Source organism: Phyllostomus discolor, chromosome 6 (genome assembly GCF_004126475.2).
Source record: "Phyllostomus discolor isolate MPI-MPIP mPhyDis1 chromosome 6, mPhyDis1.pri.v3, whole genome shotgun sequence".
Lineage (NCBI taxonomy): Eukaryota > Metazoa > Chordata > Mammalia > Chiroptera > Phyllostomidae > Phyllostomus > Phyllostomus discolor.
The window spans coordinates 15,723,149-15,866,953 of NC_040908.2; the positions used below are offsets into that span (position 1 = coordinate 15,723,149).

Genomic DNA, 143,805 nt, shown 5'->3' on the forward strand with positions numbered 1-143,805 from the left:
AATAGTTTGCCCTTCGGTTTGTCGGATTAACAATTCTAGTCTAACGGGGAGCAGGGACCTTACTTGGCCTGACTGACCCCTTTTCTAAGGGATCATGTACATATGTCCAAAAAGAATGGGAGGCAGTTTCCTTCATGTAATCAGAACTACTATCTGAGTTCCCCGCTCCAAACTGCTAGTCTCCAGGCTTGGGTGCTACAGAGCTGCTGCCCTCCACGGTGCCTGGTCCAACCAATGTCTCCTACACCATTGGCAGCCTTCTCCTGTCTATGCTTCCAAGCTGCGGCCTGCCTTAGCTGCTGACCTGCACTCTGCCCACAGGCCACTGCTCACACTCAGGCCAAGAGCCTCCTCGGTGTCAGCATCGGCCAAGCGAGGCTTCTTTCTGCTGCCCACCTACTCAAACCTTACATTGGAACTGCCTCTATCGCTGCTGCTTCAAACATGTGTAATGCAGCCCGCGTTTCCCGATTAACGGAAACATGGACTGCTTGCAAAGCCCGGGAAAGAAGCCAAGAAAAGAAAAGCGAGGCGGGAAGGGCACAACGACTACATCTGCGGAGCACCAGGGCCTAGCAGCTGGGAAGCGGGAAGGCCGGCGCTACCTACACGCAGCCAACCCCGGGAGCCTCCACTGCGATATGGCGCGGTGGAAGCGGCCAGGGTGGCGACGCAACCGCGCGAAGGCAGTGGCGCCGGTGGCCGCGGTGCTGGCGGGAGAACCGGATCCAGTGCGATTGCGCGGAGGCAGGGGCGGTGAAAGGTGTCCACGAAGGAGAGCGCCGTGCGCCTGCGCGGGGCTGCGTGGCGCGGTGGCGGGGCTGCGCGCCGTGGAGTGAGTGGCGCTGCGGGTGGGGCCGTCGGCGGCGCTGGTGAGCTTTGCGGAGTTGGGCGGTGCCGAGGAGGAGGACGAGGTGGCGGCCGGGTCTGACGCGGGCCTGTTCGTGGGGGCTCCGCTTGCTTGCTTATTTATTTATTTACTGTGTGTGCCTCCGAGTGCGGGCGCTCCACTACTTGGTGGGGAGGGGGTGGGGGGAGGGCCCGGGAAAAGGGGGAGCTGGAACCGGGGCGAAACGCCGCGTGACTTGCAGGTGAGGGAACGCCGAGCCGTCGCCGCAGCCTCCGCCGCCGAGAAGCCCTTGTTCCGGCTGCCGGGAAGGAGCGTCTGGTGCCGACAAGATGGCGGACGGGGAGCTGAACGTGGACAGTCTCATCACCCGACTGCTGGAGGGTGAGTGCGGGGCTCGGCCGGCCGCAGGGAGGGGGCGCCTCGCTGAGTCCCCAGCCCCCTCTGCTGCGGAAACCCGAGGGACCGGCTTTCCCGCCCCGAGGCGGCCGCCGAGGAGGGGCGAAGAGGCTGGTGGACCGGGGTGGGGGGGAGCGGCCTCCGGGAACACGGCCGGGGATGAGGCAAGGCTAGAGGGGCTGTCGACGCAGGCTGCGGGGCCAGGCCCGTTGGGTAGTGTCCCCGCGGACCTTCGGGGACCGACACGGTGACGCGCGAGCCGAGGAGTACGAGGAGTTCAGGGGTGCTTGGTGACCGTTCCCAAGGAGGGTGCCAGGATGCGTGCTCCTCCGCATTGTGTGTCCGTGGAAGGTGTATTTCTTCCCCCCTTCTCTTTGTGCATTGCCCTTGGCTGCCTCCGGTTCTAGTTCCGCGAGTGATTTTTGTAGAAAAACCTGTAGACGACGGTCTGATCTGCACTGTTCTGCTGTTTTATGTGATGCTATACGACCAACTCTATTCCAGGAGAGGGTTACCACGGGATTCGAGTACCTTCCATTTATTATTTTGGTTAAAAAAAAAACAGTAAAAAGTGTCTGATCGGGTTGAAAATGCACTCGAGAAAAATGGAATATGTAGACACGTTTGCTGGAAGGGATTAGCTTTCGGGTTTGGGGATTTAACAGGTTTGAACAGGATTCAGTATTTGTTCAAACTTAGGGAAGGTCTATTGTACGGCCACTTGTGTTTTAAAAGGTGTTTACAAGTCTTCACAATTTTGGAAGTTTGCGGACCGTTCCGTTTTTATTGAACAGTTTTATTTTGGGGTGAGGTATTGAGGGAAAGGGAAGACATGGGGAGGCCAGGATATTGTTCCGAGTTAATCGCGGGCTTCTCCCAGTGAATCGCTGTACTCTAAAATTTGCGTCATCACTGCTTGGTGGACGTATAGGAAAAAAATTAAGCCTTAAAAAAAAATTGAGTCCTTTCTCCCAGAAATCGTAGGAAATTTCCTATGTGGCAACGCTTAGTTGTTTTCAAATCCCCCGAAGGTAATAGATACAGTAAAGCAGTATGTACTTATTTGGAAAAGCATCAGAGGTTGCATGGGCGGCGGGGGAGGGGGGGCGCTAGTTTCTCTTTCTTAAGCCGTTGTCGGTATCTCCTCAGCTCTGTGTACGCGTTGTGTAACAAAGTACAGTATATTTGCTCCAGATGTGAAAGCCTGCCAGCCATCTAAGGCCGAGTAAGAAGCAAAGTTTTACCAGGAACTCTTATTTACCTTTTTCTTTACTACGAAGTTACTCCTGGGAGGCCCCCTGGTGCCTGCAGTTAGTGCTCGCCGCTTAAGACTTGGTGGACTTAGGCAGATGTGAAAATCTTGCTGAGTGTTGGAGACATTTGCTTTGAAAGAAATTGTATTTGGTAAGTGTATTGTTGTAAGAGAGAAATATAGCTATTCTAAAAATTTAGTATCTTGTTAACTTTGGGGGAAGATTAGGGCCACAACGGCTTTTATACTTTTTAAATTTGGCTTATGAATTTAAATATTTTTAAAATCTGACGTTTGCATCTCAATTTCTTCCCTTTGGTTTTCCATGTATGTATTTCTTTTATAGGCACAAAATACAGTAGGCTTATGTGTTTTAAAGTGTTTGATCTGGGGCCTTTTAAGTCAAATGAACCTTTTTATGATTGTAGATACTTAAGAATCTTTACTAGTGGGGAAAAAGATATGGTGTGAAAAATAGAAGAAGTGAGTATTTCCATTTGTTTTTGTGAATTCAAATGAAATGTTTGGTTCTGGTTTTAGCCGATTATTTTTCCTTTTATTTGTGAGAGTTCTAGTTGAGACATTTTTCCCCTTTTAAATTAGCGAGCATTTAGCGAACGTTTATGGACCTGCATTGTGCCAATCACCGGGAATCCAAAAACAAGACACAGGCTGTTCACTCAAGGAGCTCCCAATATAAATAGGTGATTTGGGGGCTTTTTTAGCCTCCTCTCTTTTCTTACACCTTCAACACACCTATCAGTAAAGAGTTTCATTACTTCTTATGAGAATGTATGTTTAGTTTGACAGTGCCTCCCGAGGTTCTTAAATTCTCCAGGCCCCTCCTCTCCTATCCCCTTCCAAAACCTAGACCCATTTAATGACATCCAAAACAGACTTGTATTTTCTAATCAGTAATTATTTTTAAGTGTTTGAATAAAAAATTTTGTACTCTTTGTTTTCCAGTGAAGTCACTTTCTAGTTAAATTAACTCAAATTTTAAGTGATGGTATTTTGTAAATGCTGCCCAGCAGAATAGCTACTGTTTGTTTGTTTTAATTACATTAACATACAAGTTAAATTGGGCACAATTTTTCTACATGGGTAGGGGGTGGAGAATCAGCAGGGCTTGATCTCATTTTAAAATGTTGATTAGAGTTCCATAATATTCTTGATTCCTTTTTCTTTTTATTATATTGCAAGTCAACTATAAAACTTTTAGGAACTATATTTTGAGTTTTGCTTTGTATTTTTCTTTCTGGGTGGATGTATCATTGATGCTGTATTTACAAAGTGCCTAGAACAATTTTTAAATTTTATTCAGTGCAAAATAATGTACTGAGTTATTGTTTGGATGGTGCATATTTCTTTAGTTATATTTTCTTGGGTTAAATTTTGCTTAGAAGTATAAGCCACTGTACCCCCAATAGTGACCCTGCTACCATATTCTTGCGGCTTATTGCAGTGCTTTTGACTGATCATTTAAATTGCAGCTAGTTCCTATGCAGATACTGAGAAGTCTTTGATATCCGTAGTTCCAAAAAGATTTAGGGTGGCAGTGGAAGTATAGCACACTCACCTGGGGGACTTTATTCAGACTATAGATGTTGAGTTTATTTTGGAGGAGGTGAAATGGGATGAGCAGAATCTGGTGTTTTGGGAAGAGGTTAAGTATTGGAAGGCTACTGTCTACCAGCTAGGATAGTACTAGGTCTGTTCCCAGCACAGACTTGATCCAAATGTTTAAAAACTGGGCTGTACTAGTTAATAATAATTAACATGTGTCTGTTATGTATATTAGATACCTGATTATATATGTCATATATTGTGTATATATCATATATGTGTAAAACTGTTCTGGGGTTTGCTTTTTTTCCTGATTATAAAAGTATTCCTGTAGAAAATTTGTGAAACAGAAAAGTATAAATGGGAATGCAAGTCCTCCTCTAGTTCCACAATGCAGAGACAAGTCTTTTTAAAATTTTGATATATTTTTGTTCACATACTTTATACTATTAGAATATTTTTATAGCTTTATGGGTTAATTTTCCAAGTATTACATCATGAACATTTCTCCTTGTCATTAAAAATGTCTTAAGAAATAGTTCAAAAGCTACTTGCTGTATGATAGAAAAGTTTTCTTAAAGTTTTTTTCTTTGACTTGGCCACAAAGTTAAGCTTGAATATTACAACATGAGTTGTAGAATATTAGCACTGTATACACTTCTGTGGCAGAATATGATTGTATTTATATTTTTAGCCCACTAATAGCTTTGTGAAAATCTTGGGCTATGAGTGTTCTTGTTTTGTTTTCAAATCCATTTTTCACTTTGTCTCAACCTAATGTCTGAATTTGTGAGATTGCTGTGATCACTTCGTATTCAGCTCCCTTTCCTTTCTTATGGATCACGTACTATTAAAATGTACTTAGACCAACAGACTAAGCAAATAGGAAATTTTCCTCTTATATGTCCTTTAGAAGGTTAATAAAAGAATGCATTTGAAAAATTAAATATTAATGAAACCACATTAAAGTCCCCCTTTTTAAGTAAGCTTTATTTAGATATAATTCATATAACATACAGTTCACCTATTTGAATTGTATAATTCAGTGATTTTTAGTGTATTCAGAGTTGTACAACTATCAGCACAGTCATCTTGAGAATGTTTTCTCAACTACCACCCAGAAATTCAACTCTGTTCCCATTGGCCAGCTCTCTCTTCTTCACTGCTGCTTCCCTCCTCCCCTACACTAGGCATCCACTAAGTCAGTTTTCTGTCTGGATTTTGCCTATTCTCGACATTTGATGTACATGAAATCATATAATATGTGGTCTTTTATGATTGACTTCTTTTAATGTTTTTAAAGTTTACTCATATTGGAGCATATGTGAGTATTTCATTGCCTTTATGGCTGAATAATATAAAAATATTTCATCATTTAAGTTGCTTCTCTTTTTGGCTATTGTCGAAAATACTGCTATGAATATTTGTGTACAAGTTTTCCTATGGGCATATTTTCAGTTCCCTAGCATGTGTGTGTGTGTGTGTGTGTATAAATACAAATGTAAACTAGGAGTGGGATTGCTGCATCATATGGTAACTCCATGTTTAACCTTTTGGGGAACTGCCAGACTATTTAAAGGCTTTTTTTCTGATTAAATTCTTTAGTTATGACCCTGCAGTGTGAAGGTTGGGCAGTTTGAAGGAAGTGCTAGGCTGGTCCTCGCAACCTTAGTTTCTGCAGGGAAAGCGTACGGGTCCAGAGCCAGGTCTGTTAGGAAAGAGCAGGTTGGGGAGCAGGGAAGATCAGCTGGGAGATACTTTCTTCTTTTCCTTATTCTTGGATGAGAGGCTAGAGGTAAGATGCCCCATTTTTTAAAACTGATTCAAAAATTAGGTTTGTTTGTTTTCTCACTTGTTCCTGCAGGTGAGGGAAAGTTTGACAGTTTAAAGAACTAGCCTAGAAGTGTTTCTGTTTTGTTAAACAGGAGAGCTAGAGCTTTCTGGTAAATATCTAAATCCAAGATTAGGATTCATTGGGATTTAGAAATCTATTTCCATTTGAGTCTAGAGACAGGATTATATTAAAATTTCTGATTAGTGAAGAAGATAGTAAATTGTATCTGGTAGTTTTTTTTTCTCTCATATCTGTTAAAGAGTATCCATTCCAAAGACAGGCATTCTTAAACAACTTTAACACATGTAAAATAATGCAAGTTCATAAGAATATCAAGATATTCGGAAATAATAACTAAAATAAGTGTTTCTGAAACAGGTTATCCTGGAAGCCTTGGGATATAGGGATGCGAGGAGACATGGTTTGTAAATGTCAGTAGGCTTAGCAGTAGTGGGGTGGGGAGAACGGATTCCCAGTCCAATCTTCTAGGATTAATTTTTCGAGGATACAAATTTATACCCTCAGGCAGTGATCACTGCTCCTCTCGCTGCTGTAAATAGCCATTTTAAGGCTTATTCTTCCTGGAAAGTAGAGGATCAGAGAAGAGAGGAGAAAGAGATGCCTGGCACAGTTCTTTTTGTGCACCCTCCATCTCCTCCCGCCAAGACTGAACTGGATTATTTTTGAAGTCTTGGTTATTAGTGGGTGAAAGGTAATTGCTTTCATACCTTGTTCTGTAAAATATACCATGCAACCAAGACTTTCCATCTATTGGATAAATGAAAATGCTTTAATGGAAATAACATCTTTATTCCACAATTAGGGGTAGAAGACTAAAAGTACAGAAACTAATTCTGAAGGTAAATAAGTATAAATGATCAGTAGCCAGTCTTTTCCTAGTTTGATAGAGGAATTCAGTTTCTGATCTGGGTGGGTACTTGTCATACAATAGAAAGAGTAGTAAAAGGATAGTGACGGATGTCCTTTATCCTGCCTCTGCACTATTCACATTGTGATTTTATGAGAGTATACATAACCTTCCTGAAAATTACTGGCCTCGTGGCTCTCCCTTCCCAAATTTACCTGCATTTGTACAAGGACAAGGAGAGAGGTATTTATATTATGTGCATAATCTAGTGGAACATTGCCTTAGGGTCTTCATTCGTGCTGACACTATATAATTTGGAGGTTTTGAAACACTTTATTCCATTATAAAGGAATTTCATCCCCAGAGTGTTCATCAGAATATCCCCAAGTTCCCAACTAGTCAATTACAGGGTGACCAAAACATTTTCTTGGCTTTGCGTACTTACTTAACACTATTTTTACTTTCCCCCAACCCTGTCCCCATGTTCAAGATTTAGAGAATTCAGTTACTTTTTATTGTAAAAGAAGTTGAAGGACATCTATTATATAATTGTGGGTATTATATCAACAAGTGGTAATTTCTTAACAGCTAACTGTAATGTGGAATCTAAAATATCAATGATTTTTTTTGTTTTCTTACATTAAAATTAATTGCTCTACCTTGCACATTAAAGGGATCTTACAGATGACTTTGTAGCATGCATTGCTCTTTAGAGAATACTAGTTAACACTAAGTTATGCAGATGTTCAAATGTTGACATACCTTCTACAACATCAAAAAATCCCATTTGTTAATATTGCAGTAAAGTATTATAAGAGTCCTTAAGTGTGGAGAAACTGTCACATTCATGGTGCTGGATATAAGGTTTCCAAAATTTTAAATTTCACTTGAAAGCTTGAATCAGATCATTAGCAACAAATGCTGTCCATTTTTGTTGAAATGACAGACACTTTTCATTTCGAGAGTATCTGTTAAATATCCAAGTGTGAATAACCATAGTTTGTCAGTTGTGCTTTCTAGTAAAAAAGATGTTTTGTAAAAAAAAAAAAAAAAGGTGGCTAGATCAGCTTGGAACTAAAACAGTTGCATGAGTGCGTTTCTAGGAGACAACCACTGTACTTTGGTATGCAGCAGAAATGCTTTATGGGTACTTTCTATTTCACCATACAGAAGAATATTAAAAGATGTATGTTCCATAGTGGAGATTAATAAATTGTTTTTACTGCTTTATCAAGGGCATTCTTAATGACACTGGGCTTCTTTGTGTTTCACTGTAAATGCATGGCTACAAATGCACCATGTTGGGCACCACTGACTCGGTGCTAAGTGTGTGCTGAGATGCCGGCAGTTTTACCAGCCATTGCTTTTACACCGTGCAGAGGTCCACACAGTGAAAAAGGCATCATACTCTGGGAACCGCAGCGCTCCGGCACTCCTTCCTCCACCCCTGAATCGTCTAGCCCTCACCTATATGTTACTTTACTTCTTTACATTTTCTCAGTATCTGTTTACCCGTGCCCCTGGAATGATTTTTTAAAGATGATTCATAGACCCCTTTGAGAACTCATGAAAGCCATGGGTCTCCTTAGAAAAATATGTATGTTCGTGTACATGTACAATATCATAGATATTTGTTGTACAGGGCTCTGAAACCACATCAGTTATTCTTATCAGACAAACTTAAAGTAACTTGAAATTATGGCATCTGCCTAATTCTTTCACTTAAAACTAAAATCCACATTATGGCCAATTATAAAAATTAAACACTCCTTTTTGTGGCTCAAAGGCTGACTTATGTGCAAAATATAGGCTGGGGCAAAAGCAGGTTTAAACTTGTGTGAGTACGTGAAACAGTTTATTCTTGTATTATTTTTTGTTTTTCTTGTTCATTTTGTTTTTTAGATTCAGTTGCTTATAAATATGTATTTATTACCATTTTATTCATATTTTTGTTTTTTCCTTTATTTTTTATTGACACTATTACAAATGTCCCTGTTCCCCCCCCTTTGACCACCTTCCCCCAGCCCCCCTCCCCCTCCTGTGCCCCCTATCCTCTGGCAGTCAACACACAGTTTGTGTTCATGGGTTTTGCATATATGTTTTGGCTAGTCCCTTCTTCTTTCATTCAGTCCCTCCCACCTCTCTCCCCTAATATTTTTTAAATCATCTTCCTTTTTCTTAAAGAAGACTTTCTGACATTTCATGTAATACTAATTTGGTGGTGATGAAATCCTTACAGCTTTTTCTTGTCTGGGACGCTCTTTATATGTTCTTCAATTGTACATGATAGTTTTGCTGCATAGAGTAATCTTGGTTATAGATTATTCTCATATTATTATTAATTATTGTATTATTTTCCATACAGACAACTGTAAACCTACTTTTGCCACAGCATGTATGTTGCAATTGATATTTTATTGTACAGAAAAATTTAGGAAATGTAGGAAACCTGGATTTAAGTGAACTTTGCTGTTGATTAATCTTTATTAGGGTAGAGGTGGGGTAGACCATACTGAAATTAAAGTATTAAAGGTTAAGGAGGATTAATTACTACGATTTCATGGGACAGACATGATAGTGGAATTAGTTCTTTTTTTTTGACATCCTTTCTGTTTTAGAGAAGGTAGATTGATGAAGGAAAGAGCAGGTGCTTATTGAAAGATAAAACTTAGCATGCACACAACACACATATATACAGCACACACCATTTGTAATTTAAAAGACAAACCTGCATTGGAAAAGTTTTCATATGAATTCAAAATTTGAAATACAATGATTGAGTACAATTTTATTTTGTAATCCTGAGAAGAGGGGAATTCTTTGGGAGGAAGATAACATTTTGCTTAATTGAGGTTCATTTGCTATTCTACGTCAGAATCAATTGTGTTCATCTGTTGACGCATTTTATCTTGGAAGATGTCTTTTAACACAGGTACTGCCAAATACTGATACCTATCCACAAGCTGATGATTTTAGTTAAGTGGTTTAGTCATCACTTGGGAGGCATTCATAGAATTCTATTAGCCTTCTCTTGATATTTGCCTTCTAGCATGTCATTACATTGCAGATCAGTCCATTCCAGGAGAGGGTTAGGCCAAAGCTTCTCATCTGCACAATTAAATAGCTTTTGATGTATTTTGTACTAGCAGTGATGTCTGAAGAATGCTGTTAGAACTGTGGCTTGAGTTTAGAAAGCATCTCATGCAAATGAGTGAGGGAGTGAAGATCTCACTTGTTTTAACTTTGACAGCACTAGAAGTGTATAAAGTAACTTGACATTTGCTTGTGATTCAAGCAAAATTAGTTGTCAAAATGACTTAATCACAGCATGTTTCAGTCAGGGTTTTTGGGGGGGGGGCTTTAATTTTGGGAATCATTAAGAAACATTACTGAGTTTGCAGCAAAATCTAATTTATAAAACTACTCAGTATTTGATAGTAGTAATTGAAGGTGATTCTTCTCTATAAGAAAAATTTCAGTATTGGCCCTAAACTAAAAAAAAATCACAATAAAACTTTATCACTACTAAGCCATCGAACTGCTGTGTGGTAGGGCAAGTCAAGATAGTCAGCTTTTATGTTGTGGCAAAGACTCATGGAACGGAAAGTGCTTAAGTTCACTAGAGCTGATGAACTTCACCCTTGATACCACTTCAATAATACATAACTGATTACAGTGTTTTTCTAATGAGTAATTGCTGCATAGACTTCAAACGCCTAAATTTCCACAAGCTCTGTAAAACTGTCCAACTAGGTCTTTTTCTGCTTTGTGTATTTTTATCACCATTGGTATTTTTTTCCCCACAGCTTCTTTGAAAATAGTCTTACCTGTATTTGTTCTACACCAGCTATTTATAGAAGCTAACTTTCTTCCATTCACTTCAATTTCACTATTTTCTCCTCAGAAAGCAACAAGTACTGGTAATACCTGTGAACTCGAAAGAGCCTAGGAAAACCACTCAAAATCATTTGTTTTGACAGATTGTTGATGTTGCTTCCAATGCCCTCAACTATTTTTTACAGAAAGTCTAATAGTCTTAAGCAAGATTATTGTCTCAAGGTACATTTATTTGGCTTTTCCAATCAAACATTATTTGATTAATTTGCCACTAGTAAATGGTTTTCCTCACTTGCTAAGCTATGAACCATTTGAAAATATGCTTTGATTGCAGCCTTTTTTATTTTTGTGAAGAAATTCTGTGGTGAGATTTCATTTACATTTAAAAAATTTTTCTAGACTCACTTTCCTTTGAATTGGGAATGTTGTGGTGAACATATATTCTTTTAACGTAGCTATAATGTCACAACTATAATGCCTAGCCACCTAATTCAGTAACAGAATAATCCATACTCTGCTGTGCCTTAAAAGCACAACGTTCACATTCCACTTATATTGCTTTGACATGGTGAATATACACTGGTAATAAAAGTAAAATAAAATGTGGTACAGCAATAAGCACAGCACTCGAGACACTGTTGAGTTATAACTGCATCTCTGCAATTTATAGTATTCTGGGAAGAAGTGCCAAGCTATGAGAACACCCCATGTGGTCTGTCATACAATTTTTATGTCACAAAGAACTGATCTTTTCCCCCCCAACCATTTAAAAAAATGTGAAAACACTTAAAGTTGTGCAAAAACAGGTATTGGGCCCTTAAGCAGGGCCAAAAGGTTGCAGGTTCGATCCCCAGTCAGGGTGTTCAAACAGGAGGCAACTGATCGAGGTTTCGCTCTCACATTGGTACCTCTCTCTCTCTAAAATAGGTAAAAACATATCCTTGGGTGAGGATTTAAACACACACACACACATACACTGGGGCCAAATTTGACCCTCAGGCATTAGTGTTTTCCCCTTTTTCTGATGTAAATATGATTGTGCAGGAAAAGTAACTTATTAGGAATCAGGAGACCTTGGTGCTTCTACGAAAGTTTTGTGACTGATTCACTCAGGTAAAATACAGGGTTGGGATCCATAGTGTCTAGTCCTTGGCAAAGTATTCCTCTAAATTCTTTAGGTAATCTGAGTTTATGGTGTGTACCCAACAGTTGTTGAAGAGTGTCCAACACAGGAAATGCTTGAAGTTTTGATCTTTGAGGGATGGGAAGCACCAGTGAGCTCACCAGTCACTCTGGCTTTTTTCCTGGGAGCATAGGGGAATGGACCCCAAGCATAAAGTCGTAATCTTAACTCACACAGGAGAGAGGTGAAAGTCTGGGGCCATTAAAATAAAACAGTTGAAATTTAAATCCAAAAGAGGCAAAATCCACATAGAGTCTCACTTTAAAATCCGCAGTCAGGTCCCCCTAAAGTCATTAATTGACTTCTAAGGTATATGTGTGCAATAGAAGATTCTAAGAAAACAGTAGCTGGGGGAAGCTAAAGATCTGAACAGAGATTCCACCATCTCCCCAGTACCAGAGAAGCAAAAGTTGGCGTTCAGATTCTGTCTGCCAAGTCAGAGGGGCTGTATTACACCCTGAGTTTCGCATTGAGATCTCATGGCCACTCCCTAAGACTGAAGGCAAATTGAAATAGATCAATCCAGAAAAAAATGTGGATGTCATTGGCAGTCTGCTGCTAAAAGGAAGCGACTATGGAGGAAGATATTGTTTAGAGCTTCTACAGTTTTTTATCCATAATCAAATATTTTACCCAGGACATACAGGATTAATTGACCAAAAACCAAGTGGGGGCCAGGGGGACAAATATGCAGATAATTTGGATATTAAGAGTTTTCACAAAGAGACTTTAAAATAACTGATTTGATGTACTCAGAATAAAGAGGAAAAGATGAAAATTTGTATCAGACCTGGGAACACTACAACTAAAAAATTATATTAACATTTAAACTTAGGTAATTATGCAGTGCTGAGAGAGGAAAACAAGAAGGTGGAATACAAGAAGAAATTTTAAGACAGTGGAAAGGTTTAACATGTACGGAGGGAGTCCCAGAAGGAGAGCTGTGGGATAGAAAAAATAACAAGAATTTTCCAAAACTGAGGAAGATACCAAAACACAGATTAAAGAAGCTCTGTGAATTCCAAACAGGAAAAATACAAATAAAGCCATAGTGAGACCCATCATAGACTTAACTGCTAAAAATCAAAGAAAAAGCAAATCTTAAAAGCTACCAGAGGAAAGAAATCATTATCCCTCAGGAGTGGTTGACATATTGCTTGAAACTACAGAAGCCAAATATCACTAGGATGAGCTCTTAAAAGTTCTTGGGGGCGGGGGGAGAAGAATGCTAATCTCAGATTCTAAATCCAGGGAGCATACATATCCTTCACAAATGAAGGCAAAGTAAAGACAAACTAAATTTAAATGAAACATATTCATAGTAAACATCACTAGAAAATGCTAAGGAAAGTTCATGTTGAAAGAAAATGATCCCAAACAAAAGCACAGAACTGCAGAAGGAGAGGAACAACAATGAGGGTTAATGCATGTAAATATAAATTCTCTTCAAAACAATTACTGCTTGTGGGGTTTTAAATATGTGGAAGCAATACTATATGATGATTGTAGAACAAAAGGCTGGAGATGGTAAATCAGTCAAAAAGTTATTTGTTATCTCTACAGTAACAACCAAAAGAAAAAGAATATATAACTAAAAAATTCATGGGGAGAAAATGGAATAATAAAAAGTAATTTCAATTCTCGAAAGAAATGCAAGAAAAGAGAAATAAAGAACAAATGAGACAAAACAAAGGACAGGGTGGTAGACTTCAACTCAACTGTCAGTAATTATAATAAATGTAAAAGGAACAAACACTCCAGACAGCTCAGAAGACCTAACCTTATACTGTTTACAAGGGGCATTTAATTCTAAGGGCACAGATGAGTAAGTAAAAGAATGGGAAAAATATATCACATGCACATTAACTAAAAGAAATCTGAGTTGGCTATGTATTAATGTCAAGACAAAGAGTGTAAGACAGAAAGTATCATTAGAGATAAAGAAGGGAATTGCATAGTATTAAGAGAATAAAGTTTAACAGGAAGATACAGTTATCTTGAATTTTTTAGGTATTTAATAATATAGGTCTAAAACACAAAAAAGTTGATAGAACCAAAAAGTTGAAATAGCGCCACAACCATAGTAGATTAATGCTCTTTTCTTAGTAACTAATAGAACAAACAAAAGACTTAAACAACATGATCAACTTGACCTAATTGACACATACACAGAACACTGTACCCAACAACTACAGGATATACAGTTGACTCTTGAACTATGTGGGGGCTGGGGTGCAGTCAAAAATCCATGTATAACTTTTGACTCCTCTCAAATTTAACTGCCCTCTGTACCCACGGGGGATTGGGTCTAGGACCCCCTGCAGATACCAAAATTCACAAATGCTCAAGTCCGCTATATAAAATGGTGTAAATTGATGTGTATAGTCAGCCTTCCACATCTGTGGACTTGAAACTGTAGACTGAAAATAGTACAGGTATTAATTCGGGGGTGGGGGAGAACAGTGTATGAGTAGGTCTGAGTGGTTCAAACCTGTGTTCAAGGGTCAACTGTACGTGCTTTTAAAATATGTATGGAACACTTACTAAAGTATGTCATACACTATACGTAAGAAAGCAAATCTCAGTAAATATGAAAGAAATGAGATCTCAGATAATGTTCTCTGACTTAAGTGATAAGCTAGAAATCAGCAGCAGATAACTAGAAAAGTTCTCAAATATTTAGAAATTAAGCAGTGTACTTTCACATATTTTATTAACTAAAGAAGAAATAGCAATGAAAATTATAACATGTTGACCCAAATAATGAAAACAGGTGTCAGAACTTGTGCAACTGCAACTAAAAGCAATGCTTACAGTGATATGTAGAGCTTCAGTGTTATGTATTAGAAAAAAAAAGGCTGAACATTAAGCTTCTATTTCAAGAAAATAGAAGAATGAGCAAATTATAATCAAAATAGAAGGAAAATATAAAAATAAGAGCTGAGCCCAGGCTGCTGTGGCTCATTGGGTTGAATACTGGCCTGTGAACCAAAGGGTTGCTGGTTGAATTCCCACTCAGGGCACATGCCTGGGTTGCAGGCCAGGTTGTGCCTGAGAGGCAACCACGCAGTGATATTTCTCTCCCTTTCTACCTATCTCCCTTCCCCGCTCTAAAAATAAATAAATAATTTTTTTTTTAAAAAGCTGGAATCAAAAAGCAGATGTATGCTTCATAAAAGTGATACTGAAAAATTAAAAAAAACCTGACAAATCCCTAGAAAGACTGATAATATAAAAAATATAAAACACCCAAGAAAGATACAGGAGACATCACTAGTAAAGGGGAGACTAAAGAGATGGAACAAATAAATGCAGTGGTGTAATCCTGGATTGAATTCTGTACTAGAAGGGAAGAAAATGCTGTAAAGGGCATGAATAAACTAAGAATGTAGTTTATTCTTAGATTTGTATCAACATTAAGTTCCCTGAATTTGATAACTTGTATCAATACTAGGATTATATAAGAGGATGTTCTTACAAAATATATACTGATGTATTTTTAAAGATTTTGTTTATTTAATTTTAGAGAGAGGGGAAGGAAGGGAGAGGGGAGGGAGAGAAACCTCAATATGTGAGAGAATCATCAATAGGTTGCTTTTTGCATGCCCCCAGCAGGGGACCTGGCCCACAACCCAGGGGGGTGCCCCTGACTGGGAATCAATCCCGCAACCTTTAGGTTTGTGGCATGATACCCAGCCCACTGAGCCACACCAGCCAGGGCCATACTGATGTATTGAGTAAAGGACCATGGAGTATGCAGTCCATTCTCAAATGGTTGATAAGTACCATTAGGCATAAGTAATACAGATATATATTTTAGGATAGTAAGATTATAAATAATGCTAATAAATTTGATAATTTAGAAACTCATCTTGTCAAAACTGATCCAAGGTGTAGAAAATATGAATAGTCTTATATGTGTTAAAGAAAATGAGTTTGTACTTGAACAACTTCTCAAAAAGAACATTCTAGGCCCAGGTGGTTTCACTGGTGACCTAAATATTTAAAGAAGACCTTTTATCAATTTTACACAGTTTCTTACAGAAAATTGAAAGAGAGGTAACACTTCCCAGCAGACAAGGAATTCCTGTATATAAGGGAGCACTGCTTTTGAATGGAAAGATAGCTGGGATTGCTCTGAGCCATGTATCTACACTAATCTCCCTAACATTCAGCTAATTTGTTCTTAAAATGTGGTCATTTATCAAAGGCTTAATCTTCTGAAGAAAGTTTAGCCTCTCTAACTGCATTTAATCAGCTCCTAGATGTGATTGGTTATGAAATACACTATTACGAACCACTGCAGTTGGGGAGCTACTGCCGTGATACTTGTAAGAAATTTTTGATTTCAAAGTATATACCACCTCCAGAGATATAAATTGGGGGAAAACATGCATTTAAGAATCAGAAAGTTCAGATGTTTTATGTGGTACATTTTTGTTTTGGCACATTTGTAGTTTCCGTGGATTGGCATGACTTACATAGTTGCAGCACTTTTAGCTCTATAAAAATATTAAGTCAAAATGCACCTTAGTATAACCTAAATTGCTCACTTGTGAGGTCAAAATTAAATAGACACATAACTTACAGAGAAAATAAAACAAATACGACATAAACTCTTCATCCCTGTCATTTAGACACCTTAAGTTGACATGTCCAAGTGACCCCACACTAGTCTCAACCTAATAATGGTAATCTATGAAGTGAATTTGTCATTTGAAAGCAACCAGAGATCTTTACTCTTTCAAGAAAAATGCATTTTTTTCCTTAGCCTAAAACAGATATGTTTTGTCTTGATTGTAGAACTGTATTTTTCACCATCATTTCCCACAGTTAAAATTGTAATGCCAAGATTAAGAATTGTTCCTATCACAGGGCACTGAATCTAAGCTGGTATTCTACATGCTTAATGGAATGTACAAAGGTAAATGTCTTTTGTTGGTCTTAGAAAAATTCAGATGTCCCTGGGAAGTATTTAATTGATGTTTGAGAGCTCAAAGTTCCCATTATAAAAGTAGTTCTGCTGATCATTGCTTTGAATTTCAGGGGTGGTCTTGCTAACTCATATTTGCCAAAGCACATTTAAAGATTTATCTCTTTCTCCTCTTTGTTACTCATATATTACTATATTAATGGAAAATATACATGGATTGGCTTTTGGCAATGGCTTTTTTTGTTTTTCTTTTAAGCCTCTCTTGCCCTGACAGAATCATAGAAACATAAAGCAAGAAATGTGTGGATTTCATTGTAAGTGGGAAATAGTTGAGGTATATAGAGATATAGTCTCTACTCCACTATATGGAAATACAGTTTTCTTTATTTAAATATATTTTCAGTTACAATTGAATGGGAGCTAGCAGTACATTTAGAGGTAAAGTAAGTGTGTATGTGGGGGGAGGGAGAAAGAGCTAATGAAAAAGGTTAGGAGAGGAAATGATTACAACTCAGTTCAATAGGGCAAATAAGGAACTCCCCATGTACCATGTTTCCCCCATTCCACCCCAGAAGTTATTGGGAACTATATTAGTACGTGGATTTTATTTGCTTATTCATATAAAAAATGCTTTTCTCCATCTGTAGAATTTTTAATATAATGCCCTATTGTAATCATCATAGTGCATTAAAATCTATTAAATATCTAGTATCTTTTAAAATTTGTTTCATTTTGATCAGGAAATAGAAGTGGTAGTTGCTAAAATTCTTGGGACTGCTGTTGATATTCCAAGGAAGGGTATGAAGCTAAATCACTTATTGTCAGCTACTTTTCATAATCTTCCTTTCTTTGTAGCCACACCTTCTTACTAATGCTATTTTGGCCTTTTACTACTAAATGCAAGACTTTGCAGAGAGTAGGCTGGACACTCAGAGGTGCTGTCCCTCAAACCTCTTAGGTACCTTAGGCTGTGAGGCCTCTCCCTGGAGTGCAGAGGACGACTGCGTTTCCATGGTAGAGGCCTTACCGAACATTGTCAAGAACTAGCACCGATGGAGATGGAAGCCAAAGATCTATCTAAATAGGCACTCAAATGTAGGAGCCACACACTGGTGTATCTGGTAGTTTGCTGCCTGTGTGTTCTGATCCTCAAAATATGGGCATGAGTCTTTTTTAATGATTATTATTTTATGGATACATTTTAGAAAACTGATCGTTTTATTCATTGTTTATCAGTACGAGGATGTCGTCCAGGAAAGATTGTGCAGATGACTGAAGCAGAAGTTCGGGGCTTATGTATCAAGTCTCGGGAGATCTTTCTCAGTCAGCCTATTCTTTTGGAATTGGAAGCACCGCTGAAGATTTGTGGTATGTAAATTGGTAAAAGTCAGAAACAGTCTCTTTTGAATCCCAGTTTTCCTCTCATTTACATTGAAGATACTGTAGAGAACACATTTTACAATTTTTGTATAAAAGAAAAGATTGATAAGTTTTATCTTCTAAAATTCTGTGAAAATTGAAACTTTCATGAAATGACAAAATATAGGCAAAATTTTTGCTATGTATACAATAGATGAAAAGATCGCTGTTCACACTGTATAGTTTTTATAAATAAGGAAATATAGTCAAAAAATAAGCAGATCTTAGAAGAGATTCAGATGGTGAATAAATATAAGATCCTCAGTCTTACTAGTAATCAGGGAAATGCGGTTTACAAACAAATCCTGAATGCTAATTAGATTGAAAAAAATGTCAAAACTTGATACCTGGTATGTAAAGAAGTGGAGAAAAAGGCATGTTATTACACTAGTTAGAAAAAACAGGTACAGAATTTTGGGGGTCAGTATAGTAATATTCATGCTATTCTAGCTTTGTTATGATTGTTTTGGTTTATTTTGAAAATTATGTAACTTTACAGTTTGTTTTTTTAAGTCTTATAATGGCTTTTGGCCAAAAGCAGAAACTTAAGCAGAGTGATTACATTCTTCCGTAGTTCATATAACAGCGGATGTGGTCTAAATAATGTCCTGACTTTTGGTTTAATAACGCAGTTTTTCTTGGTAGTGGCTGTTAGTGTTTATGATTAGGCCTTTATGGACTTAACCATCAGTATTTGCCCAATCAAGGATTATTTGCTATATGCAAATTTTATTCTGCATATTTCTCAGTGATCTACAATAACACCATGTAACCTGTAGTGCTTACTGTGCTCCTTTTTCCTTTTTCTTCATGTGGTTTATTAAGTCATGTGTTTGGTTGCTTCTTTGTTCAGAGCCTATCAAATAGGTTAAATAAATGTTTGTTGAAAAATTAATTAGCTTATAGTATCACCATTAAGTAAAAGTTAGAGTTTGCAATTTTGTGGAAATGATTTATCCTTTTTATGATTTCCAATGAAGCAAATGTAGTTGCTTAAAAGTTATCTTAAAATTAAAATGATTCAGCCCTGGCCCGGTGACTCAGTTGGTTGTAGCATCATCCGGTGCACCAAAACATTGTAGGTTCTATCCGCCGTGCAGGGCACATAAGAGAGGCAAATGACAGATGCTTCTCTCTCACATTGATGTCCCCCCCTGCATCAATAAAAATTCCTTGGGTGAGGATTAAGATAAGTTTAAAAATAAAAATAAATTGGGTGGTTTATTTAAAAAAATAGACATGATTCAAATTCTCTGCAAGGTTCTTTTAAAAATGCTTTAATTTAGAAAGAATTTGAAGGTAATAGAAATTATTTATACTAAATATTTCTAAGTTCTTGCTGTTTATTTTGCTATTTGGTATAACAAAATGACCTAAACTATCAGATGATAAGATTAACTGTATTAGTTCTGTATTATTGTATAATAAATTACCCCAAAACTTTGTGGCTTAAAAGAACAACATTAATTTATCATTTCACAGTTTTTGTGCATCAGGAATTTGGGCCCAGCTTAGCTGGGTCCTCTGGTTCTAGGGCTCTCATAAGACTGCAGTCAGGGTGTCATCTGGGGTTGTGGTCATCTCAAGGCTCAACTGTGAAAGGATTCAGTTCCTTAGGGGCTGATGGACTTATTAGGGCCTCCATTCCTAATGAGCTGTTGGCCAGAGGCCTCCTTCAGTTCTTTGCCATGTGTGCCTCTGCATCATGAAGAGTGAGAGAAGGCAAGAGCGTGCAAGCAGATGGAAGTCACAGTCTTTTGTATGTCATCTCAGATGGGACAGCCCCTCTCACTTTTGCTGTATTCTGTTAGAAGCAAGTCACTACCTACGGCCCACATTCAAGGGGAGAGAATTAATATAAGAGAGTAAACATGAGGAATCATTTCATAGAAGGTGGTTTTACCACAGTAATAAGATATTCTAAAGTTGACTTTTTCTATTTTTAGGAGATATTCATGGACAGTATACAGATTTACTGCGATTATTTGAATATGGAGGTTTTCCACCAGAAGCCAACTATCTTTTCTTAGGAGATTATGTGGACAGAGGAAAGCAGTCTTTGGAAACCATTTGTTTACTACTGGCTTATAAAATCAAATATCCAGAGAACTTCTTTCTCTTACGAGGAAACCATGAGTGTGCTAGCATCAATCGCATTTATGGATTCTATGATGAATGTAAGTAAAAATAAAAACCTTTTTTTCATTAATGGAGAAATTCCCTAATGATTTTCTATTTCAAAAGGGTTCCTTCACTTCACAGTTTTTTGAAAATAGGAACCAATAAGCATAAGCCCAAGAAGAGAGCTTTTCGTGGAAGGGGAACCTAAAACTGAGGAACATTACTAATTAAGTTGGTTCTTGGGGATCCCTTTAACGGTGTTCTTTCAGGTTGACTACGGCTTATTCAGCCAAAAGGCCCTTTTGCAATTAATTTACATAGTGAACTGTCCTTTAGCTTCTGGTTTTATCCAATAGCTTCTGGTGTTCTAGTGTCCATTAAAGTTTTAGCTCTTAGCATTCGTGTTTTATGACAGAGACTCTTACTGGCTCTTTGTCAAAGAAATATTGAGACATTCTGAGATTATTTTAAAGGTTCAAGTTTATTATTAGGATTTTAGTTTTTGCCTATATACCCAGAGAGATAAAAATACTGAGAATTCTGGGGCATCCTTATTTTGTTGTACTTGTTTTCATCAGTAACAAATCGCTGATTTGTTGTTGTGTGGTGCTGCTTCCTTGTGTTGTTACTGAATTATCCTGTTACATTTAGGTTGGTCTTTTGTTTTTGCTAGATTTGGTTAATTAGAATGTAGAACCAACTGCAATGATTTTCAAATTGAATTTATTGCTTTTTAGCTCTGAATTTTCTTTTAGAAACAGTTTTTTGCTTTCTCTATCCTTAAATGTGGTCCTATTCAAATTCCTGTCTCTTTGATTCACATAATCATGCATTTGACAATGTTTGAGGAACTATTCTGTACACTGGGAATGCAGTAGTGCACAAGACACGTGGTCTCTCTTTTTTTGGATTTGAAGGTGTTTGTCATTGTACTTACCAGCATGATTACAAAGTTGTAAGTTCAAATAGTACATAACATAAAACTTTTTAATAAGTCACTGAAGATTCCATAAGTACAAAATAAACTATGCAAAGAAGCCCCTGGGTAATGTGTTGTAGACGAAGTGTTAGTATCCTTAATAAATACAAAAAGCTCTCACAAATTAATAAAAATCAGCAAAACATATGAATAGGTATGTCACAGAAGAAACAGAAGTGGGCAAAAATGTAGAAAAAGTCTGTAGCCTAACTAGTAAATAAGCAAATTAAATTTATATTATATTTTTTACCTATCAATATGACGAAGATTATCAATACCTGGTGTTGACTAAAATACAGAAAAAGGTATGCTGAAGTCACTACTGGTAGGGGTATAAACTGGTTCAGCATCTACTTAATTATATGTTATGACCTTCTGCAAGGAATATGTATTTTTTTCCTTTTTCCAAAATATAAATTATTTTTTAAAGTCTCAGATGTTATCTCTAATATAATTTTACTACCTTTTAAGCATCATCAAAGTAAATACTGATGTGAATATGTTGATTTCTCAAGTTTTCCAGGTAATTACTCCTTTAAGAATCTATCAATTTGGAATTGCTACAACAGTAGAATTCCAGTTAGCCACTTAGTGTGCTGTATTTCTAAGGACAACTTGGATTTGAGCACACCCCCACATCTAGTGTGGGTATGTCCTGGAGGTCTAAGTCAGTGTACTCAATACTTTGGGCCTAGGAGGAATTACACAAAATTGTCAGGACTATTTCTAGCTAGTTCACCTAAATCCTAGGTCCTGAGTATCTAACCAGTTCAAAACTGGCCTCATATATATAGATTTTAGCAGCCATTCATTCGGTCATCTATGCCCTTATTTGTCATACCAAAATTGGTAAGTATACCAAGCACAGACCGAGTATGGAATATTAAATGTATGGTGTCATTAGCTCTCTCTTCCCCCCACAAGCCACTGACTGGTCAACAGGACCATTCAGCTCACAAATATATGAAGACATAAAAAAGAAAAAACTTCAAAATTACCCTTATTCTAGTTCCCTTTTGATTACTAACCATCTTGTGATAAATATTTCAATCTTTCATTGTCAAAATTGGATGATTTGGACTCCAGTAGAAAAATGGCAGATGGATAATAGAGAGAAAGGGTAGTCACTGAGAACAACGTGTAGGAGTTTGGTACATAATGAAAAAAGTATGGAACTTCCAAATAAAAATGGTGGATTAAACACATGTACCTATTTTAACTCTTCTGTAACTCCCTTAAAACAACAGGAAAGGAGATTTTTTTTAAATGCATAAGCTTATAAGTAAAAAGCAGGAGAGAAAGTAAAACTTAACAAAGACTAACTGTTGAGCAAATTAGAAAGGGCTGAATCCTCAGTGGAGAAAGCCAAGAAGCAGCTGATTTCACTGCAGAATCACCACCACCCTCAAAAAAGTTTCAAGATCTGGCAGCAGCGTCAAGTATCATTTCTTAGGATATCTGGTAGTAGAATCCCTAGGCATATCTTTAACTTCACTAGATAATATGTAAATGATTGCCGGAGTGGTTTTACTGGGAACTCTGTTATATTGGGCAATATTTTTTTTTAAAGACCAGTTCTTTTCTTTTATACTGCTAATTCTAAAATAGTCTAATCACTATTTTATGGAGCTTACATTCTAATGGGAATGATTCTTTGTTTGATTTTTTTATTGGTTTCAATTATTTAATCAGACCAGCGGACAGGAAGTGGGTTGTGGTATGTCAAACTCTAACCACTTTTCTAAAGCTACATCGGAACTAGAGGTATATTCTTAAATGGTAGAATACAGGCTTGAGTATCCTTGGGATAGAAATTACATCAAATGAAATAATGTACTCTCATGTGAGAACATCTTGTAACACTGCTTTGAGTTATACTTGCTCATTGAGAGGCAGGTTATGGCATAAAAGTATAGGAAATTAGTGCTTATGCCTTCATCCCTCCCCTGGGTTGTTATAACTTATTACCAAATTCAGAATAATTGAGTAACACTAAAAAGGTGAGTGTACACTTGAGATTGTGTTTATTGTAGCTCTTTATGCTAAAGAAAAATCATAGCCTTTGTGTCTATTTATACTTGCCATAGTGCAAAGTTGTAATTCACTCAAAAGTGAATACTAGTTAAGCGCTTGGAAATTCTCTCTTGGCAGTAAGTTTATGCTGTTACTCAGTGCATTAGGGTGAAGATGTACAGTGTCCAGAGGCACCCCTTTGTTTCTGCTTGCTTGTTGGGCTAGGTATTTAACTAATACATGTGTTGAATGGAAAAAATAAACTGATCGTCGGTTAGACTGTTTGAGTTGCTCTATTATAGTGATCCTAAAACACAAGTGTTTGATGTATTTATTTCATAAAACACCTATCATTCTTTGAAGTCTTTACAATTTTACTGAAGGTGTGAATGTTTTTTGTATTTATTACTATTTTAAAAATATACAAGTAACATGTATTCATTATAGAAAAACGTGCTAGATAAACATGATGATGAAAATTGAAATCATCATAATCCCATGGCTGTGAGATATCTTTTGAGAACATTTTTTAGATTTATTTATTCTATTTGCTTGCTCTTTTTATAGGCAAACGAAGATTTAATATTAAATTGTGGAAGACCTTCACTGATTGTTTCAACTGTCTGCCTATAGCTGCCATTGTGGATGAGAAGATCTTCTGTTGTCATGGAGGTACAGTAATAAATTAGCCTCATGGGTTTTTCTTATTCTTCTTCTGTTATTTAGAAAAAATCTATAATATTTTAGATGTTACTGGGAAAACAAAGCAGTGCTTTTGTCAGTATTGCAGTGATTAAAACTGTTTTAAACACAGCTAACATCTCTTCTACCTAGAAATTTGTGATTATTTATACATGATTAAAATGAAAATTTAGTATTTGTCTTTAAAGAGTTTCACATATGAGGAGTATAACCATAGTTCTGTTTGAAAAAATGCCTGCCTTTTGCCTTGCATTTAACAGGAAAATGCCTCTACTATCTAGAAAAAGACACTTACTATTGTTTTTACTGCCTCTGTTAAATGTTTCATCAGAATCCAAACATACTGTAATATTCCCACATGGCAAGAGTTCTAGGCTTTATGTAATCAATATGTCTGCTTTAGTTCTAAAAATAATTTTTGGTAGAATAAGTTATTCTGTAAAACTTGTTAAGTAAGCCTAAATATGTGAAAATTTATCTGAAAAACTAACATGTTTCTAGCACTTGGCTAGATGACATGAAAATATGTAGCCACTGGATGATCTGGCCATCTTTAAGGAATTTAAAAACCTATTGATAAAATGTATACTTTCAAAATAGATACTGAGTAATGAGATGAATTTAATTATGTCAGAGTACTTGTAGAGAGTCAAGAAAGGGAGAGAATTGTTGGGTGAATGTTATGGAGGCGTGGATTTGGAGGATGAAGAGACTTCGGAGCGGTGGAAGGGACATACAGTCCAACCTTGGTCATTGAGCCTCTCCCACCTGGAGTGGTTCAGTTCTTGACCTGACAACCCTTTCATGCTGGTTCTAAATTTCTAATGGGAAAAAAGTCAGGTTTTGAACAAATTTCTTCTCCAACAGCCTTCTGGAACGAATTAAAAATCCAAGAACCAAAGTTCCACTGTAAGACAAACTTTTTTATGTTTAGTTCAAGAAATGGGTGAGGACTGACCTCACAAGAATGTCAAGTACATGTTGGGGAATGATAGAATTAGATTATAGAGATTTGAATATTGAACAAAGGAGTTTATTGAATGGTTTGATAGCCATATTAGATTTTTATACAGGGAGGTAATTTAATGAAAAGACTGTAAGAAAATTTGTTTTCCATCAATATGTGGGAAGAATTAAGAGGAAAAACACTAAAAAGATAGATGTACATTTCTAAGCCTGAGAATAATAAATGGTTTATTCTCTAATAGTACATAATTCACCATACTAATTGAAACATTTTACAGTACATGCTAATCATTTAAGAAATTGTAGCTCTTGCACATTAGTATAGCTAAGAATATAAATGTAGCAAGCAGTAAGGAATATGAACATTTTAGTTTCATTCTGAGATGATGCTTAGATTGTCCACCAAAGAGAAATACTGGCTGTTGCCTATGTACTACTTGAAAGATTATTTTCGAAAAGTAGTTTTGTGTGCTTTTTCTTGTTTATCATTCTGTGCAACAGTTGTACTTTGATGAAGAGAATAAGCATGTTGGAGTGCATTATAGGAAGGTATAATGGGACCTAGTGAGACACTTAAACTGGAAGTAAGCACGTTTAAGAAGTAGCAAAGTGGTAGGAAATAAGGGAGTTGAGTATGTCCCTATGAAAGACAGGGAATGGTTGGAAAGTAGCAGGATTTTTTTCTATAGGACATCTTTTGAAATGAAAGGGAATTTTATTCCCTGGTAGGAAAAAGTGGAGAGAGCCTAATTATAACGTTCTGTTATATCAAAGTGGGATTATATCTAGTAACTTAACATACTAAAAGGAACATTTTAAATATCTTTAGTTTCACATAGTGAGTCGACTTTGATTAAATGTTTTTTTATTTGATTGGAAATTTTAGGTGTTGGTACTATGGCTTGTTTTTTTATTTCTAGGACTGTCACCAGACCTGCAGTCTATGGAGCAGATTCGGAGAATTATGAGACCCACTGATGTCCCTGACACAGGTTACGTATATAGAGAAGTTGGCTTAATTGTTTTATGTAAAGTGTTGGCATATTTGAATTTAATTATAGTGGAAGTAGGATAGGTTTTACATAATAAATAACAGAGTTTTTTTTATAGTCAGTAAGCTATAGATTACTTGCAGTAACATAGAATATTTCACTTTCTATTATTTCCCAAAGTATAGGATTTTAATTTGTCTCTATAACCACAATGTGGTTCTGTCAAGATAATTAATCACAAAAGATCTTGCTGTTGATTTCTCTTACCCTCCTATCTTTCTAAATTCCCTCATTCATATCAACATTGGTTATGTTCTTCAGAGACTTCTTAAAAATTAGTCAACAGTTTTTAAACTAAAATTTTTTTTTCTTAGCTGAGGATACAATTAACCTTCTTTTAAATTATCTGGTAGTTTTCTGATGTTTTTTTCTGAGTCATTTATGTTGAAATTTTTGGACTTCTTAACACTCTTGAGGCAGGAAGCTCTAGAGATGTGTGCTGAATTTTATGAATATTATGAAAATTTTATGTGAAAAATTACGAAAATTGACTATTCAGACATTTAGGATAACTCTTAAGTTAGTCAAAACAAAAGCAAATATGTTCCAATCGAGGATAAATTGCTGTGTTGATTAACAGATGAACGAAATGTAATTTTATAAATAAATGCCTAGGCACAGTTGCCACTTGCCCTAACTTTAATATTGGCTTTTAAATGCTAATTACTTATTTTTGAGCATCAGTGTAGGTGTGTGTCCATTGTGATATTCATATAATAACACGCCACAGGGACCCGTGAATTGGGTGCAGTTATGTTATTCTGTTTCACAGTTCACCTTTTGCTTAAAACATCAGTACATTTCTGTGTGGCATTTTTCTGACACTAAAGGTGCGTGGTGTTTCCACACTAAACCAATCCCCAACACCAAGTGAGTGTCACACAATTCGATTCTGACACTAACCTGACAGCTTCAGGGCCTCCATTCCACAAGACTGCCCCGACTTCAGATGCCACCCTCAGGTGGGGTCCCTAGGAGTCCCATACTTTTGCCTGGCTGACTGCAAGTTTGGGGGTTCCCACAACAACCTCCTCAGGTAATTTACTTCCATTTACCAGTTACCTATACAGGATACAGCTCAAATAGCCAGTGGAGGGGGGATGCATGGCACAAGGTATAGGGCGGGGCTTGGTTGATGAACAGTTTCCACACCATTTGGCATCAATGTGTTCACCAACCTACAAACTCCCCAAATCTAGTTATTCAACAGTTTTTATCTCAATTTCCAGCCATCCCTTCCCAGAGGTGACGGGGATAGGGTAGGAGGGCTGTAAGTCTCAACCTTCTAATCAGATATTTGATCTTTTTGTTGACTAGCCCCCATTCTGAAGCTATCTACAGGCCCCTGGGTTACTTCTTTAGTATAAACTCAGATGTGATGAAGGAGACTCCTTATGAATAACAGAAGATGCTTCTAATTACTTGAAGAAATTCCAGGGGTTTTAGGAACTCTGTGCTGGGAATGGGAACAAAGACCAAATATAATTTTATTATATCACAATCTCATGTTATTAAAAGCCATTAACATAAACAAAACTGCCCTTTTCCCTCAGTTTCTACCAGACTTTTAAAACAAATTTACATGGGGTTAATTGTCCCATTATTTGCATAATCAGCTCCACCCATTATGTATTGTATTAATCAGTACTCGACCAACTTCAGTATCTTTAAAATGAGAATTGCCTAGAGTGTCACAGGGTCCAGAAATCCTATTATATAATAGGAACATCATCATATATATTTAAAAAACAAAGGTCTTTCAGCTTATTGATAGGAGGGTTGTTTATGGTGATTTTGATTATTCATCAAATATGGTTGGGCTGGTTGGTTACTAAGTTTATGTCCTGTGCTCTTAAGATACAAAAATTCTAGTGGTGGGTGAGCTGGGCAGAGGGGGGGGGAGGGGGGAAAACTGTCCCCAGAGGGACAGCTGTAACAGCATAAACAATAATTTAAAAAATCCAAAAATTCTATAGAAAGATGAGCATTAAAAAATATTCATGGACCAGTGCCTGAGCAAAACATGCCTAAACTTCTAAAGTAGACTGTTAAAAACATGGATTTGGTTGCTTGTTTTCAAGGGTGATTGGACTGTTTTCTTCAGTGTTCTGAAAATCTAATAATACCACTCAAAATGCTACTTATGACTAAACATCAGCCATTATAAATGGTTGTATAGATCTCTGGTCAGTAAGCCACTGACATTACATATTGTAATAAGTTGCCTCATGACTTTCTTGTGTAAGCAACCCAACTTATCTATGTTGGGTATAAAAAGAAAACATACATTTTACCAGATTTTGATTATAATTATAGACTATATTAGACTAAACCTAACAGAAACTAGTATTTATCTATTTGTTTGTATTTTTTCAAAGGACTTTATTTATTTTTAGAGAAAGGGGAAGGGAAGGAGAAAGGGAGAGAAATACCTGTTGGTTGCCTCTTGTAAACCCCCAACTGGGAACCTGGCTTGTAACCCAGGTGTGTGCCCTGACTGGGAATTGAACTGGTAACATTTTGGTTCACAGGGACAAGCTCAGTCCACTGAGCTACATCAGTCGGGGCTAGAAACTAGTATTTAAATAATAGGGCATTTCTTTTAAAATGCGGTTTTTTAACCCTGGCCAGTGTGGGTCAGTTGGTTTGGAGCATCGTCCCATGGACTGAAAGCTGTGGGTTCAGTCCTCAGTCAGCGCACGTACCTGGGTTGCTGGTTTGATTCTCCCCGCTACCCCTCTCATCAGGAGGCATGCAAGAGGCAAGCAATTGATGTTTCTTTCTCACATTGATACCTCTCTCTCTATATACACACACACACACACACCACACACACACACACCACACACACACACACACACACACATATATATATCCCTCTCCCCCTCCTCCCTTCTCTCCCCTCATCCCCTCCTATTCCTCCCCCCATTCTTTTTCTAAAAGCAATAAAAAAAAGTACTTGGATGAGGATTTTTTTAAAAAAATTTTAATGCTTTTTAAGTAAAATACAGTAAAAATATATTTCAAGTTGTTAACATTTTCAGAGTTGCTGTTAATGGTATGTTTTAGCTATAAATCAGTTTCGAGGGTGACATGTTAAGTTTAGGTTTCTCTTTGTATTTTAATGGCAAGTTTCTGAGATGTTCAAATGGTCATGTTAAGCTGTGTAAGCTACAGAAATTTACAGATTAACAAAATTTTTATTTTTTTAAAGATTTTATTTATTTATTTTTAGGGGAAGGGAGGGAGAAAGAGAGGGAGAGAAATATAGGTTTGTGAAACATCCATTGGCTGCCTCTCACATGCCCCCTACTTGCCAGCAACCCAGGCATGTGCCCTGACTGAATCAAACTGGGACCTTTCGCTTCGCGGGCAACACCCAACCCACTGAGCCGCACAAGTCAGGGTTGACTAATGTTTTTAAAACAATAGCCCAATATTGTGATACTTGTTTACTAGGAATTGAATTATAACACATTGAACTTGGAGATTGTTGTCTTGATTCCAGTAAGGTTGAAGAATGCCACATCGTTGCTACCATTAGGTGATTTTGTATGCATACGGGACGAATAATTCCAAAAGCAACTACATTCTACTTTTATTGTCACACTAAAATGTAGACCGATATCTTGGCCTCCTGCCTACTGCAGACTGGATAGAGAGCCTGTGCAGTTAGAGCGCTGGGGCTGTGTGTGTTTATTTTTCTTAAAGAATCAACTTGTGATTTTTTTAGAAATCACAAAGAGCTTGTAAATTGAGACTGTCCCTAGGGATATCACCTTGCTGGTGTATTTCTTAAAACGACATAGCAGAAGTTTAGGAAATTATAGAAATTAAGAGTGCATTGCCACCAGTTCTTCGAGGTAATTCTCCTATCACGGTAAACTATATTATGACTCAAAGTGAAAAGCTCCTTTCTTGATAAGCTACATTATGAAGTTTATGAATTATCCCCCCCCCCAAAAAAATCTTAGCACTGATTTCTCCTGCCGTTAGCACCATAGTTCTTAGAAAAGTGCTTCATACCACATCTCAGCGTCCATCCCCTCACTGCAGTCTGACTCTGAGCCACTCTCCTTCAGCCATGACAGAACTGCTTTAATTAAACGTCTGATGATCTGATTATAAGTGGCCCATTTTTTGGTTTTCAACTTATTCCACTTATTCATTGTATTTGCAACTTAACCGTTTCCTACTTGTAGATAATTCTTACCCCTTATAGGAGATCTCTACTATTCTTATTCTTGTTTTGACCATGTTTTCTCAGTATTTTTTAGTCATTCCCCCTCCTCTGCTTACTTATTAAGTGTTTAATTCCTCAGAATTCATTTACTGTTCTCACTTTTCATTCCCAAGGTGGTCTGGGTCCCTCCTAAGATTTGCACTATTGTGGTGTATGATAAAGATACCCAGATAAGCATTTTTAGCTTAGACCTCTTTTTTTTAAGCTTGAAACATTACTAATGCCAAGGATCAGATCTGATATTGTTCATACTTTAAATCCTCCATGCCTTAGTCGAAAATGTTTTCTTCCCTCAATTGATCTACAGATAAATGCTATTCCAGTGAAATCTCAATTGAATTCATGGACTTAAGACATACTGGTTCAGAAGTTTATATGTAGAAGAACAATGGACTGAAAGTAACCGTGACAATCCTGAAGAATAAATATTAAGCAGAGATACTAGCCCCACAGATTTATTTAAAGCTCTGTTGTTGGCTCAAGGATAAATAAAAAGGATTAATGGAGTAGACTATGGCATCCAGAGTTAGACAGCTTTAGGTAGCTCTGGGAGGAAAGGATGGACTGACTGTTCAGGAAATGCTGCTGGGTCATTTGATTATCCATATGGAGAAACTATGTACAAAAGATGAACAGTCTTTTTCATATATTACGTGCTTAGAGTGTGTCATACACATATTTCCTATATGTGGAAAGGGCTGGAAAATACTTCCTTAGGAAGCCAGGGAAGTTTATATTTGTATGATGCTTTAACAAAGAATGGCTTAGTTTGCCATAGCTAGTGTGGCTTAGTTGGTTGGAGTGTTGCCTTATAGCCCAAAGGGTTGCAGGTTCAGTTCTCAGTCGGGGCACATACCTAGGTTGTGGGTTTGATCTTTGGTTGGGGTGTGTACAAACAGCAATCAGTCAGTGTTTCTCTCTCCCCCTTCCTCTCTGTCTCTCTCTAAAAACAATGAAAAAATGTCCTTAAGTGAGGATTAAAAAGAATAATAAATAGCCCTGGCTGGTGTGTCTCAGTGGATTGAGCACCATCCTGCAAACCAAAAGGTTGCTGGTTCAATTCCCAGTCAGAGCACATGCCTGGGTATGTCCCCAGTTGGGGGCCAGGTCCCCAGTTGGGGGCGTGTGAGAGGCAACAACACATTGATGTTTCTCTTCCTCTCTTCTTCCTGTCCTCCCCCTCTCTCTAAAAATTAAAACCTTTAAAAATAATAATAAATAAAAGAATGGCTAAGTTTGATAAACTAGACGAGCAGGGGAGAAGAGATTGTTATTGTTTATTAAAGGGTAAGAGGACAGGAGAAGAAATGTGATAAAGATATACTTTATTTTATAAACTTTATTTTGTTTTATTCATTGCTGTTTTTATCCTTTAAAGGTTTGCTCTGTGACTTGCTGTGGTCTGACCCAGATAAGGATGTGCAAGGCTGGGGAGAGAATGATCGTGGTGTTTCCTTCACCTTTGGAGCTGATGTAGTCAGTAAATTTCTGAATCGTCACGATTTAGATTTGATTTGTCGAGCACATCAGGTATGAAATATAAAAGTGTTGGATATTTTAATATTTATTAACTTCACCCAAGTCCACTCCTTTTATTTTTGAGGAACCTGGGAGGTGAAGCCTCTACCTTGTTCTCACAATTAACAAGATAATGATTGTTAACCCTTTCTCACCCTCTATGAGAAAATGTTTCAAAGGGATATACTTTTGCAGTATAGTGCAATTCTAGCAAAGTTTTTGGTGCTTGTTTGAAGCTTTCTATAAATACTCAGTCCCATTTTAATATGATGTTTAAATATAGATAGTAATCAAGTGAATTGTGGGGATGTTGATAAGGACAAACCACACTTACTGTAAAAAGACTTTTTTGAGAAAGTTGGGGAAAATCAATTATAGGCAGGGTACCTAGATATCCAGTAGTAGTTGTTCATTGTTTTAGCTGCGATGATATGTCATTGCCATTACGTAAGAAGGATGTCCATATCTGAAATGCATACTCAGGTATGCAACAGTAAGATGATGAGACCAGGGTTTGCTTTAAAATACATCAGAGAGAAAACGGGATAAATTAAGGAAATGTAACAAAATGCTGGTGATTATTAAATCAGGGAAGTTTAATAAATGAGAGTTTGATTAACTGTCTGCTTTTGTGTATGTTTGAATTTTTGTTATAAAAATGCATATACAATTTAGGTTGGTTTGTTTGTCCTCCACCACTAAGTTGTACACTGTAAAAAAAAAAAAGATTTTATTTATTTTTAGAGAGAGGTAAAGGGAGGGCAAAAGAGAGGGGGAGAAATATCAATTGGCTGCCTCTCACGTGCTCCCAGCTAGGGACCAGGTCCACAACCCAGGCATGTGCCCTAACCGGGAATCGAACCAGCAGCCTTTCTCTTTGTGCCACAATGATGAGCCAACTGGAACCGCAGTGGTCAGGGCTAAAGTGTACACTTTTTGAGAAGGGGATTGTTGGTGACTTGTTGACCTTTCAATATCCACTGCCTTATAAACTTACTGACATATTATAGGATGCGTTTAGTGTTTGTTGAATAAAATAATTAACAAAAGCTTATTTTAACAGTTTAATATGCCGAGTCCTCATGTTCTCTAAAACATAACTTGTATGAAGTATATTCAGAAGCATTTTTAAAACCCTTTTGTGGCTGTTTTTGAAAGTGTACTAAAAGTATTTGAAATTTGTAAATATATTTTTAAAGCTTCTTTGTTTTCTTGTTACAGCAAAATTTATTGATTATATATTGTTCCACAGTACTTTCCTTTTCTCTGGGGCTTTATACCCCACAACACTTCATTACTTCTACCTCTTTGTGGTCCTGTGTGATAAACACACGTGACTGGCTTCTCATTTTCTGCACATGTTGTATATCACATGCCTTTTTCCTAGTAGAATATCCTAGTTCAATTGAAATGAAATCATGTCCCCAAATTCTTTGCTTTTGGCAGAGTTGTCTTTTAATCAATAAACGTTGTGTTTATGATTGAAGTTATTAAGATAAGAGGGCAGAGTGGCTACGTTTCCTAATAATACAGCCACTGATAACTCATTTTGTTACAGCTATAGATCTCCATTCACTGGTCTTTTCAAAAAAGGTGATTTTTAATGAGTCAGGTTACTGAACTACCTTAGTTTGTGTGGTCTTTTTCCAGATGCCTTCAAAAATCCTATTCTGCTTAGTTTCAAATACATTGTTTTGTTTCAGGTGGCAAATTATGTTCTGACCAAGGCTATCTTTGTCAGTTGTTTAACACAGATTCACTGCAGGAATTAAAATATTTTCACAAGCTAGTAGTATAGAAGATTATGTCTCTAAATAAGCCATTAAAGAAATAACATATTCCAAAAACAGCAATAGATTACTCACAGTTTTATACCAGGCAAGGGGAAAAAAAGGAATAAAGTCCTAATTAAATTGAAGTGTACCTTTATCTAGGAGTTGGTTGATACATTCCAGCTCAGGTTTAGGAGAGATGGTTTAGCCAAGGAGAGCTAAGATGTAAAAGTCCCCTGTTGCTAGGCAACAGTGGAGCCAGTGCTGACACGTAAGATGATCTGATGATCTTTGTGGGGGCTCTGTACAGCTTTCTGCCCTGCTGGTAAGCCTTTACCAGGGGAGGAGCAACTGCCCTAAAGGTCTTAAGGGAGCCATTTAAGTCAGCAGAGTCTCGAGAAACTCTCAATGGTCTTCACAAACTCTGGGTATTTATAGTTTAAATGTCCCCTTGCCATAGTGGCTTCTTCACATGTGTTTTTGATAAGCCCGCAGCAGCATCCCTCAGCAGCTGTGCTCCCGAGTGCTTATCAGTGACAACAAATGAGGTAGTGGCATGGCATCCTGATACAACTTACTTCACTCTTACATCAAAGCAACTCTACTCTTAAAAACTTTATTTTTGTTGTAAACAAGTGGATTTGAAATCATATCAAATCAATACACAGTCCATATCTCTAGAATTAAGAGACCTGTGATGAGGAGTAACACAAACTCCAAATATTTCCAGAAGGAAAAAAAACATGTTCTTTCAGTAGATGAGTGATTGAGTGAACAAGTGAGACAGGGAAACTGAGAACTGAAGGGATGTACTGAGTGCAAGCACCGTGCTGAGCCTGGAGTCGATAAGGTGGCCAAGGTCTTAGCAGAAAAGGTTAATATCTAAATGCTACCTGAGGTAATTACAACAGGAGCATGTATCAAGGTAGGGATTACTTAAAAATAAAAATGATTCTGGAGATACTCTCTTAGCAAGTATTGTAGAATAACTTTTGCTAAATGGAAGGATACCTAAAAAACTTCAAAAAGTATTCTTGCCTACCATATGTAAATATAAACTTTACATATTGTTGGCTATCCCTCAAACTGTAGAGCTAAGAAACAATTGTTTAACTCACTCAGGAATTGACAATAGATTCCAGAAATTACATTTAATCATTAAAGAAGAATTATATATAAAAATTTTATAAAGCTATTTTTAGGAGCATGATTTGTGTAAATTAAGCTCAATTTAGTAGAGTTTTCAATGTGTAGCTACATAATACATAAAATTTAAGAGTGAAGCAAGAAAAAATGTCCTTGCTGTAATCTGTTTTTCATCGTCTGGTTATTGTTCACTGAATTAAGGATTCTGTAGTTGGATTATAATGTCATCTAAGAAGTACCTAGTTTAAGAATAAAAATCAAGCTTCCAAAACAAATAGGGTTTGTTTTTTTATCTTTGTTACATTAATCTCAGTGAGTACAAATAGTTGAGAATGACCTATAAATATGTTTTTTTCTTTTACATTTTGTTTGACAGGTGGTGGAAGATGGATATGAATTTTTTGCTAAACGACAATTGGTAACCCTATTCTCAGCCCCAAATTACTGTGGTGAATTTGATAATGCTGGTGGAATGATGAGTGTGGATGAAACTTTGATGTGTTCATTCCAGGTATAATATAAATTTATAACAACTAGATATCAAAACTATTGTCAGAAGGAATTTTCTTTCAGGTTTGTGTTCTTAAGTAAAGAAAATCAGTTTTATTAAGAAATGATTCTCAGCATAGACTCATTAGAGATTTCTGTTTTTGTATCAGATATTAGAGGTTTAGAGAACCTAAGTTATACCAGTCATTCTTTGTCTCCCCATCCCCCAAATTATAAGAGAAAGTTTATTTAGGAAGTTGCAGGGGTAGTAGAAGTGAGCCAGCTGGGCTGAGCAGGCTCAGGAAGCAAGTTACAGAGGCTGAAGAAGGGCCCTCGGAGCTTAGGGGGGAGAAAGGCAGAGGTAAGGTGCCTTGGGGGAAGGAGAGGAGGCAAAGGTAAGGTGCCTTGGGGGAAGGAGAGGAGATGAGAAAGGCTGGGCACAAGTGCGGGCCATGTGGTGTGAGGGCATTACAGACTCACCACAGGTGTGCGGAATTTAGGGGAGGTCTTAAGGGAGGCTCTCAAAAGAATAGTCATCAGCTTGTATCAGTCATTCTTAATGCAGGTTTTAAAATTGTTAAATTCCTTTGTGACTCCTTGAATAATGGTTTGCCTGACAAAAGACTGTGAATTAAATAAATTATTTAGATTTTGTTTTCTTTTACAAGATGAATAGGTGGGACAGACATTGAGGAAGAATTATAAACTCAGATTAAAATAACATAGAATATTTATTTAAGAAAAAACTTTCCAGATAACCTTAAAGTACCCATTTATAAGTATAGAAACATTTACTTTTTTAAAAGATGAACTCTTAGCTTTAATGTGCTACTTAATATTCTTGTTCATAGATCAAAACAACTTCGATACTTTGTTTTTACAAAGGTTATTTCATATCCATAACATGTAGCACACTATCTCTTTTTAAATATAGACCATCCTTCTTTCTTTTTATATTATACTATTTGTAACAACTAATATAATTGAGTGGTAAATGACTTCTCATTAAGGATAGTAACCAGGCATTATCTTTTCAATCGGTGGCATAGTAGAGTTGATTTTTTTTTTCAGGGAGGTGCTACAATGTTCTGAATAGTTCTAAGAAATACTTCATAAATCTTTTATACTCATTTTTTGTGTAAATACAGAAATTTTCTATCTTTAATTAGGTTAAAACTTTATTTACACCTACCAGAATAAAGATGATTTTTAAAAAATAGTAACAGGTATTGGTGAGGATGTGAAGAAATTGGAATCTTATATATCTATAATAGGAATGTACATAAGTGGCAGGAATGTAAAATGCTACAGCTGCTTTGGAAAACAGAGTTTCTGTATGACCCAACAGTTCCAGTCCAGTTACTGGTATATACCCAAAAGAATTAAAAATACGTACTCAATTACATGTAAATGCATATTCATATGAACATTATTTATAATAGCCAAAACGTGGAAACAACCCAAATGCCCATAGGCTAAAGAATGAATAGACAAAATGTGGAATGTCCATAAAATGGCATATTGTTTGGCAATTAAAAGTACTGATAGGTGCTACAACATGCACGAACCTTAAAAACAAAAAAGCCCATCACAAAATACCACACATTGTATGGTTCCATTTATATGAATGAGCCAGAAAAGACAAGTCAATAGATAAAGTTGATTAGCGGTTGCTTAGAAGTAAAGGGGGGCAGTTAGGGGAGTGGAAAGTGGAAATGGGGATGGGAGCAAGGTTTCTTTTTGGAATGACAGAAATTTTCTAAAATTAGATTATGGTGGTAGTTGTACAACTCTATAAATATATATACTAAAAATCATTGACGTTTTAAATATGTAAACTTCATTATATGTAAAAATAAAGTTGGGGTTGTTTTGTGGGGTGGATTTGGATAATTTTTGAGTTTATTTGAATCAAACTGATGACATGCTGGGGAGCAAGATCTCATGCTCCTCAAATAAACCTGTTTTGTTTTTTTTAAGCAAAAAGATGTTTACACATACAAAATTAAGGTCTAAAGAGTTTGTGACTAGTTACCCTCTGAATAGTGGCAGAATTATGGTGAGAGCTTAGGTATTTTTAACTCTTAAAGCTAGAATTTTTCCTCACCACAGAGATACATGGCTTTATTCATTTATTTATTTTGCTTAAATCTAAGGGTTGGTTAGTCGATAGGATTCGTGCATTTGAGCATTTTGTTACTAACTTATCAATGGAATGACAAATAGCACCACTCAGATACTAGAATGTTTGCACTTTTTAAAATGTGAGAAATGTTTATGGAACTTTACTGTTTTTTCTCTATTTTTATTACACTTTTTAATAATTTGTACCATTTATTTAAAAAAGTCATAACAATAGTTTTCTTAAACTTACTGTGCTTTAAGGAATAACATTGTCAATAAATTGTTTACTTTAAGATATTGAAACCATCTGAAAAGAAAGCTAAGTATCAGTATGGTGGACTGAATTCAGGACGTCCCGTCACTCCACCTCGAACAGCCAATCCACCGAAGAAAAGGTGAAGAAAGGAGCTGTGTAAAGAAACCATCAGATTTGTTAAGGACATACTTCATAATATATAAGTGTGCACTGTAAAACCATCCAGCCATTTGACACCCTTTATGATGTCACACCTTTAATTTAAGGAGACGGGTAAAGGATCTTAAATTTTTTCTAATAGAAAGATGTGCTACACTGTATTGTAATAAGTATACTCTGTTAAAATATTCAACAAAGTTAAGTCCAAATTCAAAATTACCCATTAAAGATACATCTTCACTTACCACAGTTTTTAAAGTTGAAAAGCATCCCAATTAAACTAGATGTGATAGTCAAACCAGATGAAAGCATGATGATCCTTCTGTGTAATGTGGTTTTAATGTTGCTTGGTTGTTTAATTAATTTGGGCTTGTTTTGTTTTGTTTGTTTGTTTTTGCTAGAATAACCGCAAATATTTTAAACTTTTTTCCCTAAACATTTTTAAAAGTGAAATGTGGGACGAGCTTTAAAGACGTTCACCAACTATTACTTTTTCTTGCTTCTTTACTTATGTATCTGTTTGATCTTAGCTGAGAAAATTTATGCCTCATTATTGTAAAAAGGAATTTTAGAGATTGATATTTTAAAAGTATGCAAACTGTCCAATCCAGTGATTTAATCAAACAGTTTGGGTAAACTTTGAGGCTGATAGTGACTATTTTGCTTCATTCAGAAATTGCCACAGATTTGGGTTTGTGCACTCTAATTTCTAACTTATTCTCTATTGTGCAGTAGCATTTCATTTAACTTTAAGATAAGGCTCATATAGTATTACCCAGCTAGTTGGTAATGTGATTATGTGGTACCTTGGTTTTAGGTTTTAATTTGCACGAAACACCTTTTGGCATGCTTAACTTTCTGGTAACACTCTCACCTGCATCATCTTTGTTTTTTTGGTTTTTGTTGTTGTCGTTACTGTTATTTTTTGTTTTTAGATCCACAAAACAGAATCCTTTTTTGACAAGCCTTAGGAAGCGGACACTATTTCTTTTTCCCTCACTCTGTACGAAGGATGTATTTAAATGAATGCTGGTTAGTGGGACATTCTGTCAACTATGAGTATTGGGTGCTTAACTGTCTAATATTGCCATGTGAATGTTGTATACGATTGTAAGGCTTATGTCACTAAAGACTTTTATTCTGATTTTTCATGATCAAAGTTCATATTGTATAGACATGCTTTGTAGTGAACTATAGTAGCAATAATTTCTGTACATGATCAAGGGTTTTTTGCAGTATTTCTTTTCCTGTTTTCTTTTTTTTAAGGGTTAGTATTAACAAATGGCAAGAGTACAAAAGTGAACATAAAGGTTTTATAAGAACTTAGAGAACACAGATTTGTGATTTTTCGATGCAATACTTTTGGATGTGATTCTAAAAGCTTTTATTGAGCGTTGTCAAATTTGTAAGCTTCATAGGGATGGACATCATATTTATAATGCCCTTCTATGTGTGCTACCATAGTTGTGAAATTCTTGACCTTAATATTGTCTTTAAAAATGTTAAATTGAGAACTCTGTTAACTTACATTTTATGAATTGGTGTATTGTGTTTCTGCAAGAGATTTGATTTTCAGCACAGTGCAACGTTCTTTCAAATGCTTTTTTTTCTAATTCCATTTTGTTTTAAAGCACATTTTAAATGTAGTTTTCTCATTTAGTAAAAGTTGTCTAATTGATACGAAGCCTGACTGGTTATTTTACCCTCCCCCCTTTTTTCCTTTACAGTGAGACATTTAGATACATTTTAATCCCATAGATTTCAGTGTCTGATGTATATGGAATTGATCCTTTTCTGAAGGTGTTTGTGTACTGTGATTGGTAGGCTTTTATCTAACTTGATTTTAAATAACGAGTGTAAGTTGAGCAATGTCTAATACAATTTTAGATGTACTTTTAATAGTCATAGTGAAGCAGACCTAGAAAATAAGCCTTTGGCAGAAAACGTGGTAGTCTTTTATTAATCTCAGTATTAATAAAACCACATTGATTTTGATCCCACTTACTGGAGGTCTGTAATAATACATCCAGCTCAGTACTGATTATGAAAGCATAGTTACTAATTAAATAAATATTTGGCCACTAAATTTTAAAGGATGGGAATTCACTGTTTAAATATTATTCAAGCAGTCTTTAAACCACTTTAATAGCTTCTATTTATATATTGATTATTAAAAGTATTTACTTGGTAATACTGCTACTTGAAGTAAAACTTCATTTCTTAGGAGAAACATACCCTGTAATTTCTTAGTGCCACTAACTTACAGTGTTCTTCTCTGATTTTTAATAATTTTCTATATTTAAATGTATCTATAATCTGAATGTCATGACATTCAGATTCATTAAACCTCACCAGGTAGTGTGATAGCATCAATTTCTGTTTTGAAATGAAGAGAATTGACTACAGTAGACCCCTTGCATTTGAAGCTTTAATATTCATTGTTTTAATTTTGCCCAGGGACAAATTTTAATCATGACCAGCAAGACTGTTTTTGCAAATGTGGAATCAAATACCAGGAAGAAAAATTTTAAAGCTTAAACAGTGGCTAATTGGAAGTGTTCAAAGGATTTATATGCCCTTCAAAAAAAAAAAAAGTGAGGAGGAAAGACAGGAACATCTTGGCATGTGTCCCTTAAGAATGTAAAAGTGTGTCATACTGAGCCAAGGAAATGAATGCATCTTCATTCTTAAGTTCAGGTACATTTTGTCTCCTTGGCAACCATAACTTTTGAATTCAGCTTTTTTGTCTTTAACTTATTTATGCCAAAAACGTGTTGAGAGAAGGAACATGGTCAAGCTTACTCCTCTCTTGCTACCCTGCGCAGTCCACTCCTCCCGCCCTTGGGGATCCAGCCCTGAAACAAAGCCACACCTGAGAAGACGTGGGCCAGCAGGACTAAGACCAGTGACATCCGCTTAGAAATATTGTACTACGTCCCATTTTGCTAGGTTTCAGTGCTTTATAATTTCCTTAAACAGCTAAAAAGTGGTTAAAAGTATCTTGAAGTGACAGCATACCTTAAAAAATGAACAGTAGTGAAATAAGACAAACTGATTGCATGTAAGGATACACCTGAAGTTTTACCATTACACTCTATAATGTCTATTCAACAAGTGACATTTAGATAGTGTAACAATTTTGACCTGTTCAGTTTGATCACCCACTCGAATATTACGCAGTCAGAAGAAATATCTAGCAAGACTGTAGCAACATGAAAAGAGCCCAGGGAGCAGGGGCAGGGAGGTTATCCATTAGGCAGAATGGAAGAATGAAACGGGACAAATTACAAAACCGTGAAGGATTTTTATGTATCGCTTCAACAAACATTAAGCACGTACTACATCCTAGTCACCTGGCCAAGGGTTAAGATAAGGCCAGAACGACTCCTGCAGAAGAAGGGACAACTTAGAACACATTGAACAGAATGGGAAGTATTACCCCTTATCACAGAGCCTTGGTCTTCACACCTTTTATTAATTTAGGTGGTCTGTTCATATAGTAATTTTAACATAGCAGGGCCGCTCCATCAAGCTGAGAGGAAGACCGATGGCTCCGATACACGCCTGACTTTGTGTCCAAGGGAAAGCGGTTAAATTAGGACTCCTGCCTGGGGAGATCACCGACCGTCGTGGTGTTTTCTTTTGCCCAGAGGGTAAGCCGGATAACGGCAGGTCCGCGGGCGGCGGCGCGCGCAGCCTCCGGCCGGCCCCGCCCCCAGCGGCGGTCTCTGAGCTGATTGGCCCGCGCTGGCCCCGCTCTCCATTGGCGGGAGGTCTTCGAGCCGGTCGTGCAGCTGTGGAGCGACCTGCGAGCTACCGTTTGAGGCCCGGGGGCGTCTGGGGGAGGCTGACCGCCCGCCCGGCCCCTGTCGCCAGCCCCAGGTTTTCGCAGGTACCTTAGTCCCGGGCGTTCCCGGCGACTCCCGGGTCGGTGGTGCCCGGTCCCTTCATTCCCTCTCACACCCAACCAACCCCTCGGGCCACCGGGTGTGAAGATGTGGCGGCGACTCTGCCCCTTCCTTACACTACACACTACCGCCCACGAGTCCCTCTGTGGCTTCGCGGGGACGAGGGCACACCCTTCCAAGCAGCGGAGGCCGGGGCCTGGGGGCCGGGCGGGGCGTGGGGGCGCGGGGGTAGGACGCGGGCGGCTCGCGGCGGTGGGCCCGGGCGAGCTGCCGGGACCGGGCGGGGCCGGTCTGTGGGGTCGCGGGGCGCCGCGCTCCCGCGGCCGAACAGGTGGTGCGGGCCGCTGGGCCGGCGGGGGCGGGGAGGGGACTGCTCTGCCGCGGCCTCCCTCACGCAGCCCGGGGTTTGGCTCTGCGGGGCCCCTCGTTCGCGGCCCCGCTGACGGAGCCCGTGCGCCGGTGCGTGGGGGGGGGGGGCGGTGGGGGCGGTGCGTGGAGTAAGACCCGCCTCTCGCTCGCGTCCCCCTGGAACACACCTGTTCCCCGGCGGCGCCTGCGCGGAAGGGCCGAGCTCCGGCCGGCCGGCTGTGCGTGTCCGCGCCTCTCGCTCGTTTCCCAGCCTTTGCGGGACGCGCTCCTTCCGCTCGCGGCGCCGCTGGAGGCCGCCTGGCCTCCGCTGGGAAACAAACTAACCGGCGCGCGGGGCGGCCGGGCGGGCGGCGCCGTGTGGACGCTGCTGGGTCCCGTCTGCTCACACCCTCTCCAGAGCACACTTTGAAGTGCCGTGTTTCTTCACGTCTAAACCACGCGCATTAGTCCAGGGGAGGCTGGGTTACCCGTCACATTGTGCTGAACGGCGCCCTTCCCGTAAAACACACGCGGTGCCAGTGCCGCGCCGCGTTGGGCAGTCTGCGCACCCTCGCTCCCGCTCTCTCCGCCACCGAACGCGGGGGCAGCCTTGCCCGGTCACAGGCCGCTTTTACGGAGCGCTTACTGGGCGCCAGGTTTTTAAAGACGGAAACAAAGGCCTTTAGTATCTGGGCGTCCTACGGGAGGAACCTGCCCCCGCAGTGAAGCAGCGCGGGGGCGCAGAGCGAGGGGGATGGAGACCGGCTTGCGGTCGGGTCTGTTCGCCGGGGTCCCCGCGTCCTCCCGCCCGCGACCCCGCCGGCGGCTGCTCTGCGTCGTCCTCCCGGTCGCTGCTGCCCGTTTCCAGCCTGTCCCTCCTTCCGTCCTGCCTCGTCTCCGTCCCGCGTGCCCCGCTTCGTGGCCGGGGCGGGCGGGGTTTCTGACCGGCCTCACCGAGATTCATTCCAGCAGCGGGGAGCTTCGGGCGCTGGCCGAGGCCGCTGGCGTTCCGTGGCCTTTGCATAAGTTAGGGAGAAGGTTTAAAGGCGAAAATTGTGGAGACTTGGTAATGGCCGCGGCAACGCCAGCGACGCAACCAGAATGTTTTGCCTAAATTTGCTGTATTGTTTTTCAACAATTAGACTCTGTGGTTGTAACGGAGAAAAGTGCTATCTATAGTCGTTTCACTGAGGATTCTGTGTTAAGAGATGTTTTAATTTAGCACGAAGGTGAGAAGTCCATTGTTGTATCCACTAAGTCATAATTTATTGCGCGCACTTTTACACTGCAAATGCCTGAGTTAAATTTTTATAAAGTGTAATGTGGTAGCTGTGTTTACATATGTTTTCCTGGCGAAGTGACAGTAATACCGGACTGCTTACCACGTGTCATGTGTTTTATACGAGATTTCACTTAATCTTCAGAACAGTTCTTCAGTGATTACAGAATGTGGGGCTGTGGTGTCCCAGTCCTGGATTCAAGTCCTGGCTTTATCCCTCACTGTGTGGTAATGAGCAAACGTGTTAACAACTTCTCTAAGTCTCAAGCCTCTAATCTAGAAAATAAGAATAAAACAACACCCACCTTATAGGGATGTTTTGAGAATTAAGTTAGATAACGTATGTAAAACTTTCAGCGTAGTGACTGGCACATATTAAGTGTTCAGCGTAAGGCTCTGCAGCAGAGGCTTACCTGCCTGTCCTGAGTTGCGCATGGATGTTGCGATTAGATTTTTGTCATAGAGGCAGACAGTCTTCAAACTGCTGCTTCCATTGTACGGTTCGGTGACACACCACCACGATACTCCCTACAAGACATGCAGAGAGAAGACATTGTTTGGATGCCTACAGATTAGCTGTGTCTACTTACTCTTCCACCACCGCCAAAAAACAACCCCCACGCCCGCCAGACATACTTCTGTTCAAGTATGAATTCTGGGATGGCTTTTTTTCATGTTGATGGAGTCCATGTAAAAAACTCATTGAAGGATTTTGCCTTATGAGCACACATGGTAGTGATTATGTATATTGTTAAAGATCAATGGATTAACTTTGTTTCAAATTTTATTAGATTATAGCAATGTACATTCGTGTACACTTATAATCTGCCACTCAATAGCATGCTTCCATACTCAAGTTTAAATATTAAAGTGATCAGTTTATGAGAATCCCTCAAAATACATATACTGTATATCTCTTCGTTAGAATTGTTTTTAACTTTTCAGAAAATACCAATAAATGCTATTGAATAAGTGAATTCTGTAACATATCAAGGAATTACCAGTAAGAAAATAGTTTTTGTGGGGGGGTTGCTTTTTAATATAATACTTGAAATTGATTATAATTAAGTTATGCAAATAGTTTGCCTTGATCTAGTAAAAAAATGGAGGTGGTGGCATATAAAAGCCATATGATAAAAAATATGTAAGGAAACAAAAATTTGAGGTGGTATATAAAAACACTATGATAAAAAGTATGTCAATACAAGCAGAATAAAAAATCAGGAAGAAAGACTACCTCAAATAGATTATAAACTCAGCATAGCTTCTATAATTAACTTTCAGATTTGGTTTTGAGTTCCTTAGTAGTCAAAATGGGGTATAGGATCTTATTTCTTGGGAAGAGGAGGTATATCAGCTACCCAAAGAAAGTTTAGCAATTCTTAGCACTGAATTCTAAAAGCACTTTCTCATGTGAGTCACTGTCACAACATTTTAGTAGCAAGTTCAGTAACATTTCCCAGGACTGCCTCTGGTGGTGTCATTAAGTTAGTTGCTTTTATATAGAAATAAGAGTGTGATAAGTAATTGTATGTTTTACTTTTACAGGAATCTTGGGAAACCAAAATGAGGCATAATCAGCTGTATTGTGAGACACCACCTACTGTTACTGTTCATGTAAAATCTGGGTCAAGTAGATCACATCAGCCTAAAAAACCTATTAATTTGAAGCGTCCTATTTTTAAAGATTGTAGGCCAGCATCTGAAAAAAATGTGCAGATTAGCAACAAGTCTAAACGCCCCAAAGGACCCTGTCTGGTTATACAGCGCCAGGAAATGACTGCTTTCTTTAAATTATTTGGTAGGTTTAAAATATTGAAATAATGGTAATTAGAGAATACTTTAAAATGAGAGACTGTAAAGATTTATTTTATTGTTTTCATTATAAAAGAGGATGCTGTTATTTTCTGTCAGATTTCTCATTTCCAACCAAATCTATGCTTGTTTCACTTAGTCTTTTTAAATGTTGGGTTTTGTTTGTTTTGATTCTTTTGGATTAGAAATTCAGACTCATCTCACTTCTTGACTACTTAAATCCAAGTGTCAAATGTAAATCCTGGACAGTTCAAATTCAGAGCATGAGTTCTCTTTGACCTAAAGTAAAATACTATATAAACTCTTGGCCAAGCCAACTGTCACAATTTGAGGGCCTCCCAAGACTTTCAGTGCTGTAACTGAGCAAACTGGGAAGGTTAGTCAACCAAAGAAGTTTCAGTATTATATCTGAGGAATATTGTTAACAATTAGCTATGCTTTATTATCATGCTCATACAGTAAAAATCAGTTTGAATTTGTTCAGACTATGACATAGTGCTACTCTGATAACATTTTTTTTAATCACCAAAAAGAAACTTCTTTATAGTATTTTTACTGGTCAAGAAAGTTTTTTTTGTTTATTTTGAGGTAAGGTAGTAAGGTAGACAGGATAAAGGGTAAGATAGACAGATTCTGGTAAATCCCTGTAGGAATGAATATCCCAGATGAAGGTAACAAGCTTCCTTGTTTATAGAGAAAGGCAGATGGGTGTACAAGGAGACACTTGAGAACAAGTGTATTTTCCCTACTTAGGAGACAGAAACTTTTTAAAACAATAAGAGCAAGCTGGCTGCAATTTAAAGAAAAGAAAATGAGGTAAGAAGAAAAAATATAAATAATATAAGTAGAAAAATGTTGAACTTACAAGGATATTTCCAGTCAGGATCTATAATGCTGTTACAAGTTTGCCTCTCCATTTAAAGTAGCATAAAATTATTACCCACAAACTCCTTTTATGATTCATAACTAATCATGAAAAATAAGAGAATATTCCTGCCTATACCATTTTAGGTAATTTAAGAAATAGAAGAAGAATTAACAAGGCAGAAATTAATTATTCTCTGAAAATCAGTACTTATTCTTGGAACTCTTCATGTATTTGACTATATCAATATCTCTAGGATGTAAAAATATAAAAAAGTTATGTTTTACTTAAAATGAAAGGGGAAAATGAAAAAAGCAAATTTTCTCAGATTATATTCTACAACTACCCATATATTTTGGGATTATAAAATTGAAATAAGTGTGTTTGACCTTTTTAGATGTTATTCTCTTTTAATAGCATTTTTCTTTGTTGATCTTTTTGTCATAATACTCAGTTGCTTCAAAATTAAATTTTAATTATAAATAATAAATTATGAATCTTTATATAGACATTTTCATGTGTATTGGATAATATATAGCTGGACAGAGATAAATAGGAAGAGAGAAGAATGCAAATCTAAAAATACCTTGGGACCTAAAACAAGAAAGGATAAAATATTTAGGAAAAATAAAACATTTAACAACAGAGTATTTATTAAGTCATTATTTTGTAAAGGCTAAATTCTCTCAGATTCTATTTATACATGTTAAAGATTGATTTTGGAAAGCAATAAATAGCTAATCTAGTACCCAAGACATCTTTCTTAAAGAGCTATTGGGATATTCAATACATCAAACACTTCTACCATTCCTGATCCAATTGTACTATACTATACTATGCTATACTATATTAAGGAAACTCAGATGGTAAACTGACTAATAAGGCAATAATTTTTTGAATAGTGCTTCCAGTGGTAGATAAACTAAAGGACTGACAACTATACCTCAAACAACACTGTTCCAGACATTTTTGTTTGTTTCTAAACATTATTTATAATCTCCTTATTTAGAAATTCTTCAAAAGGAAACATTCTATTTTTAAAGGACAAGTCATATCTATCTTTTGTTGTAGATGATGATTTGATTCAAGATTTCTTGTGGATGGACTGCTGCTGTAAAATTGCAGACAAGGTAAATTTAGTAACAATGTAGTCATTAACAGCATTTTATATTATTAGACCATCAGAACTTTAATGAAACCTTATAAGAATTTCATATTAAGTTTAGGAAAGGAACTACCTCGTACTGCTTCTTCAAAGTGGAATCTTACACATTAATTTTTTGAAATTAGCATATACTATAGGTTAATTCTCTATTTCAAGGAATTATAGAATATTACTGATTAGATTTAAAAGACCTTACAACTATATCTCTTTGATTGAAAACAAGAAACAGTATAGACTTAGTATGTTTTGACCAGAATTATTACCATTTTTCAGGCTGTAGAGAAAGAATATTCTGAGATTCATTCCACTAACGCAGTCTATTATACATTTTAATAGTTTGTAAGTAACTTAGATAAAACAAATCCCAAAAATCTTGCAGAACAAAATTAGTTTATCATGTTGTATATTTAGAAATCAATGTTTCATAAGAAAATTATGCTAACTTGCATTCTAGGGATTGTGATGTTTCTATACCCTAAAGATTTAGCAGAACAGTTACAATTTCAACTTTGTAAATGCCATCTTAGACCAGGTAATCATATCAGAAAATTTGGTATGACTTCACATCACACTTCCTGTGCCAACTGATAAAAAAGGGAATGAATGGAAGACTAGCTTATGATTAAATACCCACTAAGTTAGTACTGGTATGAACTTTTTTAAATTTCAGGTTTAAGATAACAGATAAAATTGGAGAATCTTTTTTTAAGTTTGGAAAATTTCAACCATACACAACTTAGGGTAGAGATGAGAACAAAGACTTTCTGTGTGCCTATCCCACTATAACAATCAAGTATTGACCATCCTTTTTTTTTTAAATCCTTACTGGAGGATATGTTTATTGATTTTAGAGAGAGAGGTAAGGAGAGGGAAAGAGAGAGGCAGACAGAAATATTGATCAGTTGCTGGCTGTGGTGCAGGCCCCAACCAGGAATTGGACCCCCAACCTAGGTATGTGCTCTGACAGGGAATTGAACCCACATCCTCTTGGTCTTCAGGATGGCATTCCAGCCAACCGAGCCACCTGGCCAGGGTCTTGGACTATTCTTTTTTTTTTTTTTTTAAGATTTTATTTATTTATTTTTAGAGAGGGAAGGAAGGGAGAAAGAGAGAGAGAAACATCAATGTGCAGTTGCTAGGGGTCATGGCCTGCAACCCAGGCATATACCCTGACTGGGAATCGAACCTGCGACACTTTGGTTCACAGCCCACGCTCAATCCACTGAGCTACGCCAGCCAGGGCTAGGGTCTTGGACTATTCTTGTTTCTCCCAATCACTTTCCCCAAAAGCAAATCCCAGGTATCCTAATATCTTATCCGTTAAGTGTTTCAAGATGTATCTCTAGAACATGGTATCTTATTAAACATCATCATAATGTCACCAACACTTTTAAAAATTAATGGTACTGCCTTAATATCAAATATCTAATTCATGTAGCATTGTTTTAAACTTTATGATTTTAAGGCATTACAGTAATGAAATTTGTTGGACAGCAGGGGGCAGTGCTTTTAAACTAACTAACCAGGAGCACTGTATTTTAACACTATTTCAAGAGTCCTCTACTGAAAATTACATTAAAAACTTGGAATTTTTTTTTTATGGCCAATCCTGTGAAGGTAGGATGAATAGGCATTTTATGAGAGAGAATCTGATGCATCAGTATTATAACTTGTTTTTAAGTTAACAGCCAGAACCTGGCATAGTGTGTAAATACCAGGCTAGATAAGTGTCTTTTTAATAATAAATTTAAAACACTTTTCTTCAATGAAAATAAAGCCATGTTATCCTAATTTTTTTGGAGTTATTTTTAAAAGATTATGTTAAAAAGTAAATATGAATGTCTGCAATGTAAAAGAATTCAGGGGGAAAATTGTATGTACACATACATCAAGCCAATGTGGCAACATGTTAACAATTAGTGAGTCTAGATGTAGGATGTACATTTATTTATTTTATGATATCTCTATATATTTGAAATTTAAGATAGGAAAAAAATGGGTTTTGGTTACAAAAATCTTGGCAATAAAATTTAGGATTTCATTCTAGTTATAATCTTAGTCATGATAAATGATTATGAATTATTTCTTACTGTTCACATGGATTACAGGAAGCCAAAAAATAAGGACTCGAATAGGTAATTCTATAAGAATAAATAATGCTTAATTGTTTTAGCCCATTGTTCTTAGAGGTAACTATTTTAAAGTAGTTTTACTTATGAAAGCAAAACATTAATATTAACTTTTAATTTTTTCCCTATAGTATCTTTTGGCTATGACCTTTGTTTATTTCAAGAGGGCTAAATTTACTATAAATGAGCATACGAGGATAAATTTCTTTATTGCTCTGTAAGTATGCTTTCTATTAAGTGATTTTTGTGGTAATTTTTAATAATATATATGATAATTTATTTAACACAGCATGTTTTAAACCTCATATATATCTTTGAATAGACCTTCCTATATAAAAGCTGTACATTTTTTACTTTGACAGAATATTTTATGTTCTTTTTTGCTTTCTGCCTAAGATTTATTATTAAATATTCCACTTGAATTTGATTGTACTTTTAATATTTTTCAGAATGTTTCATATAAATTGTCCCAAATTTTCCTCTTTTGGCCTTTTTTAAGCCAGGATGTTTTCTTTGAAATTTCAAGTTAATATATAATAAAAATCATTATCGTCATTGCTCTTTCACATTGAACAACTTGCAGAAAATGCTCTGGACATACTCATGTGGATTTCTGTCTATAACATAGGAGTTACTCATATCTGATACCTATAGTGTCCTCTCATTGTTTCATTTAACACATTGTACTTTGACCAAAGCATATTGTTTTCCAGTTCTTCCACTGACTTTGTATTAGACAGCTTATACTAGTTTTGTCTATTAAGTGGTCTTAATGACATGGCTTTTCAATCTGTAGGTCAAAATTCTGCTAGAATCAATGTAAATTAAAAATATGTCTCAAAACCTGTTCTACCTAGAACCTGATATAGTACTGCAGTTGGAAATGTATGAATATAATTTAAAGTACTTAAATAAAGAACTACATATAAAAATATTTAAGGTGAATACCACAACTGTTAGAACTAAAGGATAATTATTTACTCAAAGTCTCTTTAGTTCAGACTCAAAGGATTTGATCTCTGTGTGTATTCAGGAAACACATTTCCTCATGCATGGAAAAAAATAAATTCAATGTAAAATTTGGTGATAATTGCTAAATTGAGGGAATACAATAGTATTAGTTAATACTGAGTATTGTTACAAGGCACCACAAAAGTTTTTATAAGCTCATTTAATCTTCACTATGAGATATATTTTGTAATTATCACCATTTTACAGATAGGGAAATTATGACTTAGATTAAGCACTTTCCAAGATCACAGGTTAGTATGCATCAGAGCTGGGGCACAAATTCATGCGTGACTTGCCAGTGGCCAAATTCAGCTGTTGACCACTAGCTATAGTGCTGTTTACATGTCTCTTAGTATTGCATTGTATTTGTATGTTGGTGCGGTATCTATTTTGTAGTTTTTTTTCTCATCTGAAAATTAACAACAAACCAAAAGAAGCTTTAGTTTAAGTCTTACTAGATCCCTGAAATTGGATTTGTTTGACTTTTTTAAAAAAGTTATTATCAGTAAAGCACTGTATCACCTTACACTATGAGGTAGTCTGTGAGGTTGTATTACATGTTGTATTGTAAGCTTCATATTAAAAATAACATGAATTATAATTTTATTTTATATATGATATTTTTGTATAAGTCTGACTTAATAGTTCTCCATATTTTCTCAATTAGTCACAGTTCTAACTCAAGTTCTATTCCTTTCTATATATTCTTTTAACACTGAACTCAATTATCATTCTTCCTTATCTCTTTTACAGTTATTTGTTTCACACTCAATTGCCTCTTTGACTTGACTATAGGCTCTTTAAAGGAAAGGAGCATATATCTTACCTGTTTTGCATCCTTATCTTTTTTGTATTGCTAACATACAAGAGGTTCTTAATTCTTTATTTGAATAAACATAATTAACTATTGTGCAAAAAATCCGGACTCTGCTCTAAGGAAATCTTAACTATTTCAAATTGGAAGGGAACTTATATGTATATGATGCAGATATTTCAACACATTGAACCTGAAAAATTGTTAATCTAGAGTAGAATCATCATAGTACATTATAGATTTTCCACATTTCACTTAGTAAGTATGAAAGGGACCAATCTCCCATTCTATCTTCCCTTTACTAAGAACTATTAGGGAGCCCTGGCTGGTGGGGCTCAATGGATTGAGTGCTGGTGTGCAAACTGAAAGGTCACTGGTTTGTTTGATTCCCAGCGAGGGCACTTGCCTGGATTTTGGGCCAGGTCCCCAGTTGGGGGTGTGCTAGAGGCAACTGATCAACATTTCTGTTACATGTTGGTGCTTCTCTTCCTCTCTTTCTCCTTCCCCTTTCTCTAAAAGCAAGTAAATAAAATCTTTAAAAAAACTATCAGGGATACTAAAAGTAACAAGTTACTTTAGGTAACTTTACAGAGGACAGGATTTGAGTCATGTAACTAAATGGGCTTAACAATAAGGTGCTTTATATTAAAGTAACATTAATATATGTACAGTTATTTTAAGGAAGGATAAATAATATATGTAGATACTCATTTTATAATTAATGTAACTAAATATGATTATGTACAAGATTTTGTACAAAGTACATAAGAGGGTATGCAATTAAGAGTAAGTCTTTTATCTCAAGACCTTGGCCTCCCTCCTCAAGGACAATTAACTGTTTCATGTGTATCTGTCTAGAAATAATTTTCAATACATGAACCAGTATGTATATTACATGAATAGAAGGGTACTCTGTCCTTCTGTACCTTTTAAAAATTTTAATGTGAAATATGTACAAAAGAGCACATGGTATGTGTAGCTATAGTTCATTTTTATTGCAGAATAATATTCTATTGTTGCTTATATATTTGACTTTTTTCCTACCATCTTGTTCTATACTTTCTGTATGTCCCATTTTTACCTCTTTCTTCTTTCCACTCCATTATTATCTATTTTTTTCTTGAGATTTTTAAATTTTTATTTTCTGATACCTTTTTTGCCTCTACTTGTTTAAATGCTATGCAGTCTATATCTATTCTTTTAGCAATTACCCTAGTTATTTTTTAATTAATTAATTAATTAATTAATTTATTTTAGAAAGGACGGAAGGGAGAAAGAGAGGGAGAAAAACATCAATGTGCAAAAGATAACATCAATCGATTGCCTCTCACATGTTCCCAACTGGGGACCTGTCCAGCAACGCAGGCATGTGCCCTGACTAGGAATTGAACTGGTGACCTCTTGGTTCAGTTCACAGGCCAGTTTGAAGGCCTGTGCTCAATCTACTGAGCCTCACCAGCCAGAGCACCCTACTTATTTTTAATCACACAACCTTAAGCATTTTAATGCCAATCATCTCCTTTGCCAACTTATATTTTCTTGTTTTGCAATTCTATAGTTCTCTCTGATGCTCAGAAAGTATTATTGTTTTATACATTCAACATTTGTCTATATCTACCCACATATTTATGTCTTTGCTTCCTATTCCTTCTTGTATCTCAGACCTTCCACTTAGGATCATTTGTCTTCCTTTCTGACTGCTTTTAAGACCTCTTTTTCTTTGTGTTTATCTATTAACTCCAATATCTTCAAACTTCAGGGTCTGTTTCTCATCATGATGCCTTAAGTGATTTGTAATTTTTTTTATTGTAAGTTCATTTTTCCTGGAAAGTCATCAAAAGGGGCTTGTAAATGTTTCCAATGGGAAATCTGCTCCATTCTCATTTCTTTTCTATGTTATTCAATTTACTTTTTTTTTTCCTGACTGCTTTTAAGATTTTCTCTTGATCACTCATTTTGAGCAATTTTATTATTATGTGTCTTGGTGCTTTGGGCTTCAAGGAGCTTCTTTGTGGGCTTATGATCTTCATCAAATTTATAAAATTTTTAGCCATTTATTTCTTCAAATTTTTTTTTCTGTTCACTGCCCTGTATGGGCTCCAATTTCACTTTTATTAGGCTACTTGAAGTTGTCTCATGGCTCATTGATACTGTTTATTATTTTTGTTTATTTTTCTCTGAATGTTTAATTTTGGATAGTTTATACTGTTATGTCTTCAATGTGCAAATCTTTTCTTCTGCAATATTTAATTGGCTATTAATTCCACAGAGTATATTTATCATTGTACACATAGTTTTCATCTCTAGAAGTGTGTCATCTGATCTTTTTGAACATCTGGAATAGTTACAACCATTTTAATGTTCTTGTATTTTACTTCTACTATGAGTGTCAGTTTGATTAATTAATTGTTCTCCTTATTATGGGTTGTGTTTTCCTGCTTCTGTGTATGCCTGATTCCGCTCAAGCAGTTGTCAGGACACTGGTTTCCATTTGTGTATAATGACAATCTAATACCTGATCATGGCGAAAGACCATAACAAAGGATTAGAGGGAACAGTGCCTAACATTTACCCAGGGCTGGAAGTAGTGTCTGTTCCAGCCAGACTGAAAAATCTCATAATTCACCAGATGTTGAGTAGAGTATTCAGGAAGGTCTTGCCTCACTAGCCCCAGACTGAATATTGCTCCAGATCTACCTACCAAATCATAAAAGTAAGACTCGAAAGGATTAGACTGTTTCCAAGTAACTGCATCCCAGAACAAAGCTCAATATTTATAGGAATACACAAATATTCAGAACTTATTAAGGAAAATTCACTGTATCTCTATTTTCAACCTATTATTTCTTTAATTATGAGTAAGGTTGAACATCTTTTAATGTGTTTATACTGATCTGCATTTTTTTTGTGAACTGCCAATTCCTGTCCTTTACCTATTTCTTTTTTTTTGAGTTGTTGGTCTTCTTTGTTAGGTACCTGGCTAATACAGTAGAAGAAGATGAAGAAGAATCCAAATATGAAATATTTCCATGGGCTTTAGGGAAAAACTGGAGAAAATTGTTCCCCAATTTCTTAAAGCTAAGGGATCAACTCTGGGATAGAATTGACTATAGGGCTATTGTAAGCAGGCGATGCTGTGAGGAGGTAAGATTTTAACATATTGTATGTATATATATAATCTCTGTCTTCCATTCATATAATTTTCCTTGTCTTATTTTTTAATATGCTTCGAACATTTTAGTTTTTGTATATATAAGGGTAGACCATTAACTTGATGGTTGCCATGAATACAACTTGTGTATTATGATGTTGATGTTTTAATTTTTATACCACAAAAATTTAAAATTAGCATTTGTGTTTTTCAGAGCAGCCTACTTCTGTAGTATTTTTATTTAGTGTTTAGTTTCTCTTGTCTAAAAGAAAACCAGTATATTGAACAAAGATAGTGTGCACATTTCAAAATATCACTGGAGTTGAATAATAATTTTCATTAAATAAATTATATAAAATTTCAAGTCCCTAAGACTGAAATATGAATTGCATGATATAAAATTTATATAAATTTAAATATGTTTAGAAAACATTCCTTTTTTTCATACAGAACACAGTTTCCTTGATGCCAGATTTTATTAAGATAAAGTAGAAAGACACTAAAAATTAAAAGATTATTTTATCTAATGATCTAGTGTTCAATAAAGAATAAAATTAATGTTTCAAACTAAAAAATATAATAGAGTAGAAAATTAAATGATGGTAGTGAGCACTGTAAGCCAGTACTAATTCAGAAAAGTTTGGTAAATGTGAGCCAGATAATACTAGACTTAAATTAAGTCATATCCATTAAATAGACTATATACCAAAACAGACAATAGGTTAATGTCAAACCTGAGGGAGAACTTTGGGGTGTGTCACAACTCTTCTCAGAACTAATCAGGTTAATTATATTTATTAATGAGATAAATATATAGCAAGTATGCATATTTGTAGATTAAAATAGGAGGATTCTTGAATGCTGGGGAAAATGCAAGGATTCAGAGATAACTTAGAGAATTGTACAGCAGGCCAAATCTTTACAAGATTAAATTCAATAGAAAAATATAAAAAATTGGGTATATAAGGTGCCAATAATTTAAGGATCCTCATTAATGAAAGGGTTTACATGACTCATTCCAATTACAGGGCATTGAAAGAGTCCTGTATTGTTATTTTTGTCACTATCTCTCCATGTCAAGAGGGGTAATTTGTGCACCTGTTGCCATCCTTGCACGTGACAGTCCAGGCAAGGCCTCATTTGAACACTCACATTTTTTTCAATGCAAACACTTCAAGCCCCATGGAACATTCAGCTAAGAGCAAGGAGGGGGCAGGAGACAACACCCACCTCATGGCAGGTTGCTCACCTATTCCTAAGATATGATGACCAGTATTTTTTAAATTGTAACAACTTTAATTTATACTATTGGAGCTGCAATTACCACAGTTGCTGCCACCGGACTATTAGAGAGTCAGAGAATAGAGTGACTTTTACACATGGTGCATGTGTAAAAGACTAAAAAGTTTCAGGCAGCTATAAACTCAGTTGTGTAATGGGTTTACAGAAAAGTTTAGTTTCTTAAGGATTCAACATGGAGGCCTAACAGATCTCTCCACTAATTTTAGATCTATGTATCAAATTTCCTATTCATATTTCATTATCTAGTAGATACCTCAAACTTAACGTACTAAAAATTGAATTTTGATTCCCCCAAATAGACTTTCAAACCTGCTCCTCCTGCAATCTTCCACATATGAATGGTAACTTCATCCTTCTAGTTCAGGCCAGAAAGCTGTCACCCAAGACTTTTCTTTTCCTTGCATCCATATCTTAAAAAAATAACTGGCCCTGGCTGGTGTGGCTCAGTGGATTGAGTGCCAGCCTGCAAACCGAAGGGTCACTGGTTTGATTCCCAGACAGGGTACATGGCTAGGTTGCGGGCCAGCTCCTTAGTAGGGGGTACTCCAGAGGCAGCTACACATTGATGTTTCTTTCCCTCTCTTTTCCCCTACTTTCCCCTCTCTAAAAATAAATTTTAAAAATCTTAAAAAAAAATCCAGCCTCTGCCCTTACCTGTGTGGCTCAGTTAGTTGAGCTTCATCCTGCTCGCTCCACTCCAGCCATAGTGTCCTCCTTGCTGTTTCTCAAACACACCAAGGACACTCCCACTTCAGGGTCTTTGTATTTGCCATTCCCATTACCTGGAATGGTTTTCCCCCAGATATTAGTATGTTTTACTTTCTCACTTCATTCAGGACTCTGCTTAAATGTTAACCTCAGAGAAACTTTTCCTTACTACCCTATATTGAATAGTGTCTCACTCAATGGAATACATAGAAGAGTTCAAAAATAAACCCTCACATTTATGTTCAGTTGAATTTCGACAAGGGTACCCAGAAAATGTAATAGGGAAAGAGTAGTCTTTTAAAGAAATGGTCCTGGGACAACTAGGTATCCACATGCAGAAGAATGCAGTTGGACCCCTACTTTATAGCATATGTAAAAGCTAATTAAAAATGGGTCAAAGACCTAAAGGTAAGAACTAAAAACTACTAAAACATAGGGGCAATTCTTCATGACCTTGGATTAGGTTTCTTAGATATGGTGCTTAGGTGCTTAGATACCAAAAGCACAAGCAACAAAAGAAAACACTAAGTGGACATCATCAAAATTTAAAATGTCTTTCAAAGGACAACATCAAGAAAGTGAAGATAACCCACAAAATGGGAGAAAATTTTTGCAAACCATCTGATAAGGGACTTGTATCTAGAATATAAAGAGGTCTTACAACTCAATAATAAAAAAACCCTAATTTTAAAATATGCAAAGGATCTGAATAGGCATTTCTCCAAAGAAGTTATACAAATGGGCAAAAAAAAGTGCATGAATAGATGATCAATATCATTAGCAATCAGAAAAATGCAAAATCAAAACCACAAGAAGGTATTACTTCACACCTACTAGGATGGCTATCATAAAGAGACAGGTAATTACAGGTGTTGGTAAGAATGTGGAGAAATTCAAACCCTCATACACTTCTGTTGGGAATGTAACATTTTAGTGTAGTTGCTTTGTAAAACAGCCTGGCAATTCCTCAAAAAGCTAAACATAGAGTTCCACATGACCCAACAATTCTTCTACTAGTTACGCGGTTAAGAAATGAAAACTGTGTCCATAAAAAACTTGAACACAAATGTTCACAGAAGCATTATTTATAATAGTCAAAAGCGGAAACAATCCAGATGTCCAACAGCTAATGAATAGATAAACAATGATATATTCACACAGTGATATATTAGATATAAATTGGCAATTAGAAGGAATGAAGTAACGTGCTACAACATGGATGAAACGTGAAAATGTTATGCTAAGTAAAAGAATCCAGTCACAAAGGACCACACATTGTATGATTCTTATTTATATAAACTGTCCAGAATACACAAATTGAAAGAGATAGAAAGTAGATCAGTGATTGCCAGTGGCCGAGGGAGGGAGGAATGGGATGTGACTGCTTTCTTTATGGAATGATGAAAATGTTCTAAAACTGACTGTGGTAATGGTTGTGCAACTATGAGTATACTACAGGCCATTAAACTGTACTCTTGAAATGGGTGAATTGTATGGTATTTGAGTAATATCTCAATAAAGCCAGTAAAGTAGCAAATAGTACCTCCCACTTTTATTATGTATTCCTTTTCCTATTTTTCTTCATAGCACTTAATCATCATATAACATATTCTGTTTTACTTATTTATCTTGCTAATGTCTATTTCCCCTACTTGTGTATAAAATCCAAGAGGGCAGGGTCTTTACTTCGTTCTTATTATATCTCCAGTGCCTAGAACAGTGCCTGGCATATAGTAGATACTCAGTAAATACTGCTGACTGACAGAATGATTGAGACTCAAGGCTTCCAATTCTTTTTCATACCTGTTTACGCATGAAAGAGAAAAAAACTTTAGAATACTTTTTCATGGAGCTCACTCAGCACTTACCCGAATGGTAGATAGGCTTTTTTTCTCTTCCAACCAGATATACTTGAATTGAATCATGTTGATGTATAGGAAAGGCAACTACCTAGTAAGATTTTATCCAGTTCTCTTAAGCATTCATTTAACAGCTAATTTATGACTAAGACATCAAGTTCAGTGTTTATTATAAAGAAGTATTACATCATCCTTGCCCTGAAGTTTGCTGCATTAAAGTAGCAAGACACACTTAGAAATTTAGTTAAGTATTCTATGCTTTTGTTATTGAGAGCCTGGTACTGACATACTGCCAAGCCAATTCTTTTTTTCGTATTGTACAATAAAAGTGTTATGATAGTAGCTACTAACTGGTTTGCAATAATTATACCGTACATTTGCATTATACTTATAAATTCATAAATGTTTTCATATATCCTCACAAAAATGCCTGTGAGGGTTGTAGTATTCTCATTTTAAAGCTGGTGAAACTGAGGACCAACGAGGTTGAGATTTACTGAAGATCTTACACTAATTGTCAGAGTCAGAACTTGACCTCACAACTAAGGACTTCACAGTGTTCTGTTACCTCTTACATCTGGCCTCCACTTCTCATTAACTAGTTTAGGAAATGCATTTGCTTCTGTTATGTTATTTTATCTCAGGAATTAAACAGCATAAGTATTCTCCACTTTACAGATGAAGAAACTGACATAGAAAGGTTGTGACTTGTCCATGGTCATTCAGTTAGTAAGTAGCAGGGCCAGCCAGTAATTAAATTTGGTACCCTTTCCATTATACACCATCAAAAGAACTTATTCTCTCCTTTGAGATAATGTGAATTTTTTAATTTGTCTCCTATTATTTAAACCCTGGCTGCTGCAGAGAAAGTAAGAGCCAACTTGTATCCCTAATCACATTAACTCTTACCCTTTATTACTGGCATGTCTGCTTTCCCACTTTAGGCATATTTGCCCTTCTGGGTCCCATTAAATGGAAAAAAAATTCATTTGCTGTTTTTTTAAACTGTCTCAAAGCCTTTTTTGGAAAGAGATAAGGAATGATTAAATTGAAAAATGTATGTAGGGCCCTGGCTGGTATGGCTCAGTTGATTGAGTGCCCTCCTGTGAACCAAAAGGAAACCAGTTTGATTGCCAGACAGACCACATGCATGGGTTGTGGGCCACGATGGGCCATGAACCCAGTAGGGGGCGTGCAAGAGACAACCACAAAATGATGTTTCTTTCCCTGTCTTTCTCCCTTCCCTTCCCCTCTCTCTAAAAATAAATGAATAAAATCTCTTCTAAAAAAAGAAAAATGTATGTAGGGAGTCTCAAAAAAAAAAGAATAAAGAGTATTTCAACCTACTTATTCTGATCTTATTTTCTTAGAACCAATTTATCTTTTTGGACATCAGCTCTTCTGAGGTGGAATTTATTTAGGTTGGTGATAGCTTAATTTCTAGATTGGTTCACAGATGTGGAGAATGCCGATCTGATGAGAAAGAGTTAGACTCTGGTAGCAGATTTATCAAGAGGAAGTTTATTCTTGTTATGTACTCTGGCCTACTTGGCACGATATCATCATAGCTGATTTCTCTGTCAACTATTACTTGATTCCAGATTAGGAACTTAGAAAGAAAGCAGTGATGTGATTTAAGCACTGCTATGAAGAAAATAATCCAATGACAGTGTGCAGAGAGGCCCAATATAGGGGAGGTGCTGGAGAGTGCTACACTCGCTATAGGTCAGGAAGCAAGGTGTAAACCCAGTGCCAAAGAAAAATCAATGTCACAGAGTTATTATTTGGTGACCAGTTGGATATATGGCACATGGGGGGATGAGTTGTCAGTTTCAAACCTACATAACAAAAAGAGTGATGGGTTCCATAATGCAAACTGGTTTATGAGGATGATAAAGAATTTGGTATTAGATATAAATTTAAGGTGATAATTGGATAATTAAGAGAATTGTCAATAGGTATGTGTAAAATGAGTCATAGCATTTAAGTGATGTTTAGAGCTTGGTAGAGAAGACATCCAAGGTGACAGTAATATTAATGCTTTTGATCACTTGCCAGGCACTGTTCCAAGTGCTACACATGTAATAACCCACAATTCTTATAGCTAGCTAGGTAATCCCAGGTGAGGAAATTGAAGCATAGAGAGGCTCTATGACTTCTCCAAGGTCACACAATCAGTAAAGCAGCAGAGCTTTATTCAAACCCAGCAGTCTGATGGGTTTGAATAAACCCACTTATACTATACCCAGCAGTCTGATGGGTTTGAATAAACCCACTTATACTATACTACCTACCTCTTAAGGTTACAGAGAAGTAGATATACATAGAAAAAAGCCCATAAGGCCACGTATTGTATTTTAGAAACACCCACCTAAGGCACAAAAAATCACTAAAAACTACAGAAGATAAAGTAAAAACTAGGATAACATTTCTTGACTGTGACTGTAAATGACTGTAAGTGACTAAGACAAAAATCCTGCCCTCTTGACCCTGGTACAATATTGTTTTTAATTCACTGTTGTTATCGCAATAACATTCTAGTTGTGTACAAAATGTTTATAACACAATATATATTTAAAAGTAAACAAGCCACATGTGCATGCATTGTTCTAGCCGAATTAGCATGTGGAGAGACTATGATGCTTAGTCTATTGCAGAATGAACAGTTTACCAAACCTTCTTTGTACCCTTCATATTTCCCTCTGCTTTTCTCACTAGACTTTGCTATAAGATTCGTACAAAAATAATATTATTGAAGGTTCATAATATTCAGTGGTCTCTAGTTCTTAATTTTTCTCTGTCTTTCAAAATATTTAATGACTGTATAATATTGTGTGGAGGGCATTTGATAGAGAGGTATATGAGAGACTATTTCTGTACAAAGGGGACTTTTGGGAGGAAAGAATACATGCATGAAAAGATATCTGAGTACTAGATACTTATATGCTACAAGTCCTAATACAGCATTAACAATAAAACTAAACAATCTGAAAGCTGGAGTTTTAGAAAGGTGGGAGTTATGCTGAGCATTGAGGGAAAGGTAACACTAAGACAAAGGGAGAGAACACTTCAGACGTGGTAAGTAAAGCTATTGAAGTGTTGAGGAGAAATAATAGATAAATACAGAAGGAGTGAGAAATTCTAGTATTCTACGTTCTCACTTAGGTAGCTCTGAATCTAGTTTTATATTGTTAAAGTTATGTGTATAGAATTAGCACTTTTATTTACTTCTACCCTTTTAAATATGTGTAACTTCATTACATGTCTTTGGTTGAAAACTTTTTTGAAGGGTTTAAAAGAAGTAGATTATAAAATAAATTCATCCTAAAGTATACTTTTAAAAATTGGCATAGCTAACATTCTTTATGTCATTTATCTCAGGAAGGCTACAGTAATCCCACTTTCTTGGGGGACTGATCTTAATCTAGGGGTTTCAAGGTATTCATTTTTTAACAGCAAAAGCTGTTTTTCTTTCCAAATAAAAATCTACACATGGCCCCCCAAATTGAGCTTCTCTGCCTGCTCTGTTTCCTTTAGCCCCTCTTAAAACCCCCCAAATAGTCTGTGAAACCTCAGGGCTCCTCAAAAACAGTTTGAAAATCACTGGTCTAGACAATTAATAGGACACTGTCTAATGCTTAGATTCTATAGTTTTCATTTGCTGTGGGTCACTGATAACTGCAACTAAACATTTTTGCTTAGAAGTAACACTCTAACATTCTGCTTAGGAGTTTCAGACATCATGAGGTCAGTATATAAATACTTAGCTTGGCTTAACTAGCTAACATTTGTCAGTTGTTTATGATGTGATAGATTTTATACCTAGCTAATCCTCAGAACAGTCCTATGAGGTAAATAGGATCTCCATTTCAGATATAAAGAAATGGAGCCTCTGAAAGGGTAAGTAACTTGCCCAGTATCATGAAGCTAGCATGTGGGAGTCAGGATAAGAAATTCTGTCCATCCTGACTGTAAAGGCAGTGTTTAATCTGACAAAGCTTACACAACAATGCCTGACATGTAGTGAGGAATCTTAAGTGCTTTATAAATAATTTATGTAATCCTCACAATAACTCTCTAAAATAGACACATTCTGTTCATGTTACAGATGAGAAAACTGAGGAATGGAAAGGTTAAGTAACTTACCTGTATTCTTTCTGTATCCCTTGCCATAATTGCAAACATTTTAAGATTAGTCTATAATATATAGTTAGAAACCTCAATTAAATGTATTTTCAGTTCAGTGCACTCCAAAGCTAATACTTGTTTTGGGATAACCATATTGTCTTTTATGAACTTAAAGCATTCAGAATTTAAAAACGCAAGAAGGTTGCTTCAGTTCTATTTCCTATTTTCAATAATTTAAATACTTTCAATTATTGTCTTAAGGATCCAAGCAATGAATCACTTTATAGGTAAATACTGCCATATCTGGAGATGCTTTTTTTTTTAACATCAGTAACTTAGATTTTTAAATTTAGTTTTAGAGATAGCTGTTCTTAAGTTATAGTTTTTGTACTTAATTTTACTAAAATCTAAAAATTCATTAAAATTCTAAAAGAAAGCTTTCCACTATAGGTTATGGCCATTGCTCCAACCCATTACATATGGCAACGAGAACGCTCTGTGCATCACAGTGGAGCTGTTAGAAACTACAACAGAGATGAAGTTCAACTGCCCCGGGGACCTAGTGCCACACCGCTAGATTGCTCCCTCTGTGGTAAAAAAGGAAGATATGTTAGACTGGGATTGTCTTCGTCATCATCTTCATCCAGTGATACAGTACAGGTGATGGAAAAACATTCTCAGGAATCACACAACCCATTCTCAATGGGCATGATAGTTGATCCTTCTCAAGCTTATAGCTATTCTCAAGGTATGATTTAGTGATATGTCGGAATTAGGTGTATGCAAGTTTTTAATAAATCCAAGTTAGTTATTGACCTATAGTCAGTCCTTAACAGGGAAACATAATAACATATACTGCAACACTGTGAATTAATTCAGTATTGAGAGTTTTCTCCTTTTCAGTTACTTTTTGACTTGTATTACTGTTTTTGTTGCTACCTTACCTAAACTAAAAGATTTTTAACATGATTTATGTTAAAGTGAAATTTAATTAGCATGGGTCCCAAGTATTTTAGGCAGTAAGTATTTTAAGAGCATTTGAAATGTTTTTTATTTTATTTTTTGTTTATTGATTTGAGAGGTGGGGGGAGACAAAGGGAGAGAAAGAGAAAAGAGAGAGAAACATTGATTTGTTCCATTTGTGCATTCATTGATTGATATTTGTATGTGCCTTGCCTGGGGATCAAACCTACAACCTTGGTGTATTGGGATGAAGCTCTAACTAACGAAACTACTCAGCCAGAGCTGATATGTTTATTTTATTCAAAAGAAGTTTTAAGAAGCAAATAAATTTACTTATAATTTAATCATCTAGTTTTATCAGTGATTAATTATTGGTTTCCTTCTATATTTTGTTAAATATATTTTATTAATTATGCTGTTACAGTTGTCCCAATTTTTTTATTCTGTATATCCCCCTCCACCCTGCAACCTCCACACTCCAGCATTCTCTATCCCCCCACCCTTAGTTCACGTCCATGGGTTGTACATATAAGTTCTTTGGCTTCTCCATTCCCTACTATTCTTAACCTCCCCCTGTGAATTTTGTACCCACTATTTATGCTTCTTACTCCCTATACCTTTTCCCCCCATTCTTCCCCTTCCCCTCCCCACTGGTAACCCTCCAGGTGATCTCCATCTCTGTGATTCTGTTCCTGTTCTAGTAGTTTGCTTAGTTTTTTTTTTTTTTTTAGGTTCAGTTGTTGATAGTTGTGATTTGTTGTCATTTTGCTCTTCATATTTTTAACCATCTTCTTTTTCTTAGATAAGTCCCTTTAACATTTCATGTAGTAAGGACTTGGTGATGATGAGGTCCTTTAACTTGACCTTATCTGGGAAGCACTTTATCAGTCCTCCCATTCTAAATGATAGCTTTGCTGGATAGAGTAATCTTGGATGTAGGTCCTTGCCTTTCAAGACTTTGAATACTTCTTTCCAGCCCTTTCTTGCCTGTAAGGTTTCTTTTGAGAAATCAGCTGACAGTCTTATGGGAACTCCTTTGTAGGTAACTGTCTCCTTTTCTCATGCTGCTTTTAAGATTCTCTCCTTATCTTTAATCTTGGGTAATTTAATTATGATGCATCTTGGTGTGTTCCTCTTTGGGTCCAACGTCTTTGGGACTCCTGAGCTTCCTGGACTTGCCTGTCTAGTTCCTTTACCAGGCTGGAGAAGTTTTCCTTCATTATTTGTTCAAGTAAGTTTTCAATTTCTTGTTCTTCCTCTTCTCCTTCTGGCACCCTATGGTTCAAATGTTGGAATGTTTAAAGGTGTCTCAGAGGTTCCTAAGCCTCTCTTCATTTTTCTGAATTCTTGTTTCTTCATTGTTCCGGTTGGATGTTTATTTCTTCTTTCTGGTTCCAGTCCTTAATTTGAGTCCTGGTTTCCTTCCCTTCACTGTTGGTTCCCTGTATATTTTTCTTTATTTCACCTTTCATAGCCTTCATTTCTTCCTTCATTTTGCAACTGAACTCTCATTTCTGTGAACATCCTGACTACTAGTGTTTTGAACCCCACATCGGATAGGTTGTCTGTCTCTCGTCACTTAGTTCTTTTTCTGGAGTTTTGATCTGTTCTTTCTTTTGAGCCATATTTCTTTGTCTCAGCATACCTACTGTGTTGTAAGGGGCAGAGCCTTAGATATTAGGGCTGCTAATCCACAGTGCTGCGGTGTGGCGCTGTGTGTGGGGGAGGGGTCAGGGAGGGAACAATGCTGCTTCCTATCTTCCTTGGCTCTCGCCCCACTTTCAGTCACTTCCTCTGCTTCCCACAAGTGGATTGTGCCCTTTCAGGTGCTGATTCCAGGTGGGTGGGCTGGTGTACATTTTAGGACCCCATGGGCCTCTCCAACAGACTCTCGTGTGAGGCTGGGAATTTCTCTCACCGCTGCAACCACCACAGGTTTTTACAGCCAGAGTTTTTGAGGCTTTATTTCCCCATGCTGGGACCCTCAGTTGTGTGGTTTGTCTTGTGCCCCAGTTTTCCCCCCAGGTTATCCACAAGCAAATGTGGGAACTCCCTTCCACTGCCTTGCTGCAAGTCCTTTCCACCCCTCCTGCCAGAGTGGAAGCATGTTTCTTCTTTAACTCCTTGGTTGTCGGACTTCCATGCAGTTTGGTTTTCTGGCAGTTCTGATTGTTTTTTGTTCTAAATTGGTTGTTTCCTTCTTTTGGTTGTGCAAGGAAGTGAAGTGTTTCTATCTATGCCTCCATTTTGGTCTGAACTCTCTCTTATCTATACTTTTTTTATAAAAAAAACTAATAGTACTATGTTACAAGGTTGAAAAGAAACACAGAGGTCCATTGTCTTACCCCTTCTTTTTCTGTATACTTTTAAAACATTGAGATATAACTGACATATAACATTGTTTTAGTTTTAGGCATACAACATGATTTGATATATGTGTATATTGCAAAATGATTACCACAATAAGTAAAAATTCATCACCACATAGTTACAATTCTTGTGATGAGAACTTTGAAGATCTATTCTCTTAGCAACTTCCAAGTATCCAATCCAGTACTGTCGACTGTAGTCACCATGCTGAGCATTACGTCCCCAGGGCTTATTTATCTTGTAACCGGAAGTTTGTACCTTTTGGCCACCTTCATGCATTTTGCCTGCTCCTCTAACCCCCACCTCTGGAAACCAGCAATAGGTACTTTGAATCTATAAGTTCGGGTTTTCTTGTTTTTGGTTTTTTTTTTTTTGATTCCACATATAAGTGAAATCACACAGTATTTATCTTTCTTCAACTTATTTTACTTAGTATCATGTCCTCAAGGTCCATCTGTTGTTGAAAATGGCAGGATTTCCTCTTTTTTTTTTTTTTTTGCTGAGTAATTCCATTGCATATATATACCACACTTGAATATTGTAAATAATGTGGCAGTAATCATGATGGTGCAAATGTCTTCTCAAGATAGTGATTTTGTTTCCTTCACACAAGTACCCAGAAGTGATATTTCTGGATCATATGGTAGTTCTATTTTCACTTTTTTAAGGAGCCTCCATACTGCTTTCCATATTGTCTGTGCCAATTTACATTGCTACCAACAGCATATAAGGGTTCCCTTTTCTCCACATCCTCGCCAATACTACTTCTTATCTTTTTGATAATAGCCATTCTAACAAGTGTGAGATATCTCACTGTGGTTTTGATTTGCATTTCCCTGATAATTAGTGATGTTGGACACCTATTCATGTACCTGTTAGCCATTATTTCTTCTTTTGAAAAATGTTCATCTCCTCTGCCCATTTTTAAATTGGTTAGGGTATTTTTTTCTATTGAGTTGTATGAGTTATTTATATATTTTGAATATTAATCCCTTATGAAATGTATAATTTGCAAGTATTTTCTTCCCATTCCATAGGTTGTCTTTTCACTTTGTTGAACATCTCCTTTGCTGTAAGCTTTTTAGTTTGATGTCTCACTGTTTATTTTTGCTTCTTTGCTTTTGGTGTCAAGTCCAAAAAACCACTGCCAAGACCTATACCAAGGGGCTTACCTCCTGTTTTCTTCTGAGTTTTATGGTTTCAGATCTTACATTTAAGCCTCCTGCTAGCAGATTTTTGTGCATGGTGTAAGGTACTGGTCCAATTTCATTCTTTGCAGTGTTTCCAACACCATTATCCTTTCCCAATTGTGCACATATTTTTGGCTCCTTTGTTATAAGTTAATTGACTAAAGACCATAGATATGATGATTTATTTCTGGGTTCTCTATTCTGTTCCATTGATCTCTGTGTCTGTTTTATGCCAATACAATACCATTTTGATTACTATAGTTTTGGAATACTATACACTTTTTCTACTTTTCTATTTAAAAATAAATTAGAACCATACCATATCTAGGCCTACTTTTTTTTCACTTATCATAAAGCACTTCCCCATGTCATTAGTTTTTGAAAACCTGGTTTTAAATCATGACATGGTACAAATACTGAAATTATTCGCATACTTCATTTTTGTTGGGGTTTAAGTGGCATTGAAGACTACTTTACATTAGAAAATAATCATATAAAGTAGAAATACTTTTAGTCAATCACACCACAATTTTTAAAAAGATTTTATTTATTTATTTTTAGACAGAGTGGGAGGAAAGGAGAAAGAGGGAAATATCAGTGTGTGGTTGCCTCTCGCATGCCCCCTGCTGGGGACCTGGCCCGCAACCCAGGCATGTGTCTTGATTGGGAATTGAACCAGCAACCCTTGGGTTCATAGGCTGGCACTCATCCACTGAGCCACACCAGGTGGGGCTCAATCACACCACAATTTTTATTTAAATTATATTTATGAAGCTATAGTATTTCTCTGACATTTTTCATTTTGAAACAGAACCAGAATAATATTTTACTAGCAGTGATCTTTTTCATGTCTTCCAAAGCCTTTCTTCCAAATTTTCTGCCATCTGAAGATAAGACTGACAGATTTTTTATGGTTCTTTCCAACTCTATGAGACCCACCTTATTTCAGAATTTCATCTATTTATTTTTACTGCATCCTTATGAGATTAAAAGTGGCCACTGAAGCTTTAGTTAAAGATAAAATAGACTCTTAAGACTCTTGAAGAAGGTAGGGGTCATGCCTCAGTCATTGTTCCATTTCCTGGCCATAGTAATCACTACACAGATTTGACTAATGGAACACATATTCTATTCCCTTGCAACACCTCCAAGTATAATTTTTATTGGCACACTCATATTTGAAGATAAATAGGTCTACCATAGGATAAATACGGATTTTCCTTTTAGCTTCCCTCCCACCTCTCCCAACTCCTTTTACCTACATTCTTTGATCCTTATAATAGGTAAGCACTTGACTTAGGGGAGTTGTAAATGGAACTGTGCTTTTGCTCCATTCCTTGATGAAAACCCTGAAGCCCTGGGTTAGGATATACAGGACCTATACAACAGCAGTCCCTAACCTTTTTGGCACCAGGGACCAGTTTCTTGGAAGACAGCTTTTTCTTTAAAAAAATTTTTTTAAAAAATTTCATTTATTATAGAGAGAGGGGAAGGGAGGAAGAAGAAGAGGGAGAGAAACAGATGTGCAAAAAAACCATCCATTGGTTGCCTCTCACATACCACCAAAGGGGCCTGACCTATAACCCACAAGTGCCCTGACCAGGAATTGAACGGTGATGTTTTGGTTCGCAGGCTGGCACTCAATCCATATAGCCACAACAGCTAGGGCAAAGACAACTTTTCCACAGGTGTGAGGGTGGAGGTGGAATCTGGAGGCAGAACATAGGCTCTCACCTGCTAACCTTCTGCTGTGGACAGTGGGGTGGGGCAAGGCAGAGACAGGAAGCTAGCTTTGCTCCTAGCAGGTTCCTAACAGGCAGGGGACCTGTACTGGTCTAGGTCCCATGGTTGGGGACCCCTGCTATACAGGAAGGAACGAGTATTTATTCGTCAGCTGTTTAATAAAAGAATGTAAGATCTTTTGTTTCAGGATGACAGAAGGTAGGAAATACAAATAAATTAATTCTGCATTACCTAAACATTTATACTCATTTTCCCTCATTAGGCTTAATAAGAGACTAAACTATTTGGGAGGAGGGAGTGCAGAGAGGTGAGGGCAGTTAAGGGTTAACACAATGTTATCTGGAGCAGTGGCCAGTCTCACTGCCTCAGCAGCTGCTGATTCTTCATACTGACCTCTGCTAGCAAAATTTTCTTCCTCCCATGCACATGAGGGTGGCTGGAATCACCTAACAGGTTTTGGTTGCAGAAAATTCAATTCAGCATGCTCCAGGAGAGACAAAGAGCTGATGCTCTCTCCAGGCTTTTACACTAAAACTTAGCAATAGATGGTTACCAATGCTTCATCTTTCAAACACAAGCAAGTAACTTCTCACTTTTCAGGTAAAACATGTTTTTCTACTTTTAAAATTCTCTCCACAAAACAAAATGTTCAAACAACAGACTTTACATAAACATGTTTATGACATTTATTTAAAAAAAATTTTTATTATTTTTAGGGAGAGAGGAAGGGGGAGGGGGAGGGGGGGGAGAGAGATCAATCAATTGTTTTGTTGTTCCACTTATTTATGCATTCATTGGCTGCTTCTTGTATGTGCCCTGAATGGAAATTAAACCTGCAACCTTGGCATATCAGGACAATACTCTAACCAACTGAGCTACCTGGTCAAGGGTATGACATTTATTACGAGCAAAATATCCTTGATTTTGACAAGGTGGGTAGGGGGAGGGATAGATAAAACATTCTTTACAAATTTAGATACATCACAATCACCAGTCATGTGCTAGGCATATAAAGGTAGTCTCATTTAACACCTGACCTGCCCCACCAAAATCTTTAAGTAGCATTATGACACTCATTTTACTAATGAAGAGACCAACTCAGAAAAGTCACAGGTGCCAGGTAAAAAACATCAAAATGAAAACAGCAAGATGGGAACCCAGTTCTAGTTGAATACACTGCACATTTTTTAAAAATTCTCACCCGAGGACATTTTTTCATTCCTTTAGCAGGGGTGTCATGAGACCTGGTAAACATCATGAGATTTTTTTTGTGATCATGTGTAGCAATGTATTTAATGTTTGGCCCAAGACAACTCTTCTTCTTCCAATGTGGCCCAGAGACACCAAAAGGTTAGAGAGCAAGGGAGAGAGGAAGGGAGAGAAACACTGATGGCAGAGAGAAGCCTCGATTGGTGGCCTCCCAAGTGCACCTGGACCAGGGTTAATACTGCAACCTAGGTATGTGCCCGGATTGGACATACCTAGGATTGAACAATGCTCCAACCAACTGAGCCACACTGGCCAGGGCTGCACATTTCTATACTAACTAAACTAGCTGACCCTTAAACAACACAGGCTTGAACTGCACAGGTCCACTTACATGTGGCTTTTTCTTTCAATAAATACAGTAAATGTATTAACACTTTCTTTTCTCTAGTTTAATAATACAGTATATAATGCATATAATATATAAAATGTGTTAATTGACTGTTTGCTATTGGTAAGGCTTCCAGTCAACAGTATGTAATTAGTACAATCCACTGATTCTTAACCCTGGATTGAAAACAGTTGAATTGTGGATGCGAAACCTGCAGATAAAAAGGGCCAACTGTACTTAAGTTTTTGGGAAATCAAAAGTTACAGATTTTTGACCACACGGGGGCTCGACCCCCTAGCCCCCATACTGCTCGAGAATCAACTGTACAGTGATTCTCCTCACCTTATACTGTCTGAAGCCTTATGACACCTAGGCTAGTCCAGCTGAAACATGGATATACATTATTATGTATTACCTAAGGACTCCTCAGATTTTAGAGTGAAGCCAAGGGAAAAAGGCAATATGCCAAACCTTAGTCCTGGGTCTTATAGGCAGGCATGGGACATTCTGTTATATAATCTAAACCCAAATAATTTTTCCTCAAAAATAAATCCTTCTCTGAACTTTCCTATTTTTGTCACCACTATTCTAGTCATCCAAGGTAAAAATCCTTATGCTTAATGAAGACATAATCAGGGCTTATAAATTATGTGATAAGGGCAATGCTAATTACATGATCAACATTTAGGAGCACAAACAATTCTGTGAGGTGAGAGCTATGGTGAAAACTTTTCAGAGGAAGTATATGAGCTGGTTATTGACTGAGTCCAGTTTTGCCCAGAGAATTAAGGGAAAGGGCTTCTGAATAGAGGATAAAAATTTGAAAATATATAGCTTCTCTCCCATTACATTCAATAAATTACCAACTTATCTGGTTCTGACTTCACAATCTTTTTCTTACATTTGCCCCTTTTCCATCTGCCTTAATATTATTACTACCAATCACCTCATAGTTGTACACTATGTATTACTATGACATTTCTGATTTAACAGTTTTTTTGCCACCAGTTTAAATACTCATAGCTATCACTAACAGACTTTTAAAAATTATCTCCTTTTACATGATCATGGAACCTGTAAAAGTTCCCTATTGATTCTGAAGTAAAAAGTGTACTTTGTAATTTTTAAAGATACATACAAACCATTAAAATATGTATTTAAAATACAGGTACATTACATTTATCTTAAAATGCATATTTTATTTCAGTAGCCAATGACCATCAATCAAACAAAGAAAAGAAAACTAATTTCACGAAGAAAGACAAATCTATGGAGTGGTTTACAGGAAGTGAAGAATGAGATGGCTCAACTAAACCAAGCTGGAATCATTAGTGACAATATGTCTAACTACAAGACAAGTGTCAAAATGGGACATTTAAGCAATTTTGAAATGTTACACATCTTTCTTTAGCTTTTGTTATTTTTCAAAATTGTATGTGAAAGTTACACAAATCAGTAATGGCTAAAAATACCAATCTATGAAAGTAATGATTTGCAATATACAGTTGTATTTTGATACTTTTCTGTCTTCAAATCAGTTGCTGTCATCTGAGGTACTCAGTTAAGTTGTGGTTTGAACTTCCTCAACTTGACAAGAAAAGCTAATTTAAGGGGGGAAAATGTCAGGTCATTATAATGATTAGAAGAAAACACCGTTTAATATGGCCTGAAAACATCACTCACCTGTGTGACCAGTTTGCCAGTGTATAGGTCTAGCAATGTAGGGAGATGGTCCATATGGAAAATCAGAACGTGATTCTGCTGTTGTAGAACAAAATGTGTACTGTAAGCTACATAAAATATTTCATAATTTGTTCAAATATTTCAAAACTGTTAAAGTACAAATTAATGTCACTTTACTGTAAATTTTTCTTTCACATAACTTTTTAGAATTTGTTTTGGAGCTACTATACCAGTTGTCTTACAGAAACAACTTGTCAGGGATTACATGATAAACTTATATATGGTTTTATAACCAAATAGATAAATCCATATCATAAATCAAGGGATATTTGAAAAAGCTTGTTTGTAGCCTAAGTAATATGTACAGCCCTGGTTGGCGTGGCTCTGTGGATTGAGCACCGACCTGTGAACTAAAAGGTTGCAGGTTTGATTTGCAGTCAGGGCACAGCCTGGGTTGTGGGCCAGGTTCCCCAGTTGGGGGCGTGTGAGAGGCAACCAATCGATGTAATCTCTTGCACACTGATGTTTTCCTCCCTCTCTTTCTCCCTCCCTTTCCCTCTCTCTAAAGAGTAAATAAATAAAAACTAAAAAAAAAAAAAGAATAATGTGTACATATAATGAGGACCTGAACTTAGAGAATTCTATTAGCATAAATAGCAGATATTAGTTATTTGCATAGCAGGTCCTATGAAATTCTTTTCCTTCAGTAATAATCACTGATTTAAATTGTAAAAATTCTTTAGCATATACACACACATGCACACACACACAGTATTTCATAAGCTAACCTCCTTGTCACAGTAAAATATAGATATTATGAAAAGCTAACTTCTTCAAAGGTATCAGAGCTTTACATAAAAGGCAAGCAAAGTCATTATTCTATCCCTTATGGTTTTAATTTAACACTGTAAATACCACATGTCAGTTTAGATACAAAAAGATCCTTAAGAAATATTTTTATAATTTATTGGTCAATACACTCAGATAACTAGTCTCAATTTATTACTGCAAACATCTGTATAAAATAAAATTAAAGCTCACCATAGTCATCCTCTTGAAACATCTCTCCTTCAGTTCTACTTTTGTTTTGAGAATGTATTTGTAAATCCACACTGATTTGAGGTTCTACTTTTTGAACTAAAATCCCACTTTTCTGTTTTGCAAGGCAAACCAACCAATCTCTGACAATGACTTCGCTTATCTTTTCACATGAGAGAGCAAGTTCACAGATGCGAATTCCATCTAAAAGTTCAATAACCTGTGTGATGCTTTCAGAAAAGAAAAAAATGTACTTTAAATTTCTAGTACAACAACTTTAAGTTTATTATAGCTCTTATCCAGATTTAAATGCTATTGTTAAATGAAGGGGAAAAAAGTAGAAATGCAAGTGAGGGCACATAATAAGCAATTTCACAGAATACTAAGTAAAAAATATAGAGAACATAATTTAACATTATTGTTCACATTACAGTTTTAAAACTTCTAAATTGCCAGAAAAATATGCATGTTATATTGTCATTTATGTAAAGGATGATTTAAACAGCAACATAAATGATTTGGGACATATGTCATTTCATAAGTTTTACAGCATAATGTATATTATCTAACTCAGTTACATAGTGACAAGTGTTTAAAATCACATTAAAAGTAATAGCCACATCACTCACTTTGCTAGATACACAGCACATATACCACCCTGTTTAAGATGTGGATATAAAATAGGCAAAGCAACTTGAGGATTCAACATATCCAAAGCTACCTGTGGGGGAAAAGAGAATCAGACTGAGTTCTGTTAAAGTAAAGCATAGGTTTTCTTTTTTTATCATGGTAAATTGATACCCAGTTAAATTATTTCATTTTTCAGAATATAGTTCTAACTCATTTTACTGCTCCCCAAAAGATATATTTATTATTATACAATTTGCCACAGTACTTAACTACACAAAGATTGTAATGACGTTCCTTGCACTGCCCAATACTGATAATATAGGATTCCTTCTTTAGATATATTTCATATACATGTATATACTAAAAATAGGGGGTAGGTTTACGAATGTACCCTTATTTATTTATTCTTCATTCAGTTACAGAATACAGGGCTATAATCAGAAAAGATGTCAAATGAATACAATGAGTAAATAGAATTTTCCAGAAATATAATAAAAAACAAAATATGGTTTTTTCAAAATAGAAAATAAAGTGACTATTATTGAAAGATAATTCCAGACAAGTAAGAGTAGTTGGCACATCAATATATTTACTAAATTATAAGTTATTCTATTGTTTGTATTTTTTAAAAAATAGTGTAATTAATGCATCAAGGAACAACATTATTAATTAAATCACTAATTATTCGAGTGCCTTCCATATGCCAGGCATTTTGCCAAGTGATTAAGAATATAATGGGAGCTTACATACCATGTGGTTTCATGGCAATTTGTATCCTAATAAAGGGACAGACATTGAACAATAAACCTAAGTCAGAGGGTGATGAATGTCGTGAACACCTATAGAATTATAAAGCAGAATATGAGGGACAGAGTGACAGGCCAGGGAAAGTGCCATTGTCATTCATAGGCTGGTCCCTGAAGCGACCTGAAGAAACGATTAAGCTTGCCCTGCGGAAATCTAAGGGGAAAGTGCGTTCCCGATGGAGAGAGCAGCAAATACAAAGGCTCTGAGCCTGTATGATACGCACTTGGTGAGTCTGAGAAGGCCACTGTCACTGCAGTGGAGACAAAATGAGGAAAATTGTAAGAGACAAGTTCCAAAATGGTAGGGCTACGGTGGGAGTGGGAGAGAGGCAGATTCTGTAGCATTTTATGAGCTTTAGCTTTACTCAGGAAGAGGAAAAGCCATAGGAAAGTTTTAAAGAATGATATAATCTGACTTTTTTAAAAACCCTTTTTCCATGGTAAACATAATAAAAATTGCCATTCTAAGTGTATAATTTGGTGGCATTATGTACATTATGACTTACTTTTTAAAACTATATGTAGAAAGGACAGAGAGGGCAAGGAAGGATGAAGATGGCTTGCGCTAGAAAATAGCAATGGATGTGACGAGAAGGGGTATAAATTTTGAAAAGCTAAGAGCCAAGTAGGAACTCGCTATGAGATGGAACAGAAACGTAGTAGTCAGAATGAATCTGCCAGAATGGAGATGTCATTTATTAACAGGGAAAGTGATGAAAACTATGGGAGGATCGAGCTGAAGGAGAAATAATCAAGAATTTAGGTTTGAACATGAGTTTAAGCTTTCTGTTAGATATCCAAGTAAAGACCTCAATGACTGGATCAAAGGATCAACATGATGGACCTGCGTAGGTTTGTTGACTATAGTTTCGCTGTATTACTGACAAGGACCAAAGCCAAGAAACCTGCCAACCTTTTTTAATGCTCTATTCTCGGTTAACATTAACCATTCACCCAGTCACTCCAACCAGAAACTTAAAAGTCATCATTTTATTTACCTTGAATTATCTTTTGAAAAATCTGTGGGGTTTTGTGCTTCTATTCAGGTTAAAATTATCTAGTCCCACAAACCTACCTCTTAAGTATTTTTCCAAGGCATCTACTGCCAATGCTTTAGTTCAGGACCTCATGCTATCCGTTGAAACATTACAGCATTATGGCTTTCTGTATAGACTCTTGGCCTCCATTCTAACACCAGAATTATTCTAAATCAGGAATTTGGACATTCTACTCCCCTACTTAAAAACTTGGCAGTAGTTTCCCCATAATCTATGAAATAATGCCCCTAACTTGATGGGGTGTTTTGTCCTTATTAAGCTATAATATGCAAGCCAAACAAGGATGAGGAAAAAGAACTGTGGTCTTTATGTCCAGGAAGCTGTGCTACTAAAACTATAGGCTTTCGGCCCTGGCTAGTGTGGCTCAGTGGATTGAGCACCAGCCTGCAAACTGAAATGTCACCAGTTCGATTCCCAGTCAGGACACATGCCTGGGTTGCAGGCTAGGTCCCCAGTTGGGGGGGTGTGAGAAGCAACTGATCGATGTTATCTCTCACACATTGACATTTCCCTCCCCTCTCTATCTCCCTCCCTTCCCTTCTCTCTGAAACTAAATAAATAAACCCTTTAAAACTATAGATTTTTGATAAAGAACAAGTCCTGATAAAATCATCACTCTCCACTTTGACATTTCTCACCTAGGTTCCCTTATAGGGGTCCTAAAATAATCCAACCTTCCAACAGCCAATAAGAAAAACAAAGACTCCTTACCTAGACCTCATCCATAATGTCAAGCTATGAATAGACAATGGCATTATCAAGGATAAAGCAATTTATATTAGAACTCCAAAACTTTGAAGTCAACTAAGACCTCCATGTCCCACATCACTGCTCACAGCTTAAAATGTCATCCTCAGGTCACCTATCCTTTTATCTTCACATTACTCTGCTCCTGCCCTTATTCAACCCCCCACTGGTCCTCTTTTTCACAAATTCTTCCACTCCACTTTCTGGAGATGTGTTCATGATAAATCTTTCTATCCTCAACATCATTAATGAATCCTCCTCTTCATCATGACTCGAACTGTCTAAAGATGCCTCTGGCCTGTTCCCTCTCAAATGGAGGTGATTTATTCCCCCAAATCTCACAACATGAGGTCAGGTGCTGGTCTCATATGCTCCCAATGCTGCTTCCAAATTATTATTCCTTTATCCTAGAAATGCTGAGGTTTATTATAGGAAATTGATCTGCCTGGCAACGGCAAATGTCGCCCAGCCGTATTGGAAGGCCCACAGGCGCGTGGCAGCACACAGAACACCAAACCCACAGATCAGCTCTCTGGTGGGAAATCAGGCCTGCATTATACCTAGGCTGCTTTGAGACTTGCTCTTGTTAAAACTCTCTCACCCTGAGTTGAAGCAGCAAAAGCTTACTGAATATCTTTAAAGTAACTTCCTGAAGTCTGTGCTAATTCTCTCAAGGACTGAAGTATATAACCAGACCTGTTACTCTTATTGTTCCCTTGCATTTACATTTTTTCCTTGTTAATCTGTAGGAAGTAATCAATAACAATAACATCCTTTCCTTTGTTATATGTAAAATAATTACCTAAAGCAAACCTAAGCATAATGAATGAGAACCTTCTTTGATGTATGCTATTAGAAAGTCAATAAAAGCCCATCAAGGCAAGGGTCAAAGTACTCTCCCCTTGAGAGAGTGGCCTCGCTGTCCCTTTCTCTCCACAGGACTTCGGTAGTCTGTGTGAATTTGTTCGTTGCATCCACAACATATGGGCCCCACTGGACGGAGTCCACATCCATTTATGATGCTCAACTACTCCTCCCTGGTCACTACCCTATACTTATTAACAACTGTGGCAACTGATTCAGTAAGTCTCTCTGCTCTAAATCCCACCATGATATTGAAGGAAAATATTCCTCCCATGACAGATATAGACAGAAAGAAGGAGCTCCTACCCTTTGCAACAGCTTGGATGGAGCTGGAAAGCATTATGCTAAGTGAAACAAGCCAGGCAGTGAAAGACAAATACCATATGATCTCACCTTTAACAGGAACCTAAACAACAAAACAAAGAAACAAGCAAAATATAACCAAAGACACTGAAATAGAGGACAGGCTGACAGTGACCAGAGGGGAGAGAAGAGGGGATTTCAGGGGAGAATGGGAAGGGTTTACAGGAACAAATTTAAAGGGCACATGGACAAAAACTAGGGGGAGGGTGGTAATGGGGGGGAAGTGGAGAGGGTTGGGAGGATGGGCTGGATTGGGAGTAAAAGGGAGAAAACTGTACTTGAACAATGATTAAAATAAAATTAAAAAAAATATTCCTCCCATGACAGATATATAGCAATGGGGCAAATAATGAAGGAACACCCTCTCCCATATAAAAAAAGTGTGATCCTTGTTTTCTTCGTACTCTGTATTAGATAATATCATAGGAACCACTTTGGAAAACTTACCGCATCAAGTGTTAAAGATTTTATGTCTTCAGTCGCTCCTGAAATATCTTTATGAATGAAATCCACATTGTCTGGCCACTCTTCTACATGACTAATTTTCCATGAATCACACCAGTGTTTGTAATTCTTCTTAGCCAGTTCATGGTAGTCTTTTCTTATTTCAAAACTTATGACTTGTCCTTGTGATCCAACTTAATTTAAAAAAATTATTTATGAGACTTCATAGTATTAATTCATAAAAGAATGTTAAAAACTTATTGTGAAAATGTATTATTAAATAGGTGTGAAAAAATAATTCAAATAGTTCAAGTATAATGTAGCATATTTCTATCTGTAATCTTTACAGAACTGACCCATACATGCCCATAACTGCTCTAACAGTTTATTAGTTAAAAAAAAAAAAGAATGCATTAAGGAACAACATAAATGATTTTTTAAAGAACTACCCAAATAGAGCCCTGGCTGGTGTGGCTCAGTGGATTGAGCACCGGCCTGCGAACCAAAGGGTCACAGGTTCAATTCCCAGCCACAGCACATGCCTGAGTTGCAGGCCAGGTTCCCAGTAGGGGGCATGCAAGAGACAACCACACATTGATGTTTCTCTCCCTCTCCTACTCCCTCCCTTCCCCTCTGTCTAAAAGTAAATAAATAAAATCTTAAAGGAAACCCCTACCCAAATAGAACTGTCACTGTTCAGGAATCTATTAGTAGGTGAGAAAAGGTACACTGCACAGGCAGCCAGAAAGCAACCCTGACACTCAGAGGAATTAAGTGGTCATAGGGAACAGTAATCAGCTAAGATAATAGTAATTAGACATCAAGGGGTGGGAACATGAACATATATATATATATATATGTTTACAATATACCTCTTGGTTTTTGATCAGGTGTTCCCTTCAAGCAGTACTTTTACCAACTGACAATTCATATAGGTTTCTTTTTCTTTTTTTTTTTAAAGATTTATGGTTTAAGAAACATCAATGTGTGGTTGCCTCTTGCATGCCCCTCCTGGGGACCAGGCCCATAACCCAGGCATGTGCCCTGATTGGGAATTGAACCTGTGACCCTTTGGTTCACAGGCCCATGCTCAATCCACCGAGCTACACCAGCCAGGGCTCATACAGATTTTCTTAAAGACAGGAACATTCTTCATGATCTAGCTTTAACTTAGTTCTATATTATGACCGATCTATTTATGAACACCAACAATAATTCTTTACCTGTGATAGTATGCCAGCCCAGCAGCTGACGGCTATGTTCTTTCACACTGAGAATTCATCTGGCACTATTAACAAAATTATGTATGTATGTGCACCAAAAGACAAGTACCAGAATGTTCAAAGCAGCACTATTCATAATATTCATCTTAAATGCCATCAAGAGTAGAATGGATAAATTGTGATTTATTTATAAAATGAAGAAACTATGTAGCAACTAGAATGAAAGAAACACTGCTACATGCAATGGCTGAATCTCACAAACAGAATGTTGAATGAAAGTAGCCAGACATATAGGAGTATATACTGTGTGATTCCTTTTATCTGAGGTTTAAAATAGGCAAAACTAATTAATGATGATAAAAGCTGGAATAGTGGTTACCTCTGGGAGGACAGGACTGAGAGGAAACAAAGGGGGCTTCTGTGGTGCAGCATATCTTGGTCTGGGTAATAGCTACATGAGGGTGGCCACTACGTAAAAATTCATTAAGCCCTGACTGGTGTGGCTCAATTGGTTGAGTATCGTCGCACAAAGTGAAAGGTTGTAGGTTCGCTCCCTGATAAGGCACATGCCTGGGTTGTGGGTCTGGTCCCCAGTTGGGGAGGCAACTCATGGATGTTTCTCTCACACACTGATGTTTTTCTCCCTCTTTTTTTCCTTCCCTTCTCCTCTCTCTACAAATAAATAAAATATTTTTAAAACTTCATTGAGATATACACTTACAATCTGGGCACTTTTCTGTTCTGTAGCTATGTTATGCTCCAAAAAAGTTTATTTTTTTCCGTTTATAAATAAAGTAGAAGCATTAAAAAAGCACGAAGAGAGTAAGAGAAATCAAAGAAAACAGAAGGTTTAGAAAGGGAGTGACTGGAAAAATGTACAAAATGTAAATTTATTTGCTTACATTTGGTTTCAAAGAGAATTCTCTATATCCCAAAGTTGTGTGAATATTTTCTAAAACATCTTTATTTATTTAACTTATGAATAGCCTGAGTCTTTTCTTTGTTATCTAAATTCAGCTCATTTATACCAATCTCTTACCTGCTTTGGATAAAAACAAACTCATTCCACCAGAACCCGAGCCAGCTTCCAAAACAGTATCACCTGGGTGAATGTCCATCATCAACAGCATCATACTTACATCCTATGATTTAAACACAGTAACCAATAAGTATGTACTAAGCACCTACTCATCAAATACTATGTTGGATTTGGAGAAGAAAAAGTGAAAACAAAGGCTTAAACCTTGGCCCTGCTAGCAAGACTTTATATTTTACTTGATGAAGTAAGATAGTCAAGGATCAATTAGCAAGTAAAGCAGTATAATATTGAAATTACAGATAATAAGTACCACAGGAACCCAGAGAAAGGAGAAACCAGCAGACTGTCCTAGTTTAAAGACAGAGTGTTGAATTTAAGGAAACAACCACAAGGCAGAACAGTTTTGAAGAAAACAGAGGTAAACACAATTTGCCTATCTCAGGAGGAGAGGTAAGGAGACACTTAAATGCCAGGCTAAAAAATTTAAATTTCACCTAGTAAGTAACTGGGACATGTCACTGAATTAATAATATAAATTGCTTTTTATGAAAATTAATCTGACAGGGCCCTGACCAGTGTAGCTCAGTTGTTTGGGTGTGGTACTGCAAAGTGAAGGCCGCCGGTCCATTCCCCGTCAGGGCACACGCCTGAGTTGTGGGTTTGATCCCCAGTCTGCTGCATGCGACCGGCAACCACACATTGATGTTTCTCGCCCTCTTTGCTTCCCTCCCTTCCCCTCTCTCTATAAATAAATAAATAAAATCTTTTTTTTTAAAGCATAATCGTTTCAAGTTTAATTTTATCTTTTTTAAATATAGGACTTTTTTTCCTAAAGGTAAAGCATTGTAATATATCCATTGTTGGTAACAGAAAGCTCTAGTAACATGCCTTATTAAATTAAGTGATTAAAATATCACCATAATGGCACTAAAAAATTGTCCCCAAGAGTTCGGCATGCTCTCGGGTGCTGAACTTGTAAACTTAAGAGTTATGGGGGGGGGGGGGAATATAAGTACTTATTATGTGCCTAGTGTGTCCACATCACTCTATAAAGTAGTCGACATTCTCTTCACTTTACAGGTCAGAGAATTGAGACTCCCAAGTCAAAATTAAAATCTGGCTGTTTCCTAAAATTAGCGTAAAAGACACATCCGTGGATTTTTTCCCCAAAGGCTGAGAACAAAAACCCGAAACTTATGAGATGTGCTTTACTGCTTTGAGTACGTGAATAGGGCCTGTAGTTGTGCATCAGTTTTGCTCTTTCTGGAAGCATCATGCACCTAACTTCCACCGCGTTACCTTTGGATACGTTATGGCAGGACCTCTCTCCATCAGTAATACATAGTCTTCCAGTGCCGGCCTCTTCAGCATGAAGTGCTTACCAGAGGAACTCCTTAATATCTGGCCAGGGAACTTCCCCACGATGTCGCTGAACGGGACTGCCCCCCAGTTACTGTTTAAATGTCCGGCCTTGTGCAACCGAAATAACTTTTTAAATTGTGTTTCTCTCTTCCCAATCTCAGCTAAAACCAGTTCCCCAGCCCGAAAGGGCTCCTCTCTGGAAGCTGACCAGGAAGAGGGGACGGGACGTTCTTCGACCAGGGCAGATAGTGAGGGAGTCCCGGATCCCCGGCGTGCTGGGCTGGCCTGGCCCTGAGCTTCACTCGAGTCCTCGCGCTCTCGAGGGGGTGACTCCTCTCGAGGAGTCGGCATTCTGAGGCTTTCCAGGGACGAATGACATCTGGTCCCAAAGCCACGGACGCTCGGAGGGAGAGATGGAGGCGACTCTGCGCTGGGGACTTTCTTTGGTGTCGCCTTGTGCTCCCCCTCTCCATCCCGCGCTTCTCTTTGAGAGGACTTGAGACACAGTGACCGGGCTCTCTCGAAGGGCTCTTGTCCGAGGGCACGCAGTGACGGGCAGGTCGCGATCACTGGCCGCCTACCGAGGCGCCGCAGCTGTAGCAAGACTGGACCGCGGCGGCCTGCTGACAGCATGCTGACTTGCGCAGGCGCCGTCGCGGACGAGTGACGTAAGACCAGGCGAGGCCCGGCCTCTCGCGGTGCGACGCGGAGGGGCGGCCGCGTGGGGACGTTGGGGCTCCGGCTGTAGGAGGGTGCTGTGACGGCGCCTGCGTTTAGAGGGGGCGGAGAGGCAGAGCCGGGGACCCGAACAGCGAAGTCGTGGATGGGTGACGCGCCCGGATCGTGTCCGAAACCCGTCAGGGGCCCAACTTCTTTGGAATGTGGACGAACTAAATAATGACCGTTGACAGGTCTCCACCAGCATCGCCTGAGGACAGGGGGATTTAAGAGAGACGCAGTCCGTGAAAGCTCTGTTGTATAAACCGAAGTCCTACGCCGGGGTTAGTTCTCCAGGAATCGGGAACACGAACGTCTCTTGGTCACCCCAAGATGTATGGAACTGGCCCAGAGTTGCGGTTGGACGGGCCACCCGCTTGACCCTCGCTCCTTCCCCGGCCCTGCCAAGTGCCTTGGACTCCGTTCTGGACACCTGCACGCTTGGCCCGGGTTCAGAGACTATGGCAGTGTTCAGAGTGGCAGTGCTCACTGTGTGCTTATTTAACATAATTGGTTTTAATAATTAAAATACAACTTTTAGTTAGCTAAATATTTTACCCTCCCCCAAACTAGAAGCACCTCCAAAGACCATTGCTAAAAACGGATGGCAGGATGTGTTAAAAGCTTCATTTCACACCCCTCGCTCCCAAATTCATGTGCTGAAATCTCACCCTCTGTATCTCAACATGTGACAATATTTGGAGACAGAGTTTTTACCGAGGTACTTAAGTTGAAATGAAATCACTGGAAGGGGCATTAATCCCGTATGACCGTTACCCTTGGCAGAAGACGTTGGGGCACAGGCAGAAGACCACCACCCTGCAAGCCAAGGAAAGAGGTCTCAGAAGAAGCCAAACGTGTCCACATCTCGATGCTGGACTTCTAGCCTGCAGAGCTGTGAGACGTTTTTGTTGTTTAACTCTCCTGCCCCTGCTCAAAGCAGTAACTGTATTTCCTGATTCGCTTTCATTGGATCTCTTTGGAAGTTTTCGATACCTTCCAAAAAATTAAATAAAAATAAATTGATTCCTAAAAACAAAACCAGACCAGGAAAAGATTATCTTTGGAGTCCAAAGGCACATTTAACACTGACTGTCACTAACCTACTTACTTAATTTAATTGGAAAACGTTTACCGAGGGTCTGTCAATCCCAGGCATGTTAAGTGTTTAGTTCATTCGACTTTGCAATAGCTCTATGCTGGAAATAAGTTTTCCCATTTTACACATAAGAAAACTGACCCAAGGAGATTCAGTGATACGGGCCACATCCCATAACCGACAGGTCATGTGACAGGGTTCCCTCTCCAGAGCAGTCCCGCTCAGCAGTCCCCCGCTCTTGGTACCCTGGCATCCCATCTCGAAGACCTGGCAACAGCACAACTGGTTCAGAGTTAAAGTCAAAATATCTTCACAGGGCTGTGGATTCAGTTTAAATTCGATAAAACAGGTCTTGTTATTACTTCTGAAGACACAATACTTTTCTAACCTGTGCTTTCTAAAATATAAGCCACCATAGACTCCACCATCAGGTTTCTCTATTTTAATCCTGAAAATGAATAAAGAAACTGCTTTCCCCCTCACTCTAAACGCACATCTCACTTTTGGTTTTAATTTTTTTAAAAGAAAAGTTCTTACGACCAATCTTTTTATTATCATTGCCAAATATGGGTCTGAATTGGAACCTTCTGAATCCTAAGCCTTACAATCATTTTTGTCTTAAATACTATTAAATGATACTTGACTGTTATTTCAGAAGAAGTAGGAATTGGAAGGAGAAGGTATACTGAAAAAATATGGGGAATAAATGTACATGTCTGAGTTCTGAGATAAACTGCAAACACTAAATGGCATTCCTTTCCTATTGTTTGAATAACAGGCACAAAGTTATAAGTATTTTGTCTTACATCCATTAACACATTTAAAAAAAATTTATAAGAGTTTATTTGAGCCAAACTGGGGATATATGCTGGGGGATCAAGATTTCAAATGCTCCAGAGAATAATAGTTTGCCAGCTTTTCTTATTCACTTGAAAGTAAGGTGGGGAAGTAAGGAAGATTGCATGGAGGTGGAAGAAAGCACAGCAGGGATTGGATTACAGGGTAGTTACCAAGATTATGTGCCCTTCTGAGAGTGGTTGTGGCTTATTTCAGAGGTGTGTTCACCACATTAACACGTTTTGAAAAATATAAATTATTTAATCATGATCTTTTTTTTTAGCTAACAGAGTTTACAATTTTATTTTCACATTTCACAATACAAGTGAAAAATTTTTTTGTCCCACTACTCCTCCCCAAAACTATTCTCTCTTTGATAGGAAGAGGGAGTGAGTCTATCTTGTCACGCTGTTAGAAAACACCCAGAGTCACAGCACCACACTCTGCTGGTGAACTAGAACAAGTAACACAAAACTGAGAGAAAGAGGCTCCCCTCTCCTTATGTCTCTGGTGGAGTCATTCCTGGCTGAGTGGGCACCATCATAGGGGTGGGCAGGAGGTCACATCACTGGGGGCCCAGGCATCATGGGCATGTGCCCTCCCACAGGTGGCCTCATTCCGGAGCAGGTCCCACTGGCATCAACCCAGGAGGAGGAGGACCCATCACTGGCATCATGGGAGGGCCCCCCATATGGGGTGCTGGCATCATCCCAGGGCGAGGAGGACCCGGAAGGCTGGGGGGAGGCGGAATCATTGGCCCTGCAGGAAGGAGGTGGAGCAGAGAACGGAGTGGGAGGTATCTCTCCTAGCTGGAGTGCTGTGGTTGTCGTGTTGATTAGGCTCTGAGCCTGCTCCTCCATCCGTTTCTGACAGTAGTCTTTCACATTCTCCATGTGTTTCCTCCCACTGCAGTGTGTCTTTCTCACAGATGGAGAGTCGTGGGTGAGGTGTGTATCACAGTGGTCACAATAAAACCTGGGCATGTTGTTCTGCAGGCCATTGGCCACCCAGTTCCGCACCACTGGAAATGACCTAGTCATGATCTTGTAGAGCATTTAAGTTCTCAGAAAAGATCACTGTGTGTGCCTTTCTGTTTCCAGCTATACTTTTCCTTCTGTTTTCGCTATGACACTGTCAACCTGCACTCTGAAACTACTCTCTGAAAATATGAGGTATCATCAACTCTTCTGTTTACATTATCATATAAGGCCAGAAAGACACTGTCATGTAGTGGCATCTAGTCAAGCAATTACATTAAAGACTGAATAACTGTCAAAGGACACTATGGCAGATGGCTGGCATTTTTAACCCTCCAGTCAAACTAGTCCACTAGCTCTAGTTCTACAGATCTTCTCCCGTAGCTCCCTGCACATGTGTCTTCCCTCTGTGATGTATAACTTTCTTGTCGTCCAGGTATCGTCCTCACATTGCTGCTAGAATGGTGGCCAATGACAAAAGACTGGAAAGTGCCTCTCCTCTGTGCTCCTGGTGTGCTCTGTGCTCCTGCCTTTAGACCTATCATAGCGCCTGTCATACTGTGTGGAAGTCACTATTTACCATTTCCCTGGTTAGAGGGTAAGATTGTTGAAAGGGCTGTGTCTTGTTCATCACGCCACTTCCTAGCTGTAAGAGCTTCAGTCTCCCCATAGCTGTGAGGGTGGTATTTTTTGTCTTTCCTGCTAGGCTGTAAGCTCTGTGTGGGCTGAATAGTATTTGACATTTCTTGAATCAGAAAGCATAGATTTGGTGAAATATTATGGAAACATTAAAATTTTTCTATTTGATATAGTAACATGGGATAAATCTTGATGAACTAAGAGGGAATAGGCACTCCCACCATTACTTTTACACTGTCACAATTCATTAAATTGTTATTATGTGTATACATGATTACAGACTGGAAGTGGATGGGCAAAAATGTAAATAATTGTTATAATCGTGCAGTTATAAGTGGATATTTCTTTTAAACATTTGTTCAATCATGTTATTTTTTTAAAAGACTATTTATTTTTAGAGAGAGAGGAAGGGAAGGAGAAGGAGAGGGAGAGAGACATCAATCAGTTGCCTCTTACACACCCCCAACTGGGAGCCTGGCCTGCAACCCAGGCATGTGCCCTGACTGGGAATTGAATTGGCAACTTTTCAGTTCACAGGCCAGTGCTCAGTCCACTGAGCCACACCAGTGAGGGCTCAGTCACGTTACTAAAAGGGAAAAAGCTTTCTGTGCTATCCTGAGAGGGGCCCATACTGTGTTGTTCTGGGTTCCCACATAATTGAAAAGGAAATTTCACAACGCCCTTGGTGTCCTGCAAATGAAGGAAGATATCCTCAAATTCTCTGCAGCAGGAACCCACTTAGGTGCTACCAACCTTGCCTTCTGAATGGAACAGGACCTCAACAAAGGGAAAAGTGATAGCATCTATGTCATATATCTGAAGGGAATCTGGAAGAAGCTTCTGCTGGCAGCCTGTGCCATTGTTGCCACTGAAACCCCTGCTGATGTCAGTGTCACATTGTCCAGGAATACTGGCTAGCGAGCTGTGCTGGTTTGCTGCTGCCACTGGAGCCACTCCTATTGCTGGACGCTTCACCCCTATAACCTTCACTAACCAGATCCAGGCAGCCTTCTGGACCTGAGAGCTGATGGGAGCTGAGACGACTGGTGGTTACTAACCCCAGGGCTGACCAGCAGTTTCTCACAGAGATGTCTTATGCTGACTTGCCTACCCTTGATCTGTGTATCACAGACTCCCCCCTGCCCTACGTGCTCATTGCCAGCCCTTGCAACAACAAGGGGGCTCACTCAGCAGGTCTGCTGTGGTGGATGCTGGCCGGGGAAGTACTCTGCATTCATGGCACCATCTCCCACGAATATCCATGGAAGGTCATGGCCAATCTTTTACTTCTTTTTAAAAATATTTTATGTATTTTTAGAGGGAAAGGGACAGAGATAGAGAGGGAGAGAAACATCTAGCAGTTGCCTGTCTTAGGCACCCTGGCTGGGGACCAAACCCATAACCCAGGCATGTGCCCTGACCAGGACTCCAACTGGTGACCTTTTGCTTTTCAGGGCAATGCCCCATCAACTGAGCCACGCAGGTCAGGGCCAATCTTTACTTCTTCACAGAAGTTGAAGAGATTGAAAAGGAAGAGGAGGGAGTTCAGGGTGCATGCACTGCTCCGGCTTCTGAGTTCACTGCAGCTCAACCTGAGGTCGCAGACTGGTCTGAAGGTGTGCAGGTGCTCTCTGTGTCCCATCAGCGGTTTTCTGCGGGAGGCTGGAGTGTCCCGCCTGCACACTAGTCTGAACACTAGTCTGCAGTCCCCACTGCTCAGGCCACTGAATGGATAGGAAGAACCACTGAGTGGTCCTAAGCTGTTCATCCACAAACTCTGAAACAGACTGGAAATAAGGTTGGCAGAAAAGAAAGAGTTTCAAAAACAAACCCAAACCTCTTTCTTTCTAAAGAATGGGCCTGTGTGCAATGCACAGTCAAGTTCCTTCGCTAGTCCTCGCTCCCCAGTACAAGTTAGCGTTGGGCCCAGCAGGCCACTGTCCACAGGTTGGGCCTGCCCAACGTTCCCGGCGTTGCGAACAGCCACTCCCCGGGCTCTCTGGGGTCCCTCCGCCTTACTTCCTCCCTCCAGGCCCCGCCCCGGTTCCGTGCGCCTGCGCACGTGCGAACACGTGGCTGCCGCGGACCCAGAGCAGCAATGGCGGCGGGTGGCGGCCGAGCTGCCGACCCCCTGTCTCCCGCGGGGCTCCCTTGCGCCTTCTCCCCGCAGAGTCAGGCCTACTTTGCTTTGGCGTCTGCCGACGGTCACCTGCGAGTGTGGGAGACAGCTAACAACCGGTTGCACCAAGAGTACGTGCCTTCCGCGCACCTCAGCGGTACCTGCACCTGTCTGGCCTGGGCGCCAGCGCGGTTACAGGCCAAGGTAAAGCGAGCGGGACGGCGGGAGGTGGGTTCCTGCCGGGGCTCGGCCTCTGCGCCCCCAGGACCGACGGCGCGTGGCCCTGCTACCCGCGTGGCCCCGCGGAGGCCCGCAGCGAGGAGGCACTGAGTGCGGCGGCGCATAGTGGGCCCACGCCGCCAGTTCTGTGCGCAGCCTGTCCAGACGCAGTGACTGAGGACTCGGCCCGATCGGACGTGCACTGGACCTGACCCCTCCTAACGCGTCTTGTGTGGTTTTTGCCCCTCTTCCCGCTGTCGCCGGGGCCGCCATATTCTCCGAGGCCCCAGTGGCTCCCCATCTCCGGGGGCTACCGGGCCTCGCTCAGCGGAATGAGATCTTTTGAGCCCTGGCCTTTGACAGAGGTCCGTCCGCCTCGGGGTTCCACTACAGACACGCTCACTACCCTTTCATCGGATATGCCTCGGGTGGTTGGAATCAACAAGTCTGTTTTCTTGCTTCCTTGCACCGCCACCCTTGGGTGCCGGCTCACCACGTGTTGTCTGTCTTTCACGTCCAAGACGCTTTGGCTCTTGACTCTCCCAGGCACATTTCCAGTGTCAGTCGTTTGAACAGTGCTGCTTATTTATTTTTAACATCGACTCGACTTTCCTTCATAAACCCATTTTCCCCGAGTCTGAAGTTTGCGTTAGGATATGGAAGTACAGTGAAGTAGTTTTAACTTAAATAGGAGTCCAGGTGAAGTTTGTGTTAGATGGGACACTGCCGAATTAGGGAAGGCTTGTCACTGTTGGGGAGCCATCGCAGGTAAGATGCCATTCCCTTTCAACTCGCTCGACTACATCTGTTCTAACATACACGCACGTGGGAACTGCAGTTAAGTATGCTGCCTAGGTTTGAATCCAGGCCTGGCTTCCTAGTAGTAATTTTGCTTCTAGTTTCCCATTTGTAAAATGGGGATAATAGTGCCCACATCGTAGAGTGGTTGTGAAGGTTAACATTTAATAGTGCATAAACCATTTAGAATAGTTCTTGATGTGCAAGTGCTTCAAGCTTTTGTTGTTATTAGTATCTCGTATTTGTATGGTTGGTTAGTCCTGCAAGGTAAGGACTAACTTTCTACTTTGGGAAGAAGAAACTGAGGCTCTGGGAAACTGAGTAACTTGCAAAAAGCCAAAAACTGAACCTGGACTAGATCTCAGGTATTTAGAACTCAGTTCTCCATTATCTGCAGCAAATAGTTAATATTAGGCTGGCAAAAATTCTTTGCCCACTCTGGTTTTTTGTTGACTTACAGTTGCATTGTATGCCTCAGGAATAAAACCTCTGTCTAGTCCTAAGTGTCCGGTTAAAAGTCAGCATTTTGGATTAAATATGACACTGATACAATAGAAAAATATTCGGTTTCACAACCACGGCTCAATTCAAACTTGGTTTTGTCACACTGAGCAAGTCACTTTAATTTTGGGGGCCTTATTGAGAAATGAGTTGGGTTACATTAAAAAATTTTTATAGGTGTTCGATTCTTTTGCCTGTATTCTCTCATTTTACCCACACAACTCTGTGAAATGCCCTGAAGTTACTACATTTGTAAAAACCGAGAATCAGAACTAAGAAAGTTTAAGTGACTTCACCAAAGTCTCAATAACCAATGAAGTGGTGGTGCCCACTGGAGTCCACATGCTGTGACTGGGGTAGTGTGGCCTGGCATAGAGTGAGTGCTCAGTGAATGTTAGTTGTCCTCACTGAATAAACCAACAGGTGTTCCCTGTGGGCTCATTTGTCATTTACATTTCCTCAATGTAAATCAGTTTGTAAGAGTATCTGTCTGTTCTAGTAATTGGCAATTCACCCAAGGACAAAGTTTAGTGATGTTAATCAGTGGAGAAAAATGAGTTGGTGCTGTTTTTCTTAAACTGGAGTTAAAGAAGTTCATAGATGTTTAGAAAAATTAGACTGCTGTGTCTTATTCTCAGTCACAGAATGATGATAATACTTTGCATTTATGCCACACTAGTTCGTAGAGGGTTCTCACACATACTGCATAGCTGAGCGTTTTCATTTGGTTGACGGAGCCTGGGTGAATAGGACCTCTGATGATGATAAGAAAAGTACAGGGAGACAGATGGATGGACTATGGATGGATGCTGTTGTTTGCATTCCTTAGTTTAGGTGGGTAAACTGAGGCTGAGATGTTCTGTGATAGGCCAAAGCCACACACAGTAAGTAGTGGAGCCACCTGGCAACTGACTCTGCTGTTCCATTCCCACCCCTAAATGTGTCAAACTTTTCTCCTTTTCCTTCCCTAACTACTGTAGATCCCTGAAGAAACAGACCTTGTCTGCTATTGGCTACCACAGTACACGTGTTTGTGCTGCTTTGCTGTCACTGCAAAGCGCACCCACACGGCTTAGTGCTTGCTGAATGAAGCACATGGCATTTCAGACATTGGGCAGGGCAAGCGTAGTAGCATTAAGGATGCTTCTGGGAAAGATCTGAGCTGAGCATCCCCACTCCTGTCTGTTAGAGAGGTAGCACAGTCCAGTTGTATTCTTGTATAATGCTCTGTCTTAAGGTCTCTGCGGTATTTAAACTTCAAAAGATAAAGTTTGCAGGTTAGATCCCATAGGCAGAAATAGATGTTCTGGTGTATTAGAGTTGTTTTTGACATAAATACATAGTTATGTATAAAATGCACACATTTTGTTCATTGTTATCCATGAAACATTTCTCAGAGTAAATGACTAATGCCAAGAAATGGCATAGGAGACTAATTGCAGAATGAAATTTGAAACTTGAGCATTATTTTCAGTGTCTAGAGGTTGGTATTTTTCAAAAATAGGTTTTGATTTATTGGTGGATTGTGAAACAGATTTAGTGGGTCATGATGGCATAAGACATCGGTATGTTTTGCATGTTAAAGGGTTTTTTGGTGAAACTTCTCTACATATGTTCTTATGAGTATTTACTCTTTTTCTCTGTAAACACTTACTGAGGGATCTCAGTCTCGAGAGTCACTGATTAATTGATCACATTCAGACTTCTCATTACCTGGATGTGCTTTTTTCTCTCTGTCTTCACCACAGCTGGACTGTGCCTTGCTTTTTATAAACTATGCTCACGTGCCACGCAGCCTTCCCACTGCCGTCGGATCGAGTGCCGGCGCACTTCCTTCAGGCTGGTATTGATCGGTACTTGCTGCTTAGCTCAGTCCTGCCTTCATTTTGAGAAAGACTAGTCTGAAACCATCTTGTTCGGGTCTTCACTCCTGGTGCCTTCAGGAACTCACATTTTCCAGTCATGAGGAGATACATGAATTAAATTCTTAGCCTTCCTTTTCCATTATTTTATGCAGTTACATGTACAATTTATGTGCATGCCACGTTGTACTAGGCACATTAGAGGGAACAAAATATGTCTAAAACACCAGTGAAGAAATAAAAACAATTCAGATACATTAAATCAAGTGAAAATTGAGGTGAGTAGGAAAAGGCCCCACCAGTGCCATGAAAAGCAAAGGCAGCGTGAGAAAGTTTATTTGTGGTTGGGGTGTGCAGTGTAAGGGTGGAATTGAAAATAAGGCTGGACAAGATGGGCTGCAGGCAAATTGTGGATGCTTTTGAATGCCAGAGAGTTCATGTTCATTTGCTTTTCTCTGGGGAGTCACTGAAGTTTTGATCACAGGAAGAGTGGGTTCAGATAGAAAGTGCCAACGAAGGTCTGTCGTAATCTGTAGTCATCTGCACCGCTTCACTCTTGGCTTCAGAAACACTTAGTGATGGGATAATAATTAAAATATTAGGAGCTCACTAAAATGCACACCGGTTATTTAAACTGCTTACCCAGTCGATGTGTTACGTGTTTGGACATGTTCATCCTGCTGAATGGGAAGTTGTTTTTAAAAAGATCAAATCTGAGAAAACATACATGAGTCAGTAGTTCTTTGAGATTAATTAATTGGATTATTATTTAGGTTTAAATCAGTAACCCTCAAAATTGGGCATAAATTCTGTGGATACTCCTCCCAGTTGTTTACTCTGCTTGCTTCTCCCCCAAAATACAGAGATTTGCTGGTAGGGGAACCAGGGCTTTGAAAAAGTTAATTTTTAATTTCTAAAAGTTCTTTGCTTTGAAATGCAAATTCAGATCTGCAGAAAAACATATTGTACGTTTTTCTGCACTGTGTTTCACTCGTTAGAAACCTCAGTGTAGAGCATTGTAATTTGACTTGGGGAAAACCAAAACCAGAAGAAATAATTTTTAGAATCTTTCAGAGTTTCCTGTTGAGGTAGTAATAGGTTGGTATACTTTCCCCCATTGTCTTTGCCTAAAATAGGTGTTTGTGTTTATAATCTTTATGCAGAAACCATATTTGTTTTCTGGGATCACTTAGAGGTGGCTTTAAAACTTCCTTTAACTGGAGCTGGGATCTAGGACAAGGCTTGTGCTTCAAGTAAATTAAATGTTATTGTTGAGATTATCAGGTTGTTTTATGCTTTGGCTTTTAATTGTAACTTCTCTTGGGTTTATGAATGTAGGTACATTTTTCAGGACTTGCAAAATGGGTTTTTTCCCCTCTATGTAGAACGTTACCCTATTTTTAGTTAAGTCTTTTTTACTGTTGTTGTCAAGTATGTCCAGTGAATCAAAATTTTCAAATGTACCATCTCCATAAGATAACCTAAAGAAAAAAAAAAGGAAAATGCTTTACAAATCTACTCCTCAATACTCTGTAGGTACTGGTAACATAGTTTTCATTGGTGGGGTTGGGTTGAGCAGATTTTTATGTATCCTGGACCTCTTTTTTGTGGTGTAGAGCAAAGATCTTACACTACTGAGGGAATGTTCTTTTTCCTGTAGTATTGGTCTGTTTTGCACTAAATGAACAGATTTGTTGGAGCTTCTTGATGCTAAAATATAGGCTGGCAAACTTTAAGAGATATAAACATTGGAAGAGAAGTTCTGAAATAATGTTTCAGAATTATAAACGATGTAGTATTCTGAAGCTAGGATCGTTGTCTTTTTGGTGGACAGACAAGAGCTGTTACAATCATTTATGAAATGAATCACAGCCCTGCCACACTTGACACTAGATGTAAACTTGTGCCTCTTCAGTCGTTGGAATCACCAAGGCAACATGGGACTTTGAGATGAGCCTTAGTCAGACACTGGAGCAACTTCTCCAGTGTGTGCTCTGTTCTGCTCCGTTAGTTACTGCTGTTTTTTGACTCACACGGAAGTAAATGCATTTTTAAAATATAAAAACATTTGAGTCCCTTTTCCTGAAAACAAAGGGAGAATAAAAGAAAATGGGGGAGATGTGGGAAGTGTCTGGCTGCTTGGGCATGGGCCTGTCACCCCTTTGCTCGGGAGGGCATTGGACCTGTCAGCACCAAGGGCATGAGACTCGTCCTGTTCGATGCCTCCCTTCCACAGAGGTGGAGGTGGGGGACGAGAATTATGAGCTTCTCTATTGGAGTGGGTTTTTCTTTTTCTAAGTAGTAAGAAAGAGGGAATCCTATCTTTTTTTAAAGGAAGTACTTCTTAGTAGCAATCTCGTTTCATTTGTGGGCTGTTGGGCATTTGCATTTATGCATTAGTGATGTTTCAGTGTTTGAAATACAAAATAAACTTTTTTTTTCTTTTATTTTTAGGAAAGTCCTCAGAGGAAAAAAAGGAAATCAGAACCTGTAGAAACAAGTAACCAGATTGACTTGTTGGCTCTTGGTACAGCAGTCGGTAGTGTTTTATTATACAGTACAGTAAAAGGAGAATTACACAGTAAATTAATAGTAAGTATGTGTATATTTTATGTAAAAAAGATATGTCAGGGAAACTGGTATATTAGAGATTTATTAAATCAAAACAACTGTTCAGGATATGCTATAGGATCTATATTATAGGGGCATTTTTCTGCTCCTATATTTAAAATTCTGAACAGTAATTGGTAATAGCTATGATAGGTAACAGTTCTTATTACAGATCAGAACATGAGAAATTGTTGACTAGATGGAGAATAAAGGGTGAAAAGAGTTCTAAGCATCACAGCGAACTGCAGGAAGGAGCCCGCCGTCTCTTGGGCTGGAGGGCGAAGGAGGTGGTCGGGACCACTGCTGAAACTAAGAGGAGCTGGTGCTGCTGTCTCTTGAGCAGGAGTTGACCCCGTGGGCCTGGGGTCCAGACCTGAGGGGGCTCGGGCTGACTGCTGGTGTCTCTGAAGGGGGGTGAGGAGACTGGTTCTTGGGTGCTGGGAAAACTGCGTTCAGTTGCTGCTGAAAAGATGGCCACTGCTGGGTGAAGAAGCAGGGGGTGGCTCAGGGAGGAGAGCAGGCAGGAAGGAGTGCCCTGTTCCCCCTCCATCTCCAGCCTCGTCTCCCTCCAGCACCCCGTATTGCTGGGGCTTGTTGGCCATCCAGCGGGCCCAGCAGAAATGCGGTTTGCAGAATGCCAGCCCCGGCATTGCAGAGCACAGAAGGGAGGGTTTGGCCCTGCCAGACAGTAACCGACACAATTTGCTTCAGACAATATCTGTTGCAATGTATGTTGGTGTTCACTCCTGACTGCGTACAGGAATGCTCTCTGTAGGAATGAAACAGTGTTTTAAGTAACGTCTCCCTGTAGATATTTTGGAAATACATAATGTTGAAAAGGGAAAACAATTTATACCTAAACCTATCACTGAAAGGTCCTCTGTGTAATAATAGATTGTGTGCTTCTTTGCTTTGTGCATATATTAAAAAGTACATTTGGGTTCTGTCCATCTATTTTGAAATATCCTGCTATTTCCCATTATATTACAACATAAACAGTTTTCATCTTTGTCCAGAATTAGTTATAAACATTTTAAGTGACTGGCTAAAATACCATTAAATTGGATAGTCCTTTGGTGATTTAACTACTACTGACCATTTAGGTGGTTTCCGATTTTTATTTCTGTATGCATTTTTTTCTTATGTGATTCCTGTAATTAATGAGTCAGAGGTTTTGAGTGTTACGGTGTCTCATACATAGCATACAATTACTTTTTGGAAGACTTTTCCTAATTTGTACGTAATAGCAAAGGAAGGATGGTACCTATATTTCAGTAGTGTTAATGCCACCATTAAATATTCTCATTAAAACAGCAATAACACAAAACAAAAAATAGCTGATTTGATAGGTGGAATTTTTATCTTGATTTTGAATCTTGTGCCTCTGAGTGAGCAAGCATCTTGCTATGCTGAGAATGTTTAAAGTATCTTTAATATGGAGTGATTTCTAACACAAGGAAACATTTAGTGTTTACCTAAACAAACAGATTTCTTTATTGAGAGAGATTTTTGGCACTTAAAAAGAAAGATTTTCGCCATGGCTGATGTGGCTCAGTGGATTGAGCGTCGACCTGTGAATGGAAAGGTCACTGGTTCGACTCCTGGTCAGGGCATGTGCCTGGGTTGCGGGCCAGGTCCCCCGTTGGGGCAAGCGAGGCAGCCGACGGATGTTTACACGCCAACGTTTCTCTCCTCTTCCTCAAGATTCTCAGTGATACTTTTGACTGGACATGATTTTTATCTTAAATGTTGGTTTTAAACTCTTGAGAATTTGACTTGACTAGTTCATTCAAGTGCCACCAACTTTTTGCCACTGTACATGAAGTACTTACCACGCGTCGTGCTGGCATTCCTGTGAAAAGAAACCAACATTTAGGAGTAGTATCCTCTAGCTTAGCATGTAGAAGTACGTTTTTCCAGCAGAGGAGGGGAAGTTAGTATTTGATGAAGTTAAAGCTGATTTATCTCACTTTTGATGGTAGAAATGGGTAGATGTAGGTTTTTCTTTTTTTTAATTAGGTTAAAGCCTAGCATTACAGTTAACTATTGAGTGATAATTCTGGGGTACATATTATGTTGGTCGGGTTTTTTTTTAATATATATATCTATTTTTATGTATAGAACGGTGGGCATGACAACAAAGTCAATTGCATACAGTGGCATCAAGACAATGGCTGTTTGTATAGTTGTTCAGATGATAAGCATATTGTGGAATGGAATACACAGACGTGCAAAGTAAAGTGGTGAGTAGCGCTGATGGTTCTGTGGTGTCGGAGGGGTGGCTTGGTTACTGTGTGGAAATGCATTAGAATTGACAGCTCAGTTGGCGAGGGTGGGGAATGTTGACACTGATTGGGCTATGTGGACTGTTTTCAAGGAACTTTTAAATCTTACAAGATTTTGACACATTAAAGGTAGATACTGGCACAAAAGGGAACTGTACAAGTGATGTCAGAAGGTAGCATGTGATCACTGGTCACGGGAGTCGGGCAGTGGTGGAAGGCCTGGTGCAGGAGAGGGGATTTCTGGTGGGCCTTGCGGGATAGGTGAGATGTGGATGGAAGAGGGTGGGGAAAGGAAGGTGGGGAAATGGCAAAGCCCAGGAGAAAGGGGAGTGAAAGATTTACTTAGACCTGAGTAGTGTAGAGCAGGAGTGTACCAGGCGATTATGATGGTAGAGGGTGTGGGGCAAGTATCTGAAGAGTCTGGTGGTCTTAGGTGTCACAGATGGAAACCACAGGCACAACTATCTGGTAAGCAGGAGCGAGCCAGTGAAGGGCAGTGGCCGTGTCTTAGAAATAAAGTAACCAGAGTGACGCTTTGGGGACAAGTGATGTCAGCGATAGCTAGAAGGTGTGGGAAAGAGCTGGTTCGAAGGGTTTACTGTTCGTTTGCTTAGTTTTGTACGTACGCGTCACCTCCGCCTCACTCCTGTGGTAGTGCAGTTTCAGCTGTGTTTAGACGTGTCGGTTTTACTCTTTCTTGGAGGCTTTCCTCCAGTTACATTTATTTCTTGGAGGACTTCTGCCTTCTTTCGGGGTTTGCCAAACAAGCAGTTGTCCTGGGATTTTCTTTCTCCATCATCTTGAAAGTTCTTTTGTGAGGTGTATCCTCTGTTTCCTAAATTCCATATCCATTGTTGGTTTGCTCTTTTTGGTGAAGCATACAAATTGGTAGCTTTCTCAGAAAGGGTGCATGGATGGTAAATTTACTGAGATTTTACTTGTCCACCAGAGTCTTTATTCCAGTCTCACAGTTGATTCATAATTTGAGGACATACAGCTTTAGGTTGGAAGAAATTTTCCCTCAGGATTTTGAAGCGTGGGCTCATTGGTTTTACAGCTGTCAGTGTTGGTTGTCCTCAGTTCTCCAAAATATCCTGAGGTTTTTTTCTTGAATCATTGAGTTATATTGGCATTTGAGGGTCTGTTTATCCTGGAAATTTGTGTTCTCCATTTTTCTTGTACTATGTTCATCCTCTCTGCTGTTTAAAAAATCTTTCCTTAGTACTCACTGTTTAGATCAGGGGTCCCCAACCTCTGGGCTGTTAGCAGTCCGTGGAAAAATTGTCTTCCACAAACAGGTTGCTGGTGCCAGGAAGGTTGGGGACCGCTGGTCTAGATGTCGCGTCTGCTCTTGAGAACCCCTCTGTCTGGGAGGCTTTGCCTTAGGGGTTCAGGTGAGTTACCGGACACAAGCTTTTAGGAAATGCAGTCAGGTATAGAACTTTATATATAGTTTTGCTATGTTTTTGCTCTGGATAAAGTTTTCTCCCTATTCACATATTTTTGTTTCTCTCCCCAACGTAGCAAATGGAAAGGTGACAACAGCAGCGTCAGTTCCCTGTGTATCAGCCCAGATGGGAAGATGCTGCTTTCAGCCGGTCGAACAATCAAACTCTGGGTTTTGGAGACCAAAGAAGTCTACAGAGTGAGTGAATCAAATTAGTTGTAAGCGTATTGGTCATCTAGAGTAAGCGTGGAGAAATACAGGGGTCTGGGCCATTGAATGTTGTTTCAAGAACACTGATTGTTTATTTTCAAGCATATTGAAGAGTAGAATTAATAGATAAAAGCCTCCAAATCGGGTTTGTTGGTGTTGAGTATTAAATAGATTATACATGCCCACTTCACGTGCATTGGAGAAATGAATACAACAAATACGTGGAATTGGAATGAAAAATCCTTTACTGTGCAGTGATGTTAGTGATTCTGGTTTCCAGCTTGCATCCAGCATTCGGTCCACTTACGGTAGTTAACTGTGGAGATTTAGTACTAGATTTGAGCGCGCTCAGGGGTTACTGAATTTTTGGTGCTGTGATGATGCCTTAAAATTGTGGTTTCGACTCACTGAGAGTAAAATGAAGACCTACAATTCCTTGGCTGTGTCTGAGCACCCTATCACCCTTTAAAAATGGACAGAATTAAATGAATCTTTAACTCAAAAATGGAAGAAAGATAGATTGTGGGGTACAGTCATGTAAAAAAAATCTTAATTTTCATTACTTTCAGATGGGGTTTTAAGAAGCAAGAAGAGTATACCACAAATAACCTTGGTTGTTTAGAATTTGTTACCTTTAGTCTGGAGCTCTGATTTCAGTCTTATGATATATGTCTTATGGCACATACGGGCTCTTAACTTTTTTTTACTGGTCTGTATCTGTCCTCTCCTAAGTGTGATGTAACTTCTTTTTTTTTTTAGCACTTCACAGGGCATGCCACGCCGGTTTCATCACTTATGTTCACTACTGTCAGACCTCCTAAGGAGAGCCAACCCTTCGATGGAATTACAGGTCTTTATTTTTTATCTGGAGCAGTACATGACCGGTTACTTAATGTCTGGTACGTAATCTTTTGGATTTGGAAGATGACTCTGTCGAGGCTTACGTGGTTAATATAAATGATGAATATGAGACTTGCTTTATTGTATTTAATGTTAGATTTATCTTGACTTCTAATGAAGAATTGAGCCTGCCTTAAACAGATCTGAATCAGAAAAATTTAAGAGCATTGAATAATAGAACCACCTCCATGCTTGTTTAGAGATGTAATGGGCCAAATATTTTTATGACTGGGCAATTTAAAAAAAAACACTTTATTTTTCTTCAGAAAAACCTTTGATTTTGTTGAAATAGGTGACTTTGGGTTAGTACAGTAATGTGTATTTACTGATAGCTTACGGAGGATGTTACATTGGCTGTGTTTTTGAGACTGCTTTTAAAAGTAAAAATTGCCCTGGCTGATGTGGCTCAGTGGCTCGAGTGCCCGTCTGAGACCCAGAGGCTTGCCGTGGAGATTCCCGGTCAGGGCACGCGCCTGGGTGGTGAGCTAGGTCCCCAGTTGGGGGCGCGTGAGAGGCAGCTGATCCATGTTTCTCTCCTTCTCTTTTGCCCTCCCTTCCCCTCTCTAAAACTAAGTAAATAAAATCTTTAAAGGTAAAAGTAATTTTGTATTAAAGGATAATCAAAAAGTTTTTAAATTTAAGAAATACAACAAATTTATTGGATTTTATGACATCTGATGCTGAAGTTAACTTTTTTAAAACCTGCTGTTCATGGGCAAAACAAGTAGAGATTGAAAAAGTACAAGTGGTCTCTCATCCTAGTAATCAATTACTTGAGCATTCTCTTGACCAAATAAAGTCACTATGAATTTATACCAAATAATACTCAGATATAAGGGGACTCATCAAAATATGTATTCCTTAAAGCAGTTGTGTGGGGAGAGGTTCACGGGGTCACTGTTTACCTTCGAGCCATCAGCTGAGCTGTAATTCCTAATTACGTCTCTTCAGTCAGGTTACACTGGTTTTCCTTTCTGTGTCTGATACTCGAGGAATGGCTGTGGGGATGATTTCTTTTTGTTCCAGAGGGTTTAACACTTACATAAGGAATTATTAATGCCACAAAGCTAAAATCTGCCATCAGAGTCTTCCGACATTACTAAGGTGCTTAAATCTTAAATGCTTTTACCTCTTTGCCACTCTAGACCAAGGGGTCTCCGGCTACCGTTTCTTCTGTAAAAGAAAAAGTGGTTTCTATTGTTTTAAGAAATGTGTGTGTCTGGATTCTTTTTTTCTCAGTGTTGCTATGATGTTAATTCTCAAATTGGCCTGTAGGTTTAATGCAAACCTAGTGAAAACCCCAGTAGACTCTTGTGGAAATTGACGATCTGATTTTAGAGTTCGAGTGGAAATGCAGAGGCATAGACAGCCAAAGGGCTTTGGAAAGAAGGGAGATGTTGGGGAACTCATACGGCCTCATTTCACAACCTGTCAAGCTACAGGAATCAAGGCAGCCTGATACTCGCAGCCATCACATAGACATACAGATGGATGGAAAAAAGAGAGAATGTTTCTCTCGTGTAATCTGCCAGAAACGCAGTCATGCTTTTCCCTCTTCCCGTGCAGCCATGCTATGACGGTAGGGATACAGGTGCTTGCTTGTTCTGATCCTTAGTCACCTTACTGGCTTCCAGACAGTGAAAAACTATTGGGAACCTAGTGCTCTGACTCCTTTTAGGAGTTTGCTTTCTTTTTTAAAACCTGTTTTACTGTCTAATTACTGGTTTTGTTATTTAGGCAGGTCCGGTCAGAAAACAAAGAAAAGAATGCAGTGATGTCTTTCACGGTTACTGATGAACCTGTCTATATTGACTTGACTTTATCAGAAAACAAGGAAGAGGTAAATGGCTCAATGTTTGATAATTTGTTTTTGGATTTCACTCATATTTTTAAAATTTGGGTTTGATGCTTTAATGATTGAAGAAATAGGGGACATTGCAGGGAAGAAGGAAGTAGGACAAAAACCCTCTTAGACTCTTCGAAGTAACCGTCAGGTCACCGTGGTCAGCTCTCCTGAGGGAAGGGCAGGGTGCGGTGGCATTTTCCGCAGTCCCGGCTGCTCTTTGGTGCGGGGCCACCAGTTCCCTGTTGTCAGCCTGTGCACTTGGTGGTGACTTTTCTCATCTAACCTCCAGGCTGCATTCGTCTTGCCTGTGTTATCTTCTTGGCCTAATAACTCCTTATTTACAAGCTTGACAACAACTTGAATTGTTGTTTTGAAGACAGTAATTGTTTTTAAATGCAACAACCGTACATCCTTGCTGTTTCTGACTTTTTTCCGGTCATTTAAAGGAGTGGGAAGGATTTTCAGGAACAACTATAAAGGACACATGGACAAAACCAAGGGGAGAATCAGGGGAGGGAGTTGGGGATGGCTGGGGCGGGGGGAGTGGCGGGGAATAAATGCAGACAACTGTACTTGAACAACAGTAAAATAATTTAAAAAAATGAAGGAGTGGGAAGGAGAATTGAAGTTTCATAAGTATATTATATAAAAGTAATTTCCATTAGAATAGATTTACTCATTAGAATAATCAGTTACTTTTTTTTTTAGCCTGTCAAGTTAGCTGTTGTTTGCAGAGATGGTCAAGTTCATCTTTTTGAACACATATTAAATGGGTAAGAACTCTTTTGTTTTTTTTAAAGATTTTATTTATTTATTTTTAGAGAGGGGGAAGGGAAAGAGAAAGAGGGAGAGAATCATCAGTGTGTGGTTGCCTCTCGTGCGCCCCCTCCTGAGGACCTGGCCCACAGCCCAGGCATGTGCCCTGACTGGGACTCTGACTGCAACCCTTTGGTTCGCAGGCCCGTGCTCAGTCCACTGAGCTACACCATCCAGAGCTGAGTAAGAACTTGTAAGTCAGAAATTTACTTTCCTTCCCTGACTTACCACTCTATACTCTCACCTCAGTATTGTTTGCATTACATTTTCAGTTAGATTGTTTTGAAAGCGTCCTTAATTCTTTATCCATATGACTGTATACATTCCCCCTAAGAACTTAAGTTTTTGGCTCATGGATTATTTCTTCATATTTGAGGTTAGGAGAATGGCTGTTTATGATGCACATTTTGTAAATGTTGGTACTTCTAGCCGTAAATTTTAAAAGAAAATGGTTTAGTTGTAGAGTTTTGCTTGTGAACTTTTGGAGAGGGCTTAATTTCTAACGCGGATAGTGCTCCCCCGTGTCACACACGTGGGTCAGTGCAGCATGGGCCGCACCAGTGTTGTTGCGGCCAGAGAGGATGTTGCTGGTGAGAAGTATAATAGTCATAGATCGGGGTCAGCAAAGTGTGGGCTGGAGGCCAAACCTAAAGGAGACCATATGTGGTCCCCAAAACTAAAAAACTTACTATCTGGTTCTTCATAGAGAGTTTGCCAACCTGTGCCATACTCCATAAACATGGTCTGAGACTCAGTCAAATGCACAGTTATGTTGAACTCTAAAATAGTTTCTATTTTTCATTGTCTGTTGATAGATAACTATTCCTTTTACAATCCTATTGTAGTAATTTATTTAAATGTAAACTATTGGTGAAAACAGTATACACATATTTTCCAGCATTCTGGATGCATAGACAATTAAAAATCCACGTCTCCCTGTATTGAGTTCCACTCTCTAGCGGTAACTGTTAATAACATGATGCCTTGATTCACAGAGTCGCATGTACATAGAGTGCGTAATTGAGGGCCCTGAAGTTGGGCTGTGGTGAGGGTTTGGGCATTTCTCCTTAGGCAGTAGTAAGTCGTTGACAGATTTTATGCAGAGGATGGTTGGGGTTTGACCTAAGTTTTAAGACATTAACTTTTAAGTCAGGCTGTCTCATGTCTCCAGAGGGGTAAAGGCCAAAGCAGAGGCCAAAAACCCTGGATAGAGATGGCTTTAGAGTGCAGGTACTAGGAGGGCTGAATCGGCAAGATAGATAGTGGGTGCTTCCCATTGAGATTACGGAGGGTGTACATAAGGTTCTGTGGTGTGAGCAGTGAGTGGCTGAGATGTAGCGAGGGACACAGTTGTTGGAGGTAGAAGGTTAAGGAACCGAGAGGACAGGGTGTGAGAAGGATCATCGACCTGCATACTGGATATGGAAACCACCAAGAAAGGAATTCCTCAGAGGAGCGTTGGAAGGAATGACAGTGAGCCACTAAAGTTTTTGAGAAATGCGGGCGAGTGGCCCAGAGGTTGCTGGGTGATAGCAGGAGAGGGAGGTGGCTGATATCTGGTGACAAGTTTCAAAGGTTTTAGAGAAGAAGGAGGGAAAGAGACTGTCTTTGAGCATTACAAGCACAAGAAGCATGTTGAACCATGTCCCAGGCCCCTGGCACAGAGGGTGTCGGGGGGCAGACAGCTGCAACCTGAGAGGGCTGCCGCAGCGAGCCAGCCTGCAGCACGGTGAAGAGCGCCCTTAGACAAGACATGGAGGATGTAGTTTTGTCGATTATATTTTGCTGATAATTTTGCTCCTGGAGCTCTGTTGCTGATGAGCCTTTCAGTGGTTGGGAGCAGTTAGAGGTGGGACCGACTCGGGCATGTATGGAGCTGTTTGGGACTGAAGCTCAGGTGGTGGGAGAGCTGTTGGGAGTGCCTCCTGTGGGAGTGGACGCAGTGGGAGAGAAGGGCAGATGGGGGCGAGGGAAGATCCTGGTGGTGCGGTCTTGAGTGTTGGTGGGGGTGGGGACAGATGAAGTCCAGGAAGACTAGTGCTGTGGGGACCCTGGTCACCCCGATGGTAGTGTGAAGGCCAGAGGAGGGTCACATTGTATGCCAACTTCAAATTATTACTATTAGGTGCTATTTTAAATATTCTGATTAATTATTTACTATTATTATTTATTTCTAGATACTGCAAAAAGCCTTTGACTTCAAACTGCACAATTCAGATATCCACACCTGGGAAAGGCAAGAAATCAACACCAAAACCCATCCCTGTCCTAGCAGCTGGTTTCTGTTCAGACAAAATGTCCTTGTTGCTCGTGTACGGCAGCTGGTTTCAGCCCACCATTGAGCGAGTGGTAGGTAGATGCTGCGTTGGAGTAAAGCAGCGTCGACATGTCTGTGGGGGAGAATAATTTTTATGGAAAAGAATAAGCATTGATCTGCTTATTGGAAGTCACATGTTTTCCCTGAAGAACCCTTGACTGGGTGGTTTATTTTAATTTGTGAGAACTGTATGTATACTTTTACTTAAACTAGCATGTCCAAAATATGTAAATGCTCGGTCAGTGTAAACATTCTTTGCGATGTTTGATTCATGCTTCTCTATTAGGTGTACCGAGCAGTGTATCTGGTGTGTGTTTTTCACTTAACGCACATCGCAATCTGAATTAGCCATGTTTTAAAGTGCTCGGCAGCCACATGTACCTAGTGGCTGCTGTTACCCGCACAGATGCAGGTGAATTTTGCCCAGCTACCTGAAAGGTAAACTAATGAAAGACCTCTTAGTGATAGCACCCATTGACTTTTCTAAGTGGAAGTGAAACGGGCGGTTCAGTGATTTGACTTTTTTTGATTACAATAGATTCTTCAGAGACTGGGTGAGCTATGAGCGTGTCCAGTAGGCAATTTCTTGGGCTTGCATTTATAATGTATTGATTTCAGTAAGGCTCTCTTCAGAGACACTTGCCCAAGAAAGCTCTTGTTGAGTTTATTGAAAAATACTTTTTAAAGCCCAGTGTGGCTCAATTGGTTGGATCTTCAACCTGTACACCCACAGGTTGGGAGTTAGGGGGCTCAAGTCCCAGTCAGGGACTTGACAGGAACCTCACCTAGGTTGTGGGTTCGATCCCTGGTCTTGGGGTGCAGGTGAGAGGCAGCCAATCAATGTTTCTCTCTCTTTCAAATCAGTAAACATTAAAATTTTAAAAATCTTAAATTTAATACATGGATTTGGCCTGGTAAAAAAGAGAAATTTGTTAGGTCTTGCCATGAGTGGACCCTGCTAAGCACCCTTTCCGGATGCAGCCAGTGTGTCCCGTCTGTTTTGTGTCCTTCCGGACACTGACTCTGTGGGCACGAAGAAGTGCATACAACCTTAGAGGTTCATGGGGACGTGCGGACTGCGCTGCACTTGACTTTCCGCCGTGTAGCGCCGTGTCCAGAGAGCCGCTCAGCGCGCTGTGTCCATCGGCAGTGCCGCCTCTGACGCGCTCAGGGAAGGGTCAGCGGTGGGGAATTTGGGGCAGGGCCCTTCTGCTTCAGCCCAGAGTAATTCTTTGCCAGGGCGATGAAGTGATTTTTTTTTTTAAGTCTGTCCCATTTGGAAAATCGGGTGCTCTTTTAAACGGCACGTGTGAGAAAGGGGAGCAGCTCGCGACCAAGGGAAGTGAACGTGCTGGTTGTTGGGGTTGCCCGTGTCCGCGGTGCCGCCAGGCTGAGGCCGCCGTTCCGAGTGGGCGCCTCCCACGCTCTCCTGTGTTGTTACAGACGTGTACGGGGAGGCGTCTTTCGTGCTTTGTTTGACACACTCTTCCCCTCCCCCCTTTACAATTTTCAGGCTTTAAATTCCAAAGAATCTCATATGTGTTTGGTAAGAGATATTTCAAACTGCTGGGCTCCAAAAGTAGAAACAGCCATCACAAAGGTGAGTGTGTTACATACAGAAGTTGAGAAAAAGATTTGGGTGGTTTGAATTGTTATGTAACACTATGTTTAGAGTCTTTAATATCCTCTAAGTATTCATTTCTGTGCTCTTGGTCAAGTGAGAAAGTGGATAGATGACTAGAAGTTGAAGACCTTGGATTTAGTTCTTCCTGCCCGCTGTGCATGATCATTGCGTAAACATCAGTATCAAATTTATTAAAAAATTATTTTTTCAATCTCAGTGCTTAAAGGAGCATAGCTTTGTTGTGAGGAATGCTGTTTCCCGGGGTAGGGTAAGACCGAAAACCACGGTGGGGCTGGAGTTCAGTGCTGTGTACGAGAGCATCACCACGAGGCTTTATGTTGAACATGAAGTAGCAGCTGCAGGCAGGCTCCCGTGTGGCAGGGGAGTGAGGGGGGAGTGAGGGGAGGGAAGCCACGACGTGCTGTGATGACACCCACATGGTTTCGCTTCTGGCTGAGTTTCAGAGATGACACCTTCTCTTGGCTGTCTGAGCATTTCTGGCAAAGGTTAATGACAGGCAGTGGTTGTAGGATGCACAGCTTCACTCTGTGACATTTTCACATCAATGTGTTCCTGTGTAATCTGTAGGTTTTGTTGTTTCTGGGTTTTGTCCTTAGGTGGTTGTGAATGCTTTTAAAACTATGACTTTACAGATGATAAGTTAAAAGCTTATTTGTCAACATTCAGTTAAAATTTATCTTTAACTCATATCATGTTAAGTTAGTTATATTAAGTTTTCTGTCTAGTAGAAAAACCTTTTAAAAGCTGTTGGTTTTCTCCTTGGTGATCAAGGCATAATTTCCTGTCATCCCCTTGCTGTTCCTGGTCAACAGGTGAGAACACCAGTGATGAATTCCGAAGCGAAAGTTCTGGTGCCCGGGGTGCCTGGCCATCACGCAGCCATCAAGCCCGTTCCTGCACAAACCAAGGAAGCAGAGAGCAAGAGAAAATTAGGGGAAAATGAGGTAATACAATCGCCTGACCATTTTTGAGTTTGAAATGTGTGATTCCTTGGGAGCTGAAACTTCAGAAACTTAGATTGCTGCTGTTGCCCTCTGTCATCCCAGCGGTGTAGGTTCTGAAGTTCCAGATTGTGGCCTTTCTGTAAGGCTCAGTACGTGGCTTGCTTACAAAGCCACTGTTGACCGAGAAGGCGGCACTCTTACTAGCTAAAGGAAGAGCTGTTTTGGTCAGTTGTTAGGTGGGCTGGATAACATAACCGAACAGAAGAAGCCGGGGCTTGCTGTGATGATTTTCATTGGGTTTCGCATGTCGCTGAGCTCCAGTGATGCCTCTTCTCTTGGCTGTCTGAGCGCCCCGGCTGGGCCGCGAGTGCCAGTTGGTCTTCAAAAGTGATCGTTAGTAGAGCTGCTTGAAGAGTTTATAAACCTCATTTTTTTTCCAACTCCCAAACCCTCCTCTGGTTGCCGTTCTCATCTGTGTTGAGTCCTCTTTTTCATCTTCCGTTCACCTGTGCCACTGTTGTGTGAGGAATCGAGCATTTTAAGTGGTTTATCATCGGAGAAAATTGTTAACATTTCTTTACCTGATTTAAATGGCTTTGTTGAATGGTGGGTTTCTGTTCATAAAAACTGTTTCTCAATAACTTGATATCTGTGTTTAAAAATAGTGTGCTAACTTTCTTTGACCAGTGGCTCAGATCGAACCCTGTAATTTCCCCTGCCTCGTTGACGTGTTTCGCACGTTAAGGTAACCTAAACAGGAGGTGTCGCCAGAGCATCTCTTTCTGCTTTGGGCAGTCCTAGAACATTATGTTTTGATTTAGTTAGACTTGGTTTTGTAAGGGATCCGTCTTACACAATTACGTTTGTATAGCATATTTCATCATGCTTCTTTGCACTTTATTTTAGATACTTATCCAGGAAACTTGGTTGTAGTATAGCGTCTTACAGAAAATAAATCGCTGTCTGGAACTGATTGGTAAAGAGAAGAACAGGAAGACAATTAAACGTCGTTTTGGAAACATGCCTACCCTCGTGCTCTTGCAGTAGTGCCGGTTTCCTTCGGCAGGTCTAGGGCGATGGCGAGGGAGAGCTGTGGGCGGGAGCTTCCGTGGAACAGGTCTTCGCTTGCGTGTTAGTCATCAGATACCACCGGGCCCTTGCCTTTTTTGAGTCTTCATTATGAGCTACATTTTTAATCGTGGCTTCTTGGGCAGTTGTTTTTTCACTAGACTCTGGACACTCGAATTGCAGACATTACACTTCTCCCCATCATGGGCTTTCTGGTAAAGAGATTCTCTTGGAATGAGAAGGAGCATGCTTGTGTTTTTCAGGGCTGAGGTGTGAATCGCTCAGTGATTTTTTGTCTCCTGAGACATAAGCACAAAGTAATTTGACCACACTGCTTTAGGCCTGGTCTGGTTGGCATTAACAGGGCGTCTCTCTCCTGTAGGTCAGCATTGAGGAACGCCTGGGAGCACTGGACATAGAATCAAAGAAAGAAAAGGATGACCTTCCACAGACAAATAGCTTTCCAGTTCTTCTGGCACAGGGTTTAGAAAGTAATGATCTCGAGATGCTAAATGTAAGTATTACAGCAGTTTTTAAATGAACTAAGATGGTTAATTTTTCTTAGAAAGGATTGACACAGCGCATTCAGAGTTAATAGTCATGTTATATAGCCATTTTGAATTAATATTTTGTAAGTTTAGTCAAATATATATCATTTGGTGGCATTATACAGACAGTCACTAACCTACAAAGGGATTGTATGAAATTATTTTGAACCTGGAATGCATTTTCTCATAGAAATATTGTTCAGAATTGTTACTAGGTTCTTAGGCTTTAGTTCACAAAAGCCTTATTAAACATATTGTGCCCGAATTATAATACTCAGCATTCTAGATCACAATTTATATTTTTTTCTGTAGGAAAATGCGTTCCTGAGTTTTTACTCTGGATTCCAGAAACTTATTTCCCCCTGGCCGTGAGAGGGGCCGGTGAGGTGGAACCTTGGCAATGGGTAGGAGGTTTGGGGAAAAATTCAAGAGGGTTGGGGGTTACATTATGAAGTATTTAGAGGTAAAAGTACTAGGAATTTTGTATAAAGGGAGGCATTTAGGATTGCTGTGCTTGTAAGTTGGTGACTGCTTGTATGAAGTTACTTAATTAAGTCTTCTTAAATTTCAGAGTTTGACAGTGGTCTGCAGAAAAGATTTAAGTGTAAAAAATTGTATTTCAGCACTGTCTGATCAGCTTACAGCAATTTATGTGGCTAAGTGCATTTACTCTTAGCGACTCAGTGATATTACAGTATCATGTAGTAAAGATGTGGTTTTAATATGTAACCGATGAATAGTTTATTTTTTATTTATATTTTGATTTAAATGGGAATATTTTATATTTAAGGTAATTTTGCAAAATGAGATAGGAAACTGTCTAAAAAGTTAAAATTACTTTTTAAAATAGTTTGTGATCATACAGGGTCTGGCACAAATAATGCCTCTTTTACTACAATTTTTTTTAAAGGTCTTATTTATTTACTTTTTATTTTTGAGGGAGGGGAAGGGAGGGAGAGAAACATCAATGTGTGAGAGATACGTGGTTGCCTCTCACACGCCCCCAGCTGGGACATGGCCCTGTAACCCAGGCATGTGTCCTCACTGGGAATCGAACCAGTGACCTTCCGGTTTACAGGCTGGGGCTCAATCCACTGAGCCACGCTGGCTAGGGCCAAATAGTGTACTTTAAACGTGCACTGTTTACTATGCATCAGTTATAACACAATAAGATTATAAAAGAAGAAACCCATTGTCAATATTATCTTCTTGCTAGTTGTGGCTGTGGTTCATAGAATTGTTTCTTTAAATACATTCTCAGCAGAAAATAATGCTAACTCCTGTATCCGTTTTCTAATTTTACTTGGTTTGGGATAACTTATTTTTATGTATTTATTTTTGAAGATTTTTTAAAAAATTGAATTGGGGTGACATTGGTTAATAAAACCATACAGGTTTCAAGTGTACACATCTCTAACACATCGTCTGCATACTGCATCGTGTTTGCTTATTTTAAATTTGAAAATTTATCATGGAGCCTCTGTCTTTAGTGGTGGGCATAAGAATTGTCTGGGAGCTTGTTAAGAATCTCCCTGCCCCACAGTCTGGAGTGACTTGTGGCGGGGCCGCAGACCGTACGCTCCTCTGCCCGTGGCAGCTGTGGTTTCCACCTCTTCCCTTGCGGTAATTGTTCACAGTGACTCCTTGCCTTCTCACACGTACCCCTGGGGTAACAAATCCTGTGATCATGTTGATTTAGAGCACGAGAGGATTTCACTAACCTATTTTTCAGACCTTCATTCCCGAACGGTTTCTAGACCAAGCTTTTGGTGTAGTGTGCAGCCGCAGGTTCGAGAGCGCAGCGCTGCGGCCCTCGCCGGCCGCTCAGGGCAGTGAGCCTGCTGGTTTGGTGAACAGCCCGTGAAAACTGAGGGCCTTAACGAAAACGTGTTGCATCTTGAAAAATAGTTTGTAGACTGCTTAGACAGAATGTTCCCCTTAGCTTGCACATTATTAGAATTTCGTGATGACTGTTGATGATAAGGCTGTGACTTCAGGAATGTTAAGTATCACCAGGCACTTTCTGAATTATTGTTGAAGTTCTCATCATTCTGTTTTGGGTCTGGTATTCTGATTATGTGAAAATGAAAATACTAGGTTAAGTGGGACTGTTAAGTCAGGACAGTCCATTTCTCAGTTTCCCAGTGACTGTATAAAAAGTCTTACTTCTTTTGCATAAGGAACAATGTAATTATGCCAGTGATAGGTTTTAAATAGTACTTGATGGGCTTGATGTAAAGATATTACAAGCAAATCAGATCCGCAGGGAATTCTGAAATGACAACATTCTGTATCTTGTCCTTTGGTACTTGTGCTGTTTAGTTCCTGACCATGACCTTCATAGCAACAGCCACCACCAAACTGCATGTGCCAGCCACTGGGGAAGTTCCTCTAGGAGCAAACCCTTTTGAAAAAATAAGTACTTCAAAGTATTCAAGAGGACGGGGAAGTCAGGATTTTGAGACCTGGAAGGGCTCTTATTTCCCACCCTCTCTTAGAGATGGGGCATCTGGGGTTTGGAGAACTTGAACGGCCTACCAGGATCGGGACTAATCAGTTCCATTTCCTTTCCTCTCCCCTGGGGTGGAGACGGGTTTCTCTAGTTGATACACCCTCAAAGCACTTATCATACGATCTTCTCATTGTGAAGAAGTTGACACTTAACTTTAAAATGCTTGTTGCTTTTATGTGTGATTTAAGTATATTTTGCTTACTCTTCTGTGGATACATCCTCTAATTCATAAAATGAAGGTTTGGGAATTTTTCCAAAGTTCCCAAAGTTTTTCATCTGTATTTAAATGTTCAGAGGTGTTCTTTTCTATTTCATATAAAAAAATTAAGTTCGTGAAGGTTTAGAATTTGTAGAGAAGAAACCTGTTTATTTTATTTTATTTTTAAGATTTTATTTATTTATTTTTAGAGAGGGAAGGGAGGGAGGGAGAGGGAGAGAGAGAGAAACATCAATGTGCGGTTGCTGGGGGTTATGGCCTGCAACCCAGGAATGTACCCTGACTGGGAATCGAACCTGGGACACTTTGGTTCCCAGCCCGTGCACAATCCACTGAGCTATGCCAGCCAGGGCTATTTTATTTTTTTAAATTATATTTTATTGGTTATGCCATTACAGTTGTCCCAAGTTTTCCCCCTTTGTTCCCTCTCAACCCAGCCACACGCCCGCTCCCTCAGGCAGCCCCCACACAGCGGTCCCTGTCCATGGTCCTGCACGTCTGTTCTGTGGCTACTGTATTCCCCTTGTTGTACTTGCATCCCCATGACTGTTTGTAACTACCAGTTTGTACCGAAGAAACCTGTTTATTGAAGTAAACGTCCTGATAGCTGAAGAGTGGGCTTTTCTGGTAGTTTCTCCAGGCTTTATTTGCTAAAATTAAGTTGATATTTTATTGCTTAGCTTTTAAAGTTATTTTACTGTATTTTTCTGTAGTGTTCTTAGTTTCTGAGTATGCTTCTACTTTTATTTTCTCACAGAAAGTACTTCAAACTAGGAATTCAAACCTAATAAGGAGGACTGTGTTAAGGATGCCCCTGCATGCTGTTATTCCATTGTTGCAAGAGGTAACTGAGCACTCGGTTCATCTGAAGGTTCTCATGCTGGGAGTTGAAGACTGACTAGATCCGGTATTGAGGGAAATGGGTTTGCAGTGTGCAGGCAAGCTGGGTATTCACAGTGGATGACAGATACTAGATCTGCTCAAACAATATTTGCCTTACCTCGATTTTTATATATTTTTTTTGATTGAGATACAATTTAGAACCCATAACTTTATCTTTTAAAAATATATAGTTCAGTGTTTTTTAGTATATTCACAGGTTGTAATGTACAGTTATCACCAAAAAGAAATCATAAATTCGTTGGTCACTCCCGCTAGTTTCCGGCATCCTGTGACCTATTTTTGGTCCCTGTGGCTGTGCCCATTCTGGGCATTCGTTCGTATAAACCCTAGCCTAGATTTCATCCGGTAATGGTTCCCATTGTGGGAATGCATCGCCAGATTCAGCTGTGCCGGTTGAACACCTTGGCACCCACACATTCAGGAGAGATGGTTTCCTAACACGGGCATCTTGGTCCTTTGTTTCCGTGGGTGTGCGTGTGACCGGGGTGACGGGGTGGGCTCTCCCCGACCTTCTGTGGCTGACTCTGTTTCTCTCCCCTCAGCTTACAAAGAGATTGCAAGGACACCCTAATAGGTAAGCTGTTTAGGTGACTTAATTGTTTTGCTTTTGTAAATATTTTAGAGGTGACTGTTAAAAAGAGCGACGTCTGATGGCATGGGGTGATAAATAGGGAGCCCCGAGCTCTGACTTAAAAAGCTCTTTCAAGTGTCAGATACTGTTCTCCCCACATTTTAGGTTGAAAGATTATTCCTAAAATCTTATTTTTTTTCTGTTAGAAAATTCCTGTGTAGGGTTTTTAGTATTATTAATAGCTCATTTAATAAATTAGTCTTATTTAATGATTTGGTGTAAAATTGCCACTTGCAGAACTTGTCTAACCTCTGGGAGCTGCTAAGGCAGCATGAGGCAGTATGTTACAGAATAAATTTTGTGGGTCTGTTTGGTTAATAATATTTAAGTAGGAAGTTGGTATTTCAGAGATCCTAAGCTTTAGTATTGTGTTGGTAATATGCAGTTTTTCTTTCTACGTTATTTTCTGATAGTTTCCACAAAGAAAAGCTAAAGAATGTATTAGTTAGGCCTGGCTCCACGCATTTTGGCCTATGTTTGGCTTCAGTGCTGGTGCGGGGATCTTGCCGTCTGTACTTGACGATGAGTAGAGGACGGGCTCAGGTGTTCTGGACGTGAAGTGTAGCGTCAGTGGGGCCCAGGTTGGGGCCCTGGATAGCAGTGCGTTATGACTGAAGCCCGAGTTCTGTTCTCCGGTCATTTTCAAGGAAGGGAATTTTGTCCTGTTTCCCAGTCCGTCTCACCTCCCCCACCTCCCCAGGAGACCGGTATATTATACAGATCTGAAATAGTCACGAAGGACTGTAAGAGCTACTGAATTCGCAGCGGTTTCTTTGTTGTGGGCATTTTCTCAGAGCACAATTTGTAGATCTTCCCTTTGCCTGAGTTTTCCTAACTTTGTAACACAGTTGTATTTAACTTAGAATTAGTGTCCATTGGTTTACTTGGATTATTTTCCCTTTTTTTCAGTGCCGTTTTAATGGTCCAGTGGCTGAAATGCGTGTTGACAGTCCATGCCTCGTACCTATCCACAGTAAGTGTTTCTGCTACAGTTGCTGAACAGTTCGACTTTGATAAGGACCCTAAACTGACTGCTTACCAAAACCCCCTCTCTGCCTCTGCCCTTTGGCCACCAGCTGCTGCTTCTAGAGCGTGTTGTTTCTCCCCGGGTGCAGTGTCGTAATGTCACCGTTGTCGTCTTTTATAAATTGGTCTTTTTGTCTCCCAGATTTAAAAACAACATGTTCATAGAGAACTTGGAGGTGGATACATATTGACATATTAGCCTTCAGATGGTTTTCTGTATCTGGAACCTGTTCAGAAAAGTATCTTTATATTGCATGTGTCTTTCCTCTTCCCTCTTAAAAACGTAGCTGATTTTAGAAGTTTTGTATATGTGCTACCACACCTGCCCTGCCTGGTCCCAGGAGGATAAAAGGTAGCTTGTTACCACGATGACTTGAGTTACGCATTCAACACGTGGCCTTTTGCTGGGGCTGCTCCCAGCTCTCGGTAGTCTGCACACGTGGCAGGGAGGGGGCACGGCGTCCGACGGCGGCCACACAGGAAGAATGTTACATGTCAGAGTATGAGTTGGGTTCTTTGCCGCACCATTAAATCAGTTACATTTTAAGGTAGAAGAAATTTTCTTTTCTTGGATTATTTGTCACCTTGCAATAGGTTTTTTAAAAGAGTATAGTGGATAGTTTACATGTATTTTTAGTTGCTCTTTAAATTATAGCACTTCCTTTCGTACCACCATTTCGCCCAACTCCCGTCTCAGGCCCCTCCTGCCCCCAGCAGTTGGAAACAGGGAGAAACTACCGGGGGAGCTGCTTTGCAGCCAGCAGTTTGTTCCTCGTGTGTCCGCGAGGGTTCTGCTTAGAATGTTAGAACGAGGAAGGAGACGAGAAACGGCGCGGATGTAGAGTTCCCCGCTGCCAGGAACCGTGGGGTGAACCGGAGGCGGAGATGAGCAGAGTGGCCGAGCAGCGTGGGGCGGGGCCGCAGTGACCACGGGGAGCACCAGGTCTCGGGACTCGGGCTGATGAACAGACAGCATTCGTTTGGAACCTAAATCACCTGCGTAGAAGTGCAGAGAGCCTTAGGAGAACTTGTGGTGGAACTCCTTGTGGAGTCAGCTCCTAAGGCGTAACTACCGGGGTGGTAGTTGTGTAATGTTGGAAAAGCAGAGAAAACGCATTGGGTCTCCAGAGGACAGGCAGCCCCCAGCACTTCTCGGCTCAGCAAGCAGCCTTTCCCTCCTGCCTCCCTTGTCGTTGTGCGTTCCCGGTCAGACCCCGTCAGTGCCTTCTCTAAGCCGAGGACGGTCTGGGCCTGGCGCTTTGGTCATGCACAGGTCTCTGACCCTTGTGTTCCTGGAGCCTGCAGTCCGAATGGGGACACATAAAAAGGAGGTGATGGTAATTGAAATGCAGTTAACATTAAACTTCATTTTTATTTTTGTGTATATTTGCCACTTAAGGTTTAACACTTGAATGAAATACTTTTATTTATACTAAAATGTCAGGAGGACAAGTAAGGCTAATGAAGGGTAAGGAGTGGGGCCCCTTTATCTGTAGCTCTGGAGACACAAAATTAACTGCTTTAATTTCGTAAGCATCATTCAGAGGATTAATTACAGTGTGTTTGAAATACCCTGTGGCCAGCTTTGTACCCTGTCACTCTCTCCTGGAGGTCTCTGGAAGCTGGGAAAAGCTTCCTTTAGCTTGCTGGGGCCTAGTAGCTGCGGTAGATAATGGGGTACTGTCAGGGAGTGCGTTTCAGAGGGAACCCCCTTTAGCCCTGAGGTATGTGGTGGGGATATTTTCTTATTTCCTGTCTCCCTTAAACATGGACTGTCTCTGAAATAGTGTGATGAGCACAAAGAAGTCTCACCTACTCTTTGTCCTGCCTTGCGGTTTCCCTTTCTGATCTTGCATTATTATTTTTAAACTGTGTGTTGCTGTTAGGACTTTGGAAGCCTGTGAAAATCTGAGATGTTGCTGGGCTGGGTCACAAGCAGCCACTGCCACCGGCAGTGCCAGCAAAGGGCTTGCGGCATGGCGGCTCAGTGCCCAGGCGTGTCGGAGCGCGGTCTGTGTGTTTACTGTGTGTGTCGTGTCATAACGGTGTCGAACGGTTTTTTTCTTCCCGTAGTTGCCTGACCTGGTACCCCAGCTGGGGACGCTATACCAGTTAATGGAGAGCAGAGTTAAAACTTTCCAGAAGCTCTCCCACCTTCATGGAAAGCTTATCCTTCTCATCACACAAGTGAGTAAACTAAAGACTGGTACACCTAAAGCCCCCAGTCTCACCGAGAAACTGCTGAACCATGAGCCAGTGTCTGACTTGGAAATGCTGTGTGTTTGACAGTGAGGGAACTCAGTTGTGCCTCTTTCAGCTCGTACTCCCAGTTTCCCATTGTACTTCAGTTGTTAACGGTTAGGGTGATTGTGGTGCTGTGAACGAAAAGTTACAGGATAGTTAAATAGTTAAAAAAAATGTGGGCACAGGAAGACATTTTGACCACCTTTTTAAAAGGTTTTCTTTTTTTTTTTTAAGGTTTTATTTATTTATTTTTAGAGAGGAAGTGGGGGAGGAGGAGGGAGAGAAACATCAATGTGTGGTTGCCTCTCACACACACCCCCTTCTGGGGACCTGGCCCGCAGCCCAGGCATGTGCCCTGGCTGGGAATCGAGCCAGTGACCCTTGGTTTACAGGCCAGCACTCAGTCCACTGAGCCACACCAGCCGGGGGGCTAAAGGGTTTTCAACTTGTACAGAGTGCTTCTTTCCTTACTGTACTTGAGTCTTGTTTTTGCCCTGTGGTTGGTCCATATTATGCTGAGTTCATCCATTATGGTGGTTGAGGGTGAGTTTATTGTTGGAGAAGGTTGGGTTATGATACTCAAGATAAACTTACACTCTGCGACATAATTGCATTTTATTATCTTTCAGGTAACAGCTTCAGAAAAAACGAAAGGAATGCCTTGTCCTGAACAGAAGGCAAAGTTGGTGTATGAGGAAGGTAAGGCATGGGGTGTAGGGCAGATGGTTTTCACATTGACTCAGTTCTGTTACCTTCTTTTGTGAAACTGTCACTGTAAGACCACGGTTGACACTCCTTCTCTAACAAAATGGGCAAGCCTGCAGCAAACATAGGCCAAGCGTGGTAACAGTAACAAAAAAGGGCACTGGGTGTGGAAGAGATTTAGGTGGAACACTGACCAAACTTTATGCCAATACACTAAAAACCTGATGATGCAGGTGATTTGTTAGGAAACATCAATGGCCAAAATTAACTTTAAAATAATAGAAACCTTGAATAAGCCAATAGCATTAAATTGATTTAATCAAAACTTTTTCACAAGATACCAGATGCAGAGGTTTTGTGTGTGAACTTTATCAATCTTTTAAGGAATAAGTTGTTTTTGCCGTATACAATTTAGGCATTTTGTTACTCCAAGTCAGACAAAGAAAGTGAAGAAATTAGCATTTTAGATCAACCTTTAAATATCCTAAGTAGCAAATTGATTATAGAAGTGCTTAAGTAATTAAGTCATTACCAAGTAGAATTATTTAAAGATTGTAAGATTTAGCATAGAGAAATCTAATATAGCACCATATTACTAGATTAATAGGGAACACTGCATATTTTAATAGAACAAATTAAGTAAAATCAAATGTATCTTATTCTTTGGTAATATAAGCAATCTAGGAATTTGAAGGAATTTCCTTTATATCGAAGTTTAGAAGCATTTTCAGAGAGTCAGGAGCAAGGCAATCAATGTACCTTTTATTGCATCTGGAGGTCCTGCCCAGCACTGTGTGAAAGAAATAAATTCCCGGAACACTGAACTTTGCAGGTATTATCCCTCTCCATATAGGAAATACGGCAGAGTCTACAAACACACCATTATTAAAGAGATAGATAATCAAGCTTGCTGGATACCAAAATAGGTAAAAATGGAATCTATAGCATTATTACATCCCAATAATGTGTTTACTAATGTATGTCACAGTCAGAAAATGTATTGGGAGGAAAAAAGATCTCATTCATAGCAATCATAAAACTATGGAGTACCTAGCCCTGGCTGGTGTAGCTCAGTGGATTGAGTGCGGGCTGCAAACCAAAGGGTCGTTGGATTGATTCCCAGTCAGGGCACATGCCTGGGTTGCGGGCCAGGTCCCCAGTGTGGGCCACGTGAGAGTCAACCACACACTGATGTTTCTTTCCCCCACTTTCTCCCTCCCTTCCCCTCTCTAAAAATAAAATCTTTAAAAAACAACAACAAAAAGAAGCTATGGAGTACCTAGAAATACATCTAAAAAGTGAAACAAAACCTTTCTGAATTATAAAACATAACTGAAGGACATGAAAGCACACCATGATGTACACTTGTAGTATTTATTTATAATTAGAAGCTTGAACCTTTTGACCTTCATCCAGCTCCTTCACTCCCCACCTCTGGGAACTACTGTTCTCTGTACCTATGAGTTCGGTTACTTCAGATTTCACACGTGAGAGTACACAGTATTTGTCCCTTTCAGCGTAGCGCCCTCAGGACTCATCTGTGTTGTCACAGATGGCAGGGTTCTTTTGTTTTTTCCTTTTTTTATGGCTGTTCCATTGTGTGTGCGCGCGTGTGTGTGCGCGTCTGTGTCTGCACGCGCGCCGCACCTTCTTAGTCACTCGCTGGTTGGGAACACCGAGGTGGTTCCCGAGCGGTTCCCGAGCCTCGGCTGTCGTGAGCACGGCTGTCGTGAGCACGGCTGCCGCGCACACGGGGTGCGGGCCCCGGTGTGTCTCCCTTCCCTGCGTACTCAGGGGGAGTTGCTGGGTCGTGTGGCAGTTCTGGTTGGAATCTCTTGAGGGACCTCATATTGTTTTCCACAGCGGCTGCACCAGTTTGCATTCCCATCCACGTAAGACAGGGTTCCACTGTCTCCATGTCTTTGTCTTTGTGTGTGGATTTCTTTTTAATTTTTAAAAAGATTTTACTTACTTTTAGAGGGGAAAGGGAAGGAGAAGGGGAGGGAGAGAAACATCAGTTGGTCACCTCTCGTAGGTACCCCCTCCGGGGACCACACCCGCGACCCAGGCCTGTGCCCTGATGCAGATGCTTCGGTGGCCCTCCGCCCTGCGGGAGGACGCCCAGCCAGCTGAGCCCCACCGGTCAGGGTTCCGCTGTGTTCCTTAAGATGGGGTTTCGTGAGGGTTGTGGTACTTGGTCTTGCTTAATGAAATCTTGATGGAATAATATGATGTGTTTATGCTGATAAAAATACTAATGTAACTTCTTAGATGGATCCTAGTTGAACATAATATTTCTGAAAGGAAATTCAGGTATTTGATTCTTGTTAGTTTTCAGGGCTTTGCCCTCTGCTTTGATCACAAAATTAAGGCTGGATTTCCCCCCCTTACAGAGTCTTCTGAAGAGGAGTCCGACGATGAAATAGATAAAGACTCTGACGTGAGTAATCTGTTCGCTGGTGCGTAAGTCGTTTAGGCCGTTCACTCTGGAAGAACAAGGCCTTCATGAATGCTTTCCTTGCTTCATGTTTCTGCCAGGATAACTGGGACGAAGATGAGGAAGAGAAGGAAAGTGACAAGGATGAGGATGTTGACGAAGAGAACGAAGAGGAAGATGAAGATTCAGAAGAAAAAGATGAAAATGGTGAGGACAGAGATGCGGCGAGTGAAAAGGAATTAAATGGAGATTCTGATTTAGATCCTGAAAACGAAAGCGAAGAAGAGTGAAGACAGAAGAGCAAGCCGGTGGGCGGCGCACGCTCTGGCTCTCGTTGCCCAGTGCTGCCGTGTCCTGGGGACGGCCGTCTCCGGGACCGAGGTCAAGGACCGCTGCACATTTCCAAGTTCCCGACGGTGGCTCCCCGCCACCTTGCTGCCCGAGCAAGACTTAACTGTGTACATAGGAGCGAGGTTCATTTGAATGTTAATAAACTTGACACAGCAAATAGACACATTTTCTGCAATATACTGACATGAGTGTCCAATATATGGTATATTTTTATAACGTAATGTCCGAGGGTGACCTGGTCACCGCGAGAATTGACTTCGGCGGAGATGCAGACGTTCCCCAGGTAGGGCTGGAGAGCTGGACTTTGTGCAGGAGGCAGCTCTGACCCCAGGCTGGTGCCTTCCACCCAACCCAGATACGAAGCAGCACTAGTGACAAAGGGTTTTTGTTTGGTGCATTTTCATAAAGTATGAAGGGAAAAAGCAAATGAGTGAAAATGATTGTGGCTGAAGATGAAATCGCCAGTGTCCCCGGTGGGTCTGCTAACTGTGGTGGTCTGGTCTGAGTCAGATGGGTTATTTGGAGTGCTTCCCGAGGGCGACCACTTATTTTTTAAGCTGTCATGTGAAATATTTTTTAAAGATACAAAAAATTATGGTAATTAAAACCTAAAGAGTTAGCCATATTAAGGGTTTTTCTTGACTGCAGGTTACCTGTAAAGAATCATTAGTGTCTAGATTTAAAAGTGCTCATTACCTGCAACTTTGAAAATTTCTGTTACAGCTGCTTTTGAAGATATTTTCATTTTTATTTAAATTACTAATGGATCAAAGAACAATTGTTTATTTTTTTTTCTCTTTGGTTTTAGATATTAATGGTATAACCTTGTTGGAGTTTTTTTCCAAAGAAAATATTTTTATAATTCAGTAATTTAATGTTTTTCTTCCTTTTCATTACCCACGCTGGCAGTGTTAGGGTGTCTGTTTACCTTTAAAATAATAAATCCGACTCAAGATTTTTATGTATGTATAAATAAGTATTTTGGTGTGTTACAAAAGCCTTTTCAAATTATCAGTAATTTTTTTTTTTTTTAAGAACAAGCCAGTATTTGTTTAGTGCTGTCTAGGAAGTGTGCGGATGGAAACTCAACACCTAAGGAAGGGCTGGGGAGACGGTTTTCTTTTTCCCACCTGTGACCAGGTAAAACCCCAAACCGCGGTCCCCGAGGGGCTTCTCCACCATCATCGGCAGGACGGAGATTCCTGTGTTCAACTGGTAGAGCTGGAGCTGTACGAGCATCTTGGGAAAGAATGTGTGAGCCAGCTGCTGTTTAAATGTACAGTTATATTTGTCTATAAATGGAGCTGTTTATGGGAATTTAATACCATTCTCTTTGTAAAGTGAATAAATAATTCATCTTTACCCATCGCTTGTCTTGTGGTTTGTGTGGAGAAATGGCCACACGTGGGCTTGTGGTAGAAAGGTTCCACGTACAAAAGCAGTCCTGCCCCACTGGCAGTAACAGGTAAATGCTTTCAATGCGTGTTGTGTAACCTACGATTAGTAATGAAGCCACGGACTCAAGAACTTTGTTGTAACTTCGTGGTGGTTTCCTGATGCAGCCTCGGGTGGCTGGGTCCCGCGGCCATGGGCATGGGCTTGCCGGGACCTCGAGCTGAAGCTGTTGTCATTGCTGCTGGGTGGCTTGTGAGCCGGACCTCCTGCACCTGACTGCCTGAAGACTGGGACTGCGGTGATGGCTTACTGATGGTTTTTTGTTTCAGATAAATCCGGCGTTAAACGAGGCCTGTTACAAGGTGTCCCACTGTCGTTCCGCTCCTAATCTAGACGACAGAGTTGTGTGTATGGTCTTTTGTGAGATTGGTACTTGTTTCCAGCTCCTGGTTTTGAAGAACTAGGTTCTGTGATCACACCAAGGATCACACACGGTGTGTGGTTGCCAGTGCTCGGTTTACCCAGCACATTCCCGTGTGTGGTGTGTGTGTGTGTGATTTCGGCATTTAAGTGAGCATAAATTCAGCTGTGTCGAAGAACTGTCTTAGAGTCCGGGTTTGTCTGATTGTTACTAGAGTGTGGTGTGAACGTCTTGGGCAAGAACACTAAATAGGCGGTTGTGTCTGGGGTGAACGTGTGAAAACACATTCTGTGTGCTTTAGGGTGCTCGATGCGAGCAGGTGTGGAGGCGTCGGGTTGGGGTGTGGGAAGCCTTACTGCAGAGTGGCGTTCGAGTGTCAGGACGGGGTCCCGACGGTGAGCACAGTGGGCACGTTGACGCCACACGCGAGGCTGTCGCCATTACTGTGGGCGTTGATAGGCAACATCGTACGTGCATTTACGGAGCACTTCCTGCCTACTCCGTGCCGTGCCGGGGCCGTTTAGTTGCTTGGTATATACATACGTCACTGAGTGAAAAGGGAAGATACCTGCCTTGAGGGGCTGACTCTCGACCGGGGAGAGAGGCGGTGAACAGTACACTGGGTAAGCAGATGTGATGGGGAGTGTTGGAAGGCGGTGCCTGTTGCAGCGGGGAGGGGGAAAGTGTAGCAAGGAGATAGGAATTGGGAGCGGAGGTTGCAGTTACAGGTGTGTGGTCGGGACAGGGCTTACGGAGCGGACCAGACCCGAGTGGACTAGGGAGAGGTGAGGAAGTTCACTCAGTGGGTGTCTGGGGAAGGGTGTTCGGAGCAGGGGCCCTCCGGCTGGCAGGTCTGCTGTGGTGGGACAGAGGAGACTGGTGTGGTGGAGTGAGAAAGGGAGACTGAGGTGGGGTGGTGGTGACTTGGACCAGGGTGGTTGTAACAGAACCGGTGAGCATTGGTTGCTGGGATTGTTTTGAAGTTAGAGCTGGTGGCATTTCTGTGAGCTGTGAGGACAAGGAAGGAGGTATACGACTCCCAAGTTTTCTGCTGGAACACCTGCGTGATGCTGGGGGTGGGGTGGAGTGGGGGGGGAAGGGAGGTCAGGAGTTGGGTTGGCACGTGTTGAGTTGTGTGTATTAGGAATGCAGACACGTGCCCAGCCGTCCTGGGGGGAGAGTTCGGGATGAGGGTGGAGGTTTGGTGGTGCCGTAAGTGGAGTGAACACAGGACTGGGCGCGCTCCCCCAGGGGCCAAGTGGGAGGAGCAGGAGCACCCGGGCCCGGAGCTCCAGCGTTGGCCAAGGGAAGAGAAACCCCCAGGGGCACGTGAGGAGAGGTGGGAGGAAGTGAGTCTGGGTTTGCCCGTCCTTCTGCTGGGGCTGCTTCCAGCTGTGATGGAGGTGAATCCTCCCAGGCTTCCCTGGTTTTCGGGATGCCCTTCATGCGATCATGTGTCTGAAGGCAAGGCACACATACAAGTTGTGCGTGTTAGTTTCTGTTACTAATCTGGTGTAGTGTTGCTCCCCTTGGTGGCACCTCAACACGGTCCCCCCTGAACTGTTACTATGCTGGTTCACAAAACTGGCTGCAGGAGAGGCCGCAGCAGCGGAAACGGATTCGCAGGCAGCATTCAGGTCGGGAACTAAGGAAGCGTGGATGGCCTGCCTGCCCTTCTGTACAGGGCTGGCCGGGGGTTGTGAGAGAACTGGTGTGGCTGCTCGTCAGTGCTGGGATGGGTTTGCACATACGTGTGCGTGATTTTTATTTATTATTTTTTAAGATTTTTATTCATTTTTAGAGGGGAAGAGAAGGGGGGAGAGAAACATCAGTGTGTGGTTGCCTCTTGAGCACCCCCCTACTGAGGACCTGGCCCGCAACCCAGGCATGTGCTCTGACTGGCAGTCGAACTGGTGACCCTTTGGTTCACAGCCTGCACTCAGTCCATTGAGCTACACCATTCAGGGCTGTGTGCGTAATTTTTAATATGCAGTCAGTTCTGAGAAGAACAGAGTAAGATGAGTATCAAATGAGAAATCCAGAAGTTGAAAATCACTACTTTAAAAAGCCTGACATACTTTTTCTATAACAGTGCACACAGGGAGGAAGCGTACTTTTTGGATAATGAAGTTACAAAGGATTTCCTAACAGAAATAGGTGTGGAGACAATTTGTCGTAGACTTGCCCTTGGGCCTGTGGTAGTTGAACTTTTTCTAGTTGCAACGAAGGGAAGGGGTGTGGTTGCCTGGCAAACGCAGCCACTGAAGCCGAGAGACAACGTGGCAGCCGCCTTAGCCGGGCCCCGAGTGGCCACAGCGTTCAGAAAGTGTGCTGAAACGTCACAGGGCCAGAAACTTGACTATGTCCTTGTCTCTGGAGTCAATGGAATGAATGTTCACACAGTGGAATCATTAGCCAGGCTTCCAGGAGAAATTGGAATTTAAACGGTGTATTTATTTTTAATACACCTCTCAGGTGAGTCAGTGTTCACATTGAGTGGTGACAGGTCTTTCTGCACAAGAAAATGACCCAGTAAGCCAGCTTTATAATTGGAAGATTGTCTTGGAACCAGAGTGTGAAATTGGAATAAGAGATGAATTGGCTGGTCTCGTAGCTGAGTGCAGGGTACAGAGAGAGTAACGAGTCCTTTCCCTTTATACCGACCCTTCTGCTTTTAATAGGGCAGTTACTGCAGTTGGGGTGTCGGTGTCCGGGGTCTCCTCGGGCCCCCACTTAGGACCACTGGTTAGGGCGCACGCTAATGATTCAGGAGGCAGCTTGCCATGGGTGCCGCCACAGTGACCTGGTCACGCCTATGAGACAGACTTGCTCTTTCAGCCAAACTTCGATCTTGTTAATTACTCTCAACCTAGCAAAGTCTGCCCCCCACTTTTACATAAACTGTACCCTTTTAGCCATTTTAAAGTGTACAGTTCTGTAGTATTAAGTTCATGTACATGGTTCTGCAACCAGGAAAGCTCTCTTGATTGGTGAGTTTTGCGGCAGGATCGGGCCCAGGAAGTGAGAGGGTGAGCGCAATTGTAGTCAGTCTTGGCGCGAAGACTGCACTTTGGGTCAGAAGCTCCAGTTCTGGGGCCACACTGCGGCATGGCAGCGGGAAAGCTACTGGATTTCTCCTCTTCCCCCTCCTCCTTTTCTCCCTCCTTCTCTCCCTCCTTTTCTCTTTCCCTTCTCCTCCTCCTCTCTGAATGCTGTTGGCCACAAGGATGCCGTGAGAGTCAAGCGGGGCAGTGTCTGCGGGATCCTGAACCCCGGAGGGCAGCCCTGGCGGAGGGATTGCCGGACATTTGTCCAGAGTGGGAGGGGAGGAGGGGTACAGCTTTAAGGGAAACGAGCCCCCTCTTGCCCCTGACACCTTTAAGAAACTGAAATAGTCTTACGGGTAAACAGTCTTTTTCCGCAGGTGACAACTTAAATTTTTCTCCTGTTCTTTAATGTATTTTTAAAAGATTGTTTTAAAAGAAAAGAAGTTCATTGAGTAAATTTTGGAAAATACCAGAAAGCATAAAGAAGGAACATAAAACTATGTTAACAAAGAACCATTTGTAATGTTTTGGTGTGTCTCCATTTCCTCTTTTTCTCTTCGCGTGAGTGCACACACCTCTTATGAAATTGGAGTCACGTGTTTTATTCTTTGTCTCATAACGTCATATAATTGCCTTTTGAGAAATAACAATGCTTGTGGCTATTGGCATTCCACCCGCGTTGCACTGTAACCAAACATTCCCCGGTTACACTTTGTTGTAAGTAACGCTGCGGTGACCATTCTTACACTTTATCTTTTTCTTTACACATATCCTTGCGAGATACTCCTAGAAGTAACATTGCTTAACAAAATACAAGAATATTCTTCCAGACTTCAGAGATTTGCCAAAATTCTTTTCCAGATTTTGAGCCCTGTAAGCGGTGCTTGTGTTTCCCGGTTCCACTTCTTTTTTTTTTTTTTTTTTTTTTTTGCCACTATTTTTTGAGTATTGCAGCTTCATGTCCTTGTCTGTGCTTACAGGGGTCGCCTTATTTACCTGTAAAGGCTTTTTGTATATTAATGATACTCACTTTTTGGCCAAAAATATCCTGCAAGTATTTTCCCCAATTTGCCTTTCCATTTTTTCATACCATTTTTCTTTATAATTTTCTTATTTTTAAACTTAAACATCTTTCCCCCTTGGAGGATATTCCTTGTATTTTCTTCTAGCCATTTTATACCTTTAAAAAATTTATTTCTCTCTAGTAATTGGTTGTGATTTTTGAGTGCACTGATTGTGAAATCAAGTGCGTCTTAACCACTTTTTCAAAGTAGAAAATTGATGGGGAAGATACTAGTGTGTGGCGCGTTGCCAATGGTGACGTGTGGGCGGGGCCTGTGCACGGAGTGGGGGCGGTGGCGCGGTGGGAAAGGGGTTTCTGTGGGCCGGACCCAGAGTGCTGCAGCTGTGATGCGTGTGGAGTTCTGTGGTCGGGGGTGGGGGTGGGGGGGTGAGGCTCTGACTTAGGGTCGCCCCTACACCCTGCCCCACCCCACCCCAGTTTTCTCCACACTGTTGGACACCATTTGCTCTGGGGTGAATTTATGTCCCGCCCTCCGATTCTTGCGTTGAAACCCTAATCCCCACCGTGGTGGTGTTGGAAGGTGGGGCCTTTGGGCAGTAATGAAGTCCCGAGAGGGGAGCCCTCCTGATGGGACGACTGCCATTCCAAGGAGAGACAGCGCTTACGCCCTCTGTGCTCCACGGTGGGAGGACGCAACGGGAAGACTGCCACCTGCAAGTCCGGGAGCAGTTTCTTCCCGGGTGCCGGGTCTGCTGGCACCTTGATCTGGGGCTCCTCAGCCTGCAGAACTGTGAGAAAAGTGTGTGTCGCCTCAGCCGCCCAGTCTGGTGATGGGTTACAGCAGCCCGGAGGGACAGAGACGCCCTTTCCCACCCCACAGACTTGCGCTGCTTTGCCACGTGGTGGGTGCGTTTCACTGCAGTCCGTTCCAGTCCACGGGTCTCCCTTCTTGTGCGGGTTCAACCTCAGTCTGAACTTGCTATTGTTGGAATCTTTGTACCTCTGACATGTTTTCTTGAATAAGGTGTTTGCCTTTTTATTCTTCCATATTACTAAGTAAATGATGCAGACACCGGCCTGCAGTGTCCACATCATTATGGATGAAGTGAGACATTCACACAGACTACTGAGTCCAGTGGAGGAAAAGGGACAGCATGGCTTTTCTCTCAAGGGGAGCAAAAGCCTTGGCATTTGCTGTGACCGGCCTTTATTGGGTTTCTTGGTACATTGCATGATGGTCCTCATTTACTATGCACAGGTTGGCTTTAGGAGGTACCTTTTACAGAAAACAAAGGAGCCAGTGCCGCTAATCACATCACAGAAGAGGGATGTTTGCAAATGAAAAGGCAAAAGTGGCTGAACCAGTTACACTCATCCTTGGAAGGTTTAGCATGGATTTTAGGAAGTTACTTTGCAGCAAATGTCCTCAATTCAGGGTGAGGGAGTTTTTTAGCAAGAGCAGGACTCAAAGTGGCCTAGGCACATTGCAGGCCTGATTCCCCAAGGGAGTACCTATCCACGGGTGGGGGTCCTGTGCATCTCAGAGTGGGAGCTGGGCCCATACCATGTAGAACTGTCTCCTACAAGTAGAGCAGCTTTGGTTGTAAGACCCAAAACCTTACTAGAGGCAGCACAAACAAAATAAATGTACTATAACTTCAGAAAGCCTCAGTGCAGAAGGAAACAGCTGTGCCCAGGAAGGGTTGCAAGTAGGTGGGGAAAGAACCGTTAGGCCTTTGTGTGGCCCCTTATCTGCGGCCCCGTGGTCCTGCCTGTCTCCTGTCTGCCTTCCCGTCCTGTCATCCAGCCACTTGCTGATCCTCGGGAAATCCGGGTATTCTCTGCCTCTCCGATCCAGTCTCCATGCTCCTTCACGGTCCCGTGCACGAGGCGGTTGAGTGTTACACTCTGCGTCAGCCCAGCTGGCTCCCTTGCCTGGTTTCTGGCTGGGGTCAGCCCGTGGGTGGTCCTGGCAAGAGGCTGCGGGTGGGAGGGGGGTCAGTGCTTACTGGTGAGCTCTGTGTCTCCACCTGAGCCTCAACTCTAGAGGGAGTCCTTTGCTCTTTTGTGGCCCCGGTTTACTTAATTTTTAAATTTTTCTCACTGACTTCAGAAAAAGAGGATGGGGGGAAGAGAGAGGCATTGATTTGTTGCTCCACATACTTACTCATATGTGTTCATTGGGTAATTCTTGTATGTGTCCCGACCAGGGATGGAACCCGCACGCAACCTTGGTGCGTTGGGACGACACTAACCACTGAACTGCCCAGCCAGGGCTTGTGACTCCACTTTGAAGGTTGCTCTCCACTCTTGTCTGCCCTAGACGCCCTCCCACTCCCCTCCCCGCATTGCCTTCCTGAACTCTACCCACACCCTTGCTGGCAGTCCATGAAATGCCGCAGGTGCCTTGTCTGCGTGGGACCTCCTTTACCTGCTGGGAGGCTACACCTGTTTGGACTGCTGGCTGCCTGGAGAGAATGGCTGTGTCTCGGTTCTGCTGCCTGCCATGTGCGGTCACCCGTGCACGGGGCAGTGCCACACCACACGGGTGACTTCTGCGGTGTGCTCCTGCGAGGAGGGCACCTTCCTGCCAGAACTGGGTTCATTTCACTGTGACCGAGCTGGGGTCGGCCTCACAGGCAGCTTGGGCAAGTTGAAAATACGTGCTTTACTTTGTAAATTGTGGCGACACACACATAATAAAATCTTAACCATTCTAACCGTTTTCAAGCTTTCAGTCCAGTGGCATTAAGCATATTCACGCTGTTGTGTGCCCATCACTGCCATCTCCTTTTTCCTTTGGGACCGAAGCTCCGTACCTGTTAGATGCTAACTCCCCTTCCCCATAACCCCAGCCCCTGGCAACTGCCATTTTCCTGTCTATGAGTTGGATTACTCTAGCTGCCTCAGCAAAAAGTAAATTTTAATTAGGCAAATATAGAAATGCATTCTTGTAGAAAAGAATAAAAACATAACCTACAAGGCTAAGCTGACTTTGTACACCCGCTCTGATCGCCTCCTTGCAACAGTTAGATGCAGAGGGATCCGCTGTCACTTTAAGAGTTTGGGTTTCTGTGCATCTTTCTGTGCGTTTGTGTACATACAGATGTGCTCCTAGAAAATAAGTCGCTACTTATTTCTCACAGGAGTGGTGTTGTACTGTATGTAGAATCACGCTACTTGAACTTGTTTTTATTGCCCCCCGTATCTTGGAGGACTTTCCAAGTTAGTAACAAAACTACCTCATTCTTCTGAGCTGCGTGGGGTCGCCTGGAGGGCTGGTGAAGGTACAGATTGCTGGGGCCCCCCCTGATGGACACAAGACTCTGGGGAAGCTGCCAAGTTAAAAATAGATCTGATAGGAATTTTGATTGGGCTTGAGATAAACCAATAAATGAAGAGAATTGATTTCATCATGAAATATTGTAACATTAACATTTACTTTTCTCACTTAATAGGAATATGATGATTTAAAAAAAAATTGGGAAGTGGTGGCTCTTGCTCCTGTCTCCTCAGGCTGGGGCTGTTCCCCTGGAAAGGGCGATCCGGTGGCTCCTGGACAAGTGGGCAGCTGGACATGCCCCCTCGGGCAGAGCAGACAGATCAGACACGTGGCATTTAGCAAGCTCTCACCTCGTAAGGTTTTGTGTGTTAAGTCAGGGCTCCAGTTTAACAAGTCGGGGAAGGACTGGGCGTGCACAGGTGGGAGTCTTCGATGGGAAGGAGTGTTTGGCCTTTCTTCTCACAGCCAAGTCCTTGGTGCTTTGCACGCCCTTGACTTTTTCTGACACACGGCAGTGTCCCTGGGATCGGAGTCGTGGCGCTTATGTATAGGGATGGGAATGAGGAGGGAGATACAGTCAAGCAACTAATTAGAATACAAGGCAGAATGTAGTAAGTGCCGGGAAATCAGGAGATCTGAGGATGTAAGGATGTAGCCCAGGCCTTATATAGGAAGCAAGACCAACAAAAGTGAGTGGCTAATAGGTGCATTCTAGAAACCAGCAACCCAAAAAGCTTGCAGCTGAGGTCCTTGATTCAGTTAAGCGTGGGAGACTATCTATTTTTTTTTTTAATGATTTTATTTTTTTTAGAGTGAGTGAAAGGGAGGGAGAAAGGGAGAGAAATGTGTGTGGTTGCCTCTCGTGCGCCCCCTACTGGGGACCTGGCCGGCAACCCAGGCTTGTGCCCCGACCAGGAATCAACCCGTGACCCTTTGCTTTGCAGGCATGCACTCAGTCCACCGAGCCACACCAGCCAAGGCGAGACTATCTAGGTTTAAGACTCCAAAATGAATTTCAATGAACAGATGGCAATTTTTTCTCAGGTGTCCCCAAATCCTTTCTCCCTCACCAGACATCCTGTGTGTGGGGTTTAGAGCACACGTGTGTGTTGCTCACTGCTCTTGCTCTGGTTTGCTGAATTCAGTGGGTGCACATTAGAACCACGGCTCTCTTTACGTTTTCCCTCATCCTCACCTGGCCTGTCCAGATCGCCCTGGTTACTTTTTCAGGTCAGAAGGGCAATGTCAATATAAAAAACAACCACGAGGTGGCAGCCTTGCTTTGTGCAAATTTCTTAGGAACAGCTGCTGGTTGCAACCCTGACGTGTGTAGTCCCGTTGGAGGGGACTGTTCCCCTACTGTGGGTTTAACTCATTGCTCCATCCTCCTCCGTATTTTCTGTAATTTGGATGTTATACTTCAGCACTCTGCAACAGGACATTGTGTGATGGTGGAAATGTTCTCGGTGATGCCCAGGGTGGTCGTCACTAGCCGCATGTGAGCATGGAGCCCTTAAAATGTAGCCAGTGGGGCTGAGTGAAGGAGTTTTAAATTTTAGTTCACTCTCATTAAGTAGTTGACAGTAAATAGCCACATGTAGCTTAGCGGCTACGTTGTGGAACAGCACAGATCTCAAACCTTGATTCGACTTAGGTTTAATAGTTTGGACAAGACATCAGAGGCCATGATGTATATACACTCACACCTCCGTACTCGGCGGCTTCAGAACTCATCAGACCCTGTACTTGTTGCATTTGGATGAGAAAAGGATGTCTCAGCACTCGGCACTTACTGGGACTCGGTGTGCTCGCTAGAACTTGTATGAGTCACGGTGCCGCCCCCGCAAGAGAAAGGGCTGCAGCGTTCGGGGCCCGTCAGGAGTTCCGGAGCAAAGTCACACTGAGCACCGAGGTACCGACCGCTGAACGTCCCACTGCAGCACATTGGGGGACGAGGGACCGTGAAACGCTGTCCCACTGTGAGTGGTGCTAGTTACAAAAATCCTTCACTGAGGTATAATTTGGAGTCAATCAAAAACATACACCTCAAATGTAAAACACAATGGTTTTCAAGCGTTCACACCTGTATAACCATGACGTAGTGCGGACACAAGGTATTCCCATCACCCGCCAAGGTTCCCGAGTGCGTCTCCCCAGTTAATCCCCAATAGCCACCCTGCCCATGAGTCGGTGGCAGCCACTGATAGCTCCCTGTCACTATGGAATGGATGTCTTTCCAAGAGCTTCATATAAAGAAAGTCGTATAAGTATACACTTCTGATTCTGAGTTTCCATGGGAGGACACATCAGGGAGATTCACTGATGCTATTGCACGCGCCTGCAGTTCACTCTCGGCACCGCGGAGTGGTACTGCACCGCACGGCGGCGCTGCGGCTTGTGGTCCCTCTGCTGATGGGGACTGGGGTCGTGTCCCGCGTGGCGGTGGAAGCTCAGCTTCTCTAGGTGTGGTTTCAGCTGCACGCCACAAACCATAGGCTGTATTTTCATTTTCACTCCGTACCAAAAATTCCCTAATTTCTCTTTCTGTGGTCAGATGGATTATTTAGAAACCTGATTTTTAATTTCCAAATATTTGGGGATTTTCCAAAAATCTTTCTGTTATTAATTTCTAATTCTGTTGCAGTAAGAGAACACCCTCTACGTGACTTAATCTTTTATATTTTTTGTGGCCCAGTGTATGATCTATCTGGGGGAATGTTTCTTACGCCCTTGAAAAAATATGTATCTGCTATTGCTGGGTGGGGTGCTCTATAAATATCACGCAGGTCAAGTTGTTGGACAGTGTTCAGGTTTTCTGCTTTTCCAGTCTCCTGACCCTGTCAACTGTCAAGAGAGGTCTATTGAAGAATGCTTCGACTATAAACGTGGCTTTGTCTGTCTTTTTCTTCAGTTCTGCTAGTTTTTGCGGCATGCATATTAAACGTTGCTATTGAGTACATACACAGTGAAGATGGTTTTATCTTCTTGATGAATGGATCTGTTTGTCACTGTGCCATGCCCCTCTTTGCACCTGATAATGCCTCTTGTGTTAATTTCTACTTCATCTGATATTAAAGTCGCCACTCCAGTTTTCTTATACTTATTGTTTTCATGATTTATCTTTTTCCATACTTTCAACCTATTTGTGTTTTTAATATTAAAGTGTATTTCGTGTAACTGGGTCTTACTTTCACCCAGTCTGGCTCTCTCTGTCTTTTAATTTGAATGTTGACCTCATTTATATTTAAGGCAGTGGTCAGGGTGATCGGGATTAAGTGTGCCATCTTGCTATTTGTGTTCCACTTGTCTCATCTGTTCTTTGTTCCCCTTCTCTCCCTATTTTTGTAACTTTTGGTCGAATGTTTTTAAAATTCTACTTTATCTTCCGTATTGGCTTACGTGCTCTCCTTTACTTCCTCAGTGGTGGCCCTGGGTTTCACCCAGGCATCCATCACCAAGTGCGCGGCTCCCCGAGCTCCCCAGCGGTTGCCCTGGGCTCCCCACAAGGGCTCTGCTTCCTGGCTGGTGGGAACTTTGCACGGTGCCAGCTCAGGCAGCTGTTCCGCTCCCTGTTTCTTGGCGGCTCCTCCTCTGACCTGCTGGGACCCCACACCTGGGCATCCTGGTGTTCACGGAGGACCCCAGCACACATACCCGGGCAGATTATTTTTGGAGCTGTTTTTTAAATCTACTTCTTTCTTGGCCAAAATTCTGTTCTGCAACTTCTAGCTGCCTCAGCTTCTGTGAACCCCAGTCTCTGACTCCAGGACACAGCTGGAGTGGGGGGCCCTTCCCTGCTCCGTGGTTTGCAGTGTGTCTGCACGCGGGGAGCTGGAGCTCCCATGGGCCTCACGTCATTCTTGTTTCCCCTTTTTGGTTTCACAGTACTGCCTGTTGTCCAGAGCCTGAAAATAGTTGTTTCATATATTTTGTCTGGTTTTCTAATTGTTTATCGTGGAAGGGTAAATGTGGTCTATGTTATTTCATCACATCAGAGGGAGAAGTCTCATTTAACTTTTGATTATTGATCTCTTCTATGTGGCTACATGGTCTTTGTTATAGTAATTTAAAAATGAGTATAAATAATCTGTGTTCAAGTAGGAAACCTTGAAATGCCAACTGGAGTAAAAATCATCCATAATCCCCTCCACCCTCAAGTAAACAGAAATAATGTTTTAACATATATCCTTCCTGACTTTTCTATGTGCATGTGTGTCTATAAATACAAAAATAAGGCCACACTCCCCCAACCGCAACGGTGGTTTATAACGGCTGCCTAGTCCCAAGAACACTGGACAAATGGTGCCCATTTTTCCTCTGCATTATGACAGCCTGTGAGTTTCCCAAGATAGCCTGCTGCATTTCAGAAATATTTGCAGGACCCTGGACTTGAGAAATTCCATCTGTAAAAGAAAACCACTATTTAAAATTTTTTTAATTGATTTCAGAGAGAGAGAGAGAAAAACACTGATTTGTTTTTCCACTTACTTATGCATTCCTTGGTTGCTTCTTGTATGTGTCCTGACCAGGGATCAAACCCACAACCTTGGCATTTCAGGATGATGCTCTACCCAACTGAGCTACCCGGCCAGGGAAAAACATTTTTTAAAGTATATTTTATTGATTATGCTATTACAGTTGTCCCATTCTTTCTACCCTTTTGCTCTCTCTGCCCTGTACCTCCCTTCTACCTGCATTCCCATCCCCCTCCCCCACCCGCCACTTTGTTCATGTCCATGGGTCATACATATAGGTTCTTTGGCTTCTCCATTTCCTGCTATTCTTAACCTCCCTTTGTCTATTCTGTACCTACCATTTATGCTTCTTATTCCCTGTACTTTTTCCCCCATTCTCCTCCTTCCCCTTCCTTACTGATAACCCTCCATGTGATCTCCATTTCTGTGATTCTGTTCCTGTTCTAGTTGTTTGCTTAGAGGGTTTTTGTTTTTGTTTTTTAGGTTCAGTTGTTGATAGTTGTGATTTGTTGTCATTTTGCTCTTCATATTTTTAACCATCTTCTTTTTCTTAGATATGTCCCTGTAACATTTCATGTAGTAAGGGCTTGGTGATCATGAATTCCTCTAACTTGACCTTATCTGGGAAGTGCTTTATCTGCCCTCCCATTCTAAAGGGAAGCTTTGCTGGATAGAGCAATCTTGGATGTAGGTCCTTGCCTTTCATGACTTTGAATACTTCTTTCCAGCCCCTTCTTGCCTGCAAGGTTTCTTTTGAGAAATCAGCTGACAGTCTTATGGGAACTCCTTTGTAGGTAACTGTCTCCTTTTCTCATGCTGCTTTTAAGATTTTCTCCTTATCTTTAATCTTGGGTAATGTAGTTATGATGTGCCTTGGTGTGTTCCTCTTTGGGTCTAATGTCTTTGGGACTCTCTGAGCTTCCTGGACTTGCATGTCTAGTTCCTTCACCAGATTGGAGAAGTTTTCCTTCATTATTTGTTCAAGTAGGTTTTCAATTTCTTGTTTTTCCTCTTCTCCTTCTAGCACCCTATGGTTCGAATGTTGGAATGTTTAAAGTTGCCTCAGAAGTTCCTAAGCCTCTCCTCATTTTTTCTTGTTTCTTTGACCTATTCCAGGTGGATGTTTATTTCTTCCTTCAGCTCTAGACCATTGATTTGAATCCCAGTTTCCTTCCCTTCACTGTTGGTTCCCTGTATATTTTTCTTTATTGCACTTTGCATAACTTTCATTTCTTCCTTCATTTTGCAACTGAACTCTCACTTCTGATTACCTGTGTTTTGAACCCTGCATCAGATAGGTTATCTATCTCCTCATCGCTTAGTTCTTTTTCTGGAGTTTTGACTTGTTCTTTCATTTGGGCCATATTTCTTTGTCTCAGTGAACCTTTTATGTTTTAAGGGGTGAGCTGTAGGTATTCAACAGGGTGGGGCAACTCATGTCACTGTGTTATGGCACTGTATGTGGGGGAGGGGTCAGAGGGAAGAATGCTGCTTGTTTAGCTCTCGGCTGGCTTTCAGTCATTTTCCCCACTACCCATAAGCAAATTGGACCCTTCTGGTGCCGATTCCCGGGTGGGTGGGTGTGTGTACATTCTAGGCCTGTGCGAGTCTCTCCAATGAACTTTCCTGTGAGGCTGGGAATTTCTTCTGCCTCCTCAACTCCCACAGATTTTTACAGCCAGAGGTTTTGAGGCTTTATTTCCCTGCATGGGCAGCCTGAGTTGTGTGGTCTGTCTTGCTCCCCAGTTGTTCCTCCTGGCTTACCTACACATGAATGTGGGGCTGCCCATTATGCCAGCTGCTACCTCTCCTGGCCTTGTCTGTCATCTTGCCATGCGTTCTTTCATCCCTGCTGCTTGTCTCCACTCCTCCTACTAATCTGGATGAATATTTCTTCTTTAAGTCCTTGTTTGTCAGACTTCCATACAGTTCGATTTTCTGGCAGTTGTGGTTATTTCCTGTTTTTAAATTTGTTGTTGTCCTTCTTTTGGTTGTGTGAGGAAGCAAAGCCTATCTATATACGCCTCCAACTTGGTCTGAAGTTTGAAAAACATTATTTTTAATGTCTGCAATTCTGCAAATGCAAACATTTGAAAGAGGAAATCTTTTATTTGGGAGAGAGAGAGAAACAGATTCGACATCACAGTTTTAGGCCCAAAATAGGCTTGTTCATCAAATGCACTGTTTGAGTGGACAATTTTTTTTATGGCTTGCCAGTTTTTAAGAAATTTGTCCCAGTCTGTACTATTTATTACTTTGGATCTGTGAAAGTTAAGAAGAAACAAATGGGAAACTTCTAGCCAAGATGGTGACACATGTAAACACAGCTTGCCTTGTTGCACAACCACATCAGAATTACAACTAAAATATAGAACAACCATCACTCAGAGCCATCAGAAATCAGGTTGAATGGAAGTCCAAAAACTATGGAATTAAAGAAACCACACCCATTCAAACTGGTAGGAAGGGCAAAGATGTGAAATGGGCTGGTCTGACATTCACATGTAGTGGATTAAAGTTCGGGAGGGAAATCCACACCAGGTCCTCCAGCACAGGGTTCCATAAGTCCCCATAACTTCTGGCTGCAAACAACAGGGGTCAGTGGAAGAAACTCTTGGAGTCCCAAGCAGTTCCTCTTAAGGAACCTACACAGGGACTTCCTCAGACTTACTCCCTCTGAGCTCTGGCACTGGGGGAGCAGCTTGAAAAGCACCAGTGGCACACAGGGAAGAACTGAAATGTCTGGCATCAAGGTTAGAGCTGGGGGACAGCTTTCTCCCAGACAAAAATGTGGGCAGAGGCCAATGTCCCTTTTCTGAACCCTCCCCACACACAGTTACAAAGCCAGTAGGCTGGTACCATATCTGAGACTCTTACAACCTGGCCAACACTGTTTGCTCTGCCCTGAAGATCCCCAGAGACCAACTTGTGGGCCCACTTAAGCTGTTTTTCCATATGAATGGCTGGTTTGGCTCATGCTTCACAACTTCCTAAATCCTCTCAAATAAGAAAGTCAGTCTCAGTAACACATTTGCCCCCGTACCTCTTGCTAAGTGGTCCCAGGCCCAGCACTAGCAGCAGCCAGCCTACAATTACAGCTTTGCTTCACCTGGGAATCTCCCAGCCCAGCACAAGTAGAAGCCATGTGAGATAGCTTTATAGATCAGGCAAGGTAGCCCTGGGCGAAACACAGGTGAGGGTTGACCTTGGACTGTACCACCTGGGAAACCCCAGGGCCAGTGCACCCAGCAGACAGCTACAGACCACGTTAGAGCACCATCATGGACAGTGAGCCTGCACAGCTAATCCTCCATGGACGGTGGAGGTTGGTTGGTGGTCAGTGGTCACAGCCAGTCCTTGCAGCTGATTGGCCTGGGTTAATCCCTCCCATTGATTTGCCAACAATAATCAAGCTCAACTACAAGAAGTGGGTATACTCATCCCCCATGAAGAGCGCACCTTAAGTACCCAATTTGGGTGATGGGGGTGCCATGACACTGGCCCCTACAGGACACCTACTACATTAGGCCATTTTACCAAGACAGGGAGTCATAGCAGCTCTACCTAATGCATAGAAACAAACACAGGGAGGCTGCCAAAGGAGACAGGAGACAAAGAAACATTGCCCAAAGGAAAGAACAGAGCAAAACTCCAGTAAAAGAACTAAACAAAATGGAGATAAGCAATCTATTGGATGCTGCAGAGTTCAAAACACTGGTTATAAGGATACTCAAGGAACTTAGGGAGGACCTCAACAGCATAAAAAAGATCCAGTCAGAAACAAAGGATACACTCATTGAAGAAAGAACAATTTACAGGGAGACAACAGTAGAGTGGATGAAGCTGAGAATCAAAGCAATGATTTGGAACACAAGGAAGCAAAAAACAACCAACCAGAAAAACAAGAAGAAAAAAAGACTCCAAAAAAATGAGGACAGTATAAGCAGCATCTGGGATAAGTTCAAGTGTTCCAACTTTCACATCACAGGGGTGCCAGAAGGAAAAGAGAAAGAGTAAGAAATTGGGAATCTGTTTGAAAAAATAATGAAAGAAAACTCCCCTAATTTGGTGGAAAAAATGGACATGTAAATCTAGGAAGCACAGAGAATCCCAAACAAGGTGGATGCAAAGAGGCCCACTCCAAGACACATCATAATTATAATACCAAATGTTAAAGGGAAAGAGAGAATCTTAAAAGTAGCAAGAGAAGAGAAAAGTGGCTAGTTACCTACAGGGGAGTTCCCATAAGACTGTCAACTGATTTCTCAAAAGAAACTTTGTAGGCTAGAAGGGACTGGCAAGAAATATTCAAAATCATGAAAAGCAGGGTCCTACAGCCAAGATTGCTCTACCCAGCAAATATATCATTTACAATCGTAGGACAGAGAAAGAGTTTCCCAGGCAAGAAAAAACTAAGGAGTTCATCATCACTAAACCATTATTATATGAAATGTTAAAGGGACATACTTAAGAAAATGAACAATAAAATGCAAAAAACAAAAAACAAAAAAAACCCCAAACCCATATCTGTCAACAATTGAATCTAAAAAATAAACCAAGCAAAGAAGAAGAACAGAGACAGAGTCATGGATATGGAGAGCATTTTGATAGTTGCCAGATGGGAGGAGGGTATGAGGGAATGTGTGGAGAGAGGAGGGAATTAAGAAGTACAAATCAGTGGTTACAGAATAGACAGGGGGATGTTGAGAGCAAGTATAGGAAATGGAGTTGCCAAAAAACATATGCATCACCCATGGATTATAACAAAGGAAGATTCTCTGGAGGGAGTGAAGGATGCTGAATGGACGGGGGCAAAGGGAGAAAAATAGTGACAAATGTAATAGCATAATCAATAAAATATAATTTTAAAGAAGAAACAAGCCACTTTGCTAAAATACACACATAAAAAGTAGAGACATTCATCGAAGAAGATACAAGGGATATTGTACACAGGACAATGATGCCTCAGTTCACAGGACAAGGATGCCTCCCAGCATCTTTTCCACTGTTAAAAACTCGTTGTAAAATCCTTTGTTGGAATTTCCATTAGCTGCCCCATTGTGTTTTTCTGAATCTCATAGATGGTCTGAAATCTTCTCCCTTTCAAAGGTGATTTTAGTTTTGGGAAAAGCCAGAAGTCGCAGGGTGCCAAATCTGGGCTATAGGGGGACTGAGTTGCCTGAGTGATTTGATGTTTTGCCAAAAAACTCTACACAAGACGTGATGCGTGAGCAGGAGTGTTGTCATGATGAAGCTGCCAATCACCAGTTGCCCATAGCTGCGGCCCTTTTCATTGTATTGCATTTCTCAATCAATGGAGAACACTAAGGCAGTCTTCCTTATTAATTGTTTGTCCTGGGGGGGCATAGTGGTGATGGACAACACCTTTCCAATCAAAAACAAAATTAACATAGTGTTGATCTTACTGTGACTTTGCTATGCCTTCTCTGGATGTGGAGAACCAGGCGACTTCCATGGGGACAACTAGGCCTTCGTTTCTGGGTCATAGCCATAGACCCACGATTCATCTCCAGCTATGACCTTCTTGAGGGAATCTGGTTCACTGGTTGCAGTTTGAATCAAGTCACTAGCAACTGCGGCACAATGTTCCTTCTGCTCTGGTAGCAGAAGCTGCAAAACAAATTTTTGCCATGACACCTTTCATGCGCAGATCCTGAGTCAAAATCTCAGACACAGTCGTTTTTGGAACCCCCCAGATCAACCTCTAGTTCTCCCACCGTCAGTCGATGACCTTGGTTGATTGCAGCCCATACACGTTCAACATTCTCAGGTGCTCTGCTTGTTGCAGGCCTTCCAGAATGTGGATCACTTTCGACAGATTCTCGACCATCAGAAGCACTTGTGCTACACTTTTATTTGTGCTGTGCTCATTGCATTGTCCCCGAAAGCCTTCTGGATCATCCGAATAGTTTCTGCCAGGGAATGCCCAAGCTTAATGCAAAATTTGATGCAGATTCATTGCTCTACTCACTCATTTTGAATACAATGGCCACACAGCACACAGGCTCACTCAGTGGTGTCTACCACCCCCACTGACTAGTACAGTGAAGTCATCATTGTTCATGCATGTGCATTCCAGTCCACTCTCCTTGGCTGCCAGGTTACATCGATGTCTCGCAAACCGTTCTCATTATATTGACTATGGCTGGACTTTTCCTGGACAGACTCCGTATGCCTTTGTCTTCCTCCTCCGACCCACGCACACCCTAAGGAAAGCGAGCATGCACGATGTGCCTCTGGGGGGAGGCGCCCGCAGGGCCCTTGGAGAGCCATTGCCTCTGCTTGGGTCTAGTGTCGTGGAGGGCCCCCAGCACGCTCTCCCTGCCTCCAGGGTGAATGAGGCCTCTCCTGGCAGCCCTGTGAGCTCCGGGAAGACCAGCATGAGGCAGACACAGAACATTTGCTCTTTGGTCTCACCAGAAGAATGCAACGTGCCATGGCTGTGTGCAGGAACAACGACAAACGATGAAGTGTGGGGATACTCTGTGCACAGAGAGGTTTCAGGAGGATCCCTGCTGGGCCTCAGGAACTTTGCAAGCTTTGCCCCATGGGCCACCTCTGGGGTTGGGATTGGCCAGGCGATCTCCAGTCCTGGTCCTAGCCCCCCTCAAAGGTGACGGAGTTGGGTCTGCACCTGTGTGGCAGGATGTGGCACAGAGCAGCGGGTGCTATGGAGGATCCAGGGGCAGGTGTCTGGGGTTGGGGTGGGCACCTTTCCCGAGTGCAGACGTTGAAAGCTGCAGCCTTTCTGAGGCCAGTGAGGCAGGACACGCTCACATGGGTGCGGCAAATGAAGATTCCAGAGGATTCGAGTCCCAAGGGGACTTGGGTGATTAAGGCTAATGGGTTCTTTTTGTACCCGTGACACCATGGTATTAAAAAAAAACCATTTTAGCAAAAGTTTTGGAACGAGATAAACCTCTGTTCAAATCCAGACTCCTGGGCTTCCGGACTACAAGGTTCTGACCCAGGGCTTTCCCCTTGCATTCCTTAGCTTGCAGAAGTAGTGATAAGCCATTGTAAGTAGCAGTGTAACTGCTCTGGGACATAGCAGGTGATTAATGAATATTAATTTCCTTTTGTTTTCTTTTTCCTAGAATATAAACAGGGAAAATATTTTTATTCCCTTTTGAGACATGAGAAAATGGCAACAGAGGCATTTAATGGTTTGTCTGGGGCCACAGGGACAGAGCTGGGTCTGGACCCCGGAAGCCCTGGCAGTACAGGAGAACTACGGACAAGTTGTGTGTTAGCCCTGGCCCACCCCCACTGGCTGGGCAGCCTCTCTGACCCTCAGTTTCCTCATCTGTAAAGTGGGATGATAAGCGTTCACTCCCTCGGCTGAGCGCAGCTTGCTGTCTGTCTCCATCTCCCGCGTTTGTCTCTGATTGTCGTTCAGGAAGAGCTCCCTCTGTATATTCAACGGGCAACTGGCAGGCACCAAAGATTGATTTATAGGCATGGCCCCCAGGGGAGCCATGGGAAACAAGAGTCTTTTCTTTCCATTCGCATCACACAGAGCCCGTGCCCGGAGGCCATCAGGCCCGGATCTCCTTCCCGGCCCTGGCTCCTCTCTTCAGAAAGGAGGAGTGTGTCTCCCGCGCCTCCTCCTTTTCCCTCCCAGGGAGCCCTGGCTGAGCGCTGCAGGTGCGGGGGACCCACAGGTCTGGGGACTGCACACCTTGGAAAACTCCCCAGAAGCCCGGCTCCTAGGGTAACACGTCAAGGCTCGGGCAGTGCCTGTCAGCCCTGTCCCACAGGGGCCCTGAAACGCCCGAGAAAGCCTGCAGTTGGTGGCGGTCCACCATTTCTAGAGAGAAGCGCGGCAGCAGCTAGGACAGATCCACGATCAAGTTCTCGGTGGTGGGAAGGCGTGTTTTCTCTCCTCACCCCTGACGCTGCTTTTATATCTTCTCAAGGCATTGTTTTTTCTCCAACGGGTTTTCTGTCCTCTTCTTCCATTGCCTTTCCTGGAGGGAAGTAATGACGCTCTGGTAGCAGCTGAGGCGGGGGACGGACACTGGGGCTCATCCGGGCACCTCTCTTGGGATCCGATGTGTCTTGATGGTCCCCAGAGGTAAGACAGGATGTGAATGGCACTCAAAGTGTGTTATTTCGGTTGGGCCCCGGTGCTGAGCAAGTGGCCTTGGAAACGTGGAGACAGCTCAGAGCGCTGTTTTTCCTCACGTGACCCTCACAACTCTGGTCCTAAGAAGTAGTTCATGAACAAGGGGGTCCATGATCGTATGCATTGGAAATTGCTTCATGCTCCAGCCCTTATACGACCATGCACAGAACACGCAGGGTGGGCAACTGTGGGTGTGCAGTTGTTCGTGTGGAAAGGGATACAATAATTAATAAATAACAATAAACTGTGCATGGTCGAAAAATAAACTGTGTTTCCCATACTCACAACTGTAACACTACTTTTGCCCCACCATGCATTAAAGGCCCTGAGACGTGGTATAGTTAAGAAACTAGTTCAGCATTATTTAAGCTCATGTTTGCCAGACTTTCTTGAAAAGATTTTTTTTTTTTTTTTGCATTCACATTTGTTCCATAAAACGGAAGCGTGAATGGCTGGGCTGCCGGAGATTCCCACTGGTGCTGGGGCAGGCCTGGCCAATGGCCTGGTTCCAGAGTACAGTTGGATGGAACGTAGGATCCCCCTGAAGTGCAGGGGACTCTGTGTCCCATTTCCCCCACGTCCCAGAACCGCCGAGCTACAGAGGACCTAGTGGGGTTGGGGAGTGGGACATGAGTCGGAGGGAGCCCAGATTCCTATGAAACATCCCGGAAGGTTGCTGTCTGGCTTCTTGAACATCCCTAAGAATGGAGAGTTCACGGCCTCCTGGGGAAGCCATTTGTTAGGGTGTAGGAAGGTCATCCCCTGTGCACCCATTAATTAGTGTCCTGGCTTCTGGAGCCGTGTGGCCTGGTCCAGTCCATTGTGGCTTGTTATCCCTACAGAGGCTCCACGGAGCCCCCACATGTCCCTTTGAGCCCTTTTTCTCTGGGTGCCCACTGTTGCCTACATGATGTGGTCTAGCTCTTCATCACCCCGTTCTCTGCCTCCAGGATGGGCTGTTGGCTGCTGGTGTCCTTCCCGCAGTGCGGTGAGGAGAAGCAGATCTGGACAGACTGAACGCTTCCCTGCAGGGCCCAGAGCAGTGCCTGCCCCCGTCTCTGATCCAGAAGGGTCAAGTCTGCCCTCACCGGCTTTCCCATTTTCTAGGGAAGCAACTCATGCGTTGAGGAAAGTTTCTTTGATTAGTCTGTCCATGCTAAGAAGGGGACCTGTCTCCCCATGGTTGCATTAGGTATTGCCCTAATGAGAAAGATTTGTCAAGGTTTTCCATTTTAGTCTTCTCAGCACAAGAGTCTTTGACTGGACAGAAAGTGTCGGTAAGGTGCCTTGTCAGTTAGGAAGCTGTCACCTTCGAGTACTAGAAAGCCCTCCTCAAAGTGTCCTAAACAATGGAGCATCTTTATAAGCACACCAGCTCCGGCATCAGCAGCGGAGCTTGAGGGTTGCCTGGCTCAGAGCGACTCAGATGTGCTCCTTCCCTCTGTCCCTCTGCGGGTGCCACCGTGTGAGCCGGGCCAGGGGATCGCCAAGCTTTTGCACTCTGTCTCCCCCTAGGTGCCTGCCCCGCTCCGGGGAGAAGAGGGATCGTTTTGCTCTTTCCTGTTCTTTCTTGATTCCTGATGTTTCAGGCTTCTTCCTTTTATCATTTCCTTTCTTTCTCTGGAGTCCTACCTGGAGCCACTTGTTTGGCGTAGGTCTGGTGGTGGCAAGTCCTCGCCGTTTCCTTTACCTCATCGTGTCCTGATCACATCATCCTCGGTCCTGACGGGAGTTTTTGCCGGGCACAGAGTGCGGGGTTGACAGGCTTGTTTTCCTTTCATGTTTTTTTTCTTTGTCTTTAGTTCTCTGAACTTTGATGACGATATGTCCTGACCTGAATTTCTGTGGGTTTATTTCATTTGGTATTTGCTGAGCTTCTTGAATCTGTAGATTAACGTCTTTTACTAAATTTGGAAGGTTTTCAGCCATTATTTCTCTGAATACTTTATTAGCTCCACAGTTTTTTCTCCTCTCCACCTCACTACCGCAAATGTTTGGTCTTTGGTTATAGTCCCGCCGGCCCCTGAGGCTCTGTTAATTTCTGCTCGGTCTATTTTTTCTCTGTTGTTTATATTGGGTAATTTCTATTGCTCTCTCTCCAACTTTACCATTCTTTCCTCTGGCAGAGTCATGTTCACACTGAGTTGTTTATTTCAGTTTTACAATTTCTGTTGTTCTTCCCTATGTCTTCTATTTCTTTGCTGAGACTTTCTGTGTGTGTGTGTGTGTGTGTGTGAGAATTTCAAGCAGGTACATAATAGCTCATCAAAGTATTTTATAAAGCCCTTGTTACCTAATCCCAACACCTGTGTCACCTGGATGTTTCATCACTGACAGTCTTTTCTTGTTTAAGATGAGGTTTTCCTTGTTCTTGGTAGGTGATTTTGAGTTGTGTCCTGGACATTTGGTGTTACGTTGTGAGACTCTAGATCCTATTTAATCTTTTTTTAAAAAGACTTTAATTATTTATTTTTTAGAGAGGGGAAGAGAGGGAGAAAGAAAGGGAGAGAAACAACAATATGTGGTTGCCTCTTGCACACCCCCTGCTGGGGACCTGGCCCGCAACCCATGCATGTGCCCTGACCGGGAACTGAACTGGCAACCCTTTGATTCACAGGCCAGCATTCAACCACTGAGCCACACTGACCAGGCCAATCCTATTTAATCTTTTCGGCAGGCAGTCACTCTAGTTAGGTATGGCCCACAGGTTCAGGTGGAGGTGGATGTTCTATTCCTTACCAGGCCCCGCTGACACCACCCCAGCCAAAGCCTCCCACCGTCAGGCCTTGCCTTGTTGCCAGTGGGCGGGGTGGAAGCTCCGCCCCCCGGGCTCTGCTGGGTGGACCCTCAAGGGCTGTGCAAACTGCACCTCCCTTATTCTGGGTAGTGCAGCAAGTGCAGAAACGCCCCTGCTGGGCTCTCCCCCCATCGCTCAGCTCCTGAGGGCAGACTGGCCCCTCTGTGGTTGTAGCGTCTGGCACAGAGTGTGGCACAGGCCGCCGTGTGTCTGGCAGCCCAGCAGGGTCAGGGTGCAGGTGAGGGGAGCGAGACGAGACAGCACTGAAGGACAGGGCAGGGGCCAGGCTGGCAGGGCTTGTTGGCCGAGTGCTGAGTGCGGCCATTACCCCAAGGCCACTGGGAGCCACGAGGGGTGTCTGGCTGGGGGGTGACCGTCAGATCTGCATTCTAGAAGCTCTGACTCTTGGGCTGTGACGTGAGGGTGGGCTTGGGAGGAGAGGCACCCATACCCTCCCAGGCGGAGCTGGGGGGCACTGAGGAAGACCTCATTCTGTCCCCACCC

At 40.7% G+C, this 143,805-nt stretch overlaps 4 protein-coding genes, 3 non-coding genes and 2 pseudogenes across 8 annotated transcripts; 7 read left to right on the forward strand and 2 right to left on the reverse strand.

The window, feature by feature from the left end:
- Positions 1-719: 719 nt before the first annotated feature.
- Positions 720-39,358, forward strand: PPP1CB (protein phosphatase 1 catalytic subunit beta). 2 transcript variants are annotated; one of them, XM_028517757.2, is made up of 9 exons: positions 720-872; positions 1,092-1,231; positions 17,956-18,087; positions 20,085-20,315; positions 23,819-23,923; positions 25,840-25,911; positions 31,593-31,744; positions 35,027-35,161; positions 37,558-39,358. In XM_028517757.2, the coding sequence occupies exons 2-9, from the start codon at positions 1,180-1,182 to the stop codon at positions 37,660-37,662; spliced, it is 984 nt and encodes a 327-aa protein (XP_028373558.1). In that variant the 5' UTR covers positions 720-872; positions 1,092-1,179; the 3' UTR covers positions 37,663-39,358. The 2 variants fall into 2 exon arrangements, with proteins under 2 accessions (XP_028373558.1, XP_028373559.1); XM_028517758.2 differs by having other exon boundaries at positions 871-914.
- Positions 39,359-43,241: 3,883 nt separating this feature from the next.
- Positions 43,242-71,637, forward strand: SPDYA (speedy/RINGO cell cycle regulator family member A). Its single transcript, XM_028516694.2, has 6 exons — positions 43,242-45,014; positions 46,965-47,023; positions 49,319-49,404; positions 53,985-54,156; positions 62,611-62,908; positions 71,231-71,637. The coding sequence occupies exons 1-6, from the start codon at positions 44,780-44,782 to the stop codon at positions 71,320-71,322; spliced, it is 942 nt and encodes a 313-aa protein (XP_028372495.1). The 5' UTR covers positions 43,242-44,779; the 3' UTR covers positions 71,323-71,637.
- Positions 69,348-81,950, reverse strand: TRMT61B (tRNA methyltransferase 61B). Its single transcript, XM_028516695.2, has 7 exons — positions 81,218-81,950; positions 79,919-80,021; positions 77,660-77,850; positions 73,374-73,465; positions 72,748-72,974; positions 71,707-71,784; positions 69,348-71,624 (listed from the first exon to the last, which is right to left on the reverse strand). Exons 1-7 carry the CDS (start codon positions 81,911-81,913, stop codon positions 71,581-71,583), a joined length of 1,431 nt encoding a protein of 476 aa, XP_028372496.1. The 5' UTR covers positions 81,914-81,950; the 3' UTR covers positions 69,348-71,580.
- Positions 81,951-84,432: 2,482 nt separating this feature from the next.
- Positions 84,433-84,974, reverse strand: LOC114498731 (annotated as a pseudogene).
- A 1,164-nt stretch (positions 84,975-86,138) lies between these two features.
- LOC114498730 lies at positions 86,139-87,285 on the forward strand (annotated as a pseudogene).
- Positions 87,286-87,610: 325 nt separating this feature from the next.
- On the forward strand, positions 87,611-120,076 carry WDR43 (WD repeat domain 43). Its single transcript, XM_028516274.2, has 18 exons — positions 87,611-87,872; positions 93,503-93,640; positions 95,780-95,901; positions 97,468-97,588; positions 98,360-98,499; positions 100,238-100,340; positions 101,055-101,119; positions 103,340-103,511; positions 104,993-105,079; positions 105,937-106,068; positions 107,519-107,650; positions 111,171-111,257; positions 111,859-111,890; positions 112,857-112,920; positions 115,047-115,160; positions 115,847-115,916; positions 118,316-118,362; positions 118,461-120,076. Exons 1-18 carry the CDS (start codon positions 87,648-87,650, stop codon positions 118,647-118,649), a joined length of 2,040 nt encoding a protein of 679 aa, XP_028372075.1. The 5' UTR covers positions 87,611-87,647; the 3' UTR covers positions 118,650-120,076.
- LOC114501153 lies at positions 97,970-98,054 on the forward strand. Its single transcript, XR_003684916.1, has one exon. It is a non-coding gene; the product is annotated as a small nucleolar RNA SNORD53/SNORD92 (small nucleolar RNA).
- Positions 105,522-105,598, forward strand: LOC114501150. Its single transcript, XR_003684914.1, has one exon. It is a non-coding gene; the product is annotated as a small nucleolar RNA SNORD53/SNORD92 (small nucleolar RNA).
- LOC114501151 lies at positions 106,344-106,419 on the forward strand. The gene has a single exon (XR_003684915.1). It is a non-coding gene; the product is annotated as a small nucleolar RNA SNORD53/SNORD92 (small nucleolar RNA).
- Positions 120,077-143,805: the final 23,729 nt, after the last annotated feature.

Excerpts from the sequence above, each read along its gene's own strand:
- TRMT61B (XM_028516695.2), bottom strand. The coding sequence starts at position 81,913 with ATGCTGTCAGCAGGCCGCCGCGGTCCAGTCTTGCTACAGCTGCGGCGC. Across the intron at positions 80,022-81,217 it reads CTGCCATAACGTATCCAAAG|GATGTAAGTATGATGCTGTT; the intron begins GTAACGCGGTGG and ends TTTAAATCATAG. Across the intron at positions 77,851-79,918 it reads TTTGTTTTTATCCAAAGCAG|TTGGATCACAAGGACAAGTC; the intron begins GTAAGAGATTGG and ends TTTTAAATTAAG.
- PPP1CB (XM_028517757.2), top strand. The coding sequence starts at position 1,180 with ATGGCGGACGGGGAGCTGAACGTGGACAGTCTCATCACCCGACTGCTG. Across the intron at positions 1,232-17,955 it reads CATCACCCGACTGCTGGAGG|TACGAGGATGTCGTCCAGGA; the intron begins GTGAGTGCGGGG and ends ATTGTTTATCAG. Across the intron at positions 20,316-23,818 it reads TTATGGATTCTATGATGAAT|GCAAACGAAGATTTAATATT; the intron begins GTAAGTAAAAAT and ends CTCTTTTTATAG.
- WDR43 (XM_028516274.2), top strand. The coding sequence starts at position 87,648 with ATGGCGGCGGGTGGCGGCCGAGCTGCCGACCCCCTGTCTCCCGCGGGG. Across the intron at positions 87,873-93,502 it reads CAGCGCGGTTACAGGCCAAG|GAAAGTCCTCAGAGGAAAAA; the intron begins GTAAAGCGAGCG and ends TTTTATTTTTAG. Across the intron at positions 93,641-95,779 it reads AATTACACAGTAAATTAATA|AACGGTGGGCATGACAACAA; the intron begins GTAAGTATGTGT and ends TTTTATGTATAG.
- SPDYA (XM_028516694.2), top strand. The coding sequence starts at position 44,780 with ATGAGGCATAATCAGCTGTATTGTGAGACACCACCTACTGTTACTGTT. Across the intron at positions 49,405-53,984 it reads ATAAATTTCTTTATTGCTCT|GTACCTGGCTAATACAGTAG; the intron begins GTAAGTATGCTT and ends CTTCTTTGTTAG. Across the intron at positions 62,909-71,230 it reads AGCTTATAGCTATTCTCAAG|TAGCCAATGACCATCAATCA; the intron begins GTATGATTTAGT and ends ATTTTATTTCAG.